Source organism: Indicator indicator, chromosome 10 (assembly GCF_027791375.1).
Source record: "Indicator indicator isolate 239-I01 chromosome 10, UM_Iind_1.1, whole genome shotgun sequence".
Taxonomy (NCBI): Eukaryota; Metazoa; Chordata; class Aves; order Piciformes; family Indicatoridae; genus Indicator; species Indicator indicator.
This window is the reverse complement of record NC_072019.1, coordinates 12029620-12173798: the sequence shown is the minus strand read 5'-3', so window position 1 is coordinate 12173798 and position 144179 is coordinate 12029620. Positions and strand designations below refer to the sequence as shown.

Genomic DNA, 144179 nt, shown 5'->3' with positions numbered 1-144179 from the left:
CAGGCCTGCAAAGGCAATTGAATGTCATCATGTTTGAAACAGGAGGACGGTGGCAAAGGGTGATTCAAGCAGCATAAACTTGGTTAATTTACAACATAATATTGATTTTAATAAAAAATGGGGGAACTGGTATACAGTGCTGGCAGAAAGTCTGAGGAGAATCAGATTTAGCTGTAGAAACAAATAAGGAAGCATAGCCAATGGTTGTCATTGCTATGTTTATTGCTGCTTAAGCTTGTTAAGATGAGTAAATCTTTATATTGGGGGGGGGAGGGGGGGTGTTTTGCTTGTCTTGTGTTGGGTTTGGGGTTTGTTTTTTTTTTTTTTTAAGGCCACTGAAGTACTTGTTATATGGCAATGGTGTCCTGGTCTGCTCTAAGTTCCACTGACAAACATGTATCAGATCACTTGCTGCTTGGTGCTCACTCACATCAGTGCCAAGTCCAAAAAGAACCAGCTGTGAATGCATCTGAGCTGTCTCTGATACAGTTCCAAGTCTGGAAAAACTAATTCCTCCTTCTCTGTGCAGACAGTATTGTGCAACGGCCTGAGCTCACTAAATACTTCTGTTGTACAATGGAAAATAACCTGGATACAGCTTCTCCTTTAATGTCATCTGGCTTATGAGGCAATAGATATTTGGGGTGGTTATTTTGCAGCCTGTGCTCTGTTTCTACCAAATAATTTTTTTATTATTATTTTGATGGAGTTACAAGAGATTGGCATAACCATGCCATCTTGGCCACTATTTCCATACTGTTTTGCCTGCTGAGCAGACCTGAGAGACTCTTTTTTCATGGCGTACCTCCAGGAATCAGGATAATTGTATCACTGCTATACACAGAAAAAGAGTATTATGGAGTTTCTGTTATCTGCTTATGAACTGCTTTGAGGAAATATAAGATAGATTTCATAAAGATGTTAAATGATACCACAAACTAAGTGGATAATTACTAAACCATATGGAAAAACAAATGATAAAGCAAGAAAAGCAACCCAGGCACTTTGGCATGTTATATTTCCTGAAAGTGGTGAGCCTGGCTAGCAAGATTTCTGTCGTCATCCTTTTCCTGTTCTACCCCTTATATCCCTTGGCTCTGCAGTGCTCCTGCAGGTGGTGTTTGTTGCAAAATGCATCTAACCCCCAAGGAATCTTGATGACTGCTTCTCAACGTACAGTATGCTGTTTGTGCCAACTGGTTTGTATTCATGCTTTTGGAGTTAGAATTTTGCTATAGTTTTCAAGAGGCTTTGCCAGCTGCCTTAGCTGTTCTAGTGTTTGCAGATCTGCTCTGCAGTTATTGACACCATTATCACAGTATATCAGAGGCTGAAAGGGACCTCAAGAGATCGTCAGGTCCAATCCCCCTGCCAAAGCAGGATGACTTAGGCTGGTCCACACAAGTGCATCCAGGTGGGTTTTGAAAGCCTCCAGAGAAGTATTGCTTGTTCCCTTCTGCAAGTGGACTGATGTTACACAGAAGTAGCATCTCACCCACTTCCCTGCCCTAGGACTCCAGCAAGCAATGCAGTGTTCCTGAGCTGTTTATTCTCTGGAGCCCTAGTACAGTATCAAAGACAAAGGTCCAAAATGAGGGCTGATGAATAAAAACAAACAATGAGTTTAAGTAGTACAGCAGTTATATTTGTGCTCTAACTCCATAAAATACTAATGTTCAGACAAGAATATGGCTACAAATGCAGTTTACGACAGCACTGTGCTTACAGCTTGCAACACCAGCAGGCTGCAAACTGATCTTTCTTTGTGAGTAAAAGGATAGCCTGATTTCTGATCTTCTTTCCAGGAAATATAGCCTGTACTAAGGGTCAGGATAATCAACTCCCTGTGCTGGTGGAACTGCCCTAAGATTAGCAAGAACTACACACTCACAGCTGGGAACTTAGCTTGGGTTTGACAAGGAAAAAGGTGGAAAAGAGCAGTAAGGATCAAGTCTTGAAAAAGCTCCAGTGATATTAGTCAAGGCATTTGTCTAAGATCAAGCCCAGAGTTACAGTTAGGATAAGTAGAATGTCTAAGAGCTCCAGCTGGTATAGAGGCAAAAAGTGGTAAGCAAAGAAAAGGGTGGGCTGTACAGGGACTTTGTCCTTGACAGCTTAAGGAATGACTAATGGATGCCTTAGTGTTAAAGAAACAAAGCCCATGAAAACACTAACCTAAACCAGGACTTTAATCCTAGTCATGGGCTGAACCCTAATCCATGACATCCAGTTGTGGCCCAGAGGAATGAAGTTCTGGGGATGAAATGCTTGCAAAGCCTGCCTTTCCCTTGGGCCATCCTTAGGTGCCCCACACCACCTGCTGCTCCCTGGGACATCTTGTTTACCCTAACAGTAACCAAAGATGTTGGCTGATCAATATATAATAATGCCCAGAAATGGCCCAGAGAAGTACAGCAGGAATTAATTTTTTGTGTGTGTGGCAGACTGTCCTGGATTAAGAGACCCTGCTCTGTTCTTTTGGCTGCCCCTTAGCATTCTGGCCCTGCTCTGAGCTATGTCCCTCTCCTAACCCTAGGTATGGAGTGAACCTTAACACGTGAACACCACAAATAGCCCGAAGACCATGGCTGAAATTTTTTTGCAGCCCACCACTCAATTCAACAGCCCTTTTTAATCTCTCAGCAGTTGTATCTATTCTTCCAAGGGCAGATTTGGTGGTGATTATCCAGCACTGATTGCATCATGTACCTAACAACAAGTACATTAGAAAGAGAACAGAAGATAAAACAAGAAATGCCTCTTCTCCAGGCCTCTCCTACTTGGCAGCCAGCCAGCTGACCATATTGGTCTGTAGTGATGCTTGCAGCAAGATTCTTATGCATGCTGGGTACTGAGATTTATAGATCTCTACTGTGCTAACACAGATAAGAGAAGTGCATGTTCAACAGTCCAGTCACTGTTAACTCAAGGACTAGCAGACCATACTACCTAGCCTTGGACAAGGCAGCTAAGATAATTAAGATATGGAAGGTCATTAGCAACAACTCTTTGTAGTATCTAAAACTGCTAGAAACAAATGTTGATGTGAGCAAGTTCATTTTGTTCAGCCATTTTCCCTAGCACTGAACTTAGTTTGCTATTCAGATTCTGATAGTTTGAGAACCTTTATGAATCTCCAGGACAAAATTGAAGAGTGGTGATGAAAATCACAGGATTTGCCAACAAGGGCTTAAAACAAACTCTTAATTGGTTTCTTTCCCCACATCTTGTCCACTCCTTTATGCAGCATAAAGTAAAGCTGGTTGCCATTTCTGCTCTGGGGGCTTTCTGTCCGTCCAAAAGCTTTATGAAGAGGAGGTCTTCCCTATCTTAGCTTTCAAAGTAATTTTAGGTGTGCATAGTTTGATACTCTATTTCCAAAGCCAATTCTTCAGGGTAGCACACAATTTAATACGCAAACTCTGTTTATGGCAGTCACTAATTTGCTTCTCTGCTGATTTATATCCTATTTGAGTGAATAATGTCCTGTACAAAAACTGGTTGGTGGGCTGTTGGCTGTCATTAACCTCTTCTGTTACGGAGGATGTTGACCCATTAGCAATGCTGGGAAGCAATGCAAGTTAGGCAGGAGCTGGTATTTCATCACATTGCTATGGTGGTATGATCTTGCTGATACCATCAGCAATGATGGATCTAGACAGTTGGCCTTGGAGAAAGCCTTGCCTGTTTAAGGGCTAACATAATGAGAGGAAAGATAGCTGTCATGCCTCCAGACCATTTCTGTACAAGGGAAACAGACCACTGGACTGTTTTGCTAGTTAGGGTGGAAAGTGTGTTTGGTTTATGTCTCATATAAATAATAAGTAATAAAAAGACACAAATACCTCACTGCAAGCAAAGCGGTCAGAACAAATTGAAGAGAAAAACAAATAGCTGACTAAAGCACATTAACCACTCAAACTGAAATCTGACTTCAGTCTGCAGTAAAAGGCTCTATTAACCTTTACACTTCATGTACTCAGTTGATTTAAGCACCCATTTTTTCCCCCGTTTCTGGCAAAACAAGAACTGATCAGGATAATCATGTCTATGAATGTCACTAGCTGGGGAAGAGAGGAAGGTTTATGGGACTCCTTTGCTTGTCCACTCTTGCCTCTGCTCAGGAGACTAGTCAGTGCTTGCTCTGTTAGGAGATGCTGGCAGGAGCGTGTGTTTCCTTGGCAGAAATGCAACTTGCTCTATTTAGGCGGGGAGGAGTGAGGGGGGAAGTAGTACACAATGTCCTTTCTCCTCAGTGGAACCAAGCATGATGCTGTTTTCTTGCTCAGAGAGCCAACTCTGCCTTCCAGCAAGTGCCATGCCTGGGTCCCAGCCCCCAGCTCCTCATGCCACTGGATGGGCTGGGGCTCCAGCTTCCACAGCTGCAACCCGCCAGCGTCCCAGCCTCGTGTTTATGCTCTGTCTCCAAGGGAACTGATGAAGCCAAATAGTTCAGATTCAAATAGTCCAAGCCCTGCCATCTATCCTGGGCAGTCGCTTCTGGTGTCTGTTTCTCTGAAATACAGAGATATTAAATTGCTGCATTATTCAGCCTGAATATGGTTTCTGGTGTCTCATAGGTATGTGAAGGCTGTTGTCATCTCCTTTTGTTGAAGATTTTTTTTGCAATGGTGCTTTTTTTTAAAAGGTACTTGATCTTTAAGAGTTCAGATGGTTTTTTTTTTTTTTCTGCCTGTGCATCATTCAGCGCTGAGGAAAACACTGTAGACATCTTCTGGTGATATAAGCTGCAATTAGCAGAAGCCTAGCAAATACATCAGCAGACAACAGGGTTCGTAAGTGCTTAGGAAAGATTATAGAAGTTATTGCACATATTTTAGTCATTACTACAGTTATGACCTTTATTAGGTGATTACTTCACACAAGAAAACTCATAGAGCTGTGATGTTGCACCAGTGTGGCATGTAGGGACTGTTTGAACACTGCCACCATGATCAGACAAAAAGGCAGGGAGTCCAATGGAGTTATCTCTTTGTGCTAGGATAAAACATTAAAATTTAAATCCCATCATTTATAAACCTGGGTTGTTCCTGGGAATGTGCTAAGTTTTGGTCTGAAAAAAAAAGAAAAAAAAAAAAAAAGGCAAATCCCTTGGGCTGATGCATCATGTGCCAGTTGGGTGATGCTGCAGGGTGCCTTGCTAGCTGTGGGTGCTGATAGAAAGAAAGCTGAGATTGAGCAGATTACCAGGGCTTGTCTGAAGACAGTTTTTCCAGATACCAGGAACTATAACCTTTCTTGGCTTTCTTGAAATGTGGAGTGCTAAAATTAAGTGCAGTAGATGGAAAAATTGATGGAGAACATACAAGCAACAGATCAAATGAAGTGAAGGCATAAACACATTTCAAGATTCCTTCAGAAATGCAGGATTGGATTAAGAAAGATGTAGATAAGAAAATATAAAATTTGGTGTGATATATATTACATGTGGCCCTTTTACGTCTCAGGAGCAAAATCAGTTTTTCTAAATATGGTAAATCAGGCTTTCAGGACAGAAGGAACAATTCTCTAAGTCTGAAGCAAGCAACAATTCTGTGATTTGGAAGGCGGGGCCAGAGCAGAGTGATGCAGCCTGGACAGAGCTTCCTTGGGGCATGCATCTTGAACCACTGCTCTGTTAGCTGTTGCAGTTTTCCTAGGAATTTGCATGTGGAATTTTTCCTATGTATACTTTTTTTGCAGCTTATACTATAGTTGAATAGGCAAGTTAACTTAATGTATAGTTATATTCAGGTTTATATTATAAAATATAACCTGACAGCATGGCATCATTTGCAGAGAAAGTGCTGCCTCCCTGGAGGTCAGTAGAAGCATTTGAGCTGGAGTTCCCCCAGATAAATGAGAGGGAGCCAACAGTGTGGCCTTGTTATACTACACATGAGGTGCTCTTTTTGGGAATGCACTGCTCCAAGAGACTGCCACATTAGTTCCCTGAGTGCCCTGCAAAGGTCACCTTCTCCCTTCTCAGCTTTTTGGAGGGTGCATGCCCAAGGTGGATATGTTCATGCTGTAATTCATAATTCTGTGGGTTATGTGCCAGAGTAGGGCACAGCCACCTCCAGTTGTATCCTAGAATTTTTTAAAACTACTAAAATTAAAAAACGTGATAAACTTAAACCCTACAATATCTCAAAGGAGTCTGTTTAAGCAAAAAATGTTCTAACTGGAGTGAAGCCTGGGAATGCATAAGCTGTTGAGTCACCTCCCACTCTGACATTCCTTTTTTTTTCCCCTCTTACCACAGCATGTTTCCCTCATATGTGGAGAACACTCTGTCAGTGCTTCATTGTAATTAGCTTCCTTGCACTGGCCCTTAACGAGACAGCTTCATGCTGCCTGGGTCTCAGGAGTGCAAATGACAGCCAGGAGTTGTGCATGGAAAATGCAAAGATGTGGAGTTTGCAGGAAATTGTGAACACTGTGTAAATAATCATGTGGATCCGATGCATATTATTTGGGATAATGATTCATGCTAGAAGTTTACTTTGAAGTGAACAGGAAAAGAGAGAAATACCAATGGCTTGAAACTGATAGTTCCTGAATGCTCTCAATTCCCTATGGATGTTGCATAGGTTGGTTCCTGTTCCATACTACTCTTCTTTAGTCAGTACTTCCTTCCTTATTTATAGTCCTGGTGTGGTTTGGTTTTGGTTTTTTTTTTTTGCCTAGTATGTTAACTGAAACCTTTTTTTATACAAAAGACATGTATGCATGTTAAGTAGAAAGGCTGTGCACTCAGAAGGGCTACAGAGAGTTTTAAGCAGAGCAGGCAAGAGTGCCACTGCTGCCCTGACTGTAAAGTTGTGTGCAGTAGGGACAAACTGTTCTGCATGCAAGGCAGCTGTCTTGGAGAACATGATGTTTGTTTAAATTTATTTCTGAACATTTCTTGAGGGGAAAAAAGGTGTTTGTCAGTATGAGACCGGCAGACTGTATTGAGGGAAAGTTAAAAACAAGGGACAGTTTCTGCTATAATTTTAAGGAGACACAAATTTAACTTTGAAAGCAGAATCAACCCCTCGGTGCAGGGCTATCTCCCATGGCACTACATATTGCCTGCTCCCCTTGACTGTATTGCATCCTTCAAAATTTTAATGGTTTCACAGTTTAACGTCCCTAATACTAATGAGAACTGACAGTGCAACATCTCTCTCATTGAAAGCCTCTTTCAATAGCCTTGTGCAAAGCTCTCTAAAGACAGTGGAAATGTTCTAGCTGACCTCAGTGGGCATTGAGTCAGGTAATACATCATGTCTGTCCTAGGCACCTGTGGATATACATAAACAGAAAGCTGTAGAAGGTGATAAAGCTGTGCAGCACAGTTCTGTAGTTTTGTAGAATCTATAAAATCTTCCTTTTAAGTACCAGAATACAATGCAGGGTTTTTTTTTAAAGTTAAAAAAAAACCACAAACCAAACACCCAACAACTAAAACCAACTAAACAATAAATAAATCCTCAACAAAAATACCCCCAAAGCTAGGAAAAAGAAACAACAACCAACTAAAAAAAACCTCCACCATCTGGAGAACTGAAGGCAAATCCTGAAGGTTGGCTTTGAAGAAACACTCTTACTGTGTGGAAACTGGAGTCCAAATACTGTTCAAAGGAGCTGTGACATTAAAAGAAAATAATTTTCTGGTGTAACAAAGCATACTCAAGGAGTCTGTGGACCTCTGTATTTGGAAAGAATGGGTACACTAGCAAATAGATTATAATTGCTTTACAGGCTTGCTTTCTTTAGTGTTTTGAAACTGAAGTCAGCCCTCTGAGCAATGAAACCTTTTGTCTGTACAGATATTAATTCCTGTTAATGTTAGAGAGTGAATGTTACTACTAACTGACATAGGATTTAGCTTTATCTGTTCTTCATGTGCTCTCAAGTATGACTATTTTTTTTTTGTAACCTTAAAGTTCTTCATGAATTTGTGCTTCTCTAGCAGTGGTGCAAAGTACCTCAAAACGCAGTAGCAGAACTTCAGTGTTTTCATGTGTTGGTGTAATCGTGAGCATATATGCTGAAATGTAATTAATTTTGAAATTTGGGCCAAGTACCAGGAAAACTCTGGTCTGTGTTGCTTATAAAGTTTAAGATTAATTTGAAGTATCATAAACTTTCTAAAATGGATGCTACTTTTAGTGCAGAGCAAAGTAGGGTGGGTTTCTTTCTTCTGTTGTTTTGTGGCCAAGAAAGGACTGGTCTGGTGCTTTACTTCTTCAGCATTCGCTCTTTAAAACATAGTGCCTCATGCTTTGAATTTTTTTTTCAGTATCTTTAACATTATTTCAGATTTATGGTGCAGAGATCCCATTTCATAAGATGCCTGTGAGTAGCAGTTCAAGAAATTCTTGTTAGAATGATGTCATCAGTCATCATTAGAGATATCTATCTTCTGAACCTTTTGAGGTTATTCAGATATTCTGGCAAGTAAGGAGGCTGAGGGGCCAGAGGAGCAGCAGCAACCCTTGCTTTCAGCAGGAACTGAGCTCTCTTCCTGTGTATTAGCCCCTTCAGACTTGATTTCCTTCCACATGCTGCTGATCTTGTCAGACCTTTCTCCTCAGTGCTGGAGATACCCACCGAAGACTTAGTCTCTTTAAAACCTCTTTGCATGCTTTTTCTGTGCTGGAGTGGAAAACTTCACTAAACTGGTGAGCTTGCTTTCCCAAACAAGCACATTTTCCTTTCAAGCCTATGGTGGGGGATGGTGAGAGCTCAGTTTCTTCTGCTTTTATGGTTGAGTTTTGAGGCTTTTTACTGAAGTGGCTTGATTTATTTCGTTTGTCAGAAATTTACACATACTGAGCTCTGGTAGTATGTACAAATATTTACAAATGGCAACAACAGTTTGAAGTAATGTCCTGATAGATAATCCTCCTCACAGCGCTCAGCAGGGTATCCAGAAAAGAAATGAAACTGCAGAAGGGTTTGCTAGATACAAGCAACAAGTGAGAAATAGCCTGTTCAGTGCAGATGGCTGATCTGCATTATGGCTTTCAGTTTGCTCTCACCATATTATTAGCATCTTCTTAGACTGCATTACTTGAGACAAGCATTATCTGAACCAACTTTCTTCTGACATAGCCTTTTGCAGAACAATTGCTCATACATTCTGTATTAGACCAGCTCAGGGTTTGAGGAGAATTTCGCATTTCTTCTATCGACCTCCTATTTTGGGAGCTTTCAATATGATAAAATAGACATTTGCATGTACTCAGTGAAGCTGTTTCTCTTCACAGCTGAGTATGTGCCTCTACATATTACATCTTCCCCACAAGAAAAAAAGGCCATAGGATTATTCTGAAGAGACCACCTGTGTTTCTGTCAGGAAAAATAGTAACATTGGCAAGATTTGTAGTTTAAAGCAGATTCTCTTTCCTCTCCTCTTAGAAGTCATCTGTTGCAGAGAACAGCACAGTCTCTGTGGAGCCTGGGCCATGGTGACACTGATGCCTTCATCAGGTGAAAGACTCATAGGCTGAAACTGGGGCAAACATGCCCTGGTACTAATTATTGCCCTAACACCAAGACTGGTGCATGACTGTCTAGCAAATCAGACTAGAGACATCTGCACAAAATGAAAAAGAAACTTTGGGGATAGCAAGAAGGAAATAGAAAAAGTTCATTTTCAACCAGAACATCTCCCTGATTTGTCTTATGGTTGCACTGTTTGTGCAACTGAAGAATATAAAATTAGCTCTTCTGACAGCAGCCTGCTCTTGGGTCAGTGTAAGGCAGATGTAAAATCACTGCCTGAACCCTAGTCTGTACAGCTCTCAAATTTGATAGGATAATCAGAAGCACAGTTCTCCATAGCTTTTGGGTTCCCATTTAAATCATCTGACTTACTCAAAAACAGTGAATGAAAAATTGTTCTGTCATTAGTTGCAATTATGCAGACCATGTGGTATGGAATTTGTGCAAGGTATTGATATTCAAAACACACTCAGACCTCATAAGGACTTAACATGATCTAAGGCTATAGGTGTATTCTGATCTGGTTAGAATATGTCCACAAAGCCCATAAAGTGCCTCAAGTAAAACTCCACAAATGCTACTTGATTTCTGAGTGTAGCTTTAAGGTCTTATCCCTTTGCCACCCTGGAGATGGATTTACAAGCAGATACTAGCAAGCACCTGATTGCTGCGACTTGAATGAGTCCTGAAAATATCTCTTTCTCAAAGTTGTAATCAGCTTCTTAAACAGGCTTCCTAACAGCAGGTAGTTCAATTCATCAGGAGGAGGAAAGTGCTTGGGATGTTGAGATGACTGGTGATTGAGGTCTGCATGCATTGCTATGTACCTGAATGCTTCTAAGTCTCTTGTAGCATGCACTTCCATAGATATCCAAACAGGGCCATGTGTCAGTTTGCTCCTTCTTCCTTCCAAATCCTCCTTTGTTTGTCTCTTCCTTTGAGAAAGTCCACTTCAAGTTACTCTGTTCCTTTTGACCTCCAATATGCATGGACCATCAGCTGTAATTGCCTCTTATCAGCACTCAAGTGTTTGCAGAGAAGACCATACCCTGCTCTCCCCTCATCGACTTATAAAATAAACATCCCAGTAACTGTGTAAACATTGAGTGTTCATAAATGATTGCAGAGCAGCTCCAATCCATCACAACAGGATCTTGATAAGGCTAAAGTTTGAACCATGTTGTAGCAGAGGTTCTTGACTACACTCTATTTGTGAAGTGATTTTACCATTACTCTAACACAGATTTACAAAATAATTTTGTAATATGATTGCCATTGTACACTCTGAAATAGAAGCTACATTAGTACCTTGCTAATGAAATGCAATGAAACACATTTTATCTGATGGACTGATTTAGGCTCTTGTGTGAGTTAAATGCTCTCTGACCAAGTTCTTCCAGTTGTGTGTGGAGGGTTTAATATCTGTTACCAATTTTACTTATTTGAAATTGACATTACAAGCCATACAGAAACCACTTGTAAAGCTAGGGTTGTGCATCTCTTATGCATCTAGTACCTCCCACTGAAACCAGTACCTTCATGTGCAAAGAACAAGTAATTGAGTTTCCATTTTTACCAACACAAATGCTCTATAGAAAAAAAGTCCTAAATTCCTTCAGAAAAGTCAAGCTAAAAACGTGTGAATGGCTGGGCTGGTGCATTGTAGCCATGACCAGTATCAGAAAGCAAATGGTGCTGCATGTTACAAGCTGGAGTTGTTCTGTAAATACTGTGTGCAGGTGGTGCTGTCTGGGGAATACATTATGCCCAAGTACTGCTGACTGCTAAATCCCAGAAGACAGCATGCAGATGACTGCAGGACACATGATGGTGCCTTATTGCCTCTGCAAGGCTCTCTTGCCAAGCTCTCCCTTGATTTTGATAGGTACAAATCACTTTGAGACACTGCATTAAGTAGAATGCCATGGGGAAAAGGTGCTCTTCAATGTCTAGGCAAGGAACAGAAATCACAGCTTCTAAAAAGCTTTTAGAGATCAAAAAATACCCACTAAAGAAAGTCTTGGTATGAAAATCTAGTGATCAAACAAGGAGTGATAATGCTCTTCTCCATGTAGCACTTACCACTATGTTGCTGAAAGTGAATTCAGCTTTAAGATGTCTGGATAAAAGTTTTTTTTTCAAAGATCCCTGCTCATTTATCTCAGTAAATCCAGCCTTAACCAAGATATGAAAGAGTATTACTTAATCTGAAGATATCAAAAAATTATTTGTGTAGTGAAACTGAAAAGATGGAAGATTAAGTACTGGCACATAACCACGTTAAATGAAGGTCAGGTTGCTCTCTTAATCAAATAACTTTGCCAAATATTTACTAAAATAGGACAGACTCTTGTAAAAGTATAAATAGTTTGTTAGTTATTTAAATAAAAGGTCCTTAAAAACCTTATTTGGTATGATTCTTTGATAATGTTTATGAAGGGTATTTTAATAGTAGGATTTTCATTGTGATTTTTTCACTAGTAAAAAATAAGTAACTTTTTTGTCTGGCAAAGTAGATTTTTCCTATAAAATTTTGATAGAAAGCATACTACTCAGTAAATTATGGTGTATGTTATAAACACTCCATACGTTAACTGTACCATTAAATAAATATTTAATTAGAAAGGATGTTGCCAGCTGTGGGATTTGACTAGATATTTTGTTTCTGTACAGCAAATTGTAATCAGCAAATTCTGAATGCCTGATAAGAAAGTACTTAGAAATGCAGGAAGGAGGGTGAATGCTCTGGAAAAGAAAGCTTCCAGTCTTTTCCCTAGACATGTCTGTGTGCATGCTTGTATTTTGCAGAATTGAGTATGTTGAGAACATAGAAGACAGAGCTTTACAGAAGGTAATATTAGAGAATATACATAAAATAATACAGCATGAATACTGAGAGCAAATGTGCACATTTTCAGTCTCCCTTGCACCTCTTGCAGAGGTGGGAGTGCCTATGTTTGACTTGACTGTTGTGTACCATTCACAACATTAACACTCCTTAAAAAAAAAAAAAGACTAAGAAGCAGCTAGAAAATGCAAGTTGCTGTTCTCTCAGTGTAGAGGTGTTGCATAAAGAAATAGAAGCATTTATGAAGTGAAAAGTGTGGTTACAGCTTGTGTGGGAGAGAGCAGAATTATGTGATCAGGTCTCAGCGCCGCAGATGTTAACACCCCATATCCAGTGTAATTAGAAATGGGATGGAGATGGGAAAGTGGTAAAGGTTACCAAGTATGAGTAGATGGCATTCAGAAAACATCTCCAATGAACAGAGTAGACAATGAGTGTTCACCAGAAGGTTAACCTGAATCATCTTATCCATTGTGCTCTGTCCAGTATGTCTCAAGATTTAGCAACTGTAAGGCTGAATCTTGGCTGAATGAAGGGTTACCTGTGATAGAAGGTTGGGTTGTATTGGAGAGAGCTTAAAACGGAGAGTCACCAGTATTTTCAGACAGACTGTGTATGAAGAGCAGTTTGGCCTGAAATCTGGAAGACTGAACTGTCTGGCTACAAATTTGAAAATAATCCTATGTTTGTGTAAGTTTTGCTGCTATTTTTAGGATTACAGAATCACGGTATATCAAAGGCTGGAAGGGACCTCAAGAGATCATCAGGTCCAACCCCCCTGCCAAAGCAGGATCACTTAGGGTAGTCCACACAGGAATGCATCCAGGTGAGTTTTGAAAGTCTCTAGAGAAGGAGACTCCACAACCCCCCTTGGCAGCCTGTTCCAGTGCTCTATCACCCTCACTGTAAAGAAGTTTCTCCTCATGTTGAGGTGAAATCTTCTGTGTTCTAGTTTGAACCCATTGTTCCTTGTCTTATCACTGTGAACCACTGAAAAGAGCCTGGCCCCCTCCACTTGACACCCACCCCTCAGATATTTATAGACATTGATCTGTCTGCTCTTCTCCAGACTAAATAGCCCCAGGGCTTTCAGTCTTTCTTCATAGGGGAGATGCTCAAGTCCCCAAATCATTCTCGTGGCTCTCTGTTGGATTCTCTCCAGCAGGTCTCTGTCTTTCTTGAACTGGGGAGCCCAAAACTGGACACAGTATTCCAGGTGTGGTCTCACCAGGGCAGAGTAGAGAGGTAGAACAACTTCCCTAGACCTGCTTGGACACACCTTACTTGATGCATCCCAGTGTATGCACCTTGATGCATCTGATCATGTAATCTGTAATTGTGATGGTGAGCACATATATAGGTCATCTCTTGGGCTCTGGTGGAAGTGGTTGTGAGAAGATCATCTCCTGACACTGTGAACTTCTATTTTCTAGTTTTCCTATGTTTGCCCAACCTTGTTTGAACCATCTATAGGAAGAAGTTGTATTGAGGCATTGATCACAAGTATAAAGATGAATATGGCCTTCTCTGAAGGGATTTTGACATAGGACTCCATAATAAGTGCTGGAACTATTGGAAGTGACTTAGACCAAGAAAGGATTGAGCCGAGCCTGGTGTTCTCCAGGCAAGATCAGAAAAGCAGCTGGAGTCCCATCTGTAAGCTACCAGAAGCTACAACCATAAAATAAAATGGTGGCTGCATGTTTTATTTTACAAAGGCTCCATCCTGAGGTTTTGCCTGTCTGCACATCACAAGGACAAACAGAGTATGAAATTGTTTTCAGGTGAAGACCAAAAAGATCATCAACATGGCCATAAAAAATGTGGAGTACATTACCTTCCTGAAAAGACGTGCAGTCACCCAACAGGAAAATAAATCTAGTTAAGAGTGAAACAGCCATCTAACTGAAAGCATTATCTCCTGTAATATTGTTTTTAGAAGTCTGGAAGTGTTCCAGATTTGTAATCAGATAATTTGAGTCCAAATGATACCTAAGCAAGTGAAGCAATAAAGAGATTAACCATGAGTGAAGCAAATAAAAACATGTCAAACAGCTGAAAAAGGAGCAGTAGAAATGGAAAGTAAGGGCCACAAAACCATAGCAACAGTCAGTGTTGCTGGCTACAATGAGCTTGTTTTAACTGGAAATAGAAATAAGAAATGCAAGGGATTGGAGGAGAAAGACAAAGGCAGTTTCAGTCTTTTCTGTTGTAAACCATGTCTTCACAGAGAAATACAGCAGAAAGCAGTGCAGTTTAAAGAAGCAAAGCAGAAAGGTGGGAATTGATAAATCTGTGAATGAAATGCATTCCACCTTTAAAACTTTTCAGTGAAAGAAAACTCAAAGCATTAGCAGTTTGTGCTTAACACAGAAAATATTGCTGATGCAAGCAGGTTGCACAGGATCTTTCCTGTGCAAGTATCTGCAAAACAATCAGTCACGATTAAATGGCAGACTTTAACTGGTGACACTGCTTATATGAAAGGCAATCCCAGTACTAAAGCAGTGTGAAATATAATGGTAAGGTGAAAACATCCTTTTAGTAGGAGAAAGGAGACACAAGCAATAGGAACAAACTTGTAATACTTGAAAAAGTGTTTCTGAAAAAAAAAAAACACACCACCCTGAAGGTAGACAACAGGGAAGAAAGCGAACAGCAAGATTGTGCAATTCTGCTAATGTGTTTCAAGGACTTGGGAGTTTGCCAGTACAATGTACTAGATGGCTTTGCTTCAGCAGATTTTGAAGCATGAATGTGCCTTGTGCCTGTAAGTATTCTCAGAGAATTGAGGTTGTGTGTGTGGAAATCCACTGGGTGCTGATGTAATGCTTCAGGCTCTCTGATCAAAAGTTTCCTAGCATGTTCATGGGTAGATTTCTTGCTGTTTCTTATACTGTACTTATATACATGCTACAGATAATGCCCTTATGAATTTGGGTCTTTCTTCTATCTATGGACCAGCTATAGAAAAATCTTAGAGGTTTCTACTCTTTAGCAGTTTTGGTAAAACAGGCCAAAACTGTTTTTGTGTGTGTATGTAAACAAGTAATAGAGGTACAAACACAGTAGTCCTTGCTGTGGGAGACAACTAAAAAAAGTAAGGCCTACTAATTAATGCAAGGAGAAATGTTTCAGTTGTTCAACTGGAGGGTGTGCTGAGTTGAGTGGAAGAACATGTTGGACAAGGGAGTGAACGTCTGGGACTCATTTGATTGTAACGCTCAAAGCACCAGACAATAGCGTCAGGATTTCTGCAAAGCCAAAAAATTCTCAAGAGAGCGATGCTCATCTGCTGACTTGAATGAAATAGTGGGAAGAATAGCATCAGCCAGCTTACTTTCATCTAGATTTGCTCTAGCAAATACTATTTGATAAGGCAAATTCCAGCATATTCACTATAAATATAAAAACATTGGGAAAGTGTCAGTTCCTTTCTTCCATTAGTGCTCTGCACCCAGTGTTCCACTGGGCACAAGTATTTGGGCACATGTTATGTTTTGATAAAAAATTGCAGAAACCCACCAAAGCTAAAACCTATGTTCTCTATATGGAATTGAGCCAGCACACACATGGGATTTTTGGGGGTTTTTGGCTGGTTGTTTGTTTGCTTGTTAATTGACAGAAATACCAGATACTGGGGACATACAGAAATAGTACACCCTGAAACAAATAATAAAAAGTAGTACTATTAGAAGTTGTAGCAGCATTGCAGTGTCTTGCCATGGAGAAGATGATACTTCTTGTGTTTACTTTTGTGTAGAAACTCTTGCTTTTTAATTTAGGTAAAACTGCATTGCTGTCTTTTAAAAGCTGAAAATGAATGGGAAGTGAGGTACTTCTAAACCACTTTGGCAATGTTGTTAACATTACCCAAAATTTGAAGAGTTAATCAGCTATTTCTGATCTGAACTTCAAAATCAACACAGTTGGAATTCTAATAACAGCAAAATCATTTTCCTTCCAAAGCACTGAGCAGAGCAGAACAGATAATCTTTATTTTAAAAAGTTACAAATGAGACTGTAGTAGATATGTGCTCTGTACACACACAGAGGCTGGGATTTTGATGTGCGCTTTTCAGTGGCTGCATTATGAGTGAATTTGAAAAGATATCTTGATACTTTTGCTCTTCTAGCAAATTCAAGTAGAAAAAAAAAATTCCTGGCCCTCCCACACCCTGGTCCATTCACCCACCCTGTGCTCTCCTTATAGTTTGCTATCCCTTTGATTACACACTTGCACTTGTTGGTGCAGTTGTGGACTGCTCTGCTTCTCTGAAGTGATTACACCAAGGTTTCCAAAACAGTGGGGCAGCTCCTTTGTTTCAACAGTTCACTTTGCAGCAAGGTCAAAAAAGCTCCAACAGTGTGAGAGAAAAGGGGAGGAGAAAGGTGGGGGATGCTCCTCTGCAGGAGAGGTACTCTTAAACTAAGACTGGTTTTGGAGGAAAGGTTATTGCTGCAGCCTTCAGGCACTGTATCTCCAGTGTTTGACATCTGTAGATTACTATCATAACTCAGAAGGTAAATGTAGTGAATCTTACAATTGCTCATACCATATATAGTTAGGGTTTTTTTAAAAGCAATCCTACAGGTGATTTGTGGAAACTCACTAAAAGTCATGTGCTGTGTTCTGGCCGTAAGGGTCTATGGCATTTCTCCCTAGGACATATGGATTATCCTTCAATTTCTACTTTAAGTTTTAATGTGAAACTGAGTTGCTATTGGGGACTGCAAATAGCTCAGTCAATTTTATTCTGCAAAGAGTCTCAGAGCAAAGAAATGAAGAGATTACTCATGCCAGCTTGCCAGGAGGCTATTGCCTTGTATGCAATACAGTAATTGCAAAGGGGGATGTCTGAATACTCACAGCTTTGCGCAGTTACAGAAATACATTAATAGCAGCAAAAGCAAAAGGCACAAGTGAGTCAATGTTGGACTTCTCTACAAAGCCAGGAACTGATAGCTGAAAGACTGTGTTGTTGCTTTCTAAGTCACATGAAAATTGTACTGTAAGGCAATATTGTTCTGTGATGGCTGGATCCCTTCATGCTCTGGCATGTCCAAACTCTGAATGTCTTGTTCAAATAAAGGTTTTTATTTGAAAAATCTTTATTTATGACTCTTCTTTATCATCTAAGAGGAGGTGTTTTGTATATGGGAGACAGTACCTAGCCCAGGAAACCTGGACTGAACTTCAGGTTCAGTGACCCGAGCCTGGAGATGACATGGTGTGTTGCAGAGACAGTGTGTGTGTGCTTTGCATCTCTGAAGTCTAGCGGTTGTATGTGTGGTACCTTTGGAAAGATGAGGCTTCTGTAACAGCTGTGCATGTGTTATATACATCCCATAGATGGAGTAAAGTAGCCTAGTCCCTGCGAGGGGAGTGGGCTTATATAGACTGTCCCTCCCATGGCAACTGCAAGCATGTAAAAGTGGGCAAAATGGGTTCCCTAGTGTATGCTGATACTTTATGTGACATAAATCAAAGTAGTTTTAATTACACTAGGAACAGAGATGGCTAATCTGTGGAGCTCTGGTCTAAATATCTCTGCATGTTTCTCCTACAAACTGAACTTTGTGTTTTTAATAAAAGCGTAGTCAAACATATTGTGCTTTTAAAATTAACTTTAGATGATTGGTAAAGCTAAATTAGGAATAAAATCTTCTTCTGTGTCTGTCTCAGTTCCCAGCAAAGTAAAGATATTCAAAAGCTTACAAGCATAGATTCTAAAAATGTGTTGGTTTGTGGTGTTGTTGTTGGTTTGGTTTGTTTTTTTAAGAAATATCAAGTATTGAAAAAATATTAGATTTCTGCATTTTTTTTCCCCTACACAAAACCACCCACAATTCTCTCCATAGTATAACATAGCTTTCTATCAGGGTAACCATTGTCTGGAAGAAAAAAGTCAGTATATGGCCAAGTATTTCCCACTGCCTCCAGCAGTCAGGAAGTTGTTGGATAAAACTGATTTAGCTTGCATGCAGATGGAAGCAGGATACTGAGGGAGTTTAGTTTCTTTCTTCTTTTCATTGATATCTCAAAGAAATAAATGTACTTATTAAACTCAGAAAATCTACTTGATTCCAGCTTCAGAAGCACAAGAAAGTCTATTGAAATAAAAATCTTTGTTTTTTCTCTGCAAGACAGTAGATATTAAATAATTTAGAATGTCAATATTTTTGAATGCCAATGGTTATAAAAAGAAATTAAATTCAATCAATGAAAAGTATGTTTTGACCTTTTAAACATGTTAACTGAAAATTTTAAGTGGGTATAATGTTGAATGCAAACTGTATTTCCTGATTGAGGCATACCAAATTTTGACATTGGCTTTGAGTTTGGGGTTCTTTTTTTTTTTTGTTGCCTTTTGGGTTTTATTTATCAGGATGTTTTTCAAGAAAGTTCCTCCTTGTGAGGAATTTTTTAGAAATTTTCCCTGAAATGAAAGCTTCCTACTGAGATATTATTAGCTAAAACTTCTTACTTCCAGGTTTTGGACTAGAGACTTGAGCTATCCCTATCTAATCTTATCACATATCTGACAGAATGCATCTTTAAAAGCATGCTCAAAAATGAAATTAAGGAAATTTAACTGAAGTAGTCCATTCAAAAAAATTCCTTGATTAAAGGAATGTCAATGATAAGGAAAATCAACCTTGAGGTTTTGCAAGCTATTCACAGGGTATCTCTGTATGATATGAACAGATTTGAATTAAAAGCCAGACACTGAACAGCTGTGTTGCTGGAAAGTTGGGAGATCTTATTCTAAATATTTTAAGCCAAAAGAAATGTGTTTTAAAATCTGCTGTGCTTCAAAATGGTCTCATGTGAACAATCCCACTATCTTCAGGGGAATGAGGACTATTTAACTCCTGCTAGATCTTGTTCCTAATTGGTAATGCATTTTTATTCCAAATTCATGTAGAAAAAAATTAGAGAAAATGCTGAATTCTGGAAAATAACACTTGAAGTTAACTTGCATCTCTTACAAAAACAAATTTGTAAAATACAAATTGCAACAGATCTGTGAAAATTTTGGGAGGATTTGATTTCTACCGTTGGCATAACCAACAGATCTAGCTATTTCTCAGGGTTTTTAAAGGAATAAAAGTGGTGGGCAGAGGAGCTTGTATTTCACTTCCCACCACCTTAGCAATTGGAGGACCTCAGTTAGTAAGAGTTCCAAGATGGTGGCTCCTGCGTCAGGTTAAAAGCAGAATAGTGGATACAAGCTACAAGGGTCTGTGTGCTACATTTTCCTTCAACAAATGGGTAACTCCTTGTAACAGTGTGAGAGCTGAAATCTCCTTCCCACACCAACAATAACCAGGCTAGCTCAGTCTGGAAGCAAATGAAAGCTGTATTTACAAGCAAAACTACAATCTATGGTGAAACGCAATGAATATGTACAAATATACAAAATTCACAACGTTTACAAATATGTACAATCAACAGAAAAGCACAACCAAGCCCCCTTTGCTTCCCACAAGGGGCCTTTCCCCAAGGGGCCTCCCCCCAACCAGAAGGAATCCCCCCAGGCCCCCTTGGCAGAAGACCAGAGAGTCAAGAAGCAGAGAGGCCGTTAGACTTAGCTTGTCAAGGTCAGTATGTTATCTTCAGCCAGAAAAGAAGAAGTAGGCAGACAGAAGCTGAGCAAGCTGAGACTGAGTGAGCTTTGATTTGAGTAGTGGTTCTTAAACATTTCTACCTCTCCAATGGAAGTGTTTAGAATAATAATTATCTTGCTTTCTTACACCCAATAGTGACTTATTTACATTCTTTCACTTTCTCTGCTCAAACTTTGCGAAGAAAAATCAGAAAGACACTCTTCAAAGCATCACACTCCTCTAAGAAACAAGGGAAAATAAAAACGTTAACTGTGCTGTCGTCATCAGTGCTGAGTAGAGATGCTGCATGTACCAATAACCTGCTAGGCAACACAGAGCAGATAAACCCTCAGACCATGAAGAATTGATCATACCTTTGATCCTGCTACAAATGCTTAACAGCTGTTAGGAAGAGCTGTTTTGGATTCTAGCTCTCAGGAAAGACATCTCTGCTTGAAAAGACAGAAATGAAGAGGGTCACTAAAGGATGCATACTAAGTTAGTCTGTGACAAGCAATGTTGGAGCACTTGCTTGGGTATGAGAGGGGATGCAATTCGAAGAGCAATGGGATTTGGGAGGTGTGGTCTCCCAGAAACAGCAGGTGTGTGGATTCTGCCACCCACTGTAGGAACCCCCTTTGCAGGGATGTTTGTATGGGTTGTACGCTTCTATTCTGCCTCCTGTACTAGTTAAATTTGCAAGAATGTACTGTTCTTGCAATTTTGCTTGTAAAATTTATCCAAAACTATCCAGCTAGCCTCTGCCTTCCAGAGTTCCCAAGAGTGGAGATAACACTGTCTTAAGAGGCCATTATGAAACCTAATTATACTTGGGTTTTCATGCAAAATATGAGCCCTTTGGCTTGGCCTTGGGGAGAGGACATGTGTTTTTGTGTTCCTACTGAGAAATGTAGGTTTTGGTGCAGCAGTTCAGCCCAGTTTCCTCAGGGGTAGGGGATTCACAAATATCTGATGTCTGTGAATTTAGTGTGTTACGGAGTCTGTCTTTGCTTACTGTGCTCCATTTCCACAGTGCTGCTTGGTGCTGGGACAGAGCAGGTGTCTTGCCCAGGTCAATGGACAGCTCCTGGCAACTGGAAACATTTGGGGAGCTTGGTGCCAGAGCCTGAGAATAAGGACCTCCCTGTAGATCCAGCACCCCCAGTAAACCTGTTCTCCTTTGATTGCACAGAGCAGCCAACTGATTGGAAATGAAGCAGCTCAAAAATATTTTGGGTAAGGAGAAACTGAGATTGGAGTTATGGAACAGGGTAGATTGGTTCTTCTGAGCCATGTTCAGTTGGGGTCATGCTCTTCTGCATTCTGCTGCAACCCAGTGACTCTCAGGCAATTTGACCACAGTGACCACTTACCCCTCCATGCAATACATAATGCTGACCTTCTTTAAAATGCTTGCTTTCAACTGAGTCCTGCTCTGCAGACCCAATAGTAGGGCTAGCATCAATGCCTGCTGTATTTTCATTTCCCAGACTAAGTCTTCAGTGGAATAATTACTGTGCAAACTCCAAAGCCCAGCGAGATGCTCAGCATTCCAGTTTCACAGGAAGTAGAATCTGAGCTTGCCAAGTCTGCTGGTTCAGCTGCGGCTGCTCAGCATCCCGAATTCCTGAGCAGGGGGTTACGTAACAGGCACACGCTGGGGCTTTTTCTCTCTTTTTTTTTTTTTTTTTCCCCACAGAAAACAAGAAATGAATGAGTGTGATGTGGCAGGAAGCAGATTGTATGAAAGGCACAAATGGAGAGTGAAAGATGACGGTAGTGTGTTTTCACTACTAAGTTAAGGTGGTGAAGTACTCTCTTGAGCAGTGACCCCAAGGTCCCTTGAGGCTGCCATTAAAAGGTATAAATGAAGCAAACCTCAAAAATTGCATGGTGAATTTATTTGACAGCATAAGTTTAAATTACCCTAACAGCTGTTTTGAAAATGGTTCTCTTAAGAGAGAGAGATAGATATTGAGGCAGTTGTCTTTTGGGAAACATGATGATAAAAGCAATAGAGTTACAATAGTAACCTCCTCCTGCAAGAAGATGAAGCAGTTAAGGTTGGAACCACCACATCAGGCCCCAAGTGCACCACCAGCCCTGAGCAGCCTCTGCAGGGTCTGTGCTTCAGCTCAAGCTTTCTACGTGTGTCTTTCTCCATCTCTAGCCCTGCTGTCTGAATGGGTCTTGGATCTGTGTTGTGGCTTTGTCTCCAGTTCCATATCCTTTTGCTAGTGCGTGGACCCTCTGCATAGACCCTGGATCTAGTTTATAGCTCTTGCTTTATCAGGGACTGTTAAGGTGCCAGCACCCACCTCTACCTGTGCTATTCACATTGCAAGATTGTCTCTTGTCAGTGAGAAGGCTGTCCATGCTGTGCTCATCTCAGCTGCTGGCTCACATTCTCTTACGGAGCGGCCCTGCTTTTGCTGCTCCCTGGCATGCTACTCTTTACTGGATCTCAGTGGGTGTTTCCTTGCTGCTGAATCACAGCTCATGCTTACACTGGGGGGTATCAGACAGCTGGCCCACAGCAACATGCACCAGCTCTGCAGCAGTGTGTCTGCTGCACTTCATCGAACTGCTACCAGAAGCTGATGGAAATTAGCTTCATACTGAGCAGAGTTGTGCTATTCATGTATTTCAAGGGGTAACAAAACTTCTTGAGGTATCTGGCTGCGCAAGTACTCAGACTGAGTCAATTGCCAGCATGTTTCCTGACCTCTCTTTCCAGGTCATGTTTTTTTCCTGTGTACTGGGGGTATTGATTGCATCTTGGGATAAGCTCAGACTTTTGTTTAACAAATTCCCTGTTGTTTGGGGGACCAGAGCATGGGCAACACTCAGTTTCTTCTGTGTTCTTCGAGCAGTGTGTTACCAGGCTTTGTGGCTCTTACTCCAAGCCTGAACCTTGATGTTGAGGAGAATTTCATAGCCTGTGGTGATATTTGGAGCCCTTCAGGGTTCAATAGTTATAGCACAGGTATCTTAGACTCAAGCAGATAGAACTCTGAAACAGTATTGCAAGTTCCCTGGGAAAAAAAGGGGAGATGATGGAAGGAGGTATCACCAAATATCAAAGCTGGGGCTGCCTAATCTCTATTGGGAGTAGGGTTGTGACAGTTGATCTCCTCTGCTAGAATTCAAAAAGACATCTCCTGGCTACTTTTTCTGGCATGGACAACCTAAAGAGAGAGCCTCCAGTGCTTACCTTCCAAGGTTATGCTCATGTGTTGTAGACAGGCAACACCACCTGAACCTGGACCTACAGCTCCAGCAGCACAGTTGGAAATCACCAAATACTATCTAAATGCAAGTCTGTATTTTGAAAGGAATATATAGTAAAACCTTGCTAAAACTCAGTGAATTATGCACTGATCTGTGAGGTGGTCCTTTCTAAAGCCTGACTAGAAATAAGAGTGGGGAAGGGGAACAGTGTGTCTGTCCTGTAGTACTGGAATCAAAACACAAAAAGCATGGAGGGGAATTGGGCATAATTCATGTACCAGAATGCTATAGCTCTCATTTCACTGTGTTCCAGTAGTAACTAAATGAAAATCCAGATTGTGCCTGAGCACATGAAGAAATAAACAGTTCCCATGTATTTCAGAGAAGCATGAATTCTGCTTTGCTGAGGTTCCCAGTGGTTCGTCAGTTTACTTGGAGATCATCATTATCAGGACAGTACATTCTTTAAAGATGAAATAAACTTGGTTTTGTTTTGAAATGGCATACTTCTATCATCATCAACACCCTAAGCAAGACACTTTGTAAACCTTTCTTTCATTACAGTTTTGCAGTTTTAAACCTAAGCTAAAATACATTTATGAAATTTAGATGGTCGTGAGATACTGCCCCTATCTTTTGGGGGTAAATTCTCTGTTTCCTTTGAAAGGATTGTTAAGTTGAATCTGGAGAAGTGTAGTGCCTCAAGCAGTGTCCCATCTGAGAGATCACTTAAAAACTATGGCTCCCTAGGGATGAGAAGAAGTATCTTACACGCTTCTAGCGATGCTTGTTATTATGAAAGCTAATGGAAAAACACATTTGGAAAATCTATTATGCAGATTCTGTGATACTAGAAATCCAGCAATTTTTATAAATAATTTTAGTCCTTTCTGCTAGAGATCTCCTGCCCATTTGTGTGAAAATCCAAGCAGGGCTTTGGTCCTTTGTGCTGGCCTGACTGGGCAGGTACAGTAACACTTAAACAGGCTGTTGATAATTTTTAGATCTGATTTTAAATTCCATAGAAGGAATTTTATAAACAATATAAAATTTGTCTTTTTATAGTTCTGTTATTGTGGTGGTTGTGGATGACAGGGTTTTTTTTTAAACTGTAAATGCTACTACACTATAAGTCCTAGCACACTTAAATGCTCCATATTGCATTTGTTTCTGTCTGGGGCATATTCCTACTGTTCAGATTGCATGCACTTACATGTATGTATTCATCTCTACGATGGATGGTCTTCTTTTCTGCAGCTGAAGTTTTTGGGGAACTGATCTGTTTCCGCAAACTCAACCAGATAGGAAAGGGAGAATCTGCACGCGTCACTGCTATTCTCACATGTGAAGGGAATACCTTTTAAAATAAAGGGTCAGGCTTTCCTCTATTGATTCATCTGAAATGGATCATTTAACCTGCTGCTTCACCACATGCTTCAGAAATTAGTAAAGACTAAAAAAAATTCCACTTCCTCCCAAATGACTTGTGAATCTTCAGCCTTTTTGAAAGGAAAACTGTAAAATAAAGGTGTTTTCAGAGTAATGTGATTAGTCAGGTACTGTGCCTCTGGAGTACCAGCAAATGATCTGTGTGCCAGTTAGTGGTCAATAACCTTTTGCAGGAATACACACATTTATTCACAGACTGCTTATAAACCTCTGGCATAGGCTTTTTTTTTTTTTTCAAACCAGAAGATCTTGCAATCTATTTCACAAGCACCCTTGTCTCCTGCATGTGTTGCTTGCCAGCTGTAATTAATGGCCTGAGTTTTATAGGCAATGCATGAGCATTTTCTCTATATATGTCCTAATTCTGGGAAAAGTTGCATTACCCAGGCCTCACTATGAACTGTATTTCTGTATGAAATCCTAGCATGTGTATATGGATTGAGCAGGCTGTTGAGATGGCTGTTGGAAACTTGTCTTTAAAGCTTTATTCAGAAATCCAGAGTATTTTGAAACTTGGCATACTGCTTTTGGAGTGGGTGCAGTTCATTTAGTTAAAAGTGGGTCTGTCTCCTGCTCTCTTTTCATAGCCCAGGTTCCCTGGGGCAGAGAGAAGTACCTAATTGCAAACCTGTCTTGCCAAGTACTTGGCAGCTAGAGCTTCCCCCCCCACAATGGAGTTTGTCCCTAAAGCAGATAACATCCATTTGGAACAGCTTGAGATTTTAGGCTTGAAAAGGGCAAAGAGTTTTGAAGAATAGTTCAGAGATTAAACTCAAGTATTGTAACACACTTATTTCTGGACACTGTGGGTACAATACTCCTCTAACATGTCACCAGCTGCAAAGACTGTTTTGTAACAATTTTTACTCTATATTTTTTCATCTTCTTTTGCATTTTCATCCTTATCCACTGTTGGTTTAATATGGAATTTTAGGATATTTGGGTCAATAATCAGGTTATTAAAATGTTTTGTACCCTTATAGCACACAAATACAGATACTTAATTTTCAAGAAATTTACATGCTTGATTTGAATCAACTGGGTTGCTGAAGTTTTGGAAGTACTTTTATGGCTTTGTGTACATTACAGAAATCTGGCATCTGAGTCAGTGTTTGCAGTATGTGCATACCAAGGAGCACATATCAGCAGAGCAGAGGTACCAGCAGAATTAAGAGCCTGCAGTTGCTGCTAGTCAGTCCTGTAAATCTGCAGTACTGCAGAATCAGCACAGGCCCCACTCCAGCAGAAACCTAAACATCTGTTTGACTTTAAGCATGTGCTTAAGCTTTTTTGACGCGAGCTGCTAAGTAAGGGGGTAGTTTTAGTTTTAATCACTACTCTGAGTGCTTTGCTTCACAAGATTTTGCTTATGAGTAACTTTTCAAGCAGGATGGAATTTGTTCCCTAGGTTCAGCCTACCTTTGCACAGTGAGGCAAGATGTAGGCACATGTTCCCAAAGTTTCTTTCTTCCTTTTCTTTCTCTCCATATGCTACGTTTAGGAGACTGGGGAACCTTGGGTACTCCACACTAAAAGAGAGCTGTAACATGTTCATGAAAGTCTCCAATCTGGAGAATCAAGGGATGGGTACTGCAGGGCTACTGAGTGCACACCTGCTCCAGCGTACAAATAGCCTACAAAATGCTTAGTGTTCTCATTTTGCTTTCAGGTGGTGTGATGTGTTCAGTAATACTTCAATTCATAGGCTTGTCATTATTCATGCAATTATCTGAGGGACTCTGGCTCTGAAAACTTGCAGTGGGCTTGTTCCTTTTACTCTTCCAAGCTATCAAAATAAATTGTTCTTCATTTTGGATTTAATTCCATTCCCATTTAATTTTGTTGCTGCTCCTCCTTGTGTCTTTCTCTCTCATCTATTTTCTTCTGCTTCTTGCCTGTCCAGGCTCTTTCTGTACTATGGTGATTAATAGGTGGAATGGTCTGTGTACGTATATTCTATATATTATTCTCTAATAAAGTTCTGAGTTAAAATCTTCATTGTCCTAGCTCTTATGATAGCAGAGTCAAAGAAACCTTCTGAGAAGAACTGTGGCTGAAACCACTTGGAGGAAAATACATACTTGCCCTGACTTTGATGTGATACCTGAAAAGCCACTGGCAAAACAGCACTAGACTGTTGAAACCTCTCAGTTGAGTTCTGTTCTCTCAGCACAAACTTGCTTTGTTCCATCCAAATGAAGGAACTCAACTTGAAGGTCTCTTCCAATTCTGTGGTCACCAGCAAGATTGGAACAGTTGTTAGAGATCCTTCCTGTGCTTAGGTCTGTTGCACTTAATTACATGTCATAAATCTGATAAACTCATTTTTGGGAAGAATGTGGAATTCAAAGGAGGTGGGAGGGAAACACCATATGTTCATTGCTACTAAAAAAAGGCTTAACTCTAAACCAAGGGAAATGAGAATAAACAACAAAAGGTATGTTCATGTTAATATACGCCATTCATCTGAGGGAGGGGATGTAAATAACTCATTACAGTTTGTTTGATGGGAATTGGAATTTATTGTGGTATCTGGTAGCATCCATCTTTCGGTTCTTCATCTGTTTTGATAAGGAAAAAATCCTCTGCCGCTGTATCCAGCTCCATTCCTCCTGATAAATAAGCTGCATATCTTTAAAAGACATCTATCACCCTTTGTTTGTCAGTTTTATAAACCAGAAAAGATTCGTGGGAAGAGAAAGGGAGGGTTGGCGCTTGTGTGGTGTGCAGGGCCTCATGGCAGGCTGCTCCTGCGGAGTGGGAGGGCCAGAGAGGGTGGGTGGTGGGGGTGCCACAGAGGGGCATTTACCTGCTGCTGCCTCTGCACCTGTAGATCCTTCCCCAAAACCTTGCAGGGCCCGAGGCATGAGGAAGCACCTGTGCACACCTTTGTGATATTCTGTGGTTATAGGTAGCTGCTGGAGCTGATTATTTGGAACAGTGTTACTAATTATGCATTGTTCCAAGTAGTTTGTTTGTGCCATATGAAGAAAATGGTATCAGATGAATACCTTAGGTTAAATGCTTCTTAACACTAGTATTGTTGAAATGAAGTTATAATTATGGCTTAGATTGAAAATCTGACTCCTCCGAAAACCATGACAGAACCTTATGCAAGAAAGCAAACAGCATGTAACAAAACCACCCTCTTCCCTGCCTTATCCCCACTGGAGGATCTAAGCCTTTCTAGAAATGAAATAAGCAATGCTCTGGGAATACTCATCAGTGCTTATTATGGTTAGTTTTTAACATGATAGAATAAAGCACTGTATAGGGATAATATTCTTGCAGAGTCAAAGGAAATGAAATTAAAAAGGGCTCAGTCATGAAGTAGCAGAATCAAGCATTCAATAGGCACATTTAAAAGCCCTTGGTTATCTGAGTTATGTTGCACCTTCCTGATGCAAAATACCTGGTTTACTGGACCCTCACCTCAGTGGCACCAGAAAACTTTTGTTATCAGAGTAACAAATCTCTGTATGCTGCTCTTTGTAAGCGTATGATGAAAGGAACTATCCAATTTCTGCACACTCTGTGCATGCTGCCAATTTAAATATTTACTACCCCTTGAACTGGCCAGCTAGGAATGCAGCAGCAGAAAGGAGTATGAACCACATATGTACTGCTACTGACTTGGTACATCATCTGTTTTCTGGAAAAAGTACGAGAGGAATTTCAAGTGAAAATGCTGTGGCTACATTAGTAGAGAAATTTGCCGTGTGCCTTAAAAGAAGACCCAAACATACAAAAAAACCCAACAAACAATCAAACAACCAAACCCCAAACACCACAACCACCAAACCCAAAACAACCAACCAACAAAAAAAAAAGCACATTTGAAACTGTTGCAGTGAAAACATTGCTTTAGTAACATAGCAAGGACAATTCTGCAACATAAGCCTACCAAAGGAACTGTATTTTTTTAATTCTAAAAATGGAATTAATTAAGCCTTTAGGTATTAATTTCTTTTAAAATACTCTTCTATCAAGTGCCTTCAACATCTTCTTCCCATAGTGTCTTTGAAATGTGATGATAAACTGAACAAGTGGGAGAAAACTTTTGGTTGGTTGGTTAGATTTTTTCTTTTTTTAACTTCTGTTGTCCTGGGTACTCTGCCCTTCAGGAGGCAGGAAAATTTCAGGTGTGCCCTACCAAAGGCAAAACCACTTCATGTTATGTCATCTAGTTCAGAAGAATATACCTTTTCATGACCAAAAATCTGAGGCAACCTCTAAAGATTTTTTTCTTTCATTTTGTTGATGCATAGAAGGTAATGGCCAGAATGATGCTAGGAAAATAAAACATCTTTGTAAAGGATTTTTTTTTTTGCTTGGCAGTCATATCTAAAGATGTTTCACTGCAGCCAGAGCAGATTATGAAGTCCACTGTGAGTTTGTGTTTTATTTCTGCAAAACTCCAATGCATGGATTGGTAGATTTGTGTCACAAGCACCCTGCAATAAAATTTTCCTTCATGTTCTACCTTTAGCTCCAACAGAATTCCTAATCATAGGAACTTGGCTGGATATTGGGCAGTTAGGGAAACACTTTAGGATCCCATCACACCTGGTGGCCTCAAGGGGCCACTCAAGGATTCAGGGGAGTGTTTGCACCTGCACAGGAAGTCTTGACTGCATATTGGTTCCACATTGCTTTTTCTTTCTGAAGAGCAGAGTATGTAAACTTCTAGATATGGCAAATACATAAAATAGGGATACTGGATATTCTCAGACAGAATATTGATGTTTCATTTATTTTCTTATACACATAGTATTTTGCTTTAAACAAGCACTTCATTGAGTCTAATCCCAAAAGCAATCGGACCAGAAACTCAATAGAATGTAAAATTTCTTTGTTCCTTATTATCAGTATTATCCAGAAAAAAAAGTGTGTTACTTTTTTGCAGGCATTTCCTCTGTCACACTTAGATGCCTTTCTGTTTCCTAACTATCATTTAAAACTAGGAAAGATATCATAGAGAACACAGACCACAATTTTTTCACCTAGCCTGGCTCAGTACTGAGAATAAGCCAGTTTTCCCCATGGTAGGTAGACCAATACATTCAGATTTGCTCCCAGCATTCTGTTGTCAGGATTCTAGGTACCAGTTTCTCTTCATCTTTCCCAGTGTGTGCTGCTTTTTGCTGCCATTTTTTGGTTTCTTTCCAAGGTATTAAAATCCTTATCATAGCATGGTGTGCACAATTTAGTAATCCAGCTGCAGCCTCAAGACTGCTGAACATGTGTTGCAGCAATGCCATTTTCTGTGTGGAGTTCCTTCTAATTGTGATTCTTCTGCTAGGAGAGATCCACATCCACTTTACAAACATCTCAAATCACATTATTAAACTTCAAAGGAAGCATGGTGCGTGTCTCTTACCTATGGATTTGAGAGATTCTTAGAACCACAGGAAGGAGAAGCTCAGTGGCAACCACAGCTCACCCCTAATGTTTTTTGTTGTTTTCCCTAATAATTTATTTGGGAGATCATTGCTTTTAACACTTCACTTTTGGTTTCCATTCTTTTGTAGAATGCTACAACCGGTAATTTGTAAGCATATGCTTGTTCAAAGGCATTTTTCTTTCCACTTTATCCTTCCATTGGAAAAAAAAAATGTGTTCCAGGTTTTTAAAGTAGCTGTCTGGAAGACGGAGTGACAACAGGGGATTCTAGCTTGTTATGGAATATACTGAGCTTAGAATTGTTCCTTATAGAATTTTATTTGCCCTTAATGTTTTGACAAAAACACCAGTAGCAGCAATTTTCCCTCTTTTTTTTTTTTCACTATTAAGCTTATGCAGTGGTTAATTGTTGCAGTGCCTGCAGCAAGGAGCTGCTCAATGCTGTGAGCTCAGAAAGTTGTTTAGAACATTCACAATAGATAGCTGACATATTTTTGCTTGTTGTCAGCTAGTGCTCTCCTAAGACCATAGACAGCATTAGTGAACGTAGGAGGAAACAATACATCTGCAGACACTGGCAGACAGCATTGCTTGCCAAATTTGGCCACAGTTCCTTAAGATAAATAATTTCTCAGTGACGTGCTGTGTTGAAATTATATAAACAGCAAAAATTACTAAGACCTGGGCCCCAGGGCCTTGTGGGTTTCAAGATTTTCTGCAATCAATATTCTGACATCTGCAAATATATTTTTTTTTCTAACAGCTGATGCCAGGAACAGAGCAACATTACCATAATTTCCTGTGTATTCATGATTTTGAATATACTGAAATCATGTCTCTTCAGCCTCAGCCCTGGTCAGAACCTTTGCAGTATCCTAACCACCAGCTTATACCAGAAGGCTATCAAAGTAGCAATCTTTTCTGAGAATGGATTGTAACCTCTTGGAGCAACAACTTCACTAGCATTTCAAGAAATGCACATGGAGAAACACTGCAGTATGTCTCAGTCTCTAGCATTATCAAGAGCTTTATAGTAACTTCTGCTGCCCATCAGGTAACTTACTTTGCAGACTGACTGTGGGAGGTTAGAGGTTATTAGCATCCTTTTGCTTACTTAGGACCAGACAACAGCTGGCTTGTAACTCTGTGGTAAGACTTCCTTGATAATCAAGACACTTCCACTATGACAGTCCTACACACTAGAGCTGTCTGAAAAGTGTTTTCTATCACTACGGAATTCAGGCAAGAAACAAATATGCCTAATTCTTCCTGAACAGAAACATCCCACAGGAAAACCTTACCTAACTAATTTTTATCGAAGCATCTCTAGAAAATCTTAAGTTATAAACCCAAATCCTTTATTTAACAGATATTCTTAAAAAAAACCAACCAAACAAACACAAAACCAGTTTCAAGAACAGAGATCAAACTTATTCATGTCACACAGTACATTCTGGAGGCAGCAGTTGTTTAATACTGACAGTTACCCATGGCACTGAGGAAACATTAACTATACAAAATTAGTAACTGCGTTTATTACCATTGCCTAAGTAGGAGACCAGGCAAGAACAAGAATGTGCTTTTAAAACAGTTATGTTTTTCTTCTGATAGTGTAACCTCCAGCACCTGGCCCCTCCTTTAGCAACACTCCCAAAGTAATACTGTTCTCTGAAAATAGCCTGACCAAAATTAACACATTTTGCTCCATTTTTGGAACAAAGCAGAGATGTGCAAGTATGGAAAAAAGTCACTTGAGCGCTTTCTTATTTCAGTCATAGCTCAAGGCAAATTTGTAAGCTTTAAGGGAGTGTCTTAAGAATTAAGCACAGGGCTTGTGAAGCTATTTTTCTTTGTAGTTTTTGATCAAAGTCAGCTTTCTTAGAGAACAGGTATGCACAGCAATAACACCTCAGAAGTGTCTTAGGAAAAGACCATGTTAGAGACGTTTACATCTGCAAGTACATCTTAAGCTGACATTTGCAGTCCGTCTGTACACGACAATTTCAGTAGTTCTGTGCACAATGTGATGGTATTTCAATGAGTGTAAAAGTTGAGGGCAACAAGGTAAAATGACCTTATTTCCACATAAAACATATGAAAGCAGTAACAGAAAAAAATGGTGTTTTCTCAGAGTCTCATGTCTTTAAAGAAAGGATGCCGCAAAGCCTCTTTTGCAGTTATTCTTGTTGCAGGATTTAAGTCTAGTAGCTTATCAAGTAGGTCATATGCTTCATCAGGAACTTGATCCCATCCTTTCATGTCTGTTGCTTTCATTTCCAAAGCATCATCACCTTCCTGAATGCTCTTTAGGTATTGAGTTTGTTTTCCGAGTATCTCAGGAGCACACAATTTGTCTACTGCAACTGGCAAAGTTGAGTCACTAACAGGCTTGCTGGGCACTTCACCCTGGGATCTCTTACAGCTGCTATTTGTTCCTCTCAGCTTCTCACAGAGGGTTCTTAAGTTTTGTGCTGCAACAACTTGGGTACATAGAACTGATTTACCTAGGGGAAAAAAAACCCACACTTTATAGTAAGTGACATTTTATTACAACTTCTAAGCAACTATAACCTCTAAGTTTGTTACAGAGAAACTCCACATCTTCAAGTGTAACCAGCAGTAAAAGCAAACAAAACCCCAATAAACTGCAAACATATCAAAAAACCCCAAATCCAACCTCCCAACTCCTCTAAACCAGCCCCGTTCTGCAGCCATATCCCAGCAAGTCAGAAGGGTAATAGTTTCCATTCTGCTCAGAACAAATCTGTTTGGGTTTGTTCATCAAGTCATGCACTGACAGGTTGTCCCACACTCCATGTACCATCATTTTGCATTTCACTGTCATTTTAACAGAACTGAAGAAAATGAGATACCCTGATTTTGTTACATCCATGTCTGGAGAATGAAAACCAGTGCTGTCAGTTATACTTCCAGGAAGCAAGCACTGCAGCATTTGGCCTGCAGACAGGGGAATGGTTATTTTAGGGTCTTGTGTGTGTTGTGGTGGTGGTGGTTCTGTTTTTGTAAATTAGGTTTTGGTTGGTTGTTGGTTTTGTTTGCTTGAGTGGGTTTTTTGTTGTTGTTGTTTTGGGGTTTTTTTTACTAGCTCTTCTTGAGGGAGGGGAAAAAAACCCAAAGTTTACCTCATCTAAATATTGTCATATTAACTGAAGCCTCCAGGGCAAATTTTGCAGGAATAGAAACACTGCCTCAAGAATTCTAACCAAATGCCAGCAGAAAACATTTTGTTGGCATATTTCACCTCAAGTGGCCCTGACTTAGTAAAAGGCAGCAGAAGGATTGCAAACCTATGGCATGAAGTACCCCAGATACAAATTATAAAAGATAGAAAAATACAAAATTCTGTATGTACAGATTTTTAATGTTTTACATGCAGAAAGTGTGATTTACCTCCAAAATTACTCGCAAACCTATAAAGTTATTTATATATATATACATATATATATATATATATATGAAATAGTCATTGATTGTAAGTCACTGCATTCAACAGCAAACCAAGCACACATTTTCCCCTTTTCCCTATAATTAAGGTTTGCATACCAAAAGTTTTAGCAGCCTGAATGGTTTCTCTGGATCCACGAACTGTCATTATTTGTGCCAAAGCAGTTAAATCATCACTGGCTTTGTAAAATGGATACCGTCCACTGAGCAGAGAAAGGAATATGATTCCTGCAGACCACATGTCAATTGCTGCAATTGAAAGCAAACTTTGTAGTAACTAAAGTCACATTTTTACCACAAACAAAACTGCAACTTTATAAAGAAGTTATGACCTGAAAAGTTTCTATTGGAAAAACTTAAATTCTGAAGTACTTACTTTGGCCATATAGATAACAATTGAGCAAACACAGTGGAAACTACTGTAATTAGAAGAATAATAATTTCCTGCTTTGATACAGAAAGAGTGTTTAAGCTTTTCCATAGAATTTTTCATGAGTAATCCTATTAACCTGCTAAACTTAAAACGTACTCAAATACTGTTTGAGGTTGTTTTACCCAGAGAGGTGAGCGAGGGCAAAAAAAAACCTGGCTGAATTTTTCCTGGGATTGAGGCTGCCACACTTAGGCAGTACTAAAAAAAAAAAATAAATATCTTACTTTGAACTTTGTTCCTCTCTAATATGAAATCACTTGACAAGATAGTTTAATAACTGTCATAGTTAGAACTTATTCATTTTCACTGTGCTATGAAGAGTACAGAGAGTACTCAAGGGATAGATGCCAAAGTATGATGGAAACTTTAATACTGAAAGTTATGAGAATACCTGTCTGCCATAATTTTTTGGCTAAGGTGCACGTTTTGAGAGATGGCACGGAAAGCGAAGATGAGTTTGAAGGATTCTCAAACTCTAAAGAGAAAAATTAAGAGCTAGGAAATAAACCCTTACTTATTCTATTTCTCTTAAAAAAAATTAAGTACCAAAATAGGCAGTAATTACTTTGTACATTTTAGTTAGAAAAACTATTAGCCCACGACATTGAATTAAAACAAAAAAGGTATTAGGTTGACTTCAGCTGCAAAACTAGACTGTCCCTGCACTGTGAACCTGGGTCAAATGCACTAAAGGGAGCTCTGGACAGTGTCAGCTGGATCCAGCTGGTAACTTGGTCTCAGCACAGAGACCAGAACTAGTAGTGCAACTGGCAGGAACACAAGATGATTACAGCAGTCCCAGATGGAAGTGGACAAAAATTTGTTAGTTCAAATACAACGTAATCTCATAAATATTAGTATTAGTGTGCCCAGTTCTAATTAGGGCCTTTGTTGACATACTACAGGAGTTCGGCACCACTAAGTCAGTATTTTCAGGGCTGCCTGTGCCACACCCAAGAGTTTCCAGATTTACCCATGTTTTCTGTTATCCTGCTCTCCATAGAGAACACCATATAATATCCAAGATTTCTTAGGCATGTCGTCTTTCCAGCTAAATTCTGTCTAGACTGATTCACAGATTGTCTAAACTTGCCCTGGATCTCTGGATGTCTTCTAGACCATAAAGCTGGTCATTACACAACAGGGACAGTATCTCCAAACAGGCTGCAGTATGTCATGAAATCCCAGTCAAATCCACAGCACAGATGTTATTTCAAACAACATTAAGCTATATAGGGATAAGCTAATCAAATGTATTGTTAAATCTTTTCTCAGTGTGCATGCACACTTTAAGTATTGAAAACTGACAATTTTCTCAAAAGGCATTCAGTGAAAAAGTGGCTGAACCCTGTTATTTTAAATCCAGGTTTTGGTAAGTCAAAACTCCTGGTCAAATGTTTAAAAAGTAACATTGCTTTTATTGGTTCTCCAGGTAGGCACAACCTCTCCCATCCTACTTGCATCAGTTAACTATCTCTCTGTTCTGCCCTGATATTTACCTAGACTACTGAAATTTATTAACTGGGCAGTTTTTAATCCCGAGAAATAAAACACTCAGTAAGAAAAAAATTTTACAGACCAGATACTTAAAGCACTAGCAGAGAGGAAAATATCTGATAAAAAGTATTAATGCTTTCTAAAGCATATACACAATTATACCCTTAACTATGCCTTCTACAACAGCAAACTCTAGGTGCCAACCTGTCTAGAAAAGTCTGAACTATGTTGTCTCCCCAAGATTTACTCAAGATTTTACTTAAGTAAGCCACTAAGCCAAGAAACTTGATAAAAGTTACAGGTTTGGGGATTTTTAAAACCTACTGTATTCAATTCCTGCATATAGCACTAGCCCTCAAATGAATAAAGACATATTCAGGTTTCAAACACAGGAAAAACATACCTAACTTGTTCTTACTCTGAACAATAAGCCTAATTAAAAATCAGGAAGTGCTTGATAAATGTTGTAAGGGATGATGAAATGAATTCAAGATGTAAACAAAACTCTTCCCATAAAAAAAGACAATATAATATGCATAAATAAGAACATTCTAGAGGTGAATAAAGGCATTAATTTCAGCCTGCTATGGTGTACCTGTGGTCTGAGTGGGGCACTTTGTTAAGACTTCTGGTGCTCTGAATCCAGGTGTTCCTGCCCTGGGAGCAACTTGCTGACACCTTGTGATGAGAGACAAATACATTCAAAACATGAAAATTGATATATAAGTTCTAATTATAATAACACTTAATATTATATTTAGAATACACTTGTGTAAGAATTGTAAACAGCCTAACCCTGTCTTATTCAAGTTTTATAGAAGTCTGAAGCATCTTATAATCATGTTGCATAAGACAGCACTGTATTACCTATTATCTAGCATAATGGAATACCACAGAAATACTTAGTGCATATTTCACTCACCATTACCTTTTTTATTTTCATTTAATAGCTGCATCATTTTTGCTAAAGGCTTGTTTTCACTGAAAACTTTGAAGTTGAGACTAATTAACCAAAGGTAAGAAGTACACAAGATTCTTGAATGTGGATGCTCCGGCTTTGTATTGGTTCACAGCAAAATAAAGTTTCATGGTTTCTGACTGTTGACAAGTATTTACTTTTTGTTAGATTAACTGAAAGATGTGACATTATCATTATTTTAAACCCTCCAAGTTTCCAAACTTTCTTGTATGGCTTAAAGTGCCTTCTTTCTATGGGTCACTTCTCTTTTGAGTCTGGCAAATTCCTCGTATTTCGTACTTGTGAAATTAAATTGATATCACTATATTTTGACACTCTGGCAAGTCAGGGTCACCACAGTTTCTGGACTATGCCTAGTAAGCAGAATTCTCTGCATTAATCTGTGTTCCTTAATGTGTGGATGAAAGGCTATAGCAGCTCACAACCAAGACTAACTGCAGAGGGATGGAGTTGAACTGAGATTCTCTAACCTGTTTATTGTTAAAAAACATTTTTAAAATGAGCAAATACAAAACGTTAATGATTCCTTCTTATTCAGCACTTCATGGTTTCCAGAATTCACTGGCATAATTTAGGCCTGTTCATTAACTACTAAGCACAGACTGATGTATTGTCTTAAGTGTAGTAATTAACCCAACTGATTTTCTACAACGCATGTAGGTAGTTAATTAAATACAACAACAAAATATCATTAACAGTGACTCTCTCTTGCTGCAGATAGTGGTGAACCAATTATTCCATGAATTCCATGACCCACTCTTATTTAAAAAGTGCACACTTGGTGTTTCATGAGTTGCACAGATCAAATGCTGTCTTTCATCTACTAAATCAGCTGTCTAGTGAATCTAAGTTTCTGACCCTACTTGACAGCATAGCAGACAATTTTACAACATTATCAAAGCAAATTACCTTGAAAGGCAAACGCTGCAAACTTTATCTGTTGCATAACAGTCGCAGATCAGGTTTGAAGGACAACCACTGGCAGCTTTCCTGGCTGCCCCATTACTCGGTGTTTTAGTAGAAATAACTTTCTTCTTTGTTACTAATTTCTTAGATGAAACATCTATCATCTTGGAATGTTTCATGACCTGCAATGTAAGGTGACATATTTAAGAATCTTCCTTTACATAATAGATATGCCAGCTCCTAAAATACTGAGACTAAACAGGTGAAAAAAGACAACAAACTTTTGTAACAATATCACATCATCTATAAAACAGACACTGAAGCTTTCTAAAGATCTTGAATTCTTCCCCTTCAGTTTCAGAAAACATTTTCCAGTGTGTACTAACCAATATAGATATTTTGAAGCTACAAGACAAGTAGTTTTCAAGTTAGTATACAGCTTAAAGAATTCTTTTGTTTGACATATATTTTATTATAGCTTAGTTGCATAGATACGTATGTAGGAAAAAAGACTAATTTAGTATGCAAACAAGGTCAGCTAGGGAGACAGCTACATAACTAGTACCTTAGTAAGAGTTTCAAAAGAAAACAACATTCAAAACAAAAATGAAAAATTCTTTGTATCTTGCAGCAAAGACACACGTAATAATGTGCTGAAAAACATTTAGTTCCAGAGCATCCTGGAGTAGTGTCCCATCTTACAGAACAACCAGTTCTACAATTTTTCAAGTATGTAACAGATTGTTCTTACTGATGAGTCATGCTTCTTACTTTTGTACTTGAGTTCTGCTGGTACGTGGAACTATATACATTGAAATTCCTCTCTCCAAAGACAGAGCGCTGGACAGAATGGTGCACAGAACCCTCCTGCAAGACCAACAAAAAGGACAGTAAGGATCCTATCTAACACAGTCAGCTGGGTACTGACAGTTTGAAAAAGAAAGTGTGAAGTGACATGAAACAAGAACAGCTGCACAGTAAGTCATTTTCAGGCATCAGTTCACTGTGGATGAAGAAAACACAGTCTAGACAGAACAGCAAACATGCTTACAAAACGAATCACACCTCAGCAGAGCCCTGAGACAATCTGAATGTCATCTGCACTGCATTTGTTATGTAACTACGTAACTAAACATAGATAAATAGTTATTGGCTTGGGGATGAGTTCCATTGTACATCACTTAAAACAAACCTTAAGGCTGCCCAAACAGTAACCTGTGATACAGTTTTATACAGTTTTGGCATTATATTATACCTAACAGATAATGAATGATGCCAACAGGCCTACATAAAAATAGCCACTGATATAAAAGCTGTGATTCTGTGCATCACATTAGGACACTGCAAGCTACACATGCACACTTCTGTTCAGGTATTACGTCTCCCCCTGTTGGATGAAGTAGGACACAAAACATGCAACAAAAGTAATGAAAAAGACTGAGAACCTTTCCTTCTGTTCCTTCTTTAATCTGTATTTTTGAATGTGAGATGAACTTTTTATCAGCTGGTTTTGAGGCTGACTGTTGATCTATCTGTCTAGGTACCGTGACATTGACAGAAACCCCATTTCCCAAGGGTATGGTGGGATTATTTTGCAAGCAACTTCCCTGCTGGTCTTCAGAGTGGGCAGTTTTGAGAAGTTCAATTTTTGTATCAGGGGTTCCTTGTGCCAAGCCAAAATCTACCAAGGCATACCTGAAAGACACAAATTTGGAATCAGGAATCATAAAGTATCCATCAATTAATTCAATTTACTATTTGTTGCTTTACTTATCTTTCTTCTACATTTTACTCAATATGTTCCTTATCTGTCCTGTTGTCAGCCTCACAGTCCTATTTTCCTCCTTCTCTTGCCCTGTCTTATCTGTCTCCTCAATATTTTTACCCTATATTCATCTTATTTCATTGGTTCTTGTCACAACATATTTTCATATGCATCTTTCTTCCAATATTCCTATCTGCTCCTTTCTGGTATTCCTCTAATGCTGTAGCCCCAAACCTTCAGCCAATAGTACAAGTGACTTGATCCTTGCAGGATTCCCATTGGTAGATGACAAATGTAGCAGTGAAGACAAACAAGACTAACAATGCTGAGAGTTTTGCCAGACTTCAAGCAATACTATTGAATTTACTTCAGTCTTCAAATAGGTAAGGCTACATTAGTTCACACCTAGATCTGTCTTTAAAAGAACTATTTTTTTGCTGTAACCAGCACAGACACATTTAAGTTGTCTCTGGGTCTCAAACAAACTCAACACCATGGCTTCCACACCGGCTACACTCCGGTAGAGATTAAGGTCAAGCAAACGCTGAAAGAGCAAAATGTCAGCACGGATTTGTTTTGACAGATTAAGAAAAAACTAATAAATCTGTATTTCTCAAAATTTCTCACTTCCATTAAATATCTCCAGGGATGGTGATTTCACTGCTTCCTCGGGCAACCTGTTCCAGGGCTCTACAAGCTAATAGCCAATCTAAACCTCCCCTGGTGTAACTTTAGACCGTTTCTTCTTGTCCTATCACCTTACTACAACGTTTCAGGTAGTTGTAGAGAGCAATAAGCCTCCTTTTCTCTGACTGAGCAACCCCAATTCCCTTAGTCACTCTTTGTCAGATTCGTGACCTAGACCCTTCACCAGCTTTGTTGCCCTTCTCTGGACTGAATCCAGCAGCTCAATGTCAACACTCACAAATACAGCTGTAGGACTGCTGGCATCGAAACTGTACCTTAGTCTATCCATTCAGCTCTTCACTAAAAGCAATGACTTGCTTTTTAAAGTCTTTAAATATCGTAACTTGCAGGCAACAATCTCAACCCTACTAGTTATAAACATTAATTCAGTGTAAGATGAAAACAGCCCAAATCTAGCTATCATCTGTATCAGTTTTACTCTAAACACAAGTAAAAATTTACCAAGTACCAGTCTACGTACAAGTCACTATTAGCTTTCTTATTAAAAAAAGACAAAACAAAATTACTTTATTCTTCTAATTCTTATTAAAAAAAAACAGTAAAACCTTTATTTTTTCAGGTACTTACAACTCTATAAGCCAGATATTACATTAAATATGAAAAAAAAAATAGTTACTTCCCTCCTCAAATCCTGAAACACAGAAAAGTTTTACGGATCCAAAAAAAATAATAATTTTTCTTTAGTACTTAAGCACATGTTATGCAGCTGGAGGGGAAAAACCAAAAAAGCCTCATTGGCTCTGTTCTGCCATCCCCAGATGAGATCACAGTATGGTCATATGGACAGACTTACTCTTTTAGATGCCTGTTGTAGAGGAAGTTACTGGGCTTGACGTCACGGTGAACAATACCGAAGTGATGAATGCGCCTCAATGCTTTAAACAGATTAAACATGTATTCCCTCACTTCTTCAAAAGAAAGAGAATTCAAAATGTCCTGAAAGATTATTTGGATACTGTAATTATGCAACTGCTTTTAACTAAAAAGTTTTACTACACACAGAAAGTCTGGGACTCACCAAGAAGGATTCGTGTTCCAGATACGGCATAACAATAACCACATGATCGTTTTTCCTAAAGCAATATTTAACTCCCATAACATTATCTTGTCCCCTAGAAGAAAAGTAATGTCACTGAATAAAAAACAGAAGATGGATGTTTATCTCCCTTTGTTCCTTCAAAACTTCAGTCAGGCTTTCTTTTATAATCTAATTTATATTTTGACAGCAGTCTAATCAGCAGTTAGCAGCTACGCTGTTGCCTCTCATTGCTGTGTTCTGTTTGGGTACTGCAATTTGCAATGAGGGCTCCAAAGATTATCTGTGGGGCCATAATTTGTAGTTACAGCTGTAATTAAATATAGGACCTAACCTTCACGATGGCACTATTCAGCACACTATTGCAACAAGTATTCATTCCTAAACCCACATTTTCTGATGAAGAGATTTATTTTTTCCAAGCATTTCAGAATTGCAATTTTTCTTATCACAAAGATACATCATAAAACCTCTCAGATGGAAAATCCAATGCCATCCACAAACTGAGACTAGCAGAAAAGGGCGTCTGTTACAGGTAAGAGACTCCATTTCTTATTTGCTCTCGATAAAAAGAATATATGTTTCTGTAATTTAAAAAAAAAGCAACGTCCCAAAACTTAAATAAATACAGAACAGTGAGGCAATGTTCAGCAGTTTAGTCATGACAATCATAATTTTTTTAATGTACCCTGCTACTGTGAGGCACTGAAGTTCAGCAGCAATTCGCAGAGGGTGGCTTGTTGGAATCAAGTGTTTCAGAGCCATTTTTTCCTCATATCCTGTTTGTAGTTGTGCTGTGGCCAAGTAAACAGAACTAAAAGTACCTGTAAAGAAGGGAGAAAAACACTGTCTTCAGCCTTTTTAATTAGGTCAATTCAGATTTTTACAGAAGTGATATAACTGTTCACAATCCTGCAGCATACTTGATACATCAAAAGCAGCTTCTAGAAGAGAAAAATGCAGTTCCTTTTTTCTACTACTGAATTCAGTCATCTTGTATACGAGTTTTTCATGTCAGTAAAAATGCAAATGTAACAGTGTCTAACTTGCCTGGGACACAGAGCTCTTTGAATGTAAATTTCCTATCTTTGATTTGCTTTCTTGTTTAGGTAGCTTACTTTCATCTGACATGTAACTCTTCTCTCCCTATGATGTAAGTGGGCTATATAATGCTAACCTGGAAAGCACTGCCTTTACTATTCAAAGCACTTTTGAAGTGGCTACGTTTTTCTTAATTCTGTTACCTTATCTATAAAGTGAGACTTCTCACATGATGTGTAACTTTAGTATTTGTATGCCCAGAGCATTATGGCATAGACAGAAAGTGATATACTCCCTTTCTCAAATGAGTCTTCAGACTGTATGACAAACTTACCTAGCCACTTAATTTTAAGGATAACCTCTCAGGATGTTAGTTTGTCCTATCATCTGAGATATCTGAACATACAAGCTGAAGCATTCTTCCATATGCATAAACAATATAAATTACTTTTGACTACATTTTAAGTATCAAGTTTGCATCATGTCAGTTTGTGTGTACATATGTCAAAATAACAGCAAAACCTCTAAATACTTCTTGCCCTCATAATAAGGTAGAATCCCATACATTCAGCAGCATTGATTATAACAAGAAGAGTTGCCAAGCTCACCCAAGACATTACTTTTGGTGGTGGTGGTGGGAACTGCTAAAATGAAAACAACTCCAGAGTGGATGCCTAACTTGAAGCATGTTTTGTCATAATGCTGCAAGACTGTAAGCGGTATTTTCTAAAAGCACTGTTTGCTCCCAAGAGCAAAATCAGAGTACTATTCAAGATATGAAAGTCTTTGAATGTATCCAGAGGAGAGCAACAAAGCTGGTGAAAAGGCTAGAAGCTAAGTCCCATGCTGAGTGGCTAAGAACTTTGGGCTTGTGTAGTTTTGAGAAAAGGAGGGCAAGGAGTAGCCTCATTGCTCTCTAGAGCTTCCCAGCTCAGGGAAGTGGAGAGAGAAGTGTTGATCTCTGCAGTATCTAGTGACAGGGCACATAGGAATGATTCAAAGCTGCTCCTGGGGAGATAGAGACTGGACATTAGGAGATTTTTTTTTTTTTTTTTTTTTTTTTTACCAAGTAGGTGGTCAAACACTGGAACAGGCTTCATAGAGAGGTAGTTAATGCCCCAAGCCTGTCAGTGTGCAAGAGGCATTTGGATGATTACATTAATAACATACTTTAACTTTTGGTCAGGCAATTGAACTCAAAGACAATTGTGGGTGGGTCCCTTACAACTGATGGTAATTTTCTTTTAATACTGTATTGCTGTGGTGAATGGAGCTGAGGGTCCTGGGGGTAGGTTTTTTTGGGGGGGGAGATGAGACAAAAACTTTTAGCTATCTACCTGCCAACACAGGTATTCCATCACAAAACTGTCATAAAATAATCCAGCTTCTCAGCAGCATCTTTTTTACAACTGTGGAGTATCACAAAGCATTTCAGAGGTAAGTGCATATGGAATGGAGTGTTAATACTTACTCATCTGAATCTACTTCAGAAATCTTTAGTTTTTGAATTTGGAATGCTGGGATTTTGGAAGACTTTCATATACCAGATTTTCAAGAAAATACCTTTAAAACTAACACATGTATGTGCTCAATCAAGTATTAAAATTCTTAGAGACCAAGTAAACCAAAGAGTCATTTAGCTTTAATTGCATATATTGGGATCTTAGATTTATAAAATCTAAGTCATAAGTAAGATAAATAAAACATTTACCTTCTCCAATTTTTTCCTTAATTTTGAACACATTTACAAGCTGTGGCACTGCTTCATAAAGTCTTTCAATATCTTTTTTTATTCCTGCTGTGGAAAGAATGGGGAAGATAAGTTAGGAATCTTATTTCTTGACTTAATATCTGATCGGTATTTGAGATCATAAATCACACCTCAGTTCATAGGACAGAAGATTCACATAAACGGAGAAAAACAGCAGGCAGGTATCTATTCTTGCTGCCATTACCATCTACATACTTGATGTTGTTGTTCTTCATCACACTCCCTTATAAGTGCAGCATTTCATTTTAATTTCTTTTCCTTACCTGTTCCCTCACAGTTCTTGAGAGAGAAAAAGACTTCTTACTAAATCGTCACCGTTACAGCTCATTGATAAATGCTCTCATGAGATTTGCAACATCAATTGCACAGAAGACAAAATTACAATAGTTGTTTCTGCAGGCACAGAAGTGCATCCATCAGATGCAAATAAAAAACGTAGGAAAATAATTTATTTATTTAAGATCAATAATGCAATCTTTCACACCGTTATTTAAAACAGTCAACACCTAAAAAAGTTTGCTCTGCATTTAAGTTGCTGCACTTTGTGCTGCGGTCACTAGATGGCATGACGAGGATGTTGGACTGCAATAGTTCAAAAATGGTGTAGCTTTTCATCTAGCTCATGAATCCCTTGTAGTTTAAGCGTTCTCTATATCCTGCATAAGAATTAACTTCTTTTGAAGCTATGAAGCCTGGAGAGGCTGTGATTAATTTCTGTAAAACGCTGTAAATATCCGTAAAGAACTAAGCACAAACTGGTGTTTGGAAAGTCAATCAAATTGAAGACAAAATGCATATACATTTTTTCATTCTAAACATAAATCAAACGCAAACGTTGCATTCTGTACATAAAAATGTGCTATGCCATACAGGAAAGTAAGTCAATAGCAGTAAGAGTTATTTTCAAAATATCACTGATATGCTACAAACAAAGCATCCCAAAGCTTCTATGTTAGCTCACTTTTATGCAGCAACAAAATCTGAAGAACCCTTTCTTCCTGATAAAAACAACAATAAGAAAAAGTTGGTAATTCAAGTTACAGTTAACTTTCTATTGTAATCCTTTTTATTTCAAAAATTGATCAAAACCATCCTACTAAAAAGAGTTTTGTTACTATTCACTTATTTTTTTCCTTTAAGTTGTTCCCTCTGCTTCTCCAAGTTGTTTTTGTATTAAGTCAGTTCAGAGCTGGGGAGTTAATTTCAGGAAGGGAAAAAACCCTTCTCCACAAGACATTAAACCCACTACCTTTTGTTTGAGATACAGTTGATCAACAAATATAAGTAAATGGTTAAAAAGTTCTGCTAGGAACCACATCTTAAAATTCCAAAGATCTCCCTAGATAAAAATTACTAGACTTGTACTAACAGTCCAGGTGTACAGGACCCTGTGTCTAATAATGCCTGAAGGAAAACTAGTCAACTGCACAGTTACTCCCCAGTGTTACAGAGCCAGATTAAGTTAAACACCTTGAAAAACAGGCAACTGAAAGTTTGAAGTATTTCTTCATTCTCCTGTCAATGTAATAAAAATTTATGTTGAAACTAACACTACAAATTTGAGATATTATTACACAGTTGTTTTTTAATTTATAGCATTCACCCTGCCCACGTGCTGAGAACTTTATTCAGAAATTTATCTATTACTGCTGTAATTCTTGTTGTCTTGACAACATAAAAGGTTGTTGATTAAAAGCTTTATCATTTGCAAGGTGGAATTTCCAGTCAGCTTGCACAGTAATTTCAACCTTTTTTTGCACAAATGCCTATGCATAATATAAATTAAAGACATCCAGGAAAGCTTTCTGAAGTCTTCAGAAAATTCAGGAAGGGGAAAGGCTGATATTTGTACCATGTTCCATTTTCCCCAGGAATATTCAAAGATGTTAAGAGATTAAATCACCTAACAGAACTAAAAGAACTTAACACTGAAATACTATTGCATCACTCAAAGCCACAGGCCTTTCCCCTCAGGCAGATAATCCTGTTATTGGGTTCTGAAACATCCTACACAAACTTCATCCCAAGAGGTCAATAGACACAGAACAGAGATAGAAAATTGTCTTCCACAGTGAAATACTTCTAACAGGCTCTGGTAGAACAACACTGACAGAACTAGTGTACTATCTAACCTGCTGCTAAAAGGAAATACACTGACAGGAACTTAAAACATAACATTTGCACTGTAATTTTTTCTAGTAAGAGTGCTTGGTTAGAAAATTATTTAAACGGCAAAAAGCAGAACTCTTAACAAGGACTCAACAAGCACATCTTTTAAGTCTTTAGAAATCAGCAGATTTCTGCTTTCCTTACAGTAGTGGGTTTGGGGATTGCTTTGTACCACCAGTCTAACACTCCCAAGTCATGAAATTCTCTATCAATAACTCCTATAGAACCTGCCCAATACTCTGTTTTGTCTAAATTGATTCAGGCTCTTGCCTAGAACAACTTCAGTGCTCTGAGAGCACCGATGGCTGGGTGACTGTGCAGATCCTAGGCCTCAGTGCTTCTCAAGGCACTAAGAGCTTTTAGTGACCCAGCACAGCTTCTTGTGTGAAAGACCCCACAAAGTGCTAGAAACAGTCAGTGACTGTCCTTGTCAATAGCAACATAAACATTATCTGTTTTCTTCTGGGTACCTGAATCCCCAGTTCAGTATAGACAACACACATTGTGCCATTAGAGTACAATAATGGCAATAACCAATGTTTTCTGTGAGCAGATTTTAAAGTCATTACTTCCTAGAATGAACAGTATTTGCACAGTGTGACAATTAAATGCTATTCAGCATCAGTTTATGTAATTCTGGACATGGATAAGCTGGGGACTGCAAAGGACTATTTGTAGTAAAACCAATAGCCACTACATAATACATATATATAAAAGCTGGCTGGTCATCCAGTTACTGAGCACAGACACTGTACAAAGAGACCCAAAACCCAGCAACACAACCATATTGAACCATGTTTATAGTTCAGCTTATCTGGTAAGAGCAAGAATAATACGTTTATGCACACAGACACATCTAAAGATATTTAAGGGTAACGCTGGCAATTATATGTTAAAAGGCAAAATACTCTTTTTGTGTAATTGTCTGGTCACAATTGTATACTCAAAGACTGCCCTTTTTGAATTCTAGTATGCCCTCATAATAACATATTATCTAATAATTAGTAGGGCTAGTGATTTGTAACAAACTACTGCTGCTAAGGTTCTGTAATACATGAAATGCTGGAATCAGCTAAAAATCAAAAGGCACTTCAAATGTTTTCGTTTCATTAATTCTTTATACAATAGGATCATATACAGACAGGCTTATAACTGATGCTGAAACATCCTGAAGAAACACAAAAGGAACAAAACATGTCAGCAATCCCTACTTTGGCACATACCTGAAAGCTTGCTGTTCTGCTCAGGCTTTGCATGGAAGTCTTCAGCCTGATGAGGGTGCTGTTCATCACAAGGAGACTTCAACACCCTCTCCATCACAAAATAAACCCGAAGAGAAAAAATCCAAGAGTTTGAGGACCACTTCTGGACACCTGGGGGAGCAAGTATATTTGGTAAGACACTTCCTGGCACTGCACTCAGTTCCTCACTGTGAGACAAGATTTAGGGAGCCTGAGGATTTCCTCATCCCAGAACAAAACTAAACCCACCCTGTAAGAGCCAAAAAAAGGGAGAAGGGAAGGAGGACTGCTGCATAAACTTAGATACAGGTGATTTCTTTCATCTCTTGTGTGTTTCCTCATTCACATTAAAGCATTATTTTTTTCTCTGAAGCTTGCTTTGAAAGGCAAGGAACTGCTGTGCACAGAAAGAGCCACACTGCATACTACAACCCCCAATCAAGGACAGAAAGCCTGAAAGAAATTTTAAGAGAAAAATAGTATCTTCTCAGTATGAGGGGTTTCTCCCTTTTAGATAAGATCAGCAAAAGGCACAGTTATTAGTTGCTGTCCCCCAGTAACAAGAAATAATAGCACATGTTTCTTTTGAAATAGTTATTCTGAAATCTTGGAAACACTGTAAATAAAGCAGTAAATTAGTCAAGTGTAATAATATTGTACAACTAAAAAACCCTGATAAACATATTTCATGAGGAAAAGAAAGGCAGAGCCCCACAGCAGGATAGGTGGTGATAAATGAGTCTGGGAGCACCACCTCTTACAGGAGCCCAGTGCTGGTTCTATTCAAAGACCTTCGCTGATTGTAAGTTTGTCAAACGTTCAGATTTCTGGCTGAACTTTTCCACAGGACAGAAACATATTCTGAAAAACTTTAAATGAAAGGATTCATCTAGTTTAGCTATGGAGCTAAAAATATATATTTTCTCCTCAAAGAATTAGAGCTACCTTTATTTTGTCATCCTCATGTAACAGCACAGGGACAGGTAATAGCCTTCTTTTAAGGGAGCTTTGCTGTACAGTGGGACTTGGAAACTAATGCCATGAAATCGGAGATACTTCTACTTTCTAACAGGTAGACACTCCCTCTACTAGTGCTGAGTAAGCAGATAAGCCTGTTCCAAACTTGAAACAGCATAGCTTCACTAGCAGTATAAGGAATAGCAAATTTATACTATATTTATTTCTTACCACAGTCTATTGCTCCAATTCAGCCCCACACTAGCCTCCCCTCTACAGTTCAAGGATGGCCACAAATATCTTGTTTGGAAAAGGAAAAAGGAAATAAACGTTTCTGCCTGCAAACCATCATGGGTACATTTCATGGCTCGTAGACCATGAGAAGGGTAAAAAGAGCTTGGTAACTCAAGGTGCCATTTCCATTCATTTCTGTTAAAAGCTACTGTCTGCAGAACCAAATACCTCAAATATTTGAGTATATTAAAAAATTTGGTTTACTAATTTAGAATTTGACTTAACAGTTATGGAACATCAAACAATTTGACTCAGATATCTAGTTCTTACATAAAAAAGCACTCAAAAGACACCATTAGAGATAAAAAATTAAGTGGGAGACTAGAATGATAGTTTCAGCTCAAGTAACTTTCTTGCAGTTAAATCACATCTCCACCTTGAAAAAAAAAAATGGTTTCCAGATTACCAAAGAAAAACCAAACGAACAAACCAGATAGTGAGGTTCAAACAACCCCTGTAACTTCGGGGTCTTCCTTGTGTGCTTTTTGAACTCTGCACACAGAAATTGGTGATAGTGTTGATTTTGAATCCTTGATTAAAAGCAACTGCTAACAGGAACACAGTCTGCTGCTACTGAAATGCAAAGCTCCAAGCAGGATCTTGCAAGCAGACATCCCTGAAGAAAAGCTCAGCGTGCTAAAGTAAGAGTTGACATTAATATCTCTAGTTTGCTATTTAAGACAAGCAAGTGTTTTGGCTGGATTAAGTCTTGCAAAAAGTTGATGTTTTCCACAGATACACAATAAATCCGTCTATTATGAGATAAGCAACAGAAGTTACACATCCAGAACTTCCGTTTATGCTGGCAGCCACAATGAAAACGCCTGAAGCTGATCACCAGCAGGCAGACTTTACACGACAGTCCCTGACAGCACGACTCCCGGTCAAGCGCACGTCCTCAGCTATATTCGAGTTGCAGCCCGAGAGCTCCCGCACTGAATGGCAGAGCTAGAGGCAGCGACATGCGAACGGTTATAGGAAGGGCGGTGGGGCAGGCGCGCGGGTTTGCCGACGGGCGGGGAGAGTCCCGGGCGGCCGCAGCCGACAGGAGTGGGGTGAAGTAACGCTTCAGCTCACCGCGAGAAGCCGCCCCCCAGGGCCCCGGCCGGCCAGGCGCCCGCTCCGATCGGCCCCACGGGAACTGCCTCGGCGGGGATCAGCCAGGCCTGAGGCGCGGGGAGCACAGCGGGGCCTCCCCACAGACGAGCAGGCCGCGCCGGGTCGGCTCCTACCCCCACCCCAACCCCACGGGGTCCGCGCGAGACCGGCGCTGCCGGAGCGCCGCAGCCCGCTGGGGCGAGGGGACGCGATGCGGACAGAACCCGGGGCCCTGCAGCGAGGACTCACGCAAGGCACGGGCTGCCGTAACGCGCCGGAGCTTTCCCTGCTGCCGCCTTTTGCCGACCGCGCCGCGGAAGGCGCGGCACGGGCCAATGGGACAGCCGGTCGGAGGAAGTCGATTTGCTACTGGCCGGCAGGCGGGAAGAGGTCCGCCCAGAGAGGAGCTGGGCGGCCCGCACAAGGAGGGAGTTTGTTGGCCCTTGGGCGTGGGGTGGCGGAGAGAGGCTGCAGCCGGCCAGCTGGCGAGGCGACGCGGAGGGTCAGGCTGGGTCACGGTTGCAGCTCCATTTCCTCGCACAACCGTGCTCCGGAGGAGGGGCGGGCAGCGCTGCCCGGCTCCTCCCATCCACTGCCTCTGCCTGAACTCATATGGAACGTCGTGCGGCAGGGACTGTGCGATCGTCGTTCAGCCAGCGTTGATGGTGCTCCGTCATGCCCGCAGAGAGGCCCCGGCGCCTCTGCGGGAGGAGGGTTGGCGGGAAGTGATTTGAACGTGTTTTGTGACTCAGAATGTTTGAGTCCGCAGGGCCTAGAGTCCTGAACTGTTTCAGGTACTCGTGCTCTGTGCAATAATATTCAGCCCCTGTTAAGTTTTCATTTTTCACGTCTGTGTATTGCAACATAGTTACAGTCCCTGCATGAGACCTTGTCTCTTTAGCCTTGCTATACATTCGGTTAAATAGTCGAGAGACCATGAAACAGCTCTCCGTTTACCCCAGTGTTAACCGAGAATATAGCTTGGCCTGCAGCTTTGTCTTTTTGCTCAATTACATAATGAAAAGGACTGCCCAGAATTCAAAATTTAAAAAAAGGAGTTTTGAGCCTAGTCTGTGCTGCAGCTGCTGATCAGCAATCAGCAGGACTAGAAAAAGAGGCTATTAATTGGAATTATGTTTTACTGTTATTTAAAGGGCCTGGGTTTTACCAAAGCAAATGTGGCTGCCTATTTGCAAATAAAAGAATTTAGCACTTTGCTTCTTTTATCCATTTTGATAATTTCTTTTTTATTTGAAGATAAAATAGCATTGCTCTTGTTAAAGACTACGCTCTCCTGCATTTAATAATGCACAGATCTTGTTCCTAAGAATATTCTATTCGTAGAATCATAGAATAGGCATTGCAAGGGACCTCTGAAGATCATGGAGTCCAACTCCCCTTGCCAAAGCAGAATCACCTAGAGCCAGTCACACAGGAACACATTCACACAGGTCTTGAAAACCTGCAGAGAAGGAGACTCTACAACCTTTGTGGTCAGCCTGTTCAGTGCTATGTCACCCTTAAAGAAGTTTTTCCTCATTTTTGAGGTGGAACTTCTGTGTTCCAGTTGGTATCCACTCTCCGTTGTCCTGTCACAGGAGACCATTGAAAAGAGACTAGCATCTTCTTGACACCCACACTTCAGATATTTATAAACATTAATTAGTTTTTCCCTCAGTCTTCTCTTTTCCAGAATAAACAGCCCCAGGTCTCTCAGCCTTTCCTCATAAGACAGGTATTCCAGGCCTTTAATCAGATTAATCCTCATAGCTCTCCATTGGACGCTCGAATATATCCCTGTCCCTCTTGAACTGGGGAACCAAATTCTGTTCTTTATTTTACCCATGTGATCATACAGAAGTTAGAAGGACAGCATAAATATTGATAAGCACAGAGTGGTCCTAGTGCTAAAAACAGGCACTTGTCACTCTAAATTAACTTCTTCGGACTATCATACCTGCAGTCATTTCTGAATACTGTATTGAACCATGGATTATATTTTCAGATTAATACTTGCAAATAGCTGGCAGTTATTTATGGATAGCATATTTAGTTGTGCTGCCTCCTGACCAGTTCAGGGTTTCAGCCAACCTCCTGGGCTTCTGCTTAGGAGTTGTCATCAAGTGGAATACTGGATCATCACCATTTCTATAGTTCCCATTACTGGCATTTCTCTGACAAACATATCCATTCTACCTTTCTCCCTATCACTTCATTTGCATTCATACACAGCAAAAAATCTGTTTTGTTTTATCTTCTGATCTAGACCCTGTCTAGCAATGTTTTCTTTCCCTGAAATACTCAATTTATCTTGATTCCAACACCTAAAATAATTTTCATTTAGACCCAGGTCATTAATTTACTTTTATCAATTGTTCCTCTCCATTGCCTCCTTTCCTATTGATTCAAACCTGTTGTGCTCTCTCTTATGCTGTCTTTCCAGTGGTTTTGGTTCTCCATCATGTCAAATTTACATTTATTTGCTCTCATGAGCATAACTGCCCTCATAATATAATCTAATATTGTCTCTTATTTTATTGTTCTGCTCTTTTTAGTCTGCCAGAAATGCCAGCCTTGATGCTTCCCATCATTTATCTCACTAAAAAAGGCTTTTGACGTTCTTGCTTCTCTGTTGAAAGAGGAAGTTCACTCAAATTGGCTATGACTTTTCTCATATGAATATCTTCTCAAAAGTCACCTCTTCATCAAAGTCTTTCTTCATGAACACCTTCACAGGAGACTGACAGATTGTGTGCACTATATTTCTCACTTAGTATCTCTATCTTATTTTTGCTTTATTTGGAATGAATGTAGAATAGGTAAAGGCACAACTTCTGCTTTGCTTCTGCACAGCTCTGCCTGTGCTACAGCATGAGACACTCCTGTTGGCTTGGATAAGAAGAAACCCCTTCTTTATGGTTGGGGCAGAAGAGGCTTGATTTTCTCATTTAACACTGAGCTTTCAGTGCTAAAAATTCACCAAGGTAGGAACTTCTCAGAAGGAAAGAGAAGAAATTATACCAACTGGATATGACAAACAAAGCAGCATGTCTAATGCTGCACTGTCTACTGTTGTGGCTTAATGTCTAGGTTGGGTCTGAAGGATGAGAAGCCAAATGACAAGCCAGGACCATGCAGAATCTTCCTTTCAGCTAACAAGCTATTGGCAAAGCCTGCCGCTGGGAGCTTGCCAAGAGAGGATCCAAACATTGCTGTGTGATTTCATCCATTGCTGCCAGCATCTGCAGCTAAATCAAAGCTTTTGCATTTGCTGACATATCTAAAGGAATCCATGTTAATTTTAGAGCACATTTCTTAACTTTGTCCTAAGTCAATGAAACTATTAGAAGTCTCCCTGTGTTCGTACTGTCCTCCAGATCTGAGGGAAAAAACAAAGCAAAATAAAACAAAAAAGCAAATCTAGAAGATAATTGGTAATACTGTATCCAGCACAGAGAGAAGCAGGAGATCCTTATGTCCCCCTGCTGCCAAGAACATCTGCTCATGGATTAGAAACTTAGAATTAGAAATGAGAAACTACTTGGAAATGAACAAATAAAGAGGATCATTGTCCTGATAGTATTATATATATACAAAATTCAATTATAATGATAGCATAGACTTGTAAGTGTCTTACTCAGTCTTCATTAGCTTAAATGCCACATGCTTTCCAACTTTTAATTATTTTTGTTAAGCAGTATGATTCTGTGGCAAAATTTTGCTCTCTTTAGCACCAGGTTGAGACAAATCTTTTCATGCTATTGTACCCTTTAGGAATACTGTCAAATTCAATCATTCAGGACTCATGAGTCTTGCACTAACATGAAGAGATTGATTTTAAAACCATGGGAGTAAAATCCTTTTTTCTGTGTTTCATTTTCCGTTTCCATACCTTAACCATTTTACAGGAAATCTGAGGTTGCCAGCTTTGCTCTCACATGTAAATGAGCACTTCCTGATGCTACACAGCCCTAGAATGATGCACTCAGATGTGGCAGTGGCTGTCTCTGACAGTATTTTCTGATCAGTTATATCTGAAATGTCAAGAATTATTGCGGTGTCAGAAAACATACCAGAATGTAGCAGCCTCTACAGCCTACTTAAAGGGAGTTAAAAATAGATATAAAAATTACCTTGGGCAAAAATGCAGAGGAATTCTTGACCTTCTATAAGCTGTGTCTCATCCAAACAAACTATGACTTAATAAAATAGTGAAGGACATGTACCTAAGAACAAGGAATGTAGGCTCTCCTATACAATGGAGAAGTTTGAAAAGGTCTGATAAGTCAGCTGATGAGTTTGCTGTAGCAAAAAGGGTGCAGGTGCTAGTAGTAGCAACTTTTACCCATATGCACAAATGCCAGGAGTGATTAAGGCATAGTGCTGGTGCTCACATTGCAAGATGGATACAGAAAAAATGGAGTGAGTATAGGGAAGAGCTACAAGAATGGTTTGAAATCAGAGAAAACGTCATGCAACTGAAGAACTAAAAATCTCAACCTATCCACCGCATCAAAAAGATTGAAAGGTGAGTTGATAACAGTGTATACACATATGCACATGAAAAAATGTTAAATGTAAAGGCCATTGAATAATGCCCAGTAGATGGAATAAACCAAATTAAAATAGTGTAGTCTTCAGTACCTAATTCAGTACTGCTGACAATAAATAATAAATCCTTGGAATAAACAGTTAAGGGATGCAGTTGATTGCTTGGCTCCTGATGTCTTTAGACTGTAACTCAGTGCCTTTCTGGAAAACACAGGTTAGCCAAACACAGGCTATGTTGTATTTGGGTGCCCCAGGCTCAGTTCAGGGTTAAATATAGTTGCCTGTAATTTAGTTGAGATCAGATTATTTACTCTCATTGTACCTCTTCTATAGATTTCATAAATAAATTTCTATACTTTATTAACTTTTCCTAACCTCTGTAAATAATTAATTTCTGCCTCCCACCCTAGCTTTAGCTTTCATTTCCATGTATGCCTTTTCTATATTTGATTATCTTGCCCCACTTGCACAGCACTGTGGCCAGAAAATTATCACAGACAGTTAATAGTGAGATAGTGACACCCACTTCTTTTCCCAGCTGCTGGGAGTTTCTTAAGCAATATCCTTGGCCCTTGTCTTTATTAATCCTTTAGGAGAATGCACTTCATCCAGCTCAGCTCCCTGTACAGCTGGTCTGGAGCTGCGTTTCGGATGCTTTTTCAGCCTTTAGAAGAAATCAAACTGGACAAACCCAACATTTTCCTCAGCAGCAACAATGCATTTAGAGCAGTTTAAGTGTTCTGCAGCTTCTGAGGTTGTTTACAACCTAATAGGAATACTGGGCTTGGTCAAACTGGTACCTGTGTAACTAAGGGGAAAGCTGAATGCTTTTCCTTTCCCTTTGTTGTATATTGTCTTTACTTGAAGCATCTGTTAGTATGTAGAGCTACAGTTTTCCTTGTTGTTCTCTGTATTTTACCAACATACAAGATTTTTCTTGTGGTTAAATAAGAGATTCTGTTCTCTTAATAGATACATAGATAATGTTGTGCTTTTGCTCCACTTTCTGACATAAGTCTGCATTTGGTAACATCATTTACTGAATAATGGTAGTGTCATTGGGAATACTCACACATGTAAAATAAGCAGGACTTGTCCCTTTGGTCATATTTTTGTAATAAAAGATAAAATGAGATTTTTAGGAAGATGCGACTTATGACCATAATATTTATGAGGCTGTCAGGAATGCACTGTAAAAATTCATATTATTTAATTCTTCACTCTGACACTAAAGCATCATTTCATTTATATGCAAATACGAATATACTCTACCGCTGTCTCTTCACTGAGGAAGCTGTTTGAATTATTCACATTTTATTAATAAAGATTCATAAATAAGTATTTTTTTCTACTCAATTGGTAGTGGTCAAGGAAGAGAAACTATTTATCAGACTTTGTTATTATGAGCTTCATAACAAAGTATTAAGATTTATGGAGTATATAATTAGATGTTATGTGTTTGTAATGGAAACACTGGTTTATCCAGATGACGTATTCCTCTCTTTATGCATTTCTCCTTGGCAGAGTCACTTTCTGGAAAATGGACTAAACCCATCCCCATCACTAAGTTCCAAGAACTGCCTGTGAAAGGAACGGAGCAATTTAATACCCTTTGTAATCACAGATGCTGGAAAATTTTTGAACAATGAAAAGACACCTAAAGAAGTCTATAAGGAATGCCAGGGGGACACACATGGGGAAAATGCCATGCCTCCTCCAGGCAGAGGTCCTGGTCTGCAGACTGAGGATAAATTAACTGCGTATGTAACAGTGCAATCTACAGCCTGAAACTGCTTGGCCTTTAGACCACCATTTAAGTGTCCAGCATTTGATGCGCCCTCTGGGTACAGATCATGGTCAGAGTACCCCTGTGGTTAGCTCAGTCCTGCCTGTTCTATGAAAGAGGCTGTCTAAGGGGCTGAGCCCTATACTGAACCCTGATTTGGGACAGCCAGGTTTGCTACCTCCTGATGGGTTGAGGCAGAACAGGGATGCCCTGAGGCTTTGCTTAGTCAAGGCATCAGCTTCTTCATGTGTGCAGCAGGGGACTTTAAGGACTCAGGTATTTCTTCAGCAAAATCAGAGCAAGCCATAGAGATTGAAGTGGCTAAACGCAGTTTCTGTGAATTGCTTTGTCTGAGTTAGGTCTGTATATTACAGTTAAAATAGACAATTTTGGAAATACTAGTATTGAATTCTCCCTGTGGAGTTGAAGTATGAGACATATAGAGCCATGCAGTCATGAGATGTCCAGTGCTATTGCACAATAGCGCCTAGCTGCCTATAGATAACTTAAAGGAAAAAGGCTGGAAACTAAATACCTGCTGAACATTATAGGTCAGCCCACGAAGTTTTATTACTGTATGATGTAATCCAAAATGAGCTTTAATCTCACCCACAGTACCTCTGAAATCCACCACAGCAAAACTACTGTAAATTAGTAGTCAAGCACATTTAGTTTGCCTGGGCTTGTGCAGAGCTGAAGATGTTTCTGTGGAAGAAGTTGTTGGCTATATTTGGACACTGCCAACTGATTTTAGTGCTTGTGTGGAAGCATGTCTAGTGGGAGACTCTCAACACCTCAAAGTTATCAAGAGTAAGAAACTAGCCTGTATAATTGTATACACGGCTGTTCTTGAGCCAGTTTTTTCGCATGTGAATAAGGGTCTGTGACCCTCTTATATTGAGCTTCATCCAACTAAATGCTTAACTTTAAACATATGTAACTTTTTTTGTAAGGCACTGAACTGGGCACATGCTAAAGAGATGCAAAAAAAAAAATCCCTCAAAATAGACTCAAATTCTAACCCCTAGAACATTTTATAAAGCTTTATTTAAATAAAAAAAAAAAGAGTAGTAAAAGGAGCAGAAAACAATTCTTGAAGTTCAGAAATTCTTGAAGCCCAGAAAGCCAACCAGATCCTGGGCTGCATCAAGAGAAGTGTGGCCAGCAGGTCAAGGGAGGTGATTCTCCCCCTCTACTCAGCTCTGCTGAGACCCCACCTGGAGTACTGCGTCCAGTTCTGGAGCTCCTATTACAAGAGGGATATGGACATGCTGGAATGTGTCCAGAGAAGGGCCACCAGGATGATCAGAGGGCTGGAGCACCTCTCCTATGAGGACAGACTGAAAGAGTTTGGGCTGTTCAGTCTGGAGAAGAGAAGGCTCCGAGGTGACCTTATTGTGGCCTTCCAGTATCTGAAGGGGGCCTACAAGAAAGCTGGGGAGGGACTTTTTAGGATCTCAGGTAGTGATAGGACTAGGGGGAATGGAATAAAGCTGGAAGTGGGGAGATTCAAGCTGGACATGAGGAAGAAGTTCTTCACCATGAGAGTGGTGTGAGCTTGGAATGGGTTGCCCAGGAAGGTGGTTGAGGCCCCATCCCTGGAGGTGTTTAAGGCCAGGCTGGATGAGGCTCTGGCCAGCCTGATCTAGTGTGAGGTGCCCTGCCCATGGCAGGGGGGTTGGAACTGGATGATCCTTGTGGTCCCTTCCAACCCTGAGTGATTCTATGATTCTGTGATTCTATGTTTGATCCCCCCTGGCTGAAAACAAAATCATCTAGATATATCATCCAGAAAGTAATGTTGTAGACCATTTGCAATGTTCTAGTAAGGTTAGAATTAAAATTATAGATGAGTTCAGAAAGTTTGCATAAAATATTATACAATTATATAGTTTCACTTAGTGAATTCAGTCAATACTTAATCTGGAGGCAGCTGTCATCACCTGCACAGTACATCATTTGGTAAGCCTGAGTTGAAGGGATGAGTTACTGATCAAAAAATCATGAGCAGTTCCTTTGTCTCTATTCCTGATAGAGAACATGTGCTAACTTTTATTACTGAAATGAAAGGGATTTTTACTCCTAGCTCCACAATGGAAGGAAAAGCCAGGGATATTAATGTGATGCTTCCCCTGCCCGCCATTTTTTTTTTTTTTTTTTTTTTTTTTTTTTTTTTTGGAAGTCGTTACATTCAGACTTGTGAGGGCCCTGGGGGCATTGATGGGATGATGAGCCTCACCTGGGGCCTCTCTCCACCCTGCTGAGGACCCTATTTCAGCCCAAACTGAGGCCATTAGGATGTGTTCTGAGGATGTTGTAATAGTGTTAGTTTCCTGCTTCCACACAGCCTTGCCTGGTGGTTTACCAGCTTGTGGGCTGATGTCCTGGCCCAGCCTTGGGCTGTCCCTGTGCTCTGCCCAGCGACCTGGCTGGGGGCAGTGGGATGAGCTCTGGCTGATGAGGTTGTATCTGCCCTGTAGATTCCTCACAACTCCCAGCACTGAGACCTGCCAACCTTTGATGTGCTCTGGTAAGAATATTATTATAACAGGATTTTACCAAGGAAGAAATCTGGCACTCCTCATCTTGGTTCTCCATTGCTTCTCTCTTCCATACAGGAGAAAACTCTCCATGAACATCTTCCAGACAGGTAGTTCTTAACCTGTCTTCTTCCATCCTGACAATTTTCTTTACAAATTCTTTTGTTTCAAACTCTCAAGTTCTTTGGCCAAAGATTTTAAATGGTGAAATTTAAATCAAGAACCGCATATCCTAGTCTACACAACTAAGTTACCTGTTAAGTAAATTGGAACAATTGCTCAGTCTAGGTTGTGATATACTTGTAGCTTACTTCTGGGGCCAGTTCTGCTTTCACTTGGGGCAAAGATATTAAAATCTGGGAAAAGCAATGTCTTGCAATTTGCCTATACTGAAAGTAGTCATACCTTGAAGTCAGCTTTCTCCAACATTCAGTTCCTATTATCCTTCTTTAAGGGTAATGGGAATTGAACTTGGGGACAAGATAACATGCTTTGGAAAGGCATTATTTGAAATGTATATTGCTGCACTGCAGAGCTTGTTATGTATTGAATTCCAAGGATGAATGCTCTTGTGAGTAGTTTGCTTTGACTTGACTAATTATTTGTAAAGAAAATTGGTTTTGTTTGGTTTTTTTTTTTTCCTCTCCTTTTTTCTTTGCACTCAGCTCCAGGTAATGATATGAAAACTAGCTTCATTGTTATGATATGCAAAACTACAATGAGATGACTTTTCTAATGATATAAAAAGGCAGTAACTTCTGTGAGCTGGTAAAGTGTTGAAATTCAGTGTGGCTTCTATCCCTTGTAACAGGTGTAGCTCAGTGTCAGGGTACAGCAGACGACCTATCTCAGGGTCTAGCACAGGGAGGACAGTGATGTGATAGTGTGTGAAGGATGTGCTGTTTCTTCTCCTCCCACCAGGGGAAAGAATCCCACGTTTGTAGTCTACTGTGACCTCTGGCAAATAAGCAGGAGCCACACTTTCCTCCTTATCAAGTTATCCATTCAGATCTATGAGCGAGGCCCTCCCCAGACAAAGGAGAAGCAGTACCAAGTAGCATGTATAGCTGCATTCAAAACAGGCAGGACACCCATTTAAAAATTAACTGGGTTTGAGCCCTCAAAGGCCATAATTCTCTAACATTCTATTAAGCATAGAAATTCATCTGGAAAACTTTATCACATTGCCTTGCCTGCTTTCTGCTGTGGTATGTTTTTGCGGGTTGGCATGTACTGTATTAGTTTTCCTAGAAATCCTCCTACATAACGCCATTTTTGGAGTTGATGGATTTCTTTGATATCCTCTGAGGAAATATTTTAGCCTTGTAATTTGCTGTGGGCATGCTCCAATTAGAGGTTTTGGCTACACACAAGCTTTCCACGGCAGAATTTTCATGACTATGTTCTGACTTTTTTTATTTGTCAGTCTGGGGTGTGCGAGCCACAGGACCATATGGCACAGTTACAGAAATGTGTGAGCTGGTTATGCAACCACTTCCTATTATAGCTACAAAATATGGAAATTATGGGTTAAATGGATCAAAAATAATGGCAATGTTCAAGTAAGCAGCAAGCCCCAAACACTTATCTGTGACAATGGAAAAACTGTTGTCCAACAGGCATTTCTAAAATATCTAATCTTTAGAAGACAACCAAAAATTAATTTATTTTACAAGTACCATGGGGGGGTACTCCAGTCCTTCTGCATAACTGTAAATGGATTTCCTATTAGCCTCTCCAAAACAGGGTATGAGGGAGGCAACAAGAGCTGTTCATACTGTGTCCATTGGAGTTGTTAGCTACCTAGTGACTAGCACCTGTATTCCACAAACAAACAGGTGTTGACATGTTACAGTTTGGTACCAATGCAAGTCTGTGGCCCTCTTCAGATGTCGCTTGCTGTCACAGCAATCTCTTTTTGTTCTGTTAATCTGAATTTGTAGCAAAATAAAGGGACTCCCTCAGAAACTTGTATTACCATATGATGTTGAAAACAAATGGGAAACCAGTAGGATTAGATGGAAGGATTGAGAAAAGTGTGTGTGGGAGGGGTTGGATAACAAGCAGCTTAGAATCAGTTTTATAAACAATATTAGTAAAACTGTAACAAAGTACAGAATGTGGAATTATGCTAATCGGGGAGTGGAAAACTCTCAGGAACATTACAGCTTCAGTTTGGAGCATCTGGAGAAAGCTGAGAAGTCTTCATGTTTGTCCTAGTTACAAGAATCTTTAAGCTGTTGTGAAGCATACAACTTAGCAGGGTGTCTTCCTTCAGAGATGCACAAGTAAGGGAAAAGAGAGAAAGCAACTGCAGTGCCCTCTCCCCTTTCATGCCAGAAGAAACGCTGAGAAGTTACTTCATCACAATTGCTATTATAGTCAGTATTCCTGTAGCCACAGGCTTTGTGTCCGAACCATAGCCTCTCACCTCTGAAAACTCAATTTCCTCTTGGTTTTAACCAAAATACATTCTTTGGACGTAGTTAGAGGTTTTCTGTGTTGTAGATGGTCTGTTTTCTCCAGGGAATACCCTGGCATAGAACTAATCAATGAGACTTTATTCTCCACTGACTTTATCTGTGTTTGTACATACACAGCACAAAGAAAGCTGTGTGTCTAACACAGTCTTACTTGAGAGCATTTGGTACCCACGCAGCTCTGATGAAAGTTACTTCCTAAGGAGAAATTGAATTTAAAGTCAAGCCTTTAGAGGAAAATGTAGTCTGAAGAAAATCCATGGAGGAAAAGAGAGACATCTTGAACAGATCCTGAAAACAATAAAGAGCTGATGGGGATAGCTAAAGTTTGAAATGATCATATTTTTATATTAAAATTTGTTTCAAGTGGGTTAACTTCAATGTTTCTGCTGGATGCTTATATTGAAAGCCATTAAGGTTAAAATACAAGCATTTCAAATTAGGAAAGCAAATAGCTTCAATGACCAGATTTCTTAATGGGAGATTTCAGTGAAGATGCAATTACGGTGGAAAAATAAATGGCTAAAGCAATGAGAACAGTAATATGCAGCCACAGGAGCTACAGGGAGAGGAAGAAAGCCAGGCTCAAGGATGAAGTCAGCATCATAGGCAACAGAGACAACCATTAGGTCAGAATAGAGCAAAACCGAAGAGCTTGAGCAGTGCATGTATAATATATGTGATAGGCAGGGCCAAATTCTGCCCCAGCTTCCATCAGTACAACTTCATTGGCTGAGTCCTCTTAACACAGTATCACTTTCAATATGATCTAACAACATATATGCAGGCTTTTATTTAAATCAACATACAAGGCTAGATTTTCTATTCTCGTATGCTGTTTGTGGGTAACTGTAACTTGATGCTTTCCCTCGCTGTTACTAGTACAGTTCTTTAGGTATGGATGATTTTCTTTTCCTGTGTATCATCTATCAGTAAACATTTATTTCTTCCGCATCTGCTTTAGCAAAATTAAATTCTTCAAATGAAAACTATTTTAGGAAGTCATGGTACTGAATGGTTGTTTGAACAATGTACTGGTTTTATGCACAGTCTGAAACTATGAATTCTGTGTACATTCTACCCCTGAATGCTCACTTAAAAATATTTAGGTGTTTTGGTATTTTTTTTAAATGTTAGTATTCACATTTTCTGTATTTTGGCATCAGTGATGTGAAAAGGAGTGATGGAGAATCAGCTCCTGCAGTTAATAAGCTTACAGCATTTGTATTAGTTTTTGAGTTGTCACTGATGTGAGAACAGGTTTTTTTTTTTTTTTAAATTTTAATCTAACACCTGGGTTTGCATACAAGTAAAACTGTGCCCACTTATTCTTAGCAGTTTATGCACATGTGTACATGCAAGGCCTAGCTACTCTAACCCTAGAAGAAACTACAGGTATCTGTTTTTAAACTCTAGCTCTTTTATACTTGTTTGGCAGAACCCCCCTACAGAAGATTTTACAAACTGCCAAGCAAACCCAGCAACTCTAAGATTACCCCTTCCACCAAAAAAAAAAAAAAAAAAAAAAAAAAAAGAGAGAGAAAAAAAAAAGACTGGTGTGGTTTCAGCTTTTGCCCCCACACACAGGAAACTTTGCATCTAACTGCTACAGTTTGAAAATAAAAATTAAAAATTTTTGAGTCTCAAAAAGCTCCCTTCCCAAAACTCCAAGCTTCAGCTACTCATGTTTGGGTTTTTGTTTTTTGTTTTTTGTTTTTTTTTTTTAATCTTGGTTTAGTATTATAGACAAGACTGTATTTACTCCTTGTTTACATGAGTGTAACAGAGGTATAATTAACCTCTCGTTTCGCTGGTTAATGAAGAGCAGCATTAGTACTGTCTAGTCTTTTCCATGTGTCTACCACACTTATGGTTCTGAAGAGCTACCAACACAAGAACAAAGCAGCACAGTTCATAAGAAAACTGCTTCATGCCCACACACAGAAGAAGAAAGCAATACATGTAAAGAAAACCGCTGTACCCTGCACCGCAGCATCCCTAGCGGAGGTGCGCGAGATCCCCGGCGGGCTGAGGGAAGTGGTTCAGAGCCCCCACCAGACAGCAGCGCTGGGGCCCCTAGACCAAAGCAGTCCAGCAAAGAGAAATTTTACACTGAAAGGAAAATAATACATATATCACTTAAGGCATCTAGCTTAAAATATTAAAAAGGAGGACAGAGCTATGGAAAAGGGGGGGTTCTTTTACAGAATTGCCCATGGACTGTGTTTTCATGTTCTGAAGTTGTTCCCTGAAGCTATTTCACACAATACCCAGTTTTCTCAGGTTTCAGAAGTACTAATGATTCAATGGATGCAAAATCACAGAAAGCTCCTGAAGTCAGCTTATGTTCCCCTCCACTGCCTTGAAGTCCTATTTCCAGCTAGTGTTTCAGAACTACAGAGCATTGCAAAGGGGCAAAATTCCCTCTGCAGTGTTAACTGTTGCCTTCTTTAAAAGGAATTCATTTTACACCAAAGAAACTGGTTGTATATGATTGAAATATTTTATCTCCTTTTCCTGAGAATTGGTAGATTATTAACCTACAACCTTGGTGTAATGCACCAGTTATAGTAACAAAATATAGCATCATCTTTTGGTTTTGGTGTCAGGGTTTTTTTTCAATATTTCTGTAGAAATTTCTTGTAGATTTTGATAGTTAAAGTAGCAGTTACTTGAAATGTCATAGATATTGAATAGAAAATTGATAAGTAGCAAGCCCCACTCCCTAATTTAATGAAGACAGCGCTTTTTATTCCCTTCCAAAGAGATATTCGATAGTTCTCCATATAATGTCAAAATATAACACAAAAATACCATTTCATGCAAGTTTCAACTGTATATGATTTCAGATACATGCTGCATAATGTCGAGCTATATAAATCATCATGGTAAAGATGACTTGTTTTTATGGCAGCAGCAAATAACATTGACAAGATTTCCATTATTAAAACAAAACTAAGAAATACGTAGATAATGCAAAATCTCATTTTTCTACAAGACAATTCTGAATTAATTAGAAATTGCTGAAACATTGCTGAAGCAAAAACATATTCCACTTGAAGATGCTACCTTTGCCCAAGGTTTTGATGGAAGTCTCAAAACAATTGGATATTTTAGAAGTGAAGCAATCTGAGGTATTAAAGTCTTGCCAGGATGAAAACTGTTTCAACTCACTCTAGGTGGAAATTAATTTCACATTTCTTCATTCTGCTGTTTTAATTCTTGTGTCATGAAAACTGTCATTGTGGTATTTCACTAGCTTTTGCCTATCTGTCCTCTGTCAGCAATGAGAAGTGTCCTTTTGCTCTGTGGAATAGACCTGATTATGTCCTGCTCTACCACATCATCTGAAATGGACTTCAACAGCAGGTAACAGTTTTAACAAAACAAAGCACAGTAAATTTCTTAAGCATCACCTTGAATCTATACCAAACTGTCCAATATGAAGACAAAACCAACCAAACTGCCTAACATTAGTATCTTCTATCTTAAAATCTTCTCTATTGTTGATGACAATGCCTACGGGCATCCTAGAAATTAATAAAGGAAACAGTAGCTATAATAGTTAAAGCAGTGCTTTACTACCAGATATGTGAGGCAGCAGTTACTGGGAAACTAGTCTGAGTCCTTGAAATTCTATGTATTTCAGTGACATACTGTACAACTGCTTAATTAGCAGAGAGATTAATAGTTAAAACACTTATTTTGGGGCTGGGAATGCACCAATGGTGGTCTCATAGGGGTGGTTTTGCTGTTACCATGTTCCCCAAGATAATTGCTGTAGATTCATTTTTGTTCTTGGAGCTAGCACATGTGTGTACTTATATTTCTAGGTTTCTAATGTATGTTAGTCTGCATTTAGTGCTAGAGGCATATTTCATGCTCTCAGTGTCAGATAGGAAGGATCAGGCAACACTTGGGCTGTTTTTTAAACCCTTTCAACACAAAGCACACTTCATGAGCTAACAACAAATCAGAAACTCTCTGTGAAAGACCACTGCAAATTCCCTGTAGTCCCTCTGAAACAGATGACAAGAAGCAGTAGTAGTGACCCTGTCCTAAAATCTTGTAGTGCGTTTGAGGAAATAAGAATTTACTTTTGAAACATTGAATAAATGAGACCAGATCTTTCTTTGGGAAGTGACCAAGGCAGGTGCTATCAAAGATGGGAAGTCAGGATCCAGATTCCCCTTCCAGGAGCCTCAGCCACCAAGCTGATGTCCACTATTTTATTGTATGTTGGTATTGTGGTCATAGAATTCAGCTCCTTCATGGTAACTGCCTTGTGCCTCTTTATTCTCCTTCAGCATGTGAAAAGCAGTTGTTAGACCCACATAGCAGAGATGCCCACTGCACTGCACCAACTGGTGACATGACAAATACATGCTCTGAAGATGGATGAAAACTGAGTTTGTTTTAAAACTTTGGCATATTTCTCTTGCTTATGCTCCCCTTTGTTTTGTTCTGGTTTTTGTTTTGTTGGTTGGCTTGGGTTTTGGTTGGTTTGTTTGTTTTTGGTTGGTTGGTTGGTTGTGGGGTTTTTTTTGGTAACTTATTTCTAGGGGCCACTGTGAGTTTGAGTTAATTCTAAAGCTCTGTAGATTTATATTCTGTACCTTATGCACTGGTGATTAAGATTCTTCCCTATATGTATGTAGTGGCTGAGAGGAATAGCCTGGCATTGTGATTTTTTTTTTTTTTTTAGGAGATTTATCCGAACACTTTGTTTTCTCTGGTACTCCTGCTGTTGCCACTTCTCTTGCCCAAGGAAATGCTTCTGCCTCAAATCCCTTTGCTTCCAAAGTCTATGCACAAATTGTGAATACAGGCCAAAGGTCACACTTTGGAGAAAACAAAAAAGGATTAAGCGAAAATGAAAAGTTACAGGTTTCAAAAAAGAGGTTGACTTGGTGAAATTTAATGGCTTTTTACATGCAGGAACTCACATTGGAGATTCTTATGGATTCTCTGGTCTTAAAACTGGCTCTGTAGAGGCTAAAGCAAAGAGAAAAACAAAAGCTAAAATAAGGTGACAGGAGATGGATAACGTTCTCCTGATATTCAGGTAGTATTTTAATTAGCTAAAAACATATGCAAAAAGAAATCTATCGGTGACTTCCCATGAAACAAAACAATACTTCCTTGTCACAATGGTTTTTTAAATTTTTTTTTTTTCTCCACACTGGGTATTTTGCAGTAAGCTTGTGAAGACCAAATTTTAAAATCATTTGTCTATATGTTGCAATTCTAGCTTGTTTTACAAGAAAATAAGGTGCTTAAACAAGTATGAAGTAGTAGTGAATGCTAACAAACACTTGAAGGCCACGCTTTCCAGCATTTAGCAATGTTGAAGTAACGGTTTAGGTTAAGTGGTCTTTGTAAGCTAGTCTGATTTGCAAGAGTGTTCTGCTGAGGTACAGGCTTTAAATCAGTTTCTTTCATACTGAAATACAACTAAATTTTTTTTTTTAAAGTTACATAAAATCCACTCTTGCAATTCAGCATTATTAGAATGTGCACATACTACATTTTCTACTTTTAAATATTGATTTGACCTTTTGACTATCCTAGCAGTTATGATCCAAACTTCACTGAGGTCACTAGAAATACTTGGCTTGCTTACAGTGGGTACTTGGTTGGGTTCTTTTGCATGAACTTAGTATTTGGATAAGAGTACACATGACTTTATTCTCTTTGTAGCCTAGGGGAATGCAGCAATGTGGTTAGCAGTGTGTGTGCCAATTCTTAGGTGATTTTCCTGAGCAATACAATCATGTTGGCACATAGGTACTCTTTCTACCTAAGGTTTAATTATTCTATACCATTTTAAATCGTTTTACCATGGAAAAGCTGAGAAAGGCCTGGTGCATAAACCCCAAATAACTGAGTAAGGGGGATTCTCCCTCAGAAAGTAGGACATGTGGATTGAAATCACTTCATAAAAACGGATCTTGAGTGAGTGCTGTAAGTAAAATGTGTTTTGGAAAAATTAGAAGGGAGAACCCTAGCAGACTTGGTGGTGGTTTGCCAGATCATAAGTTTGAAATTCTTCCCAGAACTGCATAGGAAGAAAAAGCTTTCAATTTGCCACAGGACATTCCAGTAAAACATACATACACCACATCCCAGCAGAAGACACACAAAACTGTTGAGAGTATTATGGCCTCCTGAGTTCTTCTGCAGATACAGCCTCAGTCCACTGACCATTCCATCTTTATGTATTTAAATATATATGCTCTCTCCTGAATATCTTACAAAAAATTAGCCAGTAAGACTGTATAGTCTGAATTAATACATGAAAAGACTGATTAGTGAATAGCTGGTCTAAATATGCAAATTACAAAGTTTTCTTCATGGCTTTATATGACAAGATGCTTTAAAAACTTTATCAATGTCAATGTGTCTGCCTGCATTTCTCTGTGAAATCTTGAAGCTGCTCTTTCATCTGTGTTGTAAACACATCAACAAGTATGTAGAATGTCTTGACTTTGAAATGCTGTCACCTACTTTCTGTATCCTTGTCAGCAGTCAGCTTGTTACGAAAGTGTTTCATATCTAACTGTTTCTTTTGGTAGTGTGTCGAAATACTGCATTTTTCAACTGTGTTCCTTGCTGCCTCTTCCATTTTTATCAAAACTTCTGAGTGACAGAAGTTTTTCTCTTTCTTTGCAACATGTTGATATCTCAGGTTCTCCACTGTCACCAAAGCAGTTGTGCTACTTTGAGGATAAGCTGAGTCTGTGTAAACCATCTTCAACATTTTGTGCCAAAATGCAGTGGGATTTTGATCTCAAATGTTTTTGTGATGGTGAGAAGTCCCCAGGCTTCAGTCACTGCCTTTATGTCTTAGTTTGGAAGTTTCCCAGAACATGTTCAATCTAACTCAATGCCTACTCCTGACATGATCAGCAACGTGGAGACCAAAGTTGGCTTGGAACAAACCCATCTTGGGATGGGCAATCTCTTTAATGTGAGTGTATTCTAACTTTCTATTCTACTACTTTTTGTGTAACTTTCTGTTTTGTTTTGGGGTCTATTTTCACAAGGCAGCATGTCAAGAACTGGTATGATTACCTCGAGTATCCCAAATGAAAGCTTGAACACATGGACAAGTTAATGTGTCGCAGAACATAGGATACCTGCTATTTTCAAGTTTTGAATTATACCTATTTCACAAGGATTTTCAATCTGAAATTGCAATGTTGGTCGTGTTTACAGAGGTAGAGATTTGGTTAAATTGGGAAAAAAATTCTGTTCAAATGTTTTCAGGAGATGTGCAGTGGAATTGCTAGATCTGTACATGAAGGTCAGCAAACTCAAGAACTATGATGAAGTACACAACATGATAGATACTTGAATATTAGGTATTTGTATAATTTTTGTGTGTACTATAATGATAACATCTTGTTGAATCTACGACAGAACAGTTCCCTCACACCTTTCAAAGGCCCACGTCATGTTAAGTTCCTAAATTAATACAGTCCAAGTGCTGTAAAATAAATTCTCCTGATATCTGATATGGAGTTGGGAGGGTTGACTTATGTCCATTACATGCTACTTCTGCACTTATACTTCCTACTGTTTATTACTTGCACTGCCATAATATCATAAGCTCTACTCAGGACCAGACTGCACTTTGTAAGCTGTGTACCAGACATACGCAGTTTTGTACTTAGCCTTTTTAGGACGCTATCAGTAAAGTATTATCAAGTATCAAATTATTAAACTTAATCACTGGGTTCAAGGCAATGTTCTTTATGGTCATAAAAGTTAAAATACATTAAGTATATGAGAAAATACCAGCTTTGAAGAATGTATGCTTTTTACTTCATCTCTGAAGAAAGATCACTACATGAACTCTTTTCCCATCAGTATGGATCATATTTCTGATGCCTAACATATCATAAGAAAATATCTTCTAGTTACAGTATGTTTCAAAACCAGGTTGACATGAACCAGAGATCAAACAAAATCTGTATACACGGACCAACTTTGAAAAAGCTAAGGATCTGTAGGGTGTTCAGATCATATAGTCTGCAGAAATTTAATTGGCATATTGTTGCTGTTTAACTTAAAATGCACAGCATAGCTACAGTACAGAAGATTACTAGAAATAACTGAGTAAGCAAGCTGTCATTCTAGGAAAGACAGTTTAAAATTATCAGAATTATCTCTAGAATATGTAAGTGCTTTAGCTCTGACTACATCAAGCCATTAATCACATTGGTTGGACCCCATTCACCTCACCTGTGGATCATGTGCTTTCTTTAAGCATGCTTTATGTGGCTGAGTTGCTTTATTCCAACTTAACACAAATTTAAGAATTAAGATGGGACCAGGGAAGGAAGAAAGGAAGTGAGTAAGATGAGCTTCTCTAGAAATCTTCAGATAAATATTTCAAAGATGACAGTAGCTAAAATATTTGCTACTTTTTTGTTTTCCCTAAATAAAATGGAAAGGACACAAAACCAAGAAATTAAATTGGTTTTGAGAAGCATCTGACCTACAGAAGTGGCCACAGTGTCACAGAATCAAGGTCATCTTTCCTCTCATCTGCTCCTTAAACCATTGTCAGCTAAAATAAACATTTCAACAGACATAAACTCTCTTTAAAATGCTGAGTAAAACAAAATATATTCTGAAAAAATCATTTTATATCAGACTCTCTTTTTCAAAATTCAACACGTTTTTTTCTGTCCCTTGAATGTGGTTAAATACCTCAGTCATATTAAGACTTCTGTATAAGTGGCTTTTCCAAGATGAGAAGCATCCTTTTTCTTGAGAATTCCATTTCCTTAGTGTAGAGCTTTTGTTTCCATAATGTTTGGGTTTGTTGTTGTTTTTTTTTTTTTTGCCAGCTTAATGAGTAGCAAGGGCTTTTACTTACAATCCTAACTCCAAGTCAACTGGTCTTTGAGTATTACTATAAAAATTGTAGCAGTGAGGATCTGGAAGATGAACATTTTGGACTAATATTTATTCAGTGTTTTAGAGCAATACAAGAAGAGTACTATGAGTAAATTTTTTTACAAACTGCCAAAACTGTACACAAAATGAAATTGATAAGCAGTGCATCTTACTTCAAAATAGGGGCAGAAAAGGATACTATTTTCTCTAAGGAACTAGTTTGAAAAAAATGAAAAATAGGCCCACGCTGCAATAAGAAATCATTATCACTTAAGTTCCCTGTTCCTGCACAAAGCTTCCCATTAATTTTTATCGGAACTGCTTATATGTTTACAAATTAGAACATTATTCTATGAAAAAATTATAGATTTTATAATATGCTTATCTAATAAAAAATAAGACCTCTACAATGTATTCTTTTTCAGGGGCTTCTGAATAATTTTTCTCAGGGATAGAATTAGTTTGCAATCCAAAACAAATTATGCTGATATGTTATCCTGGCCAAGTGAATGAACCATCAGAGGATCTGGAATCCAAATGTTAGCTGTTGTATAGTAGTAAATATAATTGATTCCTAATAACAGCTAATGAAGTTAATAAAATAAGAATGTTTAGTTGTACTTTATACTTCTGTTGGGATCTGACTTCAAAAGTAGCACTAGCTTAAAAAAAAAAAAATCCATTCTCTTATTCCCTCTAAAAAAAGTACATTGCTGGAATTGACAAGATGAAAATAGTGAGCTAATTTTCCCGAAACAGTGGTTGTAGACATAACTTTCAGGTTTATTTATCATTTATTTAAAAGCAGGCTCCACAGACACTGCATCACTGGGACATTTTTTATGTTTTACAAATGGGGAAACAGCAATTATTTGCCTTCTAGGAGGAATGCTCCAAAGAAGCAAATATCACCATGCCCATTAATCTCATTTTCTTTCCTTCTGCATATGTCTCATTTTATTAACTTAAGCCTATGATTTAAATATAAAAAATTTCAAAAAAATCAGCTATATGCACTGTAAGATCTACACTCAATCATATAATATTTGTCTATGTGCAAAATTTCTAATATCTTTAAATAGTTTGTGACATTATGTGTTTGTACATGATGAGATTTTAGGGTGGAGTTGTGAGTGTGAAATGCGCTAGCTTTGTTGAAGAAAGATGGTAATGTTATACCGTAACGAAAATGGTCCCCAATGGTTAGTCTATACTTGAGAGTTCAACGGGAGGAGTTAATCTCTTACAAGAAGAAATGTATGGGTAAGAAACTAAGAAAACAAAGGTTTAAAAGTACAGAAAATAATTTTTCCTTGTCTATGAAATTTAAAAAAAAAAAAAGGTGTTAAATATGTTTTACTTTAGCCACATAAAAACCAAAGTTCAAGAGCGAAACTTCCTGGGGAAACATCTGTTGGGGGCATGGCAAGAGCAGGCTGCTTGCTGCAGCCCTGGGGAGCAGTGCCTTGTATCAGGTCTGGGAGATTCCCTCCGGCTGACATGCAGAGCAGTATTGCCAGGTCCCAGCGGGAGCTGCGTTTAGCTCTCTTAAGACCCAATCTTGCAAACGCTTATGCACATGAGTAATTTCAGCTGCCACGAATCAAGTTATTCACCTGTTTTAAGTTTTTCCAAAAGCAGTGCAACATTAGGCCCATGTTTGTAAATCCATTTAGCTAACAAAATAAAATGGAAGAAACTCCTTTTTTCCTCATCTAAACAACTTAGTTTTTGTTGTGTTTTTATTTCCTAATTTTGACTGGAAAAGGTTACAGCTGGAAATGTTTTGGGGTTTGTTTTGGTTTTGTTTTTTTTTTTTTATTTCTTGAATCTTACAATTTCTTTAATAAATGAACCATTGCAACTATCTCAAGCGTGTGGTAAAAATCTTGCAGTTCAGGGGTTGCCTATGATTTCAAGACCTTCTAGTACTTCATAGTGATTTCTCTTACCAGCCAAGACACTTTTCAGAGACCAACAGTTTTGTTGCATCTCTGTAATTTTTGATAAAACCAAACAAAGGAAACTCAGAGAAGACACCAATGATTGTCAACTCACACCTTGATACTCTTCTGTATTAAATTTGTTCATAGATTATTTGTTCTATTTGTAAGCCTGAAGAAAGCTCAGTCTTCCAACAGCTTTGTATTTGCTGAGATTTACTCTGTTATCATACGGATCACTGACCAATGTCTGGTGTTTGTGCTTTTTCTAGTTGCATTGCTCCAGAACATGCAGGTTTATGACTTAGTATGTGATCTCCACTAGCTGGAAAGACTCAAAACATATGGCAGATCAGATGTGAGGCTTGGGGAAAATCAAAAATTAAACTGTCTCAGAGCAGTTGAGAGACTGCTTTGCTATATATTTTATGTGATTTGTGTGTGTGCGTTAAGGGAGATGTCACCTAGGGAAGGGAACTGAAGAAAAAATAGCTTTAAAAAATGAACTGTTTGTATTATGGCTTTAAACTTTCAAGTCTGGTCAGCTAAAAGCAGATGTTGTGAACTAAGATGGAAATTTGCCTGAGGCCAGAGTCAAAGAAGGCATTCTCTAATAGTAAGAAGTAAAAATGTTTTCTGGTTTCAGAATTTATTATAAGCATAAAATGAATGCTTGTTCTATGTTTATACGCACAAACATTTCCCCATTTTTATTCAAATTACTGAATAAATGTGGTGGCTTCAGAATTTAATTTCAGACAATGGGTTCATTAGCAATCCTGATTGTATTCGAAGATCTTTATCATCAAATCTTTTGTTATTCTCTGCTGGCCAAGATCCTGTCATGTTGGCAGTAGAAACGAAGTGCTTCTTACCCTTGGCTGTCTGCCCAGTAATTAGATGGGGAGGTGGATTAAAGCATCCAAATGTGGTGTAAATTTTGTAATATGACACAGTTCTGATTCAAGTTAGGTTAAGGTAAGAACAATAAAGGCTCTCATATTAACAAAATTGTAAAAATTACTATAACCTTTACTGCATGCTTTTAATTGACCTGGGCTTGCACACTGTCATTATGTAAACATGCAATGTCTAAAAATTTGAAATGCAAAGTTAAAAATTAATCAATATTTTCATGAAAGAAAAAAACCCAAAGTTGATTAAATAAAAATTATTTATGTTAAAATCAATCAATACTTGAAAATCTTCTGCCTCCTTTTCATCTATTTATGTATGAGCAAATACATATTTACAGTAGCTGCTTCTATAGTATTTGTTGAATGGCATGAAGCTTTGAACCAGATTAAAATTTAGTCTTTCTGAGACACGGCTACAATTTATTTTAAATTTACTAGTTCAAAAGCTATGCTGTAAGGGGAAGTCCAGAATTCTAAGTTGCAGTACCTCTGTGCAGGGGGGAGGGGGGAATACAGCAACCTACTTCTGAGTTTTAGGAATACTTTACGTGATATTGTTTCAATACATTGAGGCAGCTTTGTTGTTTTAGTTCAGCAGCAAGAAAAAATATTTTCAAGAAAATATAAAATATTGTAAGGATCTAGAAAGTAAAAAGTAATTTTAAGATCAGCATTTTCAATATATTTCTTCCTGTAGGAATCACTTTGATAACAGAGTAGTAATCAGCTGCCTTTTCTAATTTATATCAAGGTAAAAATGAATAAGGAGTTTGCAACAGTGAAACAAATTCCCAATAAAATTATGTGTGGAGAAGCTCTAAATCTGCCACCAGTGGAGTCACTCCACATTCCTTTTTCAGCATTTTAAGGTGGATTATGCCCCTTCCGTACCCATTGGTTTCAGGATTTATGAGTGTAGCTTATTTGTTAGATGCTACGGCTAAGCCGCGCCTAAAAGCAAAGGCAGCTGTAGCGCAGGCTGGCCGGCGCCCTCCATTTCGTGCTGGCCAGAGCCCTAAACTCCCGCCGCGGCGAAGAAGAGCGGAAGCCGGCCGGTCTTTCCCCACAAACCACCTACAAGGGGGTGGTCCGCCTTCGGGGCGGTGATAGGCAGAACCAGGTGGCAATAGCTGCTTCCCGCTCGGCCGGCTGGCCAAGCTGCGGGTCACTGTTCGCGTGGCGTCGCCGACCGCGGCGCTACCGCCATTTTGCGCGGTGGTGGCAGAAAGGCGCTGTTGGTGAGGTGGGAGCAAACCGTGGAGGTTCTTCCTCAGTCTGGGGAGGAGGGCAGAAGAGAGAGCCTGGCACCGAGTGGAAGCTTAGGGGCTCTCAGCATCGGAACTGGAGTGCTGTGTGGTTAGAGATAGCCTTTGCCCCTTCAGGGCATCTGGTGCACAGCTGGCAGCGAGAAGTTGCACCTCTGAAGGGTTGCAGCGTTTGCTTTGGGTCCGCTTGAAAGAGCGCTGATTTCTGCGGAAAAGATTTTATTTTGGGGAGGGAGGGAAAGCAGCGAAGGGGCTTCAACGCTGACCAAACCCCCGTGTGGTCTGCGGTGTTCGTTAGTAAGGCTGTAGTAAGCTGCTTCTAAAAGCAGCTTGGCTCACAGGAATTCACAAAAATCTCATTGTCATTGTCTTTGTCTCTGCTGCTTCTGCCAGTACCTCCTCAGTCTGCCATTTTGAATATGAATTTTCCTTGTGTATCAAACAGCACTGAGAGTAAAGCAAAGACCCTTGGTTGTCCGTCTTGGAAGACACATTTTGCTCCCCCCCCCTTCTTTTTTTTTTTTTGTTTCTTTCCATTGCTTGAAAAGTCTGAAAGACTTTTCACTATTTCTTGACAGGGGACTTGGAGAGAGATACCTCAGCTGATAGTCAGTGAGCAGGTGGATGAACGCAGAACTGTATGAAGGTGTGTTGTGCCAGGGTTTTCTATTCTCTTAAAATGACATCTCCTGTAATTTTTATTTACATTGTCAAGCAATTAGAGTTGAGTCAGTCAAGAATATGTTTAGAATATGGGGGAGCTTGAAGGGCCTGGGAGATTAAATATTGCGTATAACACAGACTGCTCAGGGATGGGAATTAGAAATGTATTGATGGTTCCTCACCTGAGGTATGAAAACCATTTCATACTGCCATGCACTGTTTGCAGCTCCTTGGAGCTGATGGAGTGGTGGTTATTGAGTTGGGTAAGCACCTACTGCAGATAATTGCTACTTGAATAGCAGCAACTTGATAGTACTCCTGATGGAAGCTTTCCAATGCCATTACTGATTACCTAAACCTAAGAACTGTTGCTGTAGATAACTGGCACTTAAAGCATGCAAAAGCAAGGTGTCTAAGTTAACCACCTGTGTTAGATTTATTAACGTGAAGGAAAAGAAGGCAAAACTTGGCAGTGGGGGAGTGGCAGAAATTGGCAGAAGCGGTGTTGCAGATTTACTCTGAAAAGAAATGTAAAAGGGGCATTGACAGATTTCTTGTTTGAAGTTCTAAAACCTATCTTTTTCACTGTGTTCACAGACAGTTTTGATTACATGTTCTATATTCTGCCAGTATTGTGAAATGTTTTGTGTTTTAAATTTGAAACACTTCTCTGGAATATTTGAAGTTTTACAGGTTCTGTGGAAGAAAAAAAATGTTTCTACCATTTTTGATTCACAGATGACAGTATGCAATAATTAAGTAAATCTGAATCCTATTTGCAGAGAACTCTGAAAAGTGGGGTTTTTTTATGTTAATGAAACGCTGGAGTACAAAAGAAGCATGGCCCTTGTTTATCTCTGTAGCTAAAAAACATATCTTTGCTTTATTTTTATCACCAGATTTGGCCTTTATTTAGAGTTTTATAACTTCTGTTGATTTGGTATTTTACCATTTGTTTCAGTATATCTAAGATTTTTTTACTCCTAAAATATTTTCTGTGGTATTCTGTTAGTGAGATCTTTGCCTTTTAAACTTGACATTAAGCAGAATTAAGAGTTGTGAAATCTCTTGACACAAGCACATAAAGGGTTGGTGTTAGGTGAAAAACAATTACATTAACTGGAGTATTTTTGATACTGGTTTACATGATAAATAATGTAGAAATAGTCTCTGGTCCTGACATTTTAGAACAAAACAGTTAACAACAATAAGGAGTTGGGCCTGTACTCCAATTTTCCAGGTAATCAATTTGCATGAAAGTTAAAAAATAATTTGATTTGCTAGTATATGAAAATAACTGTTGCTATTTTACATAATATAATCTTATTTTGTAAAAATTGACAGATTGTGATCATGCAATGTTGTATTTTTCCATCAGAACGGGAACAGTCTGTCAGAAAATACATATAGTCTGCAGTTTTATTACAAAAAAATTTGGCACTATTCCTGGAAATTAAATAACTTAATGTAAACTTTTATCTGAATCTTCACTCTTAACCCGTTTTCCCACCTGACATGCCATGGTAACGTAAGGGTTGTTTGAAATTCAGTCCTAGAGGATTTTTTGGTCATATGTAATAGGAGCCATATTTTATTAGGAGAGAGGTTCTATTTTTGAAGAGGAATTAAAGATGCAGGCAAGAGCTCTGAAAGAAAGGGGGGAAAAAAAAAGGAAAATTAATTATTGGTACTTTGAACTAATAAGTTTTCTATTGCTTATACAGCAGTTGTAGTAATTTCAGTACCACAGTTCCTTGGCTGCCTTCTGCAGATTAAGAGACTTCACATTTCATCTAAAAATGTTCAGCTCTGCAGACATGGTCCTTTCGTTGGATAACTTGTTTTATGAAAAACCAGATACGAAGCAAAGGTAATTCTTTACAGTTAAATATTTATAAATATTTTCCAAGATTTTTCCACAATCTGAATCATTTTACAGCAGAAAAGCATTTTTTAACTCCCTCTTCTAGAAATTTCCAGGTTCATAATCCAGACTTTGAAATATTTTTCCAAGCACACAGTAGTTTCAATGATGCAGGTATACCTTGGGGCAATAAGAAATGGGGGATAGCAGAAGTTTTGCTGCTTACATTTTCTGTGATTAAAAAAAATCACCAACTATTTTTTGTCTGTTTTTGTAGCAGAAGAGATTATTTATGATCAGTGATTTGAACTAGGTGTTTTGGAGGATCCTTAATGCTTTTACCTTAATATTATGTGTCAAAAAACAGGTACCTAGAAAATGAAAAGCCTGAGGTTTGGTGTATCGCACCAGCTCCAGCTATTGCTGAAATTCCAGCTGCAGAGGAGTTACAAAGGGAACTGGAAGAAAAAGCAGCCAACACTCACATGGGTAAACTATCGTAGAATAGAATCATAGAATCATTTAAGTTGGAAAAGACCATTGAGTCCAACTGTAAACCTAACACTGCAAAGTCTCAGTAAAATGTAGTGTTTGACATTGATTTCCAATGGCTTAACAAATAATTATCTTGACAGACAATTCCTACTCTTTCTCTTAATGCTTTGACATATGAAATATTCTAGATATGCAAATACAGACAAAGGATGTGTTTTTGCTGACAGTGATGATCATACATATGTTTGGAGTATTAGCAGTCTTCTTTGGGCATATGCAGGTTACGTTTTACTTCGCAGAAGTGAGCAAGAAGTATGTTCAACATTTCAGCCACTCCACATTATTCCATGAAGCATCATTAGACAGTGGCAAGCATCTGTAAGAGCATAATGCAGCACATGGACCAGATGACCTGTCTCCCACCCAAAAAACAAAGAATTTATGTGAACCTAACTTTCTTCTTCCCTTTTGAGGCTTTTATCAGATTACTGTGCAGAAGGCAAAAATTTAATCTGTTCACGGACTGCTGCTAAGTCGATTATTCCTTCCACCTAAACATTCAGGATCACCTTAAGGAAATCTATTTTAAAGAACTTGGTTGCTTTATTTGTCAACTAGATTTCCCCATTTCTTAGCTGCTGTGTTGATTTATGATATTACCTGCTTAGGAATTACATTGTTAAGACAGGAAGGTTTTTTTTCTACTTTATGCAAGAGCAATTCCATTAAGAAATATTCAAATAAGATGTCTGATGTTTGTAGAAAGAGAGCCATTGCTATTGTGCCACAAGCAGGCTGTCATAATTGTGAGTTTCTATATGGATAACACTGAAATTAATAAGCTGCAGAATAGAGCTGTTCTGTAGTCTTGTTTTACTGAATTGATTATTTCCACTCATGCCTTCTTTTTGCTGTCTGAAATGCTTGTATGGTCAGCCAGATCGGGACACCAACTGAGAACTAACCCTGCAAAATGTGACAGTGAACCAAAAGAACTATGAAACAAGCCTGTCACCAACATCATTACAAATTTTGACTGTTGAGATTACAGGGTTTATCTCACAGCTGTTTGTAGTAGGAACTTCAAGCTCAGTCATTGTGGTTTTTTTTCCTCTTATTTTCAAAGACAGGCTTTATTCTGGGACAGGCTAAAGAGTTTGTATCATACAAAATATTCTGCAGTTCTGAGGAATAGTTTTGCTCCATTACTTTGTATAGGAAGCATAGAAAGTAGCTCTATTTTTGTAGTATTTTAATTGACAGCAGATGCATTCATCAGCATGAGCTGTAAAATACACAATCAAGTTCTTGCAATAAGATAGAAATATCAGTTCATATAATATAGGTGAATTTTGCTCATTTTGTGTGGAAGATATTTAATAAAATTACTAGGAATAGAAACAAGGAATAATAATATAAATAACAATGTATTGTTTTTATAGGAGGAAGAAAGCACCACAAATTTATACAGCAATGTAAGAGTAACATTGAGGAAGTAAATAAGTCAGCAGCACCTGTTCCTTTTGGCAGAGCGTCTGAAAAAGAAGTGCTCCTATTAAGTGTAGGAGAAAGAGAGAAAATCAGTTTTCAGCATGAGGGTCTGAAAATGGCTTCATGGTTTCTCTCTTCTGCCCAAGATAAATGTCAAACAGGAACAGGGGTTTCTCAGGAAGCTGGTGCAAATTTTTTGCAAAATAAAATACTAAGTAATTTTCCAGAAAAGGGTGATGATGAGAGTGTCCATTCAGCATTAAGAAAAAGGTATGTGTCTAGTTAATTTTGATAATTTATCAATTGTTAGAATCATATTGCTATTTTAGATACACTTGTTAAACACCAAGTTTTGGATCCTTCAATTGAAAGTACTTTAATGGGGCTCTAGACACGAATTCTTTTCAGTATAAAGAAAACAAAGTTTTTGGCAGTATTTTAGTGCTGTACTTAAATGTGTCTTGAGCTCAGCCTCTTATGAGAAAATTGAAGATGGTGTTTGCTTCTTTTAATAAATTGTTAGATAACAAAGATTTTTTCAGAAAGCTATTTTGAGTTCTTTATCCACATGGTAATAGGCAAAAGCACTTGCTTTTCAGAGCAGAGGTCAGGCAGCCAGAAATACCTTGAGCAGTTCTCAACATGATTTCATTGCTTGTCTTCAAGGAGAGGTTTTACAAATAAATTCCTCGTCTGTGCCCAGCTCTTCTAATTCCTAAGATCCTGCATGTCTGCATTGTTTCCAGTTATGCAGAGATTAACAGTTAATCTGCTATTGGGATTCAGAGCCTTTCTGGACAGGCAGTTTATTCTTCCAGGTTCTCTGTTAGAATTAAAATGTGTCTTGAAAAAGTGTTTTCTTCTGATGGAAGGGTGTCAAAAAAAAAAAGTTAGGTACAACCTTTTCTTATGATTGCATCTTACTAGTTCTGCTTCTAATGCAAGCATACGTGTTTTTCAAGTATTAGAGAAACTGTGTGCCATCACAGAAAACTAATTAAAATCCTTCATCTTTTGCAGCTTATTTAAAGTATCTGATCATACATACAAAAGTACAGAATTTAAAGATAGTTTTATGGAGGTGAAAAAGATTGATTCTTGTTCAAATATAAGTGAAAACATGAAAGAAATAAGAAAAGAAAGTTTGTGGAAAAATGATCAGTGCACTTCCATAAATGATGATTCAGATTTTGCTCTGGATAGACTAAATGATGGGGACATTGCACCTGAAAATGGAATTAAAAAAAAATCATTTTGTAATACTTCAGAGATTCTGGATATGACAGGTAAGTAGTATTGTTCTAATTAAAAAAATAGTCCCCTCTCTGTCTTTGGTATACAATAATCATGGATGTCCATAATTAGAATGAAGAACATTTTCAAATGCACCAGCTGAAGGTGAGATAACTGGCTAAGCTTGGTAGAAAATACTGCAGTGTTATGGAACTTAATTCCATTGTTGTTTAGTGTGAGCTGAGTAAACTACTTATGAAGATGAGTTACATTTTCAAAAGTGCTAAGTCATGTAAATCTTGTTGAAAAAATCAATCCCCTAGTCCTAACCCCATCCCTTGATGTGATGTCTTATCCTCACTTGAAACTGAAAAATGAAAATGCAGTGTTTGTCATGTGTTTCATACTTAATCTTTGTAGAATTAGATTTCAAATAGGGAAAAGCTGGGAAAATGGAGGAAAGTGGTGAGAATTCTGATGAATTATGACGTACTTGGTTTAGAAATTCACCTGAGGTTTGCCAAACAGCTCACTGACGTAAGCCTGCAGTGTGCCCCAGGAATAACAAAGACTGACAACGTCCTGGGTGTTTTTACCAGGAACAAAGCCAGGAAGTTAAGGGAAGTAATTATCACCTTGGCACTTTTGAGACCATTTCTAGAACTGCATCAAGTTTTGAGCCTCTGGTACAGGCAAAACATATTTAAACTGGAGTGAATCATAGGTTCATTAGGGTTGGAAAAGACCTTTAAGGTCTTTGAGTCCAGCTGTCCATGTCACAAAGTGCCATGTCTGCATGTTTGTTTGTTTGTTTGTTTTTTTAACACCTCAAGGGATGGTGATTCCACGACCTCCCTGGGCAACCTGTAGTAAAGAAATTTTTCCTAATAACTAAACTTCTCCTGGCACAACTTCAGGTGATTTCCTTTTGTTCCAATTGCTAGTTACTTGAGAGAAGTAACACCCACCACCTTTCGGTTGTAGAGAGCAATAAAATCTCCCTGCAGCCTCCTCCAGGCTAAACAATCCCAGTTCCCTCAGCTGTTCCTTACAGCAGAGAGCCACTAAGACGGTCCTTTCAAATGATGAACTCATGACTTCCCTGTCCTATCCTGTCATCTCCTTCTGTATCACCTGGGCCTTGTTATAGCCTTGCAGCTCCTCACAGAACACATAGCTTGGAATCAGGAAGATACTTTCCATGGTTACTCGTTGAAAACAAATCTGGGTTTAAGAATTTGCTACTTTTGTTTCTTTAGGAACTACAGGAAGAAAACCAGAAATTTTAAGGGCTGTTACAGAAATACGTATCCTTGTGTTTGTCATATCTGATGTACTGATTTTATTACACTGCTTTTGCATTTACAGTGTTAGAGCATTTAATTCATAGTTGTAGGTACTCATGCATTTCACTGTAATAGTTTTGATTTGTAATGTCATGCTGGGAATTGGATGATGAATAGATGTTTACCCTTTGGACTTTGAAAGCTGGAATGAAAATAGGACAGCTTGCAGATCATTCATCGCTAAGTAAAATTTATTCTTAATTTCAAGCATTCAAAATTTATCCTCAGAACTGTTTATTTTTAAGAACAAAATATAAAAATTTTTAGTTTGCATAATATATATGTCAGGCCAGATTTTCTGTCCAAAGACACGTATACATATATATGTGTTTATTTAAATAAAGGAAAAATGAATTCATGTTTAGGCTTATTAGATAAAGTGAATCTTACTTCTTGTCCCGTTTTATCAGGAGAAAATAAACTCCACATACTCCATATGGATATATATTTATGTTCTGATGTGCATACAGTATATTTCCATTCTTTAATCAGATTTTTAAATAATTTTCCTTCTTTTGCCCCTGCCTTGAACCCATAGCATAATTAAGCATCCATCAAACGTTTTTAAAATTTCTTTTTCCCTACCACTGACTTTTCAATATTTTGTTTCTAGTAACCTGTCAAAGTGTAGATTAAATACTAGGAAGAGAAAATGCCTAAATTTAGGCAACCTAAATTCATGTGAATCACTTTAGCAAATGTCATCATTTCCAAAATGAGTAAGGACTCAGCTGTTCTTATGTTGCCAATTAGTGCACTGAGCACTTGTTTAGAGAGGTAGTTTTTGGTAAATATATTTGTTTAAAAAAAAAATACCTGTATTTTCTTTAGCCAAGTATTACTTGCTTTGTATTTAACTGATTTCTTGGTTTAGTCCTTTTTCTTTTCCTGTTTATTTAAATTTTTAATGTAACATCTATCTGATGCCTCAGCATTTTCTTGTCCCTGTTACTGCTGGTGTTATGTCTGACTATGTGTGCATCCCCAGCCTCATCAGATGGTTACAGTTGGTCTGCCTGTGTGGCTTCAGTGCAAGACCAGACAAGGATGAACTCATTCGGATTTGTAATGTAACAATGCTCTCGTTCCTCTTAATCATATTTTAGATAAGAATGTTGTTGTCTGAAGAATACACAGTATTAGAAATTGAAAATATTTTCAAAACCACTGTCAGCACTGAGAGATTGTAGGTGAATTCCTTTGTTACTGTTATGACTGGACATAAAATATTATGCTAATTAATTTGTGGTATATAGATTTTAATTTTGCACTTAAATTACAGGAAAGATATATTTACAGTTTTGTAATTTCCACTTGCTTTCAATTCCTTAACACTGTGAAGCAACCCAGTTTAGAAGTATTTTTAAGGAGTTCCCATATTTTAACTATGCACAGTCTAAAGCTTTGGATGATGTAAGTATGAAATGTTAGTTGCAAGCTGCAAGTAGTACTTTGTTGATGAATTTAAATGATACTTTAATATTGAGAAGTTAAAAAGGGTTAGAAAACTAATTTATTTAGAACCTTTTCCTGGAAAAAGCAGGGTGTTACTACTTTAACAAAAATTGGGAAATTTTATATTCATGCTTCATTGATCTTTGTGAACATTGAAAAACTGGGAGTGGTAGATGTTAGTTTCTGGAACAGTTCAGGAGTGCCGCTGGTGTTGGTCATTGCTGTGTTTATAAATCAAGTACTAGGTGACTTCTGTTCATCCTTGTGAGCTCCTAACTGTCACAGAGCAGTAACAGCTACAAGAAAAGTGTTTAAAAAAAAAAAAAAGTAAGATTAGAAGTAAAATGAGAAGTTGGGAAGGAAAGAGGGAAATTAAGCTGCACAGAGCATGCTGCATGGAGAGAGGATGGGTTAACAACACTGCAGAGGAGGAAGGAGGGTAGAGTCAACCTTGGCAGAGGAAAATGAGGGAACCTAACATGGACATACCTGTCTCTGAGGTGGTAGAAAATAAAATGTGGGAGAAAGAAAGAAAGGAAGGAAGCATATTCATAGATAATATACTGTGGTCATTATTGAAAACTTACTCTATTAAAATAATCCGCAATACTGGAATTTTGAAAGCAGATGGAATTACAGAAGGAAAAAAATAACTTTGAGCAGAAAAATACCTCTTTCTGCTGAGCCTGCATTTAGTTACAGTTGGACATTGGCAGGGATTCTCTATTAATGTTATCTACTAGATACTGGGGTTTTGTTTGTTGCCGAATGGTAGACTTCATCACATGATAGCTTTAGATGAACAGTATCTCATTTACCTTTCCATGGCAGATGTTCTTTCTTTTGCAGTAATTTTTGGAGGATTCTATGTATCAATGTAATAATAACTTCTCTGTGTTGTTTTCTCCTAGACTATGCTTGTGGAATGTATGAACAGATACAAAGGATAGCTGTGTTGTATTTACTACTTTGCCGTTTTTTCCTAGCTTCTTTATACAGATAGGAATTTTGTGATTTGTGCTCCAACTGGCTCTGGAAAAACTGTAATGTTTGAGCTAGCTATTACCAGATTACTCATGGAAGCCCCACTGCCTTGGTTAAATATTAAAGTTGTTTATAGTAAGTGTTATGCAGCTTTAAACATTTTGGTCACAGCAGTAGAAAATGTCTTTGTTTAAATGTGGAGATCTGGAGTGAATGCTTTACTAATATTGAAATCAAATATCTTAAGAAATTGTGACCTACCTCATTCTTTAAAAAAGTTGTTTCTTGTAAGAGTTTGTTTGTGACACCAATGTGTTACCATTGTAACTATTACTAGTGTTTAAAAGTACTGTCTAATATTCAGCATTGCCTATATAAACTTAAAATATATCTTGTAAAGAGTTGTCCTCTAAGAAGGCAAGATATACATGAAAAGGGAAGAAGGAAGCAGAGGAAACTAAACCAAATTCATAGTAGCAGAGACAGAAATTACGCAGTATGTTTGATCCACGTAACTGTTCCTGAGATGAGGATCCAGTTTTCCAGTGTCATGTACCTGGCAAAGTTCATGATTAATTGTTGCTTTGTGTGTACTAGTTCAGACGCAACAGAGACGTCATCTTCATGAAGTTAGTCACAATTTTTTTTTTGCCTTCCAGGATAGAGTTCATACCATGTAAATAAGGTTGAACTGATGGTTTTGTCCCAGTTTCAGTTAATTCATACAGTGATATATTTTTTTAATCTTACAATTATTTATTTATAAAAGTTTCAGTTTAATTATTTTTTTAAAATCCAATCTGTTCAAATTCTTACAATAAAGCTAGTGTTGATTTAGAGTTTACTGTGGATTCAAAACAGACCTTGTATAAACAGGCATGTCAGTGGATTGAGGTGGATCACATTTCAGTGTACAGTAATGTTTTTGATTGGCTTGGTATAATTGATACAGATTGGCTGGTTGGAACTTTTGGTAAGGAAGCAGTTACGTGCTGGTGGAATTAGATCTGCTGACCCTTACAGGTTTAACAGCAATAGAGAAAGAGATGTTTCAGTTTTCTGAATGCTGGAACAGAGATGTTACTCAGATTGCATACTGCCAGAGTGTGCTCTGGTACACTGTTCGTTGGTGGTCCAATCTACGTGAATTAGCATGCAGTAGTGTAAATTAGAGTTGTTTCCCAGTAGCTTTAACACATGCTAAGGATTGGTGACTTAACTTCTGGGAGTAAACACCAGCTTCTTGTATAACGGAAGATTTCAACCCACCATACTACTTTTGCAATTTTGTGAGTTACTGCTAGTAGCTTAATCAGTTTTTTGGAGCTAGTGATTTCCCCTGCTTTGTAGGCCACTGATAAGCTTAGGAAATTTTGCACCTCTTTTGGAAGTGGAAACTGGTTCTTTAAATCTCTTCATCTTGGGTATCACTTGCCAGTTCATATTCCAGTGGCTCAAACTAGCCTAGAATATAATCACTGCAAGATCTGATTTATTACTGCTGTTTTCACATCACATGTAAGTGACTTTCAATTAAATCACTGCATACTCCGTATAGACTACCCATCCAATATAGACTGACGTGTGTTGCTACTGACAGTCCTTGTAGGGAATTAATTCTGATTTGTAGAAATCAGCCACCATCTGCAAAAGTATAGTATGTGTGCTTAGGAGATAACTAAAACAAATCAACCAAAAAAAAAAAAGGTGGGGGGATTAAAAACAATCTATTTATTTTCTTATTTTTCTAGGAGTCTTCCTGTTGAGGACCAGCATCAGAACTGCTATTTGCAGTGTTAGCTGGTACTGATAGTAGTAGCTGCCTGATATGATCTTGACTACACTTAACTGCACATTTGGTTTAGATAGATTTTGATTTCTTCTGGTACTTTGTCTCTTGCTCATGGATGGTTTCTTATTTCTAACCACTTTTCTCTCTGAATACAGAGTGCTTACATAATTACGAACTGGAAAAGAGTTGGCATTTTTATGATTAGAAAAGATGCATTTCCTATGGTTGCTTCCATCTGTGAAAAAACCCTTGATAGCTGAATAATTGTTTCCTTGTGGGATTGATGAAAAGAAACAGGATTAAGGGAGGGATAAATAACCTTAATTAAAGGGTTCTGTTTCTGGTTGCTGATAGGGAAAAACTGGGGTCCAAAGCTCAGCATTGATCTGTGCATGTGGAATAGGGTAGTAGGGAAAATAATACCAGTTACAAATTGCATGGTTCTAGGAGGAAAATTAAAAAATTAGGGGAATTAAATTCAAGAAGACGTTTTTAAAATGTATGCATTTAGCATCCTTAGCAATACAGTTGAAGATTTGATTTTCATAATATAACTCAGATTATTTTGTGTTATTTTTAGTGGCTCCAATAAAAGCTCTGTGCAGTCAGCGTTTTGATGATTGGAAAGAAAAATTTGGACCTATAGGACTCAGCTGCAAGGAACTGACGGGAGATACGGTGATGGATGATTTATTTGAAATACATCATGCTCACATCATTATCACTACACCTGTAGGTTTTGGTCCCAGTTTTTAGAATTATGTAGAATAAACATGCTAGTAGCCTACTAATTGTATGCTACTATGACTGTTCTCTTTTTTGTACTTTTTTGTATTAGTAATTTTATGATCTTTGTGTTTGCCTGTAAACTGTGTGTACTACAAGTTCATATAAACAGTTAACAAAATAATAATGTGCCGGATGAAACATACATGGCGCTAGCTTGAATTAATTTAACTGATTTTATTTAAAGATTCATTAAAGTTTAAGCATGGCTGCCTGTACTATACTTCTGGCATATGTTGGCCTTTAAAACATCTTTCACCTTCTGTTGTTGTTTTGGGTTTTACTCTCCTAGGAAAAATGGGATAGCATGACAAGAAGGTGGAAAGACAACTCTATAGTCCAGCTTGTTAGACTCTTTCTTATTGATGAGGTAGGAAAATTAATTATTTTTGTTCTTGAAAATAAAAGGAAACTTAGAAAAGTTGTATTTAACACATATGTAGCTTGTAACTGAAAAAATATTTAGTAAATCTTTTAAAATTCCTTATAGGTGCATGTTATAAAGGATGAAAGTCGTGGTGCAACGTTGGAAGTTGTCGTCAGTCGCATGAAGACTGTTCAGTCTTCTCTTTGGCGTCTTTCAGAAAGTCATGTCACCGTTCCCCCCTTGAGATTTATAGCTGTTTCTGCAACAATCCCAAATGCTGAAGATGTAAGAGTTATGTTTTAGCTGTATTAATGTAGTTGCATGTTATAAAAATTACCGGGAGTTATAAATTGAGATTGATAACAGGGTTGTCATTCTGAAGCTGTCAGCTGAAGACAGCCATGCAGTTGATGGTAACGTTACAAATGACCTGCAGCCATATGGAACTCTCAGCCAAAAATGAACATGCTGAAGCTTTAAGATTTCTGTTCATGATTTTTGTCTCTAAATACAAATCACAGCAGACTTGAGATTTCAATCTGAATTTCTTTGGTCCTGTAGAAAGTGGTACTTCACTTGTGGCTTTAATGACAAAAGCAATGTCAAATGTATTAATAGTTTACATGTGACAAAAGTTAATTATTGTGTGATGCATTTAGAGCACAGCATGATTAAAAGCAGAAATTTATTGTTTCCATTCTATTTTTTCTTTTTTAAAGATTGCAGAATGGCTTTCAGATAGTAAGATACCTGCTGTATGTATGAAAATAAATGAGGATCAAAGACCAGTGAAGCTACGCAAAATTGTTCTTGGTTTTCCCTGCAGTGACAATCAGACGGAATTCAAATTTGACTTAACTCTTAACTACAAGATGGCTAGTATTATACAAACATACTCTGAACAAAAACCAGCACTTGTGGTACAATGGCTTTCTTTTTCATCACATTTTAAATTCTTTCTTTCTTGAAAGTGTTGATTCAAGAAAAATCTTTTCTTATTTATAGTTTTGTGCCACAAGAAAAGGAGTACAGCAGGCTTCCTCTGTTCTTGCAAAAGATGCCAAGTTTTTACTGAGTATAGAACAGAAACAAAGGTATTTTTATATTTGAATTGTTAATAAGTGTTTGGATGTTTTAGTAAACTTGTGACATCTGTGAAGAGAGCAGTTGAGGTAATAATACTATTTCTAGCAGAGGAGTGTGCAAAAAAATCACCAGCACAGTTGACATTTTGGCTCTTAAGGAGTTACATTTGCTTCTCATATTTTTAGGGTACGTTTCACAAACATTAAGTTGTTTCTAGAAGCTGCTTTCTAGACATACAAATGTTAATTCCTATGAGCCTATAAGGCCTCATAGTGCAAAGATTAAGTATATGAGTAGTTGAATTAGATGTGGTCTTTGTAGTGTTTTAAGTTATGCCATAGTAGTGTTTGCATTATTACATATATTTAATAAATACAGCCCTGATCCATATTAGTTATTATTTACTTCAGGGTTGCCTAGTCATGGCAGCTGCAGAAGGTACTTTGTGATTTTTTGGACCTGAAGCATTGTCTTCTTTGCCTTACGTGAGCAAGAGTACCTCTTAACAATCTTTTGTGAGGCGGTTGTGTATCTAGTTTCATGTGAAGCTTTATTTTTGGATTTTTAGAAGCATACTTGTGTTTATGTATGTGCCACTTCTATTAGTGAATGTTTCGTGATTTTTGAAGTACTGATTTTTATTATTTTTTGTTGCATAGATTACAGAGATCTGCAAACTCATTGAAAGATTCCAGACTGAGAGGTAATTATTACGTACTGCGTCTTTGCTCTGTGAATGAATATTTAGTTGAGTAAATTTAGTCAAGTGATGGATATAATCATTTCATTATCAGATCTTTTAATGTGTGGTGTGGCTTATCACCATGCGGGTATGGAGATATCTGACAGAAAAATAATTGAAGGAGCTTTTACTGTAGGAGACTTACCAGTACTTTGTAAGTAAATTTAACTTTGAAAGTAAGAATGTTGTTAATGTATCCTCAGAAGACTGCAGTTTGGAAGTGGTTATGTTTTATGATTCTGTAGTTTGCTTAACCTCTGGAATTACTTTCACAAATCCAGATAAAAGTATGTTTGTGTTTCACATGCACTTTTACCCAGTGAGTATGCATACACACTGTTACTAAAGACCATAGAACTTTTCTTCCTTTCAGCATCCTCCCTCATATGTCTATATAAGTCTGACCATGTTAATTTTCCTTTCATAACACTGAGCCATGTTTAAATGAAAGTATCTGGGATGCCATATATTAAAGAATACTTGATAATAAATGAATTATGATTATCAGATACACAGAAATTGTACAAATACATATCTGTAATGTGTCTAATTCTTTCTGGTGCAGAGTGCCCACTGGCTTGACTAGAATGTAAGAGCTCTAAGGAATCAAGAGTTATGTCACTTATTTGCTGCTTGTTTTATGCCAGACATTTCAATGTCGTTCACCTTGCAATCATTATGCTTTAATCTGATGTAGTTACTACTAGTACCTTAGCTATGGGAGTCAATCTGCCTGCACATCTGGTGGTTATAAAATCCACAATGCACTATGTTGGAGGAGTGTTCCAAGAATACAGTGAAACTGATATTCTGCAAATGATTGGGAGAGCAGGAAGGCCTCAAGTAAGTTAATACTGCATTATACTGATGCTGTCAATAGGCAGATCAGTAGAAACCATTCTTGGCAACAATTTCACTGCAGCATTTGTTTTTTAAAGGGTTGTTACTATTACTCCTGGAAAAACAGAGAAAGGCAACTGTTTGCTTTTGTATTGTCCACTAAAAAGTACCACTTCACGTTGCTGTGGATCTAAAGATTATACTTGGGTTATATAATGCATGTAGATTAAAGAGAAAGTAGGGAGCTGGCACACAATTTACAAATTATATAACAAAAATTCTGGAATATTTAATAGTATAGAGAACAATGTGTTTTGTTCTCCTAATATCAGAATGAGAAAGCAACTAATTAAATTAGAAGTGGGCTAGAGGAGAAGGGTCAGAAACACTGCCTTCCAAAAGCTATCATTCATTTTGCTTCCACAAGAGGTAGCTGATGCCAGGAATGCGAAGGTTTAGAAAGGGTTTACACATTGCTTTGGTTGTAAAAAGGAAGGAAGGGGGTTAAAATTGGTTATTTTAATTATACCTCTTTAAAGTCTGTGAATAATACATGTTAAATCTTACAGTATAAGTCTTAAATACAGGTGAAGCCTAACATGGGAGATAGCTTACTCCACATCTGTCTCCAGGGTCTGCTTTTACTAGCCACTGTGGTATATTTTGTACATAACAGTATTTTATCCAGATCTAAGATGTATGGCAATTTCATTGTTGTGCTAGAGATCGTAACTCAGTAAGATTTTTTTTTTTTTTTAAGTTGTGACTCAGAATCCTAAGGTTTACTTTAACTTAGTGGCTCTATACCTGAAATATTTACTGAGATCTGTCTTTCAGTATTACACTGATGTGATCTAAAAAAATGCAAAAGTCGGGGAAGCTTTTCACACAAAACCAAATAAATCAATTTGACAGTGTTTTTTCCATTACAAAACAAAATAATGTAAGTGACATGGCTTGAGAAATGATGACTAATAAAAATTACTATAAAAGGCCTGACTGTTCATTCAAGACTTTTCTACTACTTGGGAATTACTAATGAGAATTTGTAAATGAACTATTTTTGGTGATTGTGGTTAAGAATCCTTTCGTTAGCTGTGGATCTTGTGAGGACATCAGTCACCATTCATGTTTGTGGTGTTTCTTGATGCGTCTCTCTCGTAGGCACATTGGCATATGTAGCCTGGTGCACTAACCTGCCTGCCAGCAATGGTGGGAGTCCAGAGTCCTGCTTGATACCCAAATGAGTTAGAATTTGCCTTTAAGTTAGAGAGGCTTTGGCCTTCAGCAGGCATTTCGACAAGGATTTTAAGAAAAAAGCTTTAATGGTTTCAACAGATATGTGATGCATATGGAGCTGCAATGTTTTGCTAAGATTTAGAGAGCTGGTTTTGTTTTTGGTTTTATTTTTCAGTTTGACACTACAGCTACAGCAGTTATTATGACTCGTTCTAGTACAAAGGAAAGGTATATACAGATGTTAAATGGTGCTGAAGTGATAGAGAGCAGGTAACAGTATTTTTTATATGACTATATTGATGTTAGCGATGTTTCGTTGTTTCTACAAAAACTCAGATGGGTTTTGGGGTGTAGTTTTGTGTTTTTTACTTCAAGGAAATTCAAGCTTTTTTAAATTCAAGGAAAATTAAAGCAATTTAGTCATAAGTTAACAGACTCTATTTTATCAACTAAAACCATCTCCAGAATATCTAAACTTAATGAAAAAAACCCCGCAATAGTTGTAGGTTCCTGATGGAAAACTGAAGAAATTGAAAATAGTTCATACTGCAAAGATAAAAAGCAAGAGTTGAACCCAGAGTGTGTCTCTGCATTTTTAGTCTGGAAGATACCAGACCACAGAATACGCTTGATGCAAACAGAGTATCACAAGAAATATGTAGGAATGTTAAGACATTACAGTGTAGACCAAGAAATTTTGCTCAGGTAATTTTGATAAGGTTTAATTTTTTTAATATATTCAAAACATCAACACTGTGCTGTAGCTTTGTTTTCTAAAGCATTGTTAAAATTCACGGTCGACAGAGGGTTTTTCTTTTTGCTTGTGGGACATGAATCATAGAATCGGTCAGGGTTGGAAGGGACCACGAGGATCATCTAGTTCCAACCCCCCCTGCCATGAGCAGGGACACCTCACAGCCATAATAAATGAAGCTATAATAAATAAATTACATTGTTGATTATTTACATATTCTTTACTGTTTCCTGTTGATTTCACTGATTGACAGTAAAATAAAACCAAAGAAAACTGTGGCTTTATTTTGTGTAGGTTTGTGTGTGTGTGTTTTTGCTAAAGAGAGTTTTAGCACTTGTAAATGTACTTACTCTTTTTTTTTTTTTTTTTTTTTGGTAGCTTGCACAGACATCTTGTCGAGCACTTAAATGCAGAAATAGTGCTACATACTGTCACAGGTGTCACTGTAGCTTTGGAATGGATACGATCTACATTCTTATACATTAGAGCCTTAAAAAATCCATCTCATTATGGTTTGTTGTTCTTTTGGGTTGTTTTTTTGTTTGTTTTATAATTAATTACAACACTAAGATGTGTTAGATTCAGGTTATATGTTTTTTCTGTTTCATTATGAACCGCTGTTTCATAAGGGATTGAAAACAAGATATGTAGTATGCCTGTAATATTTTTAGGAACAGTTTCAGTTGCTTTAATATAATTAATAGGAGTTTCAGCATGTATAACATAAAAAAAAATTATGAAGAAGCTATTTACAGCTTCACAATGATATGTAATACGCTGGACCATGTGTTAATGCAGTATCAAGTCATAATGTACTTTTCAGCACTGGGTATGTAATCTGCTGCTAAGAAAAAAGATACTGTGTAATATTTCGTAGCTCTTCTAAAACAAAATTTTAATAATCTTAATGCTTCTGTCTTCAATTTGTCCTGTTCAGAACAGCCTCTCTATCCTTATCCCTATGTCTTTGTTAATGGCCGGTTACTCTACACCTGGTTATGAAATCATTGGGCGCTTGCTGGAGACGTTTTTCTTTAAGGGTTTATAGATGGGACTGGAATGTAGGAACACTCATTCAAGTACTAGATGTACTAACAGGAAAAACTGTACATGTGAAGCTGCTCACTGACATTTCTCCAACTTTTAGGACCCCTGGTATTTTACATGGGGGCGTATCTGCAGCTTTTCCTTTTGCACAGCTGTTCTAACTTTCTGATAGTCAAATACTTACACTATGTAAGGCCTTTGACTTATTCCTAGTATAATAAATATTGACAACCCTTTCACTTTGGGGTGCCAAATCAGTTTTGATGGATGATGATACTGAGAAGGAAGTAATCATTGTATATTAGGTTAAAAAACCTTTTGTCTTTTCATGAAGGTTTTTCTTCTGGATTGGATAAAATGGGAATTGAAGCAAAATTACAGGGTAAGTACAGGTTCATCCATGTTTATTAGATGTCTCCATTAATTTTGACAGATCCATTCCCAGAACAAATGTATTTTGCTGTGTTGTGCTGTTGCTTTTTTGTTACTAATCCTTTTGAAATGCTAGTAGACTAGTAGAATTTTTTTCTTGTATAGAAAAAAAAATTAAATGCCTTTACCTACTTTATCTCCAGATATGTACTCAGAAATATGGAGCAGAACACTTTAAATTTTGGTTGCGTGTCATTCTTCTTAATTTTCCTATGATTGATATAATTTGCTTTCATTAATTTCTGTTCCTATACTTTCAAAAAAGCCCTTTTCAGAAGTTGTCATCTTGCCTTCAGTATAAATTTACCCTTGTAAACTAAAGATGTAAAATGGAAACGTCATCACCTTGTTCAGAAACAGTTGAAAATTGCGTTATTGTAGCATATTAGGCAGCAATAATAAAGAGCAGGTGGAGAGAGAGAGAACACTTTTTTTTTATGATGAATTTTGAATTGCTAATGCAACAATATCCATAATTAATGTGAAAAAAGGAATTTTAGAGAACTCCAGAGTGTGGTAGATTTTGTCCAGTGATGGACTTAATGAACTGGAGGATAGGAGCAAATCTTAAATTTTGTATTCATGTACAGGTGAGTCACAACATAGATGTTATGTGTATCTGCTATTTAGACATCTCTCTGGTATGATCTGAGAATTCCAGTCTGACCATGAAATTTTGCATTGGAGATGTGCATTCTAGTTTATTGTTTGCTTATTACCTGACATTTGGCCTTTATGGATTGAACTACTCATTTTGCTTAGGGGTGTCAAGGGAAGACTTGAGTCTGTCAAAGATTTCTGTGCACTAAATGTTGCATAAAATATCAGTCATATCTGAGATGTATGGATTCAGTAGATTCTCTTAAGAATGATTTTGCACTTTTAATTCCAAATTTATTCTTAAAATTTTTCATGTGAATAGTAAATGCCATAATACAATAGCAAAGAACCAAGAGAATGCAAATACCTAATTAAAAAATGGCACATGGTCTTTAAGGAGCAGTAATTTGAGAATGAGGCAGCACCATAGTTGTTCTGTAATTCTGTAAAAATCACTGGAAGACTATTTTTAGGAGGTTTTTCTGCCAGACTCAAGCAAGACCCAACTGCTGATTTATTTAAATACTGCTTTTTAAGTTATTTACAATCCCATCAGCAAACATACATCTGACTAAACAGTTTGGAAATCAGTGCCTCTCACCTTTAAATATGAAAATAGCATGTAACTCTTTTTAAATAGTATTTCTTTATTTTCATGTAAGTTTTGTAGTAGATACAAAACAAGTATATTAATAAAAGACTATTTGCTAAGGTTGTAAATGGAGTTTTCTCTCTTCAGTGAAAGTTCTCATGTCCGTCATAATTCTATATATTTGTATATCAGACCATTGGGAATTTAACCATCTGGAAGGGAGCCTGGTACATGAAAACACAGACTGAAATTTGCAGAGCAAATACTTTATCTCCACTTACACATTTATTAAATTTAACACAATGGTGTCGAAAAATTTGTGATTGATGTCAGACTTGGTGGAACTATGCTAAGGCTATTTATTGCGTAAGGGTTTCAAGGACCCAGGAATACATTTAGTACCTACACCACTTCTTGAAATGTCTGAATATGAGACATTGTGGCTAGCAGATACAGAAAAAAAGGAGTATTTATCACCAAGAAAAGTTACTTAGTTCATGTGCACGTCCAGTTGTTTTCTGCCTTTTCCTGTATTTTAAATTTTCAATTATTTAAGTGTTCACGCTGTTGTGGAAACCTTTTGTATAAATAGTGTGGGCTCTCCAGACTATCATTCAGAATTGAATATGGCAGCCTACATTCTGTGCATCTAGTGTCTTTCATGTGCTATTTTGATGAAAAAAGGTCAAGTTCTCCTTTATCAAGTATCTTTTGAATGAGCTTTCCCCAGGCAGAAGTTAACCACCAACTTCAGTAGAAGCAGGATCATACTCTAAAACCTTTGCTTGAGTTTAGTGGAATTACTTAGGTATCCACTCATTGCAATTTTATGATGCTTCTGGTTTGCACATAGTTAGGTTTTTCTGCATGTACTAAAAATGGATGTATTTTCACATTGTTGACAGAACTGTGTTTGAAGAACTTAAATGATTTATCATCTTTTGATTTGATCAGGATGGATGAAGCAAATAATTTCAAACCAACAGGTAATGCTTTTTATAAATAAACTATTTTTCAGAAGTGATTTTGAGATAGTAGTGAACTACAAATGCTCACAACTGTTCCTATGATACATTAATCAGAGTTACCAAATGTAGTATAGCAGTATCTGAGAGATTGACTAGAATATATGAATAGGTTTCTTTAATCCATCATTGAAGCTTATTCTCTTAATGTTGATCCATGAATAGATTTTCTCATGTTGCTGGAAATTTTGTTGAATATTAGGAGAAAATTGCAAAATGTTATCACAGGATAATTGCATGTGACACGAAGCAATGAAGGACAGGTTTTATCTGCTCTTCTCTACAGTCCTCTGCTAGAGGTGGCTGGCTTCTCAGCAACCACAGTTCACATCTGGTATATTAGTGTGAATTCATCTCCACTGGAGAAAACTGTAACTGGCACATTTCTTTCTGCCACTCTAGGATGGAGTCAGTAATATCCATCAGACTGCTGGGGGCAATAATATGCCAAGTCAGTGCTGGTAACTCTCATTGAACCATGTAATAAAAAGAATTATTCTGACTTAAAAAAAAACTTAAAAAAATACTTGACAGACTTATTTTTTAAGGTCTATTCTTCTTTTACAGAGACTGGAAGATTAATGGCATGGTATTATATAGCATTTGATACAGTGAAACAATTTTTCACAATTAAGGGAACAGAGACTTTAAATGAATTGGTAATTTAACTTTTAAAAGAAAATTTACATATGTTCAATTAATTTTAAAATCAAAGACAAGCTGATGTTTTTCTTTCCTTTAAAGAGCTCAGACTTTGCTTATATATGTTTTACTTTTGAGCCTTTGTACTCTGAGAGATCTCTATTTCCAACTCTTTCTCTCCTCACTAGCATTGCTTACAAAGATACTAAGTTGCTCTGTTAATGTATTAAACGCTGCAATGTTTTGTGATTCAGTAGAGGGGGCTTATTGCAAAAACTGGTTGCATGGAGAGCAGACCTGATTTTTAAAGAAATGTTACTGTCTTCCTGTTAAATTTTCCTCTGTCAGATAACATGTTATTGCTGTTGTTAAGTCTCAAAAGACATTTTGTTTCCAAGCAAATACTGTGTTAGGGCAGACTTGCCATGACAAAATGGAATGCCTGTTCTCCTATGGCTGTCTTTGTTACTAAAGTATGAAGGAAGTAAAGTAAAGTAAAATATGTAACAGCAAAAACTATTTATGTCTCCCTCTTATGTCATAAAGTATTAGCAGTGTGATTCATTTGTGGGTGCTTTCAAGTGAAATAGTAATTAAAAGCTGAAAGCATAGTCTTCCTCTTTTCCTATATAATAGCCGTTACAGGAAGATGAAAGAAAGTTGGTCAGTATTAGAAAGAAGTGATTGATCATCTTTTCATGGCTGTAGTGTTGAGACAATAGCACTTGTTTTTAAAGTAATTAAAAAAAGGTTGGAATTGGTAGAAAAAATTGCAGAGAAAAACAATAAACAAAAAAGTTAAATTGTTACAGATTACAATGATCTCCAGCTGTGCAGAATTCCTGGATGTCAAGTTAAGAACAAATGAAAAGAAAATACTCAATACTTTGAATAAAGATAAGGACAAAATAAGTATCAGGTATAAAAATCAAATATATTGAGATAGGGAAATACCTTTTTTGCAATAAATAAAATAAACATCTGAAAATACATGTATTTTTGTGCATAGGTTTCCAATGGAGGGGAAGATAAAAACAAGAGAAATGAAAATAAACTGGTAAATACTATATTGTGTTGTTAGTTTTTATTGAAAAGCTGTTGTTTCATGTCTGTTGAAGTCTCTGGTAGAATTTGTATCACTTTATTGAGGACCAGATCTAGATTTAATTTTTTCTATTAAGAATGTTCTTTCGTTTTCCAGTGTAAACTTCGGTGTTGTTATACTTTGTTTACAGTATGGCTTATATACTAAAAAATTTTTTTCCAGTCTTATTCAGGCTCAGCTAGGATGCATTCCTGTTCAAGACTTTACTTTGACACAAGATACTGGCAGAATATTTAGAAACGGCTTAAGAGTTACTAGATGTATGGTAAAATTTATTTCTTTTCGAGTGCATGTAATAATAAGCTAAGTTTTAGTTGATTAATACCAGTCAATCTTATTTTCACAGGGTTGTCTGACTATCTGGCATCATGTAAGAACAACTTTTCTGCTTTATTAAACTCTTTGATTTTAGCAAAGTGTTTCAGGTGCAGACTTTGGGAAAATTCACTTCATGTGTCTAAACAATTGGAAAAAATTGGTAAGTACTAGTAAAAAATTTGAAAAATGTAATCTGATGAAAGATCAAAACTCAGAATTAGCCTGTAAATTTCTTGAGTGTCTGCTTATATACTTAAATTACTCTCCTAAATACTTGTTTGCCACAATTCAGTACCACAGCTATCAGGACAGTCTGCCATGATAAAAGTAAAAGTTACCAAGTTTAGCAATTTTCTTCAGCTTTCAAATTATTTCAGAGTTATTCTTTTTCGTTAGTGTTCATCTCTCTATCTTAGGTGTATTCCACCTATACTGATCATCTCTGAGTAAGCTATGCCTTTCTTTCCAGATAGCTGCCACTGTAGATCCTGTTGCTCGTATGCATGAAAGCCTTTTAATTTGTAGTGACATGGACAGGAATCATGAAATAGAAATAAATTTACTGTGCATGAGGTTCTTACACACAGATCTCAAGTTTCTGATAATCTTTTTCCTATTGTTGTTTCCTGCTACTTGATGAGCTTCTGCCTAGAAGTACAGACTTGTCATGATTATTCAAAAAGGATTTCAGCAGTTATAATTGTTTGAGGTACTAGTATCTAGTGTAGCTTCCTGCTTTGATGTCTGGTCTTACACCTTCCTGCTTTCAGAATTCACTGCAGTGTTCTCTTTAAAGACAGATCTGCTCTGTACAGAACAATATAGTAGAGAGATGCAGATTAGAGAATAACTAAGCCAGAAGAACTCATTCTAGGTATTTGTTACAGTATTTCAACTAAAATTAGTGCAGTTGCTGTAGTAGGCTGTAGTTCCAGGTAAGGGAAATGCCTTTTCATATGCTGTGATGACTCCAAATCTCACTTGAAGTTTGAAAGAACAGAGAATCACAAAAAGGAATAAGATTGTATGTGGAACTCTTCCTTGGAAAGGGAAGATTTTCTGAGATGAAGAATGCTTGTATGATGGACTTTTTTTGTCATATATATGCAGAACACATTTCTTGACTCTTGTAGAAAGTGACCTAAAATCTGCTGTGTTCTAGAAAATGTAACGAAATATTATCAGTATTGAAATAATGACTGTTTTCATATTGTTTATTCCATTTCTTCTTATCTTTACTGATGGATAAGTAAAATTAAACAACAGTAAGATATTTAATCAACTGAATTTTAGTGATTTGCTGGGAATAATGCTGGGACAAACATATTAAAAATTATTTCTGCAGTTAAGAATAATTTAAAATTAGTGATTGTGTTTAACAGCATAAACCTTAAATTCTTCACAGGTGTGTCACTGTCAAATGCTATGGTAAATGCTGGGCTGACATCATTTAAAAAAATAGAAGATACAAATGCAAGGGAAATTGAATTGGTAATTTATTATTTTGTACTCAGATAAATATAATAAGCCAAATATGGTGTATTAATAGTGTTAACAGTAAAAGCAACATGGTTAATACACATCTGCTATGCTATTGTCAGCAGAACTAAGTGTTTTAAGTAGTTTATTAATCTATATTAGTGAATTTTTTAAATGTGTCTACTGCTGTTTTTCCTTGAAAAGGGTATGATGTTTTGTTCTAGCAAACTTAACATGTATGATTTCACTGGTTTGGCTGGTTTTAGAAAGCAGTTGCTTAAATATGTGTAATTTAATCATTAAAGTGATTTGAAACAAAGGAAAAGATGTATCTCCCTTTGGAAATGTTATTAGAATATAAAAGCAAATATGTATTTACTGTTTCTCTTAATGTATGTTAATGATGAGAGTCCTGAATTTTCATTATTGCTACTTTTTAAAAACAGTCATAGAGTAAAGTTCTTCTGATTCATCTATAAAGCACTTATTTTAGGGAAGTTGGATTGTACTCCAGGACAAGTTTTTTGTCTCTTCTTTCCTGAGGAAATTTTTTTTCCAGTGTTCTAGAAGATATAATGGATTTCTAAAGCAAACCAATCCTACTCAGGTCTTTCTGTTTTGGCTTTGGGAATTTGGTTTCTCTTTTCTGCACTCTTTTGCAGTTTTCTGTAATTTGTTTTGTTTTGATTAAATGTAGGGCAACATAGAAGGGTCATCTAATACAAAAACCTGAGTAGTCAGGTTTTGAGGTCATTGGCTAGTTCGTTAGGTGTTACCTGAACAGAAGTGGTAGCAATGTGAAAAAGTATTGGAATTTTCTTTTGCTTATATTGCTCTGGGCATCACAGACATTAGAAAACTCAGAGCGATAAGGGCTTTTGTTCATAGCATAATTACACTGGTGACTTTGATTCCTTGGATTCTGTTGGCACCTATGATCAGCTGAATGTATCAGAAATTAAATTAAATCTTTCCAGATTTTAAACAGGCATCCTCCTTTTGGAAACCAAATAAAAGAATCTGTTTTGCACCTTCCAAAATACAAGCTTGATATTGAACAGGTAAATGCTTTTCTATTTATTTTATGTTTTTTTGCCAATATTATTTAAATGAAAGAGCAAATATTAACATAAATTTTGAGCCTTCACTGATAGACGATTACACGATATTGTGATGCCCTTCCACCTTCACATGTATACTCAAACCCTTAAGCATCAAGGGTGAGCTTTAATATGCATTCTTTATAATATGTTAGCTTCTCTCTATCATGTTAATTGCATTCTGCATTACACATGCAAACCAGTATATTCCACATTCTAGAATTTTATACAAGTCTGAGAGGTCTCTTCTATCTTGAACATAAACTTCATGAAGAAGCATTGACTTGTGCATGTTCTACATCACACTTAGGAATATAGAGAAACAGTAATTTCTCTATATTAACATAGCTGGTGCAATTCCAAAGGAAGGGTGTGATTCCATGTGCAGTCAAAAGTTTGAGGTTCTGGTAATGCATTGTGTCTTTAAACAGGTCACACAGCCAATCTGCTTTTCTGAATGCAAAATCTGAAAAATAGCCTTGAAGTGTTTCATGAAATTGGTACAAATGAAGTCACCTTTAGTGTTACAAACAATAAGTGTGTGAAATACTGTTGTTAGAATGACCAGTTCTATTTCAGTTTTTCATTTGTCATAATGCCAGATGAATATCTTTAAAGTTATTCTCAGTAGAAAGAATTAACAATTACAAATGTAGAGGAATGTTAGGATACCAAAATAGACCTAGCTTTCTTCTTGCATTGGACAGAATTTTTTTTTAAGAAGTTAATGTAGATTCTTTTATTATCAGAACATAAAAAAAATTCAGGATATTCAGCTATAGGTAAGTTAGTACTGTGTAACAGTGTTTCAGAACAACAAAGAGAAACTGTACCACGAATTACTTGAATAGGACTTTCGTGTTTGTTATCAACAATACTTTGTATATTTAAACAGTTATGTCTTCTTCTGTATCATTTTCGCCTAGCTCCCAAAATACAGTGATACATTGGCTGAAATCTTAGTAACTGTCAAGTTAACAAACTATGAGCAGCTACAGACAAAAAGAACAGCAACAGACTTTCACTATGTTACACTGGTCATAGGAGATGCTGACAACCAAGTAATTTTTAATCAGAAAATTATGTATGTATAATCTGATTTTTTTTTTTTAATGTGTTGCATCTTCCCAAGGTGTTGGCTTTCAGTCCTTTCTGTGACTTTTTCAGGTTTTGCAATACTGATGCCAAATGGTACTGCATTTTCTAGTCACTGTGGTCATTTTAAAATGCTGCACAAGATCGATTAAACCCCCCAAAGATGACGGTGTTTTATACTTGTCAGTACAGGGAAGATGTGTAAATAACTGTAAAACACTGATGTCATGTGGAAATTATGATGTTTTCCATAATAAAACAAGTAAAATACCTGTTAAAAAGATACATTCTCGAGTTGTTACTTAGTAGCTGTGTTTCTTTTAATTGTTAGGATATTGTTAAAATCGTTGTTCACTTGGAGATGGGACTAAATTCTCCAATTGGTTAAGATATGCTTGGAGCAAATGGGGAAAAAAAGAAAATGTTTTTTTTCCAGCTGTGTGACCTTTGTGGGAGTTCTGCATGAAGTCTGGTGTTTTTGGGAGAATGGAAACTAATCTGCAGGATCCTGGCACTCTTACGGCCATAAATTATATATTATTGGAAGGTTATTCCTAAGCAATTTACCAAGTAAAATCCCAAGAACTAAAATGAAATAAAGGCTCTTTCACTTAGTTACAAATGCCCATAGTGTACAGTCTTGTTTTGTTTTCCATCTCTAACAAAATTTTACTGATACATTATAGGGATTCTGTGCTGCTGAAAACTGGAAATTGGATAAAGAAAATTGAAGTGAAAAGAGCTGTTAAATCAGAGGACATTAGTATAAATTTAATTAGTTCTGATTATGGTAGGTTGATTGGTATGCTTTTAATTTAAAAACAACAGCATAAGAATTTTGAATACATTGTTAAAACACTTTATATCAAGCCAAAAATATATACAAATGACCTTATCTGTAAGCAAAATTCTATTACATGTTTTTTACTGTTTTGAGTATTACATAACATACCTCATTACATATCTGATTTATTTACTAGCATATGAATGAAATAAGAAATACCAAAACTAATACTACTAGGAAATAGTATTTTGCTGTGTTGATAAAGATTAGGATTCTCTTTTGCCCTTTGCCTTCAAGTTGAATTAAGTTTCAGCTGGAGTAACCAATCAGCTTGATAGATTATTTATGCTGGGAAGAGCTGTCTCTGCTTCAGCAGGAAGAAATTTTGGCAGCAAAAAAATTTGTGCTATAACATTAGTCCCCTCAGTGTCAATTTCTATAGAACTGGAACTATAGCAGCAGATGAGAAGAGACAGTGATGACCTTGAAACACAGGACTTTGGTATACAGATTAAAAATAGACTGGCTGTATTAAATTCTGTCATTATGCCCTGCCTGTAAAGATTGCCATGTGCTAGATTAATTGATTGTTTCCATGATAAACATTGAATATTGAAGCTATGACATTACTCAGGCATGGAATAATCAGTATTCCTATGGCTAGACCTCAGGAAAACATTTTTCTCACCAAAAGAGTTGAAGAAAAAATTGTGCTTTTAACTACTGCTGGTCTGTCTACGCATTGTACTGGGTTCAGTAAACCTCAGCACAACAGTTACTTTCTCTGAAACTGGTAACATTGGTAACAAGCTACACTAAAATCAGGTCTTCCTAGTGTTTATTGATATAAAAGTCTGCTTCTGTTTCAGATTGGAAAGAAATCTCATGTTTTAAAACCCATCTGCCCATCTGGTTTTCCAGCAATACTTGCATAGTAAAATACAAAAAATACTCTTTTTTTACAAGTGATGTCTCTTACAGTCTCATATGAATTTTGGTTTAATTGAAACTAGAACCATTATTATCATTCAACTTCAAAAGCGTTTGCCAACATACTCATTTTACCCCTTTGCCATTACAAAGCTGCTGATACTCCTGTAACACTGTACTACAGTTCTAAAGTTAATATTGGCAGTGCAAAGTCATAGATAAATATAGTTTTAAAACACTGAAAAATTCTGTTAAAGGGACTAGTTTTGTTACTCAACTAGTAACCATGTCTTTAATTCTGATTATAATTGTTCTTTAAAAACGCAATCGTAAAGAATCCATTCACATAATAGTGTGCTTTTAATGTTACATTATCGTAACAAATTTCTATGGTATTTTAATAGCATTTATTCATTCTTAAACGCTTCAGAAAACTGAAGGTAATCAGAAACAGTTTACAGAAATGTAAAATATTTTTGTCTTTCTTTCAAAGTTGGCCTTGATATACAGCAAGCATATACAGCCTTTTACTTATCACCGAAAGCAGTGGGAAATAAAGTGGTTACAAACCAAAAACTGAAAGCTGAGTCTTCACGTGATACGTATAATGGCTCATCACAGAGTCTGCCAGCAGCAAAAGCAGATACAGGTAAACAGTCGGATCACAACATCTGACTAATAGCAAAGCTTTTTGCAAAGAATTTTGCTTTCAGGGGAGAGCTAGATTTTTATCTATACTGCTTCTTAAGTATAATAAAAATACAGTGCTGCTGCTACCACTTGTCAAGTACTACGGTGCAATTCTTTGATGAATTTGAAAGAAGAATGATAGGTGTTTGGAATCCAGGATGACAGTTTGAATTTGGAAATGTGGTATTGCCCCTGTTTTTCAGTAACATTGATTAATTACTTTCCAATTACATTGTTTGGGCAGCTCAAAGCTTTGTTGAAGGCCACAATAATTTAGTGTCCCAGACTACATCTAGCCCATTTTTGCAATGTGAAGTACTCTCTCAATGATACCTATGAAAACCCAATGTTTCCATGTTCTGTTTATCTAGGAGTCAGATCTAACCAAGAGATTACTTACAAGAAATATGGAAACAGAGAATGCAACCACCGCTGCAAAAATAAAGATGTGTGTGGACATGACTGCTGTGAGTTTCATTAAATCTACTAGTTGTTGCTTTTAAACAAATGTAATTTACAATAGCTTCATTTATACCAACAGCTACATTTACAGAAGCAATGTAAACAAAAATCAGGCCTGAGTTGTTGTTATGATACAGTCATAAAAGCAATAGTAAAAAGCTTTAATACTTCTATAGAAAATACAATTATAATTCATATTTTTCACAACATCTGGCATATGATTTAAGATCAATTCAAATTTATTACACTTTTATGTAGACATTAGTGTGTTAAATATTTTAGAATCTTTTGAAAGAAGATACTGAGCTTAGTGCCAACGTTTCTATTGGTCTGGAAAGAATTAAGTCTTATCCCTTCTAAACTAAAGATTATTTTCCTTTTCTCAGGTAAAACTGGAGTACCTCCAAAGTCTGAGATGAACAGAGATTCAAACTTTTCTTTGTACCTAGCTGATTTAAGGAGCAGGAACTCAAGTTCATGTGTACCCCCAGTGAAACGGTTAAAGGTTCATTTGAATGCAGTCAGCTTTTGAATAGATGAATTTTAGTCTTACGTATTTGTATATATGGTTTCCATAGTTTTTATAAATATGAACATTCAAGTTTGTCTTTTCTGTGTGGAGGGGAAAAATCAAAGGTTCGGGAATCTTTGAGATGGCCTGCTCCTGCTGGAGTGCTTCAAATGATCCACTTCTGTACATGTACCTTTTCTTTTTTACTTCTATGGCATTTGATAGATTGTGGTGGGTGAGGTACAGAGGGATCGCTGGAAGGTACTGTACTGTGACTTGGTTTTGGCAAAGTATGATCTGAATGAAAACAGAGTTGTATTATCAGAGTAATGCTACTGAAAGATCTTTTTGCAATAACAGGTAGATCCACTTGTTTATAAGTTAGTTCTAACCTCTGAAAGATTTCATGGCTTACACTCTATCCCTTTGAATGTAGTACTACACTAGTTCTTTCTGCAGCAAGAATGGCATTTGAGATACTGAAATGTTTTATTTCCTCTTCACAGTTTTATTAGATAAGAGAATGATTTAGTCTGTAGCTAATTGAATTGTTTTGGTTGGAAGAGACCCTTAAGATCATCAAGTCCAACCATTAACTCAGCACTGCTAGATCAGCACTAAATCACATCCCTCAAATACAGTTAAGAGTTAGTGATAAACAGTCTGACTTTGCCAGGGTACTTGAGTAACTCCACTAGAAGAATGTAATTCAAACATTTTTAACTGATTACATTATATAAGCAGACATCAGAAAGATTTTCTATATGGCTTTGTGATCTTTAAAAATTGTTCTAACTTGATATATACTATTAATGATAGTCATTAAGGTTGTTAACAACACTTTTCAAAGTTTATATCTTCTGGCTACAATAATCTGCTTTCTTTAGATGCAGATGTTTAATCAAGCTCAAAATGTGGATCTCAAGCAATTTGTTTTTACACCTAAATCTTTGCTACCAGGATTGGCCAGGTACTGATTAATATAAGTAACAATGTTATATTATGTGTATAAGGTAGTATGTTAAGTTGTAACAACTTAAAACGGTTTTCTTAATAAAATAATTTTGCAACTTTCTGCAACTGTTTTACTGACATTCGCTGATTTATTGTTTTAATAGGTCTAGTAATGAACAGTTGTCTTCAGCATCTTCATCACCTTCAGTGAACCAGGTAGATAATGGTAATAGCATAGCAGTATCTCAGAAACAACCGCAATCCTGGAATTACACAGAGAGTAGTAAGTTATTGCTAATGTTCGAAATTATTTTCACTCTTTTGATTTGAATATACTTGTAAACTGGAACTTCCTGGAATTACTACAGCAAACAGCATAGCATTTTAAAATACCAAATGTATAGAGAAATAGAGTGGCCTTAATTGGCTTTCTTTCTGGTATTGGTAAGAATTCATAATGTGGGTCTAAGCATCTTGAGTGTACCTTGTAATACAACAGGTATTTTACTCCTGTATCTGTATCTTTTTGCTGGAAGAAGTTAGTGAAACGTGAGCTTTTGTTTCGGTAGAAGACAAAATGTCATTCAGTAACTGAGTCTTTACTAAAACGTGTCTATTTGGGGAAAAAAAAAATCCTGTTTCTGTTCTGCTGGGAAGGCCACAAATTTTTTAACATTTGGTGTTAAATAACTAGTTTTCATGGGTATATAACTAGGATGTTCTCTTCACTGCTTGCCTTCTGCCAGTGCATTTGATGACAGTAGATTGATATATGAATCAGGTTCTGATTAATTTAGCTATTAAGCAGCAGCTCCAATATTTAGGTCAGACTCAGACATATAAGAAATACTGTGTTGAAGTGGATTGAGGTTTTTTTTTTTTTTTTTTTAGTTCATACTGCCTTAAGTGTTGGTGCCTATGCTGCATATTTCATTTTTACTTAATACTTTGACAGTGGGATTGTAATCCTGTTCCTTTACCACTTTGTATTTTCCTGCCATACTAGTTTACCTGCTATAGCTCTTACTTAGTCTTAAAATGGAAGACTGTTTCATAGCCATATCATCAGTTACTGGGGGAGGTGGACAGTCAGTGTATGATATGATTGTGTTTTAAAATCATGGAAAGAGCTCTCATCTATGCTTGAGAACGTCTTGAGGCAAATCATTCAGGATCAAGGGGGTGTAGTAGATATTGCTGACTAAAAACCACCTCCACTGAACAGTAGCAGAAAAGGTAACCTTGGCTATATTGATAGGAACAGCTGCATTTGAAAAAACGCACAGAAAAGTAGTTCTAATAAAGTAAGGCATGGGTTCATATGATTTTTTTCTGGTAGGGTTAACTGCCTCTGTAGCCTGGTAATTAATAATATACTGTGAAATTTGAGAAACCTGAACCTATAATTTATTTGAAGTCTGTGTATCTGTGCAATAATGCACCATCCTGACTGGATGTATACAAAATTAAAATACTAGTATCTTCCTGGTGTTGCCAATGTCTGTGGAACAGGATTTTTGATACGAGTCTGTCCTACTCCCCCTCTCTGTTGCAAGAGATACCTGGATCAGGGTTTCCTAGGCATATTAGGGCCGTGATAACAGAATAAAATTCCAGCAGAAGAGAAGTGAAAAAAATTAGCAGAGTCAATTGGATTGGTGATGAAAAGAGAATACAATGAAGGAGAGGAGAGTGAAAAATGAAACACAAAAAGTTTTCTTTGCACCCTGAAAAAAAAGTTTTAAAATATGAACTATCACATTTTAAGATCTTTAACAACAATGCTTGAAAATGGGTAGATCTTAGGAATTAGATGTATGGGAGGAAGACAGCAGAGTGTTTTGGAAAACTTTGGAGAGAAGATAGGACTGAATTAAAAGTGTTAAATTTTGGATCAAGCAGTGTTTCAGGTAAAGGGAAAGAATGAAATTCAAGTGATTTTTTAGAAGGTTCATTTTTCTAGAATCTACACTGAGGATAACTCCTCTTAAAATAAGGCTGATGAAAAAGTGCACTTGTGACAGTTCTTTGTGTAGATTGAACTGTTTGTAAAACAGAAGAGTTTAAGTGATACTTGTCCATTACCAAATGTATTACAGCTTTCTCTTGAAAATGTTCAATGCTTGTGAGAAGAGACAATGGCATAAAATTGTTACAAATTTTTAATACGTAACTTGATGGACAAAAGCAGATCTTGTGTTTCAGATGCTTTGGATGTGGACTTTGAATTGAACAGTGATGTTTGGGATGATATTGATGATGACAAATTAGTGTTTGCTAGCAGCTTTGCCACTAGAGAATTAGGTACAGTTATTTAAACAAATTTCTTTGTTTTCTATGCACAAATTATTTTGTAATAATTTATTATAGTGTGCAGTAAGTGGAACTACTTGAAACTTTTGCTTAATTGACTGGACTGCCAGGTCTATTACTGTACCTTTTAATGTGACCTGTATTGCAACCTAGCTAATACAGATGGGAGAGCTGGGAATTGTTTTGATTGGAAAAGATGTTTAAGATGATCCAGTCCAACTATTAACCCAATGCTGCTGAATCACTACTAAATCATATCACTAAGCACCATACCTATATGTCTTTTAAATAGCTCCAGGAATGGTGACTCAACCACTACCCTGGGCAGACAATTCCAGAGCTTGACATGCCTTCCTTAAAAAAGGAAATTTTTTAGATATTCAATCTAAACCTCCCCTGGTGCAACTTGAGGCTGTTTCCTCTTCTCTTGTCACTGCTTACTTGGGAGAAGAGATCAAGTCATAATTAAAATTTTCTTGGATGGCCTGCAACTGTGTATTTGTCATTTTATCTGACTGCATATGTCTGCTTCTCTTTACATTAGCCCAAACCTCACAGAAGAAATATCTCAAATGCTGAGACATTTGAATAATTTTCAAACTTATGTAAGATATTTACAAGGGATTTTAAAAACTTTCATTCTTACGTGGAATACTGAAATATCTACCTTTAAATTGCAGATGAATGTGAACCACTTTGCCAATATATGAGATGCAAATCTGCAAATGACATTTCAAAAAAGTAAGCATTGTATAATTTCTTACAGTTTTATTTGGTTAAGAATTGTCTATATTTGACATGTATCCGTATAATTAAATGTATAGAAGGTTGTTCACTCATAGGTGAGTGAAATTTCAACTTTTAAAAGGTATGAATTGTGGAATAATTTGAATTTATTTTTCTTTATTTAATTATGGAGGGAAATAAATATAAAATCCTGAATTGAAAACTAATTTTGCTCTTCTATGGAAATACTTGAATATTCAACTTGATATTTTCAGTTCATGCACATTACAAGATGAGACCAATATTCAGAACTCAGCTATTCCTGTGGTTAATAACATTTCAAAAGTGAATTTACAGATTGGAAATACAAATATGGTGAGTGAAAATACTTTGATAACAGAATTTCCTATAATTAGAGTATCATGTGTCAAACATTTACTATATATAACTTACGAATCAGTTTGAACATACTGAATTTCTGAACCTTTCTTTGCTGTCCAAACACATACGTGCTGTGTTCAGTGTGATATTCGCAATACAGAGAAGTAGGACTTGAATTTACTTTATATATAGCATGGCTTCGAAACTATTTACTCAGTTTGATTGTGACTCTGCAAGTCATCAGGTATATCATTGTATTTATCATGTGCTTGGTCCTTGTAAAATACCGTAATATCAGTATAAATATCTGTTGTACATATTGCAACACACTGGCAGTTTCTCTTTTGGTTAGTTTTTTTTAATCATACACACTTTATAACATTTACATTACAGTTCAGTTTTCAAGAGAAAAGCCATCCAAATCTGTCACAAGAGCTGGAAAGCGTACAGTGTTCTTCAGTCTCAAAAACAATCTCAGACTCTTCTAAATTCAGTAGGAAAGAGGATTTTTTTATTCTCACAAAAGAACATGAAAAAGAAGTGAATCCAAGGTAGTAAAAAGCTGTGTGGGTTTTTTTCTGTTGACTCAATGTTTCAGTGCGTGGTTCTTCATGGAAGACAGATCTTTAGGCGATGTGTTAGTTTTTAATGTTAATTTTAAATGATGATTTTTTTTGAAGTAACAGTAGCAATTAATTTTTCTTAGAAGGGAAAGTACTTTAAATTTTTTTGGCTTGATTTGTATATTTTGATTTTACTTTGTGCAGTGTTCCAGATTCATTAGGTTTTGATTTACTTGATTTTTTTGTTGTTGTTGTTGCTTCATCTTTATTAGGTATCTTCTTGATGATGAAACCAATGATGTCAATCCCTTCCTTGGAATATTTGATGATATTTTGTAAAAAAGATGAACAAAATACGTTGTAAGTGCTGCAGAAAGTGCTTCAGTCATTTTTACAGAGCAAAGCCTTTAAATCCGTTTAAAAAAATTTGGTTTCTTTTGCTTACCTATTTGACAACAGCTGAAATGCTGCACAGAGTCAATTATTAAGAACATTGAATTAATGAATTCTAGCTATGTATTATTTTATTTCAAAAAATAATTAATATTTGTTTCTTGACCTTGCTGTTTGCAGGACTGCAAAGGAAAACACTGGAATGTGTTAAAGAGAATAGTTCTCAAACTGAGGGTGCTTTTATAGATGAAGTAAAAATTACATAAGGCAAAGGAAGCTGTTTATTACATACTTTGCTCACAAGTACTTTTTAAATGAATGAAATATTCTTTTATTAATGCTTTTTGGTTTTGTCTCTGTTTCTCTAATGCTCATTTTGTCACAGCACTGGTTCTGTAAAATAATTGGATTTACAATTAGAAGTAATAACATAATTTATTTCTTTTGACAGTGTTATCAACTTGTTAATAGAAAAAGTGCAACGTCTTTAAAGCAAATGAGTTTACAGACTCTCAACAACTCAGTTATAAAATGTCTATAAACAATATTCTAAGGTTGTATTTGACTGTTCACTTTGACACCAGAGGTCATAAAATGGGTGCTTATGCGTCCTAGTAATGATTTAGGCAACCGAGCATTAGATTTGGCTATCTTCTTCTAGCTATAGTGTCTGAACAGTAGACCTTGCAAGTTCAGTAGTTAGAAAAATTAATTATATTGCCTAAAATTCAAGAGAATGTTAATTTTTACTGTTAATTATTCAAAATTTGTGGAATAAAAACGTTAAAAATCACAAAAGGAACCTTGTCTCTCTGTTCTTCCAGCAGTGGTTGTAGTGCCACCAAATGCAACTATGTCTTTCTGCATTATATGGTTGTATTTTTCCAGCTAATAACGTTTTACTTGACTCCAGTGTTTTCTCAAACTTTAGATTTATATTCTAGTATAACCCTTTTTCTGTATGTAAGAACAGTGAAGAATAAGCAGCCTCAACACTCACTACTCAACATGGTTTTGACTGCAAATTCCAGCAAGCCCAAGCTTATAACTCACTTTGCTGTGCCCTGTACCTCAACTGTTTTATTTCATCTGTGATTTAGTAGCATGGCAGCTCTCCCAAGTTGAGGCAACTCAAAATTATTACATTACTGTTGTGTTTATTTAGCCCAGCAGTTCTGGTCATGTAGATCCTAATCACCAAACAGTTCTGTCAGTGTGAGATTTAAGAATGCAGAGTGCCGAATGTCATTTTATGTGGCCCAGAGTAATCTCCCCTTGGCTGCATCTACCATGCCAGAAAAGCATGAGTATCCCACATGTAGATGTTCCACATCCTCTAGGGTATCTCAAATGATACTTGCTGGTTAAGCACCTGACTTCCTCCCTGTTGCTTCAAATAGACACTTTTGCCCCCCAATTTATAGTTCATAGTTACATAGTATTCTTTAATTGCCTTTGTATCCTGCCTTTCCCTGGGGTTTTAACTTCCAACAACTAATCGAGCTGTTCCTCACTTTCTTGAAGTCTGACAAAAGCTTTTACACAGCAACACAAAACTGAGCCTCAAACATGGAAAATAGAAGAGGTAGGAAACAAGATAACATCATGATTATATAATCTATATAATGTTGTAATTATACAACTTTCATCCTTCCAAAACGTCACTCATCTGCTGGTTGCTTAGGCCTTACCTGCAAACTGGAAATGCTTCTGATGGCAGGTGCTGCACTTTTTCCCACTAGTCTGTATGAAACATCTTTTAAAGGTCTGGAACTGAGAATAGCAGCTGTAGTGGAAGTTGATTGTGCTTAGGTCTTCATAAAAATTAATATAAGCATATACTTATTTCTTTGTACTAAGGAAAATACCTTTTCAGTATGTTTTTTTGTCCCCTTTCTATACTGTAGGTGTATTTCCACTTTTCTGTGAATTATTTTGGTAGTTTATATATAAATGTCTAGAAAGTGATTGACATTGTTGCTATTTTTGCTTCCTTTTTTTGCATAGTCTAAATAAAACCACTTGGCTTTACTTTGTTTGTAGAAACAGGTATGTATTTAGACAATTATTTTGAAGAAAATTATCCCTGCAGGCAGGCATTTTATTTTCCTCTTAGGTTTCCAGTGCAGGACAAGATCCAAGCTGCGTAGTTTTCTGATACTGTATTAAATTTCTTTTCCTTTAGTTTTTTTTTTTTTTTTAAATACTTCAGTTTCTAATTTGATCCATCATCAGAATACATGAGAGCAAATGCATCTTAGTACATTCAAGACTTTTGCAGATTGTTTATAAGATAGTTTCCTGTCTCTTTTTCACAAGAAATCAGCATCCTCTATCACAGAATCACAGACTGTTAGGGGTTGGAAGGGACCTCCAGAGATGAAGTACAAACCCTTGTGACAAAGCAGGATCACCTAGGGCAGGCTCCACAGGAAAGCATTCAGCTGGGTTGTGAAAGTCTACAGAGGAGACTCCACAACCTCTCTGGGCAGCCTGTTCCAGTGCTCCATAACCCTCACTGTAGGGAAGTGTCTCCTTGTGTTGAGGTGGAACCTCCTGTGTTCTAGGTTGTACCTGTTGTTCCTTGTCCTATCACTGGGCGCCACCAAAAAGAGACTGTCACCTTCATCTTGACACCCACACCTCAGATATTTATAGACATTGATAAGATCCCCTCTCAGCCTTCTCTTCTCAAAACTAAACAGCCCCAAGTCTCCCAGTCTGTCTTTATGGTAGAGATGTTCAAGTGCAGCAATCCACCTCATAGCTCTCTGCTGGACTCTCTCCAGCAGATCCCTGTCTTTCTTGAGGTGCCCAAAACTGGACACAGCATTCCAGGTGTAGTCCCACCATGGCAGAGTGGAGGGGGAGGAGAACCTCCCTAGACCTGTTGGGCACACCTTCCTTCATTCACCCTGGGATGCCATTGGCCCTCTTGGGCACAAGGGCACATTGCTGTCCCATGGAGCACTTGCCGTCCACTAGGACTCCAAGGTCTTTCTCCATGGAGCTGTTTTCCAGCAGGATGACCCCCAGTCTGTACTGGTGCCTGCTGTTACTCCTCCCCAGATGCAGGAATCTGCACTTGTCCCTATTGAACCACGTGGGTTCACCTTTGCCCGCCTCTGCAGCCTGTCCAGATCTTGTTGGATAACAGCACAGCCTTCCAGCTACAAACCCCCTCTTCCCCCACCCCTGCAGTTTAGTATCATCAATGGACTTGCTGAAGGTACACTCATTTTCCTCATCCAGGTCATTGATGAAGCTATCATCCTTGGAAAATCACAAAACTGTGCTGCTGCTGCTGACAGCATTTCACAGATTTCAGAATATAAATCAGTATTGCAATGTCTTTAATATTGAATGTCTGGTGCAAAAATACTCTTTAGAGAAAATTACTTTATTTGATATTGTTTTGCTTCATTATTCATATTAGGTCTGATTCTAAATCAGTTTCAGAAAAATTATTTGGAAGAATTTATATGGTGTCAGGAGAAAGAATGACTTTTCATATGGTAGCATTTGTGAATGTTCCGTTTTTTCAAATCATAATTGAAAGATCAAAAGGGATAACCATAATAGGTCTCTATGGCAATAATTAATTTCAAATACACAGTAACTCTGCTTGAAAACAAATACAGGCAGAAAACAGCAAATTGACTGCAGAAGTAGAAAAACCTAGTCAAATCTGAATTAGTTTTTTTTAATTAAGTTTTCAAAGTGAGGTAATTCAGAATTACTGCAGTACTGCTGTCCCAGTTCCATGTCATGGTAAGGGTTAAGAGTGCAGAGTTTACGTCCTGCTTATCACTGTCTTCTGGTTTCCATGGAAGTCCTCCCAGGCAGCAACAGTGGTGTTTCTTCCCAGATGCTTTGTATGTCAATGACCAAAAAACCCAAGTCATGCCCCAAAATGTAAATATACATATTGCTGTAATAATAAAATATAAAGAACTGTAATTTTAGGCATTTAACTGAATCCCCTTAGGTGATAAATCCATTTACCTGGACTGCCTATTTAGTCACTAGAAAGAGGCAGATGCTGTCGTAAGATGATTCAGATTGCAAGTGAGGTGAATTTCTCTCTGGTGGAAGTCACCAAGTTGAAGTATGATGAAAGTGACCACATACAGTAAATATGGAGAAGCTGGTGTGCTGTGAATGCTGTGAATTCACAGCCAGCCTCACTGAATTTTGCCTTTCTTGTGCATGAGACCCCTGAGTTACCCACGTAAGGATCCAGCTTTTCTAAGTTGAATAGTCACCAAACAATGGCTGTGCTCCACTAACACAGCTGCTTGCAGTTTCCTTTTAGGTGCTGCCCAGATGATAAAATAGCCTAATTAAATTCAACAATGTAATGTCAGGTAATTTCAATAAGCTACTACCAGTAGGTAAAATGTAGACTGAAACACATAAAGACATTGTTGAAGTCTAAAAGAATCCTTGGTTTTAATTCTCCGTAGAGTTTATAACATTAAATGAGCAGATTCAGTTTGAATCAGTGGAATTGTACAAGGAATTTTTAGGTAGATACAGCAGAATGCCACAGACTTTAGTCTGAGGATGATTCTATAAAATTTACATTATAAAAATACTGTTTCTCGTAATGGAGTAGTGAAAGAAAATTCAATGTGACAAGAAGTCAGTTTTTACTATCTATCTTGTCTGATTCTCTGTAATAAAATACATGCTCATACCTGCTTTTAATTTAACTTCAGCTCCCTTATATTCTTCCTTGTCCTATCACATATATTGGTTTCAAAATACAAACTGAGGTCAACCATATCTGTGCCTGAAGAAAATGCAATATGCGCTCAAAAACATGATCCTCAAAGACTGGTAGTAGAAAAATAAGTATAGTGTTTACACATGTTGCCAGACACATTGGTGTATAATTTATAGCATATAGAATACTGTAGATGCATTGTAATTTTAATTGTATGCAGCATGTCTCATTTTAGTTATGTAGTCTTTACCCATGTATTTGAAGGCCATGATGTTTAACCCATTAATTGTTAATAACAGCAGTTGTGAGAAGTGAGACTCTTGTTATTTGAGTGTAGTTTTACCTAGATACACCTTCACAGAATAGTTACACGAGGTATAAAAAGTTGGTGCTCTTAAAGGCAGTCACCATAATGATAAAGAGTGAACAGAAGTCATGGTATGGAGCCAAAATGCACCTGGAAAATAGTTACAATAAGTCAGTTTGTAGAGCACAAATGGAACCTCTCTAAGGCATCATTATGACAAGCAGTGGTATCTTTTTCTAAAAAGAAGGGTGTCTTTCATTACCTCTTTATGTCACCCCTTCTGCAAGAGCACAGTATCATGTCCATTGTTTTGCTGACAGGATCTTTAAATTACACCCATGAAGTGTGACCCATGAATTGCTAGGTCTTTTCTAGCTATTTTGCTTAACAAGGACATACAAGAAGAGATACTAGCCACAGCAAAATTCACTTCCTGCAGAAGACTTAACACCACATTAAATTTATTGGAGGCTTACATGAGAATGAACTAAGACACACAGCATGCTGGTAGTTTGCAGTGGTGAAGTTCAGCTTGACAAAATCAGATAAAAAAAGGGCAGTGATGTGTTGGCTGCCACTCTTCAGCTTAGGGTCACCCCAGTTGAGCCATGTTTTTCTGTGCTTGTTTTTAAACCTGTATGAAATAAGATTGCATCTGTCCCAGCCCTCGCTTTTCTCCCAGTCTTGTAACTTGGTCTTGGTGTGATCTTGACAGGTGTTTCAGATGGTGTGAGCTGGAGTAAGGACTGCATCCTCCTAAGTGAGAGGGTCTGTGGGGCCCTTTTGTCTCCTGTCTTCTCTAGATAGTGCTGATCACTGTTGCTCTCCCCTGTGGCTGGAAAGTAACTGGAAAAGCCATGCCACTGTTACCTTGCAGTCCAGTTTTTAACAAGAGGTCCAAATGAAGATAGTTTATTCCAGTTAGGGAGAGCTGTTTTCCAGTTTGGTTAAGTATTGCTACCTACCACACTAAACCACTACACTTTCATTCTGGTCTTGTGGAATGTGCTCCTGCAGTTTTTAAATTGTTTCCATGTGCCAGGACGTAAGGGGCACATCTAATTGGTGGCATGTGAAAATGTTACACATTTTGTAGAAATGCTGATTGTACTAGGTGGACATCCTTTGCATAGACAGTATATGTTCTTTCAAATATAATAGAAGTGACTAGATAAAATAGCAAGTCTTGTATTTAACATATATTACATAGAGCTAGCATGTAATGATGATACAGACTGTCCTTCTTATTGATGCTGCATGGAAATGTGTACATTTTAGATATCTGCACCTAGAGAAAAATGCAAAACATTTTGGTTTGAAGCTGTAAGGGTACTTTGTTTATATAAATGAAACAACGTTTCCTTTATAACTGTGAAACTTCCTACGAAAGGAAGCATAAAACTTTCAAAATAAAAAGATGCTTGTAACTGTAAATGGCTATGATATATTTGCTGCTTCCCCCACCCATTTAGAGGCAAAATCTATTTATGAGGCTTTATTAAGTGCAAATAATTCCCATGGCTTCAGCACAGACGAAACAGCTGCGAATATAGTCTGATTTGCATATAAATGACATGATTTCTGCTCAGAAAAGGATATTGAAAAATATGTATTTCTACAGTGAAAACCTGATAGACACACATATTAAGGTCAGCTTGTGTAACTTCTTTTTTAGCTGGTGCATGTTGATACCTGATCACACTTCAGCTAGATTCAGGCTCTGCTAGTTGTGCCCATTATTAAATTGTGAATTTGTTCTTTTGAGTTAATTAGGCTTTCATCTGTAGAAATAGATTCCAAAACATTTATTTCAACAGTTTAAGTACTTTAAAGTGCCTGGAATATTTATCAATGTAAGCGACCAACTCCAAATTTGGCACTTTATCTTCAGTACAGTGGATTTGTGATGCAAGGGAATTCCTATTGTTTGGGTAAGACAGAAAAAAACCCTTCCTAACTTATTTGAGTCACTTCAATAAATGGTAGGATATAATTAAAACAGTAGTTTTAATTAAATTTTTATAAATTAAATATAAATAAATATAAATATAAATAAATAAATAAAAATAAATTAAAGTTTTATAATTAAAACAGTAGTTTTACTGTCCCAAATAGTTTCCCCAGGCTACCTTTTCTAGTAAAATATGTTCAGGCTTCTAAAATTTCTGCCTGCCATAGGTCACCTACTGATAACTGAGATGCTCGGCCAAAACAAATCGCAAGTGTTTAAAAGCTAAAGCTATGTATGCCATTTTATCTCAGATGTTCCAGCTTACTGCACAACTTCTCTAAAATAGGACATTTCAGTAGAAGTACAACTCTAGATGATTTTTATAATTAAGTCTGCAATGCAGTAGTCATCTAATTGCTGAACTCAGATGTTACACTGTTCAGCATGGCTTCAGCCCCGGTACTCATACAGAGCTTAGGTGCCAACAAACCCAAGCTCTGCAGAACAGACTCCTACCACTCACAGGCAAGCTGGCAGAGCTATCCCAGATCCTTGAGGAGAATACCCTTAGAAGTCAGCTAATGTGAGAGAAAGCAAACAGAGGGTTCCAGACAGCTAGCCATTTCTCTCCCCACAAGGCTGTGACTGTGGCTTTGTGCTGGAATGCTAACTTACTGACAGGCTCCTGCTGCTTCACAGATATATCCTAACATAAAAGAAAGATGTTGGAGAGCCAGGCAGTAAAGAGTTTGGAAGAGATTTGCCAAACCTTCATTTTCAAATCCCTGTTTGATAAAAGCCTTACTGATCTGAATGCCATTGCCAGAAGCAATAGGTTGTCTACTCAGATCGATTGGCCACAGTCAATTGTCATGAGTCCAAATGCCTCTTGGAGAGGCTTGATCCTGTTTAGTAAAGAAAAAATGAAAGCAGTGCTGTCCAGAAACTTGGATGTGGAGGTCAAAACTTCATTTTTAGTCATTTCTTTCTGTTCATAAAGGTTATTAATTAATCTGAATTAAAATGAGGCAGTAGTTTATTTCTGAGGATTCCGATTGTTATTTTTTTTCTGGTGGTGGTGTAATATTTTAGCTATTGTACTCCTACAAGCTACAAGCTACAGACTTGTTAGGTTACTGGGTGCAGGAAATAAATTGCTTTCATCCCAGAGCTCCATTCCTGTATCTTGCATGTTATGCCTAGAGGAGATTTTTCTGCCTGGATGGGAATTTCTACTCAAAGAACAGTCACTGAGGAGCTGGATCATTAACTTTTTCAGTACCTCCTCAGTTATCAAGATTTTGACTCTGAGGTCAGTTGGGTAGTTTCTAAAAATCATAATAATAGATGTGAAAGGAACATTCACATTGTCAAATAATTACATTTCAAAAAGTATTGCAGTAGAAGTGATTAAGAAAGAGTTGACCATAAGATACATCTATTTACCTCATGATATAGCACAGAGATGCACTTCAGAGGCTGGAGGCTTGCTTAGTGAAGAAAATAACCTGTATTAGGAAGATAAGAGATAGATCTGGATCTCTCTCCTTCCCTCTTGGGTGCAATTGTCTCAGGAAACCATATTAGCAGAAGCTTAGATGCATTCCTAGCTTCTGGAACAGAATTACTGAAATGACAGTGCATACTGAAGATGATAGCAATAAAATGGTCTGTGTGTTCTGGAAGAAAATAAAATTGGCAGTTTGGAATGGTGGAAAACAGCTTTGGATAAGCATGTGGCTCAATAGAAATTAGTCTCTGTCCATAGACTTTATAGCAGCCAATCAGAACAGCTCTTTCAGTTCAAGCAGTTAATAATATCTCAGCACTGTAGCTTAAGGGATACAATTTTCAAAATTATTGTAGTATGGGACCGATAAATTTCAGCACAGAGAAGGCAGTATTCCATATAATTTATTTTAGATTTCCATCTAGGGTATGTTCTGATACTCCACATGAAAGTCAAATTGTCCATGTAAAATAGTTTTCAGGTGATAAGTTGACCCCTGGGGTTTTAGTAAAATAATAGATTCAGAATTTTATCTGACTCTCCAATCTATAAAAGCTAGTTATCAGCTGTTTGAAGGATTTGATAAGAAGGAGGGAAAAAAATAGAGCTTTTGTCTACTGACATTTTTCTCATTAATGGGGCAATGTTAGAATCACAGACTCCTCCTGGATTTGGCAGTAAATACTCTGCTGACATGTGTTTTGGGAGATGGTTGTTCTGTGTGAGGAGTGTATGTGTGTCTAATCCTCTGCAATATGCATATGGACCAAGGAATATTTCTAATAGATGTGTACAGCCCTTCAAAGGACAGGCATTTACTGTGCCACCATCTGGCCATCATTTTTAAATGCATTCTATCACTAAACCCTACCTCTGCAGAAGTTTTTCTGGAGAATGACTGTCTTATGGTGCCTAGAGAACGACTGGAAGAATAACAACATAAACATTTGTCCTGCCAGCATTTTTCAGTATTTAAATACAATGCAAACCAAGTGGTAACCTGGAAAGAAATTATGTATTAGTTCAAGTTCTTGTCTGAACGCTTTTACAGGACCTGGTGTACATTATTTTTCTATTTTTGTTTGTTTGAATTGCCAGTTACTCACAAGTAGTTCCTAGCGTACTATGTGGCTTAACTGTCAGTATAAGCAGATTGAAAGCCAGATAGAGGCTTTGTTGCATTTTGGTTTAGTGGATGAGCATTGCCTGCATGTACGTGGTAGGACAGGAAGATAGGACTACTCATAGTGACCATAGAAGTTGTTTGTCTAACAAAATGTTAAAAGCATGTTTAGATTTAGTGCAGTTCAGTATCCCTTTGAATTTTGAACAAAGAAAATACCTTTTTCTCTTTAATCCAACTGTGCTCAAGAAAGCTTGACTTTTCTACAGCCTGTGTAAACAAAAAGGATTGTCACAAAGAAAAACCCAAGACCCTCCTCAGTTGTCCTGGATTTTCCCTGCTTGTGCCTGATGAACTTCAGTTTACTGCAGAAGTACTGCCTATAATACTAGGACATTTGCAGGGCATTGAAGAAGGATGCCAATTTGCCTCCTGTGTTCTGAGTTATTGTGGGAAGAGGCAGATGTCACCACTTCTGAGGAACTAATCAGTGCTCAGGGGTCACTGACATCTGACACTCCCAAGTGGGGTTGAGCACGGTGAGGGGGGCCTGTGGTGCTTTATGAACCATTTAGAAATTTTCATACTGGAAATAAGACTGGAAAGAAAGATTTACCTGGCAGTCACAAGAGGGGGAGATGGATTTCTGAGCTCTCCTGTATAACCTAGCTCTATAAAGATCAGACTTACCATGACTGAAAGAGTAATTCTCCCCTGCCATTCTGTTAACACCTACTCTTAGAAATGAGTTCTGTGGGTATGCTTATCAGAAGGAAAAGCTTCTCCCTAAAGATAATTGCTAATTCAGAATCCATGCAGACAGGATCTAAAAAAACCTAACTATTCTTAAACCTTGCTTTTTTTCTGGTTTTATTTGGGTTTAGCTTTACAGACACAATTGGGTTGCTGGTCTTGCAAATGGTTAAATTGTAACACATGTGGAACAGGCCTGCTAAATCAGATATATATGAGCTCCACCTAACTGGAGTGCGCTCCAAAGCAAAGTGCATGTCATGTTTTTAAAATGCTTTTCTTACGGAAAAGCAGATCTGAGGACCAGAAGAGTTAATGAGTAATTCTGACTTCTGCTATGAGTAATTCCAACTTCTGCTGGATTCACTCTGCTTTCCAAAATAGCTATATATTGTCCTCCTTTGCGTTGTTTGTCACTCCAAAGCTGATTTTAAAATGTGTCATCCAATATTAAAGGTTTCAGGTGCTAACACCGAAGTAATTATCAAAATGCTTGTATTTGTGGCCTTAACTAGTTGTAGGCCACACCTTTTCCTTACTTGAAGCCCTGTGTTCTTTTCCAGAACAGAAGGAAGTAAAGTACTTTATTGGTATCCCTCCATAACCTTTATACGTTCTGGAAATGCTAGGCTGATATAAGTGTTACATGCTGTAGCTGCACAGGTGTTCACTGAAAAACCTGCAACTGCAGCCACAGGTAGAGCTGGTGTCAAACAGGAAAACATCACGATATAGGCCTGCAAAGGAAGTCCCAGTGCTGGAGATCAAGAAAGGCACACAGAGCAGCCACATATCATGAAGTGTTGGCCCCCTCAGAGCTGCTGCAGGACAAGGACAATCAATCTTTTCCCCAAAAGGGTAAGTTTACTAAGGAATTTTCTGATAGATGTGTTTTTATGAAAAAGTACCTTCCATAAATTTTACTGTAAGAGTGTGGTATCTGACCTAAGACTTTTATTTCTGTTACTCTCATTTAAAAAAACAAACAAACAAACAAAGTATTGCCTCCTTCAGAGACACAGCTTGACAGCTTTAGGAACCGTCTGTTGCTTACATGAAGCACTGAGGCTTCTGGAGCAATGTAGGCATGTTAAGTTTGAGACATTCCTTACCTTCATTGTCTGTATTTTGCTCTGTCTCTCCTATGGATAAACTTTATGCAGATGCCATGTTTTCTACTGCTAGGTAACTCTGCACTGACTGGCCAGATGTTTTTGGAAGTTAGCATGGCTGGGGCATGCTTGTGGAGACATAGGAACCCAACCAGTAATGAAAACATTCACTGAGAGCGTTATTCTGCATTAAGCATGTCCTGGCAGAAAAGGTCCTTGCTGCTGCTGGCTGCTGAGCTCAGCTCCCGCCCTGTGCCACCCAGCTGTTGTACAGACCAGTTGTTCTGTGAAATGAGTTAAAATAACTGTGTGAGTAATCTCCACACACCACAGTTCCCTTTTGAGAAGCCTGTCTCTTATCTCTTGGCAATACTGTTATTGCTAGCAGTAAGTGCATGTGTGCAAAGCATAAAGCAGACTAAAATGCTGTCTTCCACAGTTATATTTCACTCACCCATAAATTGGAAAATAACCTTTGTTTCATGTATACACAAGTGACCTACATAACATTAATAAAACAGAGATCCTAAATCCTGCTTGGAATTGCCATTGGCAACTATTAATGTATTTTCAATTGTATTTCTCATTTGTAGCTTAGTAATAACTCACCAAAATGTAGTTCTGCTTGTTAGCTTTAGAGGTTGAAAGTGCTTGAGATGCTCCAAGATTTCATCCCAGCTTCACAGCTTTCCACACTGAAACTGTGCTGGGTTGTATCTCTAATGAAAGAGCTGGAAAAAGAGCAGCATTAAATTTACATTTCCAGTTGCTATGTAGATGGAATGGGAAATGAGCTCTTTGCCACCAAGTGGAATCAGTTAATATAATTTCAAGTACTAGTTAACATCTGCAAACATCTGTGCCTTCCCGCAGACTCTATGACAAGAGATTTCAGAGCATATTTCTTTACAAAGGTCATTGAGGAATACAACCCCCAGGATGCACCACACACTAAGTGTTTTAATATGTCTTTCACACAGGACTTGTGTTGGACGTTTCCCCTTCCTAATTATGTTCACAATCGCCGGCTTGGGGCACATTGAGGAATCGTCCATCTGCCTTGCAAAAACCGTATGCGGAAACGAGCCATGATTTATCACGGCGCTTCTGCGCCGTTCCTTTCCTGCATACAAACGAGAGTTCAACGGCGCTGCTGGGCTGAACGCTGCCAGACGCTCCCTGAGCTCGGCTGCAGCGTCCCGGCCCCTTTCCCGGGGACCGCCGGCCGGGAACACCTTTAGACTTTCGTTACCCGCCGCTCTAGCTGGGCCGGCCTCCCCCTGCTCCCAGCCCGCGGCGAGCCAGGCCTGGCGCAGAGCTCTGGGCCCCGGCAGCGCCGCGCCCCGTTTCCTTCACCTCCCCTCCTGGCGGGCGCCGTCATGGAGACTGGCGGGCCCGCACTGGCGCTCGGCGGGCGGGGCCCGGCGCGGCAGCCATCTTCCATGCCGCTTGCTGGCGGGTGGTCGTCCTGGAGTGGGCTGTACGCCTCAGCCCTGACGCTGGGCTAAAGTAACCGATGGCTCTCGCGTGTTACTGTGCCCTCTACCTTGGTGTTAGTAGCACCAGGTGCAAGGTGAGTATGAAGTATTGCAAAGCTTGTGTTGTAACAGAGACACTGTATTTCATTACGTTTACGCAAAGACCCCCTCAGCCCACTGCAGGAAGAGACAGCAGAGCTCTCAGTAGGAAGGGAGCTGCCAGCAGGGACCCAGGATCACCACCAGCTTCTCCCTAGACTGAGGGACCTGCTGGTTGGACATGCAGCTGGCCGTCGGCAGGCCTTTACGGATTTAGGTGACCCTAAACATTGAGTAACGTTTGCAATTTAAAAGCAAAGGCACCAACTACAGAGGCTGCTTTGGCAGGAGCTGCAAGTGGGAATCATGGCTGCTCACCGTGGGCTTGAAATGTGTTTCAACAAAATTTATTAGATCATTAAACAAGGGACTGATGCTGCGGAGAATGCCCTCTGGATTTTTCCGGATGAGGGAGTGAGTTGTGTGACTCACCTCAGAGCTGGAATTCCCTGACGACTTCTGCTTTGTCATTCTTAGTAATTTGGTGCAAAGTGAGCCAGCCAGGAGGGGAGTGCAAACATTTTGTCACCTCCTTTTCCAGCCACTGTATTATGCTCACTCCTGCTGCACAGAGCTCTCCAATGCGCCTTTCGTCTCTGCAGAGCCCAACTGTGTGTGTGCCTGCCCTCAGCCAGATGATAATTCTTTATCATGTGGAAAAGATGGGAAGGTGCCATTTCTTTAATCCAGAAATATCTTACAGAATTATTTTTGTATCAAAATTAATTATTTCCTGAAAAGGATGCCCAAAGTAGCTGTTGGGGTGACCTCCCTTCCCTACATGCATGGCTCTATTTGCATGCCAGTGGGGGGAGGGAGAAGTGGTAAGACTTTGTTCTGCCCTGACCTTACTGGGTTAGGCTCTGGAGCTGGGAGCCAAGTGGCCCAGTGGCTATTACTCAGCCTGGGGAAGGTTTGGATGTGTTTGTGGTTGCAGAGGGGCTGTGTCAACACATGGACTGGTATGTCTTCACATTTCCTTTCAAAGTTTGTAAGATTTTTCAAAAAGGAGGTCTCCCTTGTGTATTTATGTCAGTGATTTGGGGTTTTAAACTATTCATGCATGAAAAACAACTGTAGGAACTGTATACTCCCATGTGTGAATAATGACTACATGGGAACACAGATTACAGCAGTTTTGCACTGACACTGCTGCAGTTTACATGCTCTCTTTGGGAACGTTATGAAATGTTTTTAAATGCTGGTGCATGTTAATACATTGATTCCAATCAGTCTTTTTGTCCCTTTTGGATTTGTTCAACTTAACAGCTAGTGTGTCTCATGTTTGCTTTAAGATATGACTAGCAAATTAGGCAAATTAAAAAAATGCATGCAAAAATATGGCACCATGCACATGTATCAGGTTTGTTATTTATTAATAGGCTGTAATTTCCATACGATAGCCTACATTTTTTTTCCCCCCTTGGCTCAATGGATAGTTTATGCCAATTACATGTAGCTTAACAGCTTTGAGATCTGTTTTGCTTTTCTTATGCATAAAGACCTGGATTCTGTTTCAGGTTTTAATTAAACACTACCCTGACTTTAAAGACTCTATTGTCCTTTTCATTTAAATAGGATTTTTTTAGATCTTTAACAAGACCTCAGTGGGATAATAAATCTAAGCAATTGTCCTTATTAGGAGTAGATTATCCTCAAGAGATGGAAAGTCACAGAAGTAACTAAAACCATTTGTAGAGACTGAACTAAGTTTTTTTCTTCCTAAACATTAAACAGACTTGCAAATGACTTGCTTGGGTGCTCAAATTAAATTAAATGATATTTTGTTTATTTTTCACATTTTCAGTGTAGGCTATTTGCATTTACTTAAACTTTGAGTTTCATTGAGCAAAATTCACTCCTGGGTAAGGATACTCTCAGTAATACAAGCCATAAATGAAACTCAGTATATCCTGCAATTTCTTTTGTCAGTAACCCTCATACCACTTGTAATTCACAGGACCCACTGACCTAGTGAGTGTATTTAAGACTAATTATATTTGCCACAGTAGATGAGCCCTGGCTAAAGAATTAGTCTTGCATTTGTCCACAGCCCAGCAAAGTAGTAGCAGTGTGCCAAAGATCTTCTCAGATGCTGGACTAAACCCACAAGTTCTTAGAGGAGACTTGCTACAAACCCATCAGTTCTGCTTAAGTGTGGCCATCGTGTGTTTACATACTGCTAGGCAGCCAAAGAGGATTTGGCTTTAATGGTTCGTTTCAGCTATTTGCTTCATTTGAGGGTATTCTCCATTCCGTAGGTGCTCAGGCCTTGTTTCTTCCCAGTTTTAATCATAGGCTGGCTTCTGATGGGATTTGACACACAGTCAAATTCCGAATTTCTGACATATGTTTTATTCCCAACTTTAAGCACGTTGTGCTGTATTTTTTAATTTTTAAGCATCCAGTTATTAGGAAGCTCCATGTTATGGTGCCAGGGTTGAGACGCTAATTTCTAGGACTTAATTCTACCTAGAAACCAACAAGCAAAGGCAGAGGCGTGGCTCAGGGACATCCTCACAGTTACTCGTTTTGTGAGAGAAGTGCTTTTTTTTCCACAGCCTTCAGTCCCTGTGCTGACTGAGCTGCTGCCCTCTGCAGAGCACACTGCAGGAAGCTGGACTCCAGGGACAAGGCTACACGTGACGCACCCACGTCCGCCTCCACCGGGAAGGAGCCCACAGCCCTGCTCAGCAGATGAAGACAACCACTTCTTGGTTGCTGCAGCTGCACCAGCTCTCAGCCACCAGGTATTTAATGTCTTGAAGCTCTTCTGTCCGTGGACTCCTCTGTCCCTGTCCTGCAGGCCGGCATCTCTGTAGAGCCATGCACTGTCAGCCTCCAGCCTGCTTCTGCTCCCCACATGGTACTCTGCTGTGTTTCTCTAAGGCAAGCCTTCACCTCAACCCTTCTTGGCTTCTAAGTGACACTGTAGTGATACTTTGGGGCAGAACAAATTGTAGTAGAGGAACATAGCACATAAATACTAATTTCTAACTAGATATTTGCTGCATATTCAAGGCAAAACTTGAGGTTTTGAGCTTTCATCCCCTGCTTTCCATATTGCTCAAATGACAAAAGATTTTTGGCATGGTGAGTCACAAGCAAGGTGGGAAATCTAATGCCAAGTGAGATAACGTAGTTCTTAAGCATCATGATTTCTCTGCCCTAAAAGAAAAATTAGAAAAGTAGAAGGTACTGACAGCAAATAAGTCACCTGGTTGCTGCTCTGCTTTTGGCATAGAGCCAGGGAAAGCAGAGGGCGGAAATGCACACCCTGGCTTTTAGGCTTAGATTGCAACTCCTCCTCCCAATGCAGTGCACTTTCATATAGTGGCAAACGAGGCCGAGTCCTGCTACTGATTTAATAAAACTCATTGGACAACATTTTGAAGCAAGTAAGAGTATTCAGTATTTAAGACAGATTCTGGGACAATTCTGAGATTCTCCATCCTCTATTGTATGGCAATTAAGACCTGATCCAGGCAATGCTGTATTTCAGATGAAATCTACAGGGCATAGTTTTGCTTCAGGTACTCAGGATTTTTCCTGTTTTTCTCCAGCAACAGGGCCAAGAGCTCACATGTTCATGGCTTTGCAAGGTGAGATTGAGATGGCTCAGCTCTGCACCTTGTCAAGAGATCTGTCTTGTCTCTTCCTTCTTTACCTCTGTTTCTGGAGATGTGTGCTGTAGTCATAGGGAAGTTCTGGGACCCTACTTGCAACATGAAGGTGATAATGTGCATATGAGAAATGTAGGGGTAGCTGAATGGACTTCCTCTGCTTGATGTGTATGATCTGACAGTTGCAAAGCACGATTTGCTTCTTGTGTTGCTCTTTGGAGGAATGTGTTTTGCTTTCCAATGCCAAGTATATACCACAGCACAAAATGTGGCTAGATGCTATTTGCACATTGGCCATGTGGTGAGTCAGCAGCGTTCTCTGCAGTTTGCAGTAACCTCCCTGGAGGGGAGGGGAGTAGGCTTCCCAGAAGGTATGTGGGGTACCTGTGCATCACAGGTGTGAGAAGCTGCCCTCTTTCTTCCCTGAGGCACAAACCTGCTTTCATTCTGAAGCAGAGAGAAAAAGCTGGGGTCCAGCAGTGGAAGGCATCCCTGAGTATCTGCCAGATGAAAGTGGCATGTGTGTATAAGAAATCCAGTTTGCTTCTCACCATTAGTAGGTGAGGTTTGGATAAGAAAGTATGAGGAATGTTAAATGATTACTGCTCACACTTGCTAAGTTGACAGCAAATCTCCTCTATATTAATGTTCAACTTTGAAGACTAGATTGAGTCTTACTTTATTAAAGAAAGAAAGAAGCCTAGAAGTAGCTCTTTAATCTTCAACTAGAAAATACAATTTTGAAATCCATTATCTTAGGAATGCAATAATCAGACAGAGTAATAACTGGTGTTAAACTTACTTTGAATGTTATTTAAAGTACTTCTTGGAAACAAAAGTTGATAGGATGGTGTCAGGTTCATGTGGACATCTGCTTTAATTATGCAGTTGCCCATGTGAGAAGGAGAGATTGATCAGCATGTGTTTTCTGATTCTGATTGTTTGGGAACTATCAAAGGCTGTGACTCATAAATACTTTAATTTGCTATTTGTTCCAACAAAAGGCTGTTGGAATTCTCGAAGTGTGATTTCATATCACAGCTCTTCTCATGAGGACTTCACTATGATGGGTACCCAGCAAACTCCATCTTCAGGAATCTTAGGCATTAGAGAGAAAAGACCTGTTAGTCTCTCTTCCCCTACTACTGAACTGTACCTCTTGGCACGTTTTTGATCTCCTGTGGTCAATCTGTGCCTGATACCCATGTATGCGTGTGTCTTATTGTTCCCCACACTGTAATGCTCTCTTGTTTTTCCCAAACGTTGCTGTGTTTCCTTTCTCCTTCCCATGTTTTTCATCTCTCTTTGTCCGTTTGTATAATGCGTCTGCGCTCTTTGTTGTTTTCAGCATCTAATTTAATACCACTGGTGAATTTCTGTCTCTCTGCAGATCATTAAAAAGAGGCTATGTGGGACTGCTTGTAAAAGAAAATGCTGCATTCCCAAGATAGGATAGTGCTGTGTATCAGCACTCTTTCTTTGGGAACTTACAGCTTTTAATTCTTTAACAGATCCAAAATGATCTCTGCATCTCATTTGCCACTTCAGTATGAGAATATAAGGAACACAAATTCAGAAGTTGCAGGAATTGAAAGGACCTGTGCAGCCCTAGGGAAAGGCCAGTTTGCCATGCAAGCAAAACAAAAATCCAAATGAACAAAGCCCCAGCCCAGCCACAAAACCAGTCTGTCCCCAGCCTGTGACAGGTGAGGGCAGCCCTTTCCTCCCACCTGTTCCCTGTATAGCATGTTTCAACCCACTGTTGTGTGCAGGGGCTGGTGAATTAGCAGAAATGTGTGCCTGACATACCATTCCCTTATGAAAAGCTGAGCTGGCATGCCTGTGGTGTGAGAGGAGTTCTCTTTCTGTTTTGTGCTGCTCCTGCGAGAAGTGTGGGTTCATGTGATTACTTCAATCCAGCAGAAATCTTGATGGCTGGTGCTGCCAAAAGGAGTGTTGTGTGCTATGGTGGTGGCAGAGTTTGATGAGGTAACAAAGCCCAGCTGTGACCTACGCCATTGCCTTATTGGACTGGCCTGAATGCCACTAGCGACACAAAGGAAGGAGTTGTTGGGACAGTAAAGAAAGATGGGCTCAAATGGACTGAGCAATGTCACCACAGGGTCAGTGGAGAGTGAGAGTCTTGGTGCATGAGTCTTTCCCTGGTGCCTTGGGATAGGGATGGCACTGCTGTGCTTGTGAGGGCTGCACATCAGGTGATGCACAGAGTAAACCTGCACTCAGGTATTAAAGCAGTGTATGACTGATGGACACAGCCCTTTGTTTTGCTTGTGCTCTCTGCTGGAGTTTTGCAGTAGAAAATCTCTCATTTGCAGCCCTCTGTTAGTCCAGGGATGATGATCTCATAGTTGTGCCTCTACCTGAGTTAAAGGGTAGCCTTGAGTAGCAGCAGGATTTCTGCTTCACGCTGCATCTCCTGACACAGACTCCCTGCGCACTTGGTCCTCCCTGTCTGCGGTGCAGGAGGTGGTGCAGTGTTGATCGGATGGTAGTTTAAAATCTGTTACCTAAAAGTGTCCCAAGCAACACAGAAGTAAATAAACCATAGCCCCCTTTGTACAGTTTTATCTTTCATGTTGCCCCTGTTAATAATGTTGTGTGCAACTCCCCAAGCACAGATTTGGCATTAGGGAATGTATAGTGTGCCTCAGGGGGCCGGTAGCAGCAATGAGTGTTTCAAGCTGGGTAATAGCCACTGGTGCTGCGTGAAGTTGCTGTCAAGTAACTCTGTGTAGTATAATGTTTAGCCTCTATCAGCAGCAGGGGTGTAAACTGAAACAAATAGCTCAGACCCGATTGCATTTTCTAGAGGGGATGATGCAGAAGGAAATTGAATTAAAAAATAACTTTGAAATGAGCTCAAAGGTTTTTACCAACCTCTCAGAACTTCTAAACATCTGATACAAACAAAAGGACCTATTTAAAATAATGGTAAACTGCCATCTGCTGGTAAAAAAGTAATGCACATAATGAACAAGCAGACTTTCGAAGTGATAAACAATTCTTTTGTATTTGATGTGCTGCAGTCAAATGTATACATGACAGGGAAGCTGCATCTATTTATTTTATTGTTTTTCATCTCCATTTGCATTTTCATATAGAATATGCTAAACAGATACCTGTAACATAACTAATGACAAGCACAGAAAACCAAAGACAATAAGAATAAAGAATGAGGGCTAATAAAAGCAGATGAGCGATCACGATGGTGGCAACCTCCAAATGTGCCCTATTTATATTGCTAATAATGAATCACACGCACTTCCTTTTCTGACCCACCCCCCCCCGCCCCATAGACTTGCCCATATGACCAGAACTATAGCACTAAGAAATATTCCATGGCTTCTTCAGTTTGATTTTTGTGTGTGTGGTTTTTAGTCAAGCTTGTAAATAGGAACTGAGTCTTTAATTGGTTGTGATTTAAGTAGGTCGTCTTTGCCAATAGATAAATCTCTTGTCTTCTTGTAAGCCAGGTCAGCTATTGAAAGGATATGGAAAATGCTTACTACACAAATATGACCAGGAAAAATAATTAAACAAAGGACTGTTCCTAAATTATATGGCATTACACAACAAGTTTCCATAAATCACAAGTATGAGTACATTATTGGGGAAAGACTATCAGATTTCATGTTCGTATAGTCCTTAGTAGGTAGGTGTGCTGAGGATGACTGGGTCCCTAAGGTGCTGCTGCACTATAAATAGCAGTATTAGGTTGAATTATCTCCAAGGCAAACATCAGCCCACTTGCCTTTTTTATATGCATGCAATTTTCTCTTATGATTTGGGTTATTCCACGCAGAGCCCATTGTTTTAGCAAACCGATTTTGTCATAGGAAATGTTTAAAACGGGCAAAGAAAAATAGGTCAGTTCTTCCTTTGAAATCTGGGAGAGGTGTGTATTTGTAATGTTTCCCAGGTTTATTTCCTTGGAGCAGGTTTGGCAGGTATGGGAGGAAGTTAAAGATTTATTTTTGGTGCTATGTACCAGATGTCATACCTGCTCTTCCGAGACAGTTGCTTTTATCTCCAGCAGTACTTGCTCTAGTAGCAATGAAAAAAGTGACTCGGATCCCGTTTAAAGCATGTAGTGTGCACTGTTCTCATGCCACTAAAAGGAAGACCTTTTTGGAAGACTTCAGGCAGAGTCTTTATGTGTCATCATAAAGCAAATGTGTTTACATCGCTCTCAGCACAGTTCTTGCTGAGAAGAAGCGATGAATGTGGTCAAATCCAGGGCTTGTGACCCTGGTAGAAGTTGAAGTTCTACAAAGGTGTCCAGTTTGAAGTGCCACACATGGGTCATTTTATAGCATCCAGGTGGTTCTTTGTAAAGGGCCATTTCTGAGGAATCTGTGGTGCTGTGTGTGCCCTATTCGCACTGGTCTTAATCAGACACTGCTCTATGTCTTGCCTGATGAGGCCTTGCTCAGTGGCAGAGAAATATTAAGCATACAGGGCTAAATCCTCAGCTCAGGAAAACTCCATGGTGTTTTTTGATTTTTAATCTGTGGAGGATCTTGCCTGTGGTGCATGGTTACAGAGGCATGTACACCCTGCTCTGGGGCCTGTTTACTGAAATGCTCCAATAGCAGCACAACATGATCAAAGGGAAACAGAGCCAGGGGAACAGCGGTGCCCATGGATACCTGTTAGCAGGCAGCAGCTGAAGCACACAGTTGCCATCAAAGACACTACTGTCCTCTGGGTTGCTTTGCAGCACTTCAGTCTCCCTGCTAACAGGACTCTGCCTTCCAGCTGAAGCGTGACTGATGGTCGAAATAAGTCTTAGTTTATTGCTGATATGCCACTGACCTGCATGACCTATAGGAAGGGTAAGGTAAAGGCGATCAAAGCAGCATACTTCTGTAGCCTCTAAGGACTATAAAAATGGAAACATGGGAAGCAAGCTAGAGGATACGTGAAGGAAAGAAATGAGGATGGGAGTTTAGTCTTTGCCACTAATGGGCTAAATCAGGAGTTCAGTGAGACTGAGATATGACCCAACAAGAGAAAGAAGATGAATAAGAAATGATCAAAAGATAGAGCTGGTATTTCCTTCATGTTATGCTAGAATCACTCTGTTCAAAAAGTCTCCTGAATCATGGGGAACTGGGGTGGACAAGGGTGAAAAGGTAGGTTATGGTGATGGGGAGGGTATAGTGATTACATGAATTGTAGCAGTTCAGGTCTGTTTAACTGTTTAATGCCTTCTCCCATTTGTCTTTTCTGAGCTTACTTTGCTGTGGGATGGGGGAAATCATGCTGACAGCACAACTCTTTGACTGTTCCCTTTTCCTGTGTTTCCAGTAAATTAAGCACTGTGCTATGTTCAGAGTTTGGCAAAGGGCTTTTGACGGGTTTGCCATCCTTCTGGCCAACACTTATTCCTGTCTTCTTTTCATACTATTCCTCCAGTACTAAATGGAATGATAAGGCTAAGAAGCAATAAATCTACTAGTGGTTTACTAAAGAGCAGGAATACCATTAGTGAGTGGCCAGTTGCTAGCAAAGTGTGGTTCTCAAGATTGAGATCCTTTTCTTTGTAAGGATTACTGGGTGGTGGACTCAGAAGTGATACCTAGCAATTAAGTGCTGTTTGGAAAGCAATAAAACATTCACTTAAAAATCAAGAAGCATGAAATAGGTATTGCTTCACTGGCTCAGAGAAGGGGGAATGCTAAGAGAATCATTTAATAGCAGCACAGTTAGTTTCTGTGAATATAGTGACATTTGGAGACCTCTGGTATTGATTTGACATAAACAAAATACTCATATGTTTGACAAAGCCAGGCAAAGTGATTAGCTACTATGCTTATCAGTCAGGCAGACTCTACAGATACTCTGCTTTTGCACTCTCTGCTTATTTGAACTGGGCCCATGATGAAGCCAGGTGATTAATCTGCAGGGGTTTACTTTTTCTGAACTGTTAATGTCCTCAGTTTCAGAGCAACAGCCCATGGCTCATTAAACAGGGAAGATTTGAATGCAAGTATGAAGGGCACCGCACAAAGATTCTCCTCTTGTTTGAGCCTTGGAGATCAGAAAAATAAAGTATTGGTGAAAGTTTGCCCTATGCTAGAGCTGAACCAGCACTTTGAAAAGCAATAGTACTGCTAGAAAATATTTATGTATTTCAGTCAACAGGGATAAAATCTAAAGCCACAAGGCTCTTACAAGGTGCTAGTGGACACTTGGTAGTAGCCCAGAAATGCACAGCTGCTGCTTCAGCTGACCTGCTGTGAGAGTCATGCTCTTTTTAAGTCTGTTGCTCCATTTCTTTGGTGAATACATCTCTGTCTTGCTGTGATCTTTCCACCAGTACTGCTGTGTACTCTGGCATCAGATGCTGAGAAAGCAGAGGGGGCTGCTGAGTCCAACTGCCTCAACAGAAACACAGCAGGAAATAAATACTCTGAAAGATTTTGCAGTATGGATTAATTTTAAGGGAATAATTTTGATATTTTCAGTCACTTTGTAGTCTGTGTTGTACCTGTTTATGAAATTAATTTCTGTCATCAGCTGAATACTTGAAAATGTTGATTTAGGCAAAAGATCTTTCTGACAATATAGTGTTATGTAAGCAGTAATTAGTTTATTAACCCTAGTAACTTTCCCGAGAAACAGGGGAGAATTTCAACATGTTTTTTTATAGATAGGGCAGTTAAAGGCTTAGATGTGTAGATTTAGATATGCATATTCTGGTGTCTGCTAACTAGGCTTTCTGCCCTGTTCATTTTCACTTGAATCTTTTCCTCACCTGAATTCCTGGTTGTGGAACAGCTGTGTGTCCTGCAGAGCTCCTGGCACCCCTCTGATTGAATCCTGTGAGCAAGCCATGATGGGAGGGAGGGTAGCAGTGAGGATGGTTTGTTGTGGAAAAGGGGCAAAGGAGGTGAGTGAATGACCATTTTCCTTCAGGCTGTAAGGCAGAAGTTCTGACCTCCCATTTTGAACTTGGGAACCAGGAAAAGAAAGCAGATGCAGAGGGGGGAGCAGATCAAGACTCTGTGCTTCCACTCACATGTTTAAATTGGACAAGCAGACAATTAGCCAATATTGGGAATAAAATGACAGCTGCAAAATCGTGAGCCAAATTTATTTGGTTCAGAACTGGAGACTGTTGTAAACTATTGTAATTATCACGGACAACAAGGTCCGTGGAAGCAGGAGTGCCCAGTCTGACATAACAAAACAAGCCTCCTAAAAAAGACCTCTCAGTCCTATGGTACAATCCTTCCTTACTCTGTGGGCTGCACTCAATGTAACTATTATCTTACTAGATATTTACTCATGATCTGGACTTCCACTGGGCTGTGGAGATGCAGTGACAGTAAAGAAAGATTGAGAATGCTTGTGAGAAGGGAAAGCAAGCAGGTTTCAAGGGTTTCTTGGCTTTGCTCTCTGATGAAACTCTACTGATTTTTATTTTTTTCTCTCCTATCATACTTTAAAGTTCTACTATAAACAATTAGAGGAAATTTAGCAATAGTATTGCTGTGGGGACTAGGAAAGTACATCACCATTTTCTTTTGTTTATCTTTTTTATCTTGTTTATCTTTGATCATCTGCAGATGTAATAACCAGCTAACTCAATTCCCATACAAGGCTGTCACTCATGCTGATGAAGTTCTGACATTGGAGTATGCTCTCTAGCAGTCTAGCAGTACCCATTTCTTATTCCAGTACACTGACAGGTCACTCAGGGAGACTGAAAACTCTATTCTGAAGTGGGAAAGAAACTGCAATTTCAATTTTGTTTTGATTTGAAATTTTCCAGCTACCTATCAAGACCAAATCCTTGAACTATTTACTTAGAGTAACTGAAATACCCCTATTTGAAATAGTGGATATGCAAGATTTAGCCATTAAAGAGTTGGGGTAAAATTAAAATCCTCTTCAATAATAACTAAAGTCAGAGAAAATCTTTCAAGAAAATTAAACACTTGATCAAAAAGAGAGAAGGGTTATTGTCGAGAGCATAAAGATTAAACAAGAGAGTTGTCTCAGAGAATAACCATCAATGATAAGTAGCAGGCAGTTAATAATATCCCCTCAGGGATCTTCTTTTACTCCTGTAGGTTTTTGGACAAATACAATATTACATTTCTTAAAGGTAAAGCATGAGAGAGCTTCATGTCACTCCAGAGTAGCAGTAAAACTGCAGTGGAGTAAGGATAGCTAGAGAGGTGGGGAAGTGGGTGACCTGGAAGCCAAAAGTGGCGGTTCTCTCCGAATAACTATCTTTTTTAACCTCAGATGCTGAGACCTGTTCCCAGTCTCCCTGATGTGCCTTTTTTTTAGCATCCACAGCACTGTATTGGTGCTGAGATTTTATATGGTATTGACCCTCATTATATAGCAGCTGAAAATGAATGAGACCAAGCCTGCTTGGCTAAGGGTGTGATTCCATGCTGTCATTAGAGCTGTCTTAAAGCTTGAACATGCAAATGGCTGAGTTGGCAGAATTAGAAGGATGGTAATGGGAAGGCAAACAGGGTGGAAAGGATCAGGGCAGGAGGGGTTGGAGAACCTCTCAAGCCAGCTCTGCAGCTGGATAAACTATAAAATGAAATGGTTCCCTTGATCTCTTTTTTTCTTTTTCTTATTCTCTCCTATGTAATTACAATAAGTCTTTTTGTTCCTTAACCATCTTGTGGCCATTGCAAACATTTAAGAATTAAAGCACTTCTCACACATGATGCACATGTTCTTCATGTCCCCTTGTGTCCCTCCATTTATTCATTTATCATGTATACACAAAATTCCCATAAAATATTAATCTGAAATACAAATTTTTCTTTGTATCCTGGGAGCATTTGCATATAGTAATGTTAATGAGATTATTAATTCTGCATGCACAGTCTGTGGACTGCATATAGGGCCAAATCTCTCTCAGCAACAATCACTGACAATTTCAGAAACATTACTTTCATATTAAAAATGCTGATTGACAGTTTAATATAACTGAAGTATTGTCCTTAAAATTCAAACAAGAGGATTTGAAGCTTAATTTTATTTTTTTCCTTCTAAGTATTCCTCTGTAAAAGGAAATTTCTACTGCTCTATGTTGCTGTGCAGTGGTTCCTAATAGTGCAGTCTGGAAACAAAGGGACGATTTTTTTTTTTAAATGGTTCTGTAATCCATAGGGATTCTGAACATTTCTTTTGCCTTTCCTCCTTGTTGGGAACATCAGGAGTGGTTACACTTCTGCCAGTTAGGGCTAGGTTGCCTTGGGAAGGGCAGAATGTGTTGGTGGAGATGAACCAAAAATAGTGAGGCTGGAAAGAGCATCATTTTCTCAGGAGTAACAAAGAGTGAAAACTGTCTGAGCATCTGCTTGGTAAAGTTGGAATTGCCAGGAGGATTCTCCTGTGGCAAGGGAAATCTCTGAATCTTTCTCATGACTGTTGTTGGTGGAGTAGGTCTGTGTTGTCTTCCACAGAGTTGAGCCCTAGGGCACCTTGGAGGCTGTGGAAGCTGGAGTGGGATGACTCTGGGGCAGGGACAGGTCTCTGCCCTCTGGAGAGAGGGTAACAATCATTGTCTAAACCTCATGGTCTGCACTGCCCAGCTTGGATTCTTCATCTTCCAAAGGCCTAGGATGAGAAGTAGTACCAACAATAAAGATGAGGTCTTTGGTCTGCAACCAAATTCCTTGTTGATTGCATTTCCCTCAGTGAAGCCTGTGGCACTGGAGGTTTCTCAAAGATTTTTACTGGAAAAGGCCCTGCAGCTGAAGTTGGACCTCTCCTTATGCTGAGACAGGTGAGAGGCAATTGCCAAAGCAGAGCAGGTCCTTCCTCCCAGGTGCCAGGGGAAGCTGGAACTCTCAGTGTGGCACATGTAATGGGTCCCTGGTTGCTGCTTTTGGGTCTCACAATGCTTTTGTCTGTGCTGCAGTAAAATTAAACCACTTCTTTGTGTTTCAGGAAACAATGTATTTTCAGTCTGACTTTATTTCTATTCTGATATTCAAATTTAGGTGTCTGGAGTCAGTGCTTTACTGTCTACAGGAACAATGCTGTCGATCCCTCAACTTCTAACTGTAAAGTACTCATTTGGCTATGCAGCTTTAAAAAATACAGTAAATGAAGCCACAGCTGGAGTTAATCACTTCCATGTGCTTGCCAAATCAGGGACCAAGTTGTTAGAAAGATCTTTCAGGGTTGACAGGAGATCCATAAGAAATTGTCTTGACTTAACCAAGCCATCATATTTCTCTTAATCACTACTACAACATCATCTTTTTTCTTTCACTTCCTTCTTATTCATGCTTAAATGAGAAACATCTGTTTCCATTTTTCACATTGTTCTGTTATGTGAGTAACGATACCAAACTTTTTTTTTTTCTTGCACTGTGAAAGAATAAATTAGTACTAAGTTTTGTGAAGTGCTTTAAAACACTAAACCAAAACATCTGTTTCAGCTGCAGGTCATTAAGATGAAAAATCCTAGTCTATATGCAGTGAAACTCTGCTCAAGAATATATCAACCCGAGCACATTTCTTCGCTTGCCTTTTACTATAACTGAAGATAGCAAAAGGACAGCAAATGTTTTCTTCAGGGAAGGACCAATTAAAAGCACTCAGTGCTGTAATCTGCTACCTTGTAGTAATGAATCCTGGTCTGATCTAGAGATGCTTGGAGGTTGCTCCAGTGTTGTAGATTTGAAGCTGGGTCTCTTTGACCTTCACATCTTCCAGCTAGGTGCAGCATTGTGCACGATTGCCTAATCCCCTATAGTTGTTTGTGTTACTGAACTTCAGTTGAAAATCCCTCTCCTGCCCCCAGTCATTTAGGATTTGGAGATTGTTTCCAGGGCAGGTGACCAGACTAAGGCTCAACTGGCACATCTGCTTTACAGGTGAACTGAGATGCTCTTTACATGACAAAGCCCAAATGTAAATGTCTGTGTTCCTTTGTTGATAGTGCTCTCCTTTATAAAGCACATTCAGGTGTAGAGATGAAAGGCCGATAACTGCTTGAGAGCTTGGCTATTAGTAAATAAAATAATAAACATTAACAAGGAGATCATTCACTGAATTCCATAGGAAATGCCCTTCAGGCAGGTCCTGGCAGGCAGGTAATAACTTACTCCTACAAGAGGCTGGGTCCACCCTCATTTCCCTCTGTTCTTAATTAAGAGGTCCAGATCCTTCCTAAGTGTAAAGGAGGTATTTGGCACACGTGAGGAATGGGCTCCAGAACTGGATGGGGCTTTTCTAGCATCTAAAGAAGAAAGGCACGTTCACTCTTTTGATCATCCAGTGCAGTGTTGAGCCATTATACTGCACCACCCCACACCCTCCCAGGAACAAGGGAATGGGATGGGTTGGGGTCTCTAGCAGCGCTGTGCACTTCTTAATAAAGAAGTATTGTGGCTCCTATCTGATTTAAACCCTGGATTTTTGAGACAGGGGACTATACATACGTTGCTGCACTGAATCTGTTCACCTGCAGCTCTTCCCACCCCCAGTTTATGAACATGATTTCCTTTTATGCACTGCTCTGTCACAGCTTGGCAAGTTTCCCAAGACAGTCCATACCAGAAAGGAGAATATGGTTGCTCAGCAGCACAGACAGGAGAAATGCCTTATGTAACAGATTCATTTAAATACTATGAAATGTTGAGACAGGCAAGACACAACTGAAAGCAAAATGAAGTCCTTAATCTCAAGTATCAGTTCTTCTGCTTGCTTTCACCATCATGGGCATCTAATAGTCACTGACTGTGTCCATGCAAGTCTCCATCTTTTTCAAGAAACTGCCTGTGGCAGAATGTACAAACAGCTTGGCAAGCAGTTTTAGGGGCAGGGTTTTTGTTGTTGTGGGTTTTGTGGTTTTTTTCCCTCCTAATTCCTCATGAGCCTCATGAGCATTTGCCCACTAATATGCCTGTGGCATCATTAGGTGTTTAATGAGAGTGGCGTTGCCTGAATATTACTGGTTTTATAGCTCTTTTTGTTTTGACAGGTCTTCAGTTTTGTGGCAGTGTATAGTGTACAGACTTCTGCTTCACAGATCTGACTTTTAGAATCTGTAGAAATATTTATCACGGAAGTATTGTCATAAACCTGAAATAATGAATTGTCATAATTTATTATGTTCAAGTGCAGTTGTTTAATGACATTGATTATTTTACTGTATTTCTTTTGTACAACTGAAGCACCAGGAATAGAGCAGTAATAGACACATGTTGTACAGTTCTGTCAATGTCAGTCAATTCTGCAGATGAACAATCTCACTTGGCTTCTTATAGCAGCTCCCAAAAGATGAGCATGGACTCTAGGGGGTCATGGATCACAGCCTTCCTCCTCATACCCAGAATCTTGATCATTATGTGTTATGTTCAGACAAAAAAAGCCAGCATAGAAAAGAAGGTTGCTAAAATGTTCAGTCTTGAATAGATGCATGCAATGTCATTTTAACCTCTATATTTTGTGTACATGTTGGCTGTGCTGCATCCATTTCTTTACTGATTAAATTGGATGGATCCATTTTTTGTGTACAGACAGGACCATAATTCTTCCTTAGGAATGTGCCATCTTTATTTACCTTGTCATATGGATGATCAGTGCTGACCAGTGCATTTATTCAACAGCTGTGTCTGTGCAAGAAAAATGGTGATATTTTAAACACACTTCCCGATGTCCATCAAGTTCTCTTCTGTATCATCATCCAAGTGATTTTTCCTGGTTTCGGATACCACTGCATGTTGGCAGAGCTTTTAAAACAACTAGCTTGCTTGCCTGTACTAAGATGAGGAGTTACTGAGAAGCTTCATAGACTCATAGAATTGTTTTGATTGGAAAAGACCTCTAAGATCATCAAGTCCAACTGTCAATCTTAAGACCACCATGGCCATTAAACCATGTCCTGAAGTACTATGTCCACACATCTCTTGAACACCTCCAGGGACTTACTTGAATTTACATACAGTGAAGGTACTTTTGCTACTTCCTTGAGTAATGTGTGTCCTGCATGACTGTAAAGAGAAGGAAGCTACACCTCTCTGCAGTCCTTTTTCTCCTCCCACCACACCACAGCATCACTGCACAAACATTTCACTTTTGGGATTCCCCATTGCTGGTTAGATGCTGTGGGCCCCAGAGGTCTATGCCTATGTTCTTAGCACAGCCGCAGCCAGTGGAGCAGCACAGCCCCAGGAGCAGATGATGTTAACAAAACTGTAATTGTATACATAGCTGCTGTTTCAAATGTTCATATCCTAGCTTCCAACATCTCTGGTTTTATGTCTTTGTTTATATTTTAATAGAAGTTACAGTGGTTAACTGGTTTTATTTTGGAAACCCTGACATTTCTCTTGCCTGTACTGAAGCTGTGAAGATCAGAAACAAAGATGTGCCTTTTTACTGTGTTTCTTCTGATAGGTTTTGTCATTTGGCAACTGTTGTTCTATTAGACTTTGCAGAATTTGGACAGGATTCTGATCTCCTACAAAGTGACATACACGCTTATTAGAATGCAAGAGCAGGTTTAGGGCCTTTTTTCTGACACACCATGCTGAGTGCCATGCATGAGAGATTAGAGTCTGTCTGTTGTTATGTGACCAAACAGCTGTGGGAACTTCTAGCAAGTGCTTTTAAATAGTAGTAAAATAAAAATTGAAATAATAATCACATAAATCAGAATGTAAGGCACAGGCTTTCCCTCTGCAAGTCTCCCAGGTTCTAGAAGAGAATGAACAATCTGAAGGGGGCCTACAAGAAAGCTGGGGAGGGACTGTTTACAAGGGCATGTAGCAAAAGGACAAGGGGCAAGGGTTTTAAACTAGAGAAGGATGGATTTAGATTGGACATTAGGAAAAAGTTCTTTAGTATGAGGGTGGTGGAAAGTGGAAAGGGTTGCCCACAGAGGTGGTGGAGACCCCATCCCTGGAGACAATCAAAATCAGGCTTGATGGGGCTCTGAGCAACCTGCTGATGCCTGTGGGGGGGTGTGGACTAGATGACCTCTAGAGGTGCCCTCCAACCAACTGCATTCTATGATTCTATGACCAAGCCAGTCTTACACGTATAGTTCCAGTGAAGTACTGTGAAAAATAAGGAGAAATTTTGGATTCTTCTACAAGCTCTTTCATGATAGTACCTATTTCCACAGTCTCTTCAAACCCAGTGCAGCATTAAAAAAAAAATCATAATTTGTACATTAAATGAAATACAGGACTTGAGATTATTTTTGTTCACCATCCGCAGCCTCAAAGGCATATTTTTGGAAATCATATAACTTTTGGGAGAAAGGATCCTGTGGTTGGGATGCATTGTAGTTGACATTGATACATACTATGTTTTATGCTGGCTTATTTTTCCTTTTAGATGCACAGGTAATCACTCACATAGCATTTCAAATAAGCAGTGGGGAACTCCCCAAGCCATTTAATTTTCCTGCTCCTATGGGGAAATGGGATTTGTTCAGTCAGCCTCCCTGCAAGGAAAATACACTCATCCCACTCAGAACAAAAGAACTGCCAAATTCAGGGAGGCCAGCTAGCTTTGTCCTTCTGTCTAGTAGAAGTGTTCCTGTGCCACCATTAAGACTCTCCTGCCTGAGCATTGTATGCCCTTTGGGGCTCCCTGGGAGTACTCAGGACAGGATGCAGTGAGGAGATTCCTTAAAAACTTTCTTTGTTCCCCTGCTCCACTCCACATATAGTCTGGATCATCTCCACTCTTCAGTGCCTTTCCCTGGAGCATCACTGTACTTGTCCAACAGAGACATATGGCTTGGCCCTTACGCTGCAGCTCTGCACCTGTATTCATGCCATACCTGCTCAGACCTGTTCAGCACCATCTGGCCATGCAGCCCTCTGGTTTACAGTGAGTGATGTGCCCTCATTACCACCCCAGCCCCCTCCACCTGGCCCTGGGCTGTCATCTGCAAGCACTTTGGCTTACTCACAGTCTTCCCATACACAAACAAGGATCAGCCACATTCCTTCCCAGAAGGAAGAGTGATCCCCTTCTCTGTATTGTCTGTGAAGTAAAAGGAGAGCACCACAGAGTCTTTTTCTTAAGTGAAGGCTTGAGTGGGTATTTTGGTTTTACTGCTCCCCCACTGCTTTTCCCCTCCTCCCTGCTTCTCTGGGATCAGTTGTGTCACTGCACCACTACAGTGGATCATCACAGAATGGCCTGAGAGACCAGAATGGTGCTGGCTGCCCAGGGAACGGATTAGCAGGCTGTTTGCTGCTGCAAGATCAGAAGGGTGATGACTGGTGAAGGCTCTTTACATAGAGGTAGGGGCATGTAGGTTGCAAGTTGTATGTGGTACAAATGTGCTGATATGTGAGTACTAGAAAGGCATTTCATGGGATTCTGCTGATGGTGTGGGATAGATGTGCCCCATTTGCCCTGCCATGCAGATGTGCCAAGTGTGGTGCTAAACCATGTCCCTAGCGCTACAACTATGCATTTTTTAAACACCTCCCTGGCATGCCTACTCCTTTCAGTGAAGAAGTTTCTTCTAATACCCAGTCTAAACCTTCTCTGGTGCAACTTGAAGCCATTTCCTCTCAACCTATCACTTGTTACTAGGGAGAAGAGACTGACACCCACCTGGCTCCAGCCTCCTTTCAGATAGTTGTACAGACTGAGAAGATCTCTCCTGAGCCTCCTTTTCTCCAGACTAAATAAGCCCAGTTCCCTTAGCTGCTCATAAGACCTGTTCTTCAGACCCTTCATCATCTTTGTTGCCTTTCTCTGAACCTTCTCCAGCACCTCAATGTCTTTCTTGTAGTGAAGGCCCCAAAACTGAACACACTACTCAAGGTGTGGCTTCACCAGTGCTGAGTACAGGGAAACAATCACTTCCCTGGTCCTGGCTTGTCACACTATTCCTGACATAGGCCAGGATACCATTGGCCTTCTTGACCACCTGAGCACAATGCTAGCTCATGTTCAGCTAGATGTTGATCAGCGCTTCCAGATCTTTCTTTACAGGGCAGCTTTCCAGCCATGCTTCCCCAAGCCTGTAGTGTTGCACAGAGTTGTTGTGACCCAAGTGCAAGATCTAATACTTGGCCTTGTTGAAGCTCATGCAGTTGGCCTTAGGCCAACGATCCAGCCTGACCAGGTCCCTTTGTAAAGCCTTCCTGCCCTCAAACAGATCAATTCTCCCTCCCAGCTCAGTGTGCAAACTTACTGAGTGTGTACTAAGTCCCCTCATCCAGATTATTCATAAAGATATCAAAGAGAACTGAGCCCAACAATACATGATTGCTGTGCCCCAGATGGAGTATTTTATCTGTCTCTTCGTCTTGATTGTGTGATCTATAACAGACTGCCACCACAGTATCTGCTTTGTTGGCTTTCCCATAAGCGCTCGACCCTATTGTCACCATCATTAAGCTCAAGACAATCAAACCACCCCATTGCCTCTTCATCCTTGCCTATCCCTTCTGACAAGTTTGTAGCCACTGCTTGTGACACTCCCGTTGTGTGAGATGTCCCACTGTGTTTCTGTGATGGCTGTTCTGTCATAGTTTTCCTAATGCACAATGACTTCCAGTTCCTCCATTTCCCATGCTGCATGCATTAGTGTAGTGCACTTCAGTTGGTCTACGGGTCCTGCCACCTGTCTGCAGGGGAAGTTCTAATTCCTGCCTGACTATTTTCAGGTGCTCCTGTGGTTACTAACTGTCAATAAGCCTTGTTGTTATTGTTGCTGTGTGGGCCTTCATTGCCTGCCTCCACTGAAATGGCAGACCAACAGACCTCTTTAGCACACCCTGCTCAGAACATTGGTGTGCTGCCCCCAGGCTTATCTCTATCAAGCCCAGGTTTGCGCCCTTCCTTCTTCAAGTCTAGTTTAAAGCCCTTTCAGTGAGCCCAGCTAGTTCCTAAGCTAGGATCCTTTTCTGCCTTTGTGACAAGTATAACCTGTCTGTTGCCTGGTGTCCTGTAAATTAACCCATGATTAAAGAACTCAATGTCCTGCAGGTGACACCAGGCTCAGAGCCAAATATTGATCTGCTGGCTCTGTCTACTGTCCCTCACAGTGGGACAGGTCCCTGGCCTGAACTGTCCCCTGCACTGTCCTGCTGCAGCACAGGAGTGCTGCATGCCTGGAGCCACTGTTCTGCTTCCTTGAGCCTGGAATTTAAATTCTGTCAGCTCTGTCAGGAAAAGGAAGAATTCTCAAGGTATAATTATTTCCTTTTAAAGAATGGTAAAAACTGTAGTGCATTAACTATAAAAGTAATCATATACAATTCATGCTTAGTGAGTACCCACTGTCTTAAATCAATCCTAATAAGCACAGTTTTCCCCAGCATGTACCGTTTTAATACAGTCATTGTGAAAAGCAGTGCTTCCTAATGTACCACCAAAAATGTGATGACACCCTCCTCTTTTAGAACACATAATTGATAAAATGTGACCAAAACATGGTTATTGCTTATTTCTAAATGGGATATTTCTTTTAAAAGTACTCTCAGTCTTACATTGATTGGGTTAAATGACTTGTTGATTAAGATATCTACATGAAATATTAAACTGCTATTATCTGGCTCCTGTTAGCATTCAAAATCAGGATTTGCTTTTGCACAGAGTGAGTATAAAAAAATTGTTCTGCTGTTTTAAAGCATAATATAAACATAGTAACTCAAAGCCACAGGTACATTTGAATGACAATTCACACATAAATTCTTAAAAAGGAATTTTAATATACTTAGGAAGGGATTAGAGAAACAAATCTGAAACACTAGTAGATTTGAGTGCTTTCTTAGAGTATTCAGATACAGTTTCTTTTGCTGAAATTCCCAAACTGAAACTACTCTGGTGACTATTTCTGCTTTTACCATACCCCGTTTACTCTATGAATTATCTGCATGGCGTAACTGGAAATGCATTCCAAAGTCTTACATGAGTGCATTTCCACACACTGACCTATGAACACATTGCTGTAAACCACCAAAGGCAAGGGCTGTGAAACTGGGACAGATTGTAAAAGTGAACATAACCATTCTTCTAGGTTTCTTCTTTCTTTCTTCTGAGAAACCTCTACGCAGCATGCATTCCATGATACTGAAATAAGTATTTTACAGTTCTTTTAAATATTTAGATTTCTATTACTAGGAAAGTTAGTGCCACGATTTTCTTCCTTTCAGCCTGGTTGAAAGCTCATTAAAGTCTTTGCAACTATTTCACTGAGCTTATAATGAGGCATTTTATGTTCCTATGAGCTTCACACTAAAAGCAGTAGAATTGTAACACAGGCTCTGCCTGCAAATCCCAAACCTGAGACAGTCTTTCATGCACGGGATAATGGTGAATGAACTGCTATTCGAAATAATTCATCTGAGAGTTTAAGCGGGATGTGATCTGGAAATACTAGATGAAGAAGAGAGAAGCAGAAGTTTTAATATAGCTTTGATCATTGCA

The 144179-nt window shown here is 38.4% G+C and overlaps 2 protein-coding genes across 2 annotated transcripts; one reads left to right on the top strand and one right to left on the bottom strand.

Annotated features, from left to right (window-relative positions):
• Positions 1-32167: 32167 nt before the first annotated feature.
• CDC7 (cell division cycle 7) lies at positions 32168-47127 on the bottom strand. Its single transcript, XM_054384411.1, has 11 exons — positions 47034-47127; positions 43582-43665; positions 41518-41653; positions 40812-40905; positions 40587-40729; positions 38766-39015; positions 38092-38187; positions 37324-37502; positions 36031-36113; positions 33605-33754; positions 32168-32544 (listed from the first exon to the last, which is right to left on the bottom strand). The coding sequence occupies exons 1-11, from the start codon at positions 47125-47127 to the stop codon at positions 32168-32170; spliced, it is 1686 nt and encodes a 561-aa protein (XP_054240386.1).
• A 29100-nt stretch (positions 47128-76227) lies between these two features.
• Positions 76228-109014, top strand: HFM1 (helicase for meiosis 1). Its single transcript, XM_054384282.1, has 37 exons — positions 76228-76322; positions 76684-76805; positions 78254-78572; positions 79323-79588; positions 80795-80842; positions 82224-82294; positions 83323-83455; positions 85693-85844; positions 86191-86268; positions 86389-86550; positions 87271-87359; positions 88011-88054; positions 88146-88247; positions 88791-88936; positions 90348-90442; positions 91305-91438; positions 92308-92355; positions 94503-94583; positions 95190-95281; positions 96077-96183; positions 96274-96321; positions 96532-96629; positions 96716-96847; positions 98093-98178; positions 99144-99227; positions 100193-100350; positions 101048-101151; positions 102569-102724; positions 103137-103232; positions 103614-103732; positions 104626-104708; positions 104857-104975; positions 106898-106996; positions 107686-107746; positions 108007-108106; positions 108506-108663; positions 108948-109014. The coding sequence occupies exons 1-37, from the start codon at positions 76252-76254 to the stop codon at positions 109012-109014; spliced, it is 4128 nt and encodes a 1375-aa protein (XP_054240257.1). The 5' UTR covers positions 76228-76251.
• The last annotated feature ends 35165 nt before the right edge of the window (positions 109015-144179 follow it).

Coding starts and splice junctions, on each gene's coding strand:
- HFM1 (XM_054384282.1), top strand. CDS start 76,252: ATGTTCAGCTCTGCAGACATGGTCCTTTCGTTGGATAACTTGTTTTAT. Junction 79,589..80,794: donor AGAGATTCTGGATATGACAG/GTAAGTAGTATT, acceptor TTGTTTCTTTAG/GAACTACAGGAAGAAAACCA. Junction 108,664..108,947: donor GAAAAAGAAGTGAATCCAAG/GTAGTAAAAAGC, acceptor CATCTTTATTAG/GTATCTTCTTGATGATGAAA.
- CDC7 (XM_054384411.1), bottom strand. CDS start 47,127: ATGGAGAGGGTGTTGAAGTCTCCTTGTGATGAACAGCACCCTCATCAG. Junction 41,654..43,581: donor TAAGGAAAAAATTGGAGAAG/GTAAATGTTTTA, acceptor CCTTCTTTACAG/GTACTTTTAGTTCTGTTTAC. Junction 40,730..40,811: donor TGGAACACGAATCCTTCTTG/GTGAGTCCCAGA, acceptor ATAATCTTTCAG/GACATTTTGAATTCTCTTTC.